Below are 144,179 nucleotides of genomic sequence, written 5' to 3' on the forward strand. Positions count from 1 at the left end.
ATTGAGATTCCCCAAGACAAGCCACGTGGGCCAAAGACCCTCAAGAAAAAGATTGGAACTTACCCGAACCCAGTTGAGGAGATTGAATAAGTGCAACACTTAAGGGGTTTGGTGGAAGAAACACAAAGAGAACTGGAGCCAAACCCGAGAAAAATCAAAATTCCAGACACAGTGTTTCCTACACAAGTTCAGCCTCACAGGAACCATAAACCGTTAGCTATACCTAGTATCATTCAGGAAGAAAGTGAGGATAGGACATCAGGAAGTGGGCAAACACCCTTTTTGCTTGAAAGAATGTTTAGTGAGGGAATGCCTGACCCCATCGAAGAGGAAGTGATTCCATCTTTCACAGTCCCTAGTCAAGGGGCGATGTCTCGAAAATCACCGTTGAATGTGTCTAAGCTAATGGATTTCATGTCCTCTGAAATCAGAACCACGATCATATCCAAATTATACAGAGATCCTGAGCTGGCATTTCTCAGGGCTACCACAATTTGCAAATATGGATAGACCTGACATGCTTCAAGATGAAGGGGAACATTGGGATCTACAACCCAACCTAGATGAAGACTCGGTCGTTGAAATACCTATGAATAAGTTGGAACAGTACTTTGAAGGTGACGAATCTAATGCCACCCTCCCCATTACTACCAAGGGATTAACTCTAAAAGCCACAAACATAGTGGTTAAGATGGCAAACGGAACTATTGCTAAACCTATTGGAATGTTAAGGGACCTTAAGATCAAGGTTCTGGCAAATGGTGCATGATTGGTCGAAAAACCATGTCTACCTACAATTCTAGGACTCTGTCATTCGAGTTGATCTTGAGAATGGTCGTGCACATCCTTTAGGAAGCAAGGTTATCATCGATAATCGATCGGATCCCACTATTCACTCCATCCCATTAAGGTATTGCTATATATGCAAAAAAGAGACTGATGATGGGAAAGATTCTCCTTATATGGATATCCTACCGGGTATGATGACTGAGTCGGATAACGTGGATTGGGTACACCTAGCGACAACCATAGACACATGGGGAAATAGAGGCACAAGTTGGGTAACACCTGAGGGGCAAGATATGCCACCGTTAGTGCCAATAAACATGATAGGTGTTATGCATTTGACTCCTGATGGCGAGAAAGCGGCAAACTCCACTGACGCTAAAAGTGGCGAAGACTCTGACCAATGCAACTCTGAGTACGAATATCAAGAAGAAACTTACTCTGAGCCTGATGGGGGGGATGAATCAAATATTCACCCAAATGTGGAAGCAAGGTGCTCAAGGCCTAGGACAGTGACCTCCTACAGTTCATCCGAAAGTGAGGGGGACATAAGTGAAGATCGACCAAGTGAGTTTGAATCTGACAAAAACAAAAATCAAAAACTTGGTAAGAAGAAAACGAGACATAAGCGACAACGCTATCGAGCTAATGTACGAACTACAATAAACAAGGAGAGATCCACTGCAGAATGGCTTAGTTATGTAGGAGCTATTGATGCTCCTACATTATTGGGGATAATGCCTCCAAAGTGTCATGTGGTGTATTCCGCAACCTCATGACGTCGCCCAATTAGAAATCGAAGAGAAGCCGAAACTAAGTCGTACTGCAAGAAGGCGGCAAAACCAAGAGTTAGCTCAGCAACAAAAGGAAGTTAGCAGATAATTGGGGACAATACCTCCAAAGTGTCATGTGGTGTATTCCGCAACCTCATGACATCGCCCAATTAGAAATCGAAGAGAAGTCAAAACTAAGTCGTACTACAAGAAGGTGGCAAAACCAAGAGTTAGCTCAGCAACCAAAAGGAGGCGAAATTGAAAGAAAAAAGCCTGGCACAACAAGAACCAATAGACTTACACCCCGCACCCGAGCATTTCAAATCATTCACCATAGGGTAACATAAAGTGGTCTACACAAAAGCCCAACGAACGCCTACCAATGGGAGTAGCGGTGTCTACGATGGCCCTGCGCGGACTTAGCAGATCCGGGTGAGGAGTCTAAACCAATTTTTATTGCTCAAGACCTCACCAAGACGGAAGAAGGTGCACTTAAGAAGCTTCTTAAAGAATTCAAGGACATATTTGCTTGGACATATCATGATATGAAGGGTTTTCCACCCTCGGTGGTGCAACACACGATTCCAATGATTAGCACTGCTAAACCAGTCCAGCAACGTCCCTACCCAATGAATCCTAAGTACACGAAGATTGTACAAGAGGAAATTGAAAAGCTTATAAAATGTGGGTTCATATACCCTATTGAGCACTTAGAATGGGTTTCTCCGATAGTCATCGTACCAAAGAAGAATGGGAAACTCAGAGTGTACGTTGATCTCAAAAAGGTTAATGCAGCCACCAGAAGGGATCATTACCCCTTGCCGTATTCTGAACATGTGCTTGAAAGAGTGGCAGGCAAGGAGGTATATAGCTTTTTAGATGGGTACTCGGGTTACAATCAGATCACGATTGCAGCCGACGACCAAGCTAAAACAGCATTTATCACGGAGTTTGGGGTGTTTGCCTTTCGTGTCATGGCTTTTGGCTTGACCAATGCACCTGCAACATTCCAATGATTGATAAACACAGCTTTTAAGGAATATCTAAGGGACTTTTGTGAAGCTTTCTTAGACGATCTTTGTGTTCATTCCTCTTGGGAGGACGAGCACTTGATGTGTTTACAAAAAATATTTGAAAGGTGTTGATTATATCGTATCTCATTAAATCCTTTCAAATTCTAATTCTGGGTTAAACACGGAGTTATCTTAGGGCATATAGTGTCCAAAAATGGGATTTCCACTGACGAGAGTAAAATCAAGGTCATTATGAAATTGCCCCCCACCCATCAACTATAAGGGAGTCCAACGCTTTATGGGCCATGTTGGTTATTATCGAAGGTTTATTCTATTCTTCGCCGAGATAGCTCAACCATTGTATAAGCTTCTCATCGAGTTTGTTTGGACCGAAGAATGTGACTGTGCCTATGAGTTATTAAAGAAGGCCTTGGCGAGTGCTCCAATCTTGAGAATGCCTAACTGGGACTTAATCTTCCATGTGCATATTGATGCATCAAACTTTGCTATTGGGTGTGTGTTAACTCAACCTGGAGAATACAAATTAGACTATTTCATTAGCTTTGCCAGTCGCCGCCAGTGCTGAGATGAACTACACCACTACGGAGCGAGAAGGGTTGGCAATGATATATGCAGTAAAGAAATTTTGTTATTACCTCCTTGCCACCAATTTTGTTTTCTATGTGGATCATCAAGCATTGTTGTATCTGGTAAACAAACCATGCTCCACAAGAAGAATCACACGATGGCTATTGATTCTTCTTGAGTTTGATTTCACTGTTGTTATGAGACCTAGCAAAAAACATGTTATGGCTGATCAATTGTCTCGCATACCTAATGGTGAGGCTCCTACGGGAGTTGATGATGACTTACCTGACACTTCCCTGTTCATGGTGGAGACAATGCCTGAATAATGGAGTGAGAAGATTGTTAACTTTTTGGTTAATGGCTTTCCACACCCAAGGAGCTTCGTAAAAATCTAGCTTGAAAGCTAATCAAAGAATGCGAACCCTATTGCCTGATAGCCGAGACTCTTTATAAAAGAGGAAAGGATGACATTCTTCGGCGTTGTGCCCGAGAGGATGAGTATCTATACATTTTGCAAGAGGCACATATGGGCGTAGCCGGTGGTCACTTCTCAGGAGACTTAACTGCGCGAAAGATCTTACAATCGGGGTATTGGAGGCACACTATGTTCCAAGATGCATCACTCTTTGTGAAGGGTTGCAATGAATGCCAACGATACAAGAAACCCCAGCGGAAGGATCAGATGCCTCTACATCCGATCAAAGTAAACCAACCATTCGAAAAGTGGGGTTTAGACTTTGTAGGTCCAATTAGCCCAGCGGCCCAAAACACACAATCTCACTATATTATTGTGGCCACTGACTATATGACCAAATGGGCTGAAGCGAAGGTGACACGTAAGGTAGATGCAAGGACAACAGCCAAGTTCCTCTTTGAAAATATAATCACACGCTTTGGTTATCCTTTTGAACTTGTGAGCGACAATGGTACACATTTTATAAATGAAGTGATTAAGGAGCTCACAACAAATTTCATGATATCCCATCATAAATCTACTCCTTACTATTTGCAAGCGAATGGCCAAGCTGAGAGTACCAACAAGACCTTAATCACTGTTTTGACAAAGACAGTTGAAGCTCATCGCACGGATTGGGATCTAAAGCTTACAACAGCTTTATGGGCTTATCGTACTGCGTATAAAGTGGCTATTAATTGCACACCATTCAAAATGGTATATAGCCCAAGAAGCGGTCATGCCGTGGGAATTTGTCATTCCTAGCTTCATGTTGCTACTCAAGAGGGTTGGGATGGTAATCCCTTAGTAGAGCATCTATATATCCTTGAGCGGCTAAACGAAGAAAGACAATTGGCTGTATACAATGCCCTTGTGGAGAAGGATAGAAGGAAAAAATGGTTTGATCGCCACCTGAAGGACAAGGACATCAAGGTTGGGGATAAAGTCCTGATGTACGGAGTGCGTAACAAAAAGAAGAAGCTTAAATATGCTCGTAAGGGACCGTATAGAGTATGTGAAATTACCCCGCAAGGTACCATCCGAGTGGAGACTCTCGACGGAGTTGAAACCATTGGATTCCTTAATGGGAGTAAATTCAAAGGTACTATGACCCCCTGAGCCAAGAGGAGTTACATGCAATCCATCAAAAGAAGGCAGCTAAAGAATAAGCTGAGCTTAAGAAGATACAAGCAAGAATTGAAGCCAAAGAGCATCAACAGCATGCTAGGCACCACGAGAAGCCAACTTGGGGATTACACAAGCATTTTTCGAGGAGGCAGACGAGGATTCACTAGAATCTGACCTGTCTCTAAGATACCCAATTGAGTTACAGAGTCCTTACACGGGGAGGTGCTGTATAATGCATTATTGGATATAGGGGCTCAACACAATTTGCTATCATATGGCGTGTGGTGTCAACTTGGAAAACCACCTTTATCCAAGAGTGCTATCCAAGTTCAAGGAATCAAGAAGAAGAAAACCCCTGTCTCAGGAATTCTGCACACTCCGGTTGCCTATGACAAGGGGACCGTAATTCAAAGTTTTTTGGTTATGCCTGCAGGTACCATGGAAGGGGCTGTAAACTTAGGGCGTAAATGGATGATGGCCACCAAGTGCAATATCGATTGGGCAACCAGACGAGTCACAACGCAAGAACCAACACTAGGTCTTTGACCGCTCAAAATCCCGCACCTAAGTCATCCACTCAAATGTTAGATAATGAAAAATCACAAAGTCCAGTGGCAAAACCATCTTTGATTGTTTGCCACCCCTCTAACGCTTCAATGCTAAGAGTGGAAACATGCAGGTCTAAAGCTCCGCTTACTATGCCAAAAAATACATACAAATGGGTCCCAAAAGCTTCGTTAACAGCTACTTTCCCTGCTCAATCTCGTTCAGACAAGAAGCCTCGTAGGAAGAAAACAGCTACCCACCCGAGAAAGGGCAATGTAACATCACGATGGATTCCTAAAAAATTATTAGTAGCGCAAGGATACTATGAGGGGAATGACCAAATTTGGGTCCCTAAACATAAGCTGAATCCCTCTACATCACCTATAAAACCTTGCAAACCAATTGTTGCCACCCCAACGATAATTCAAGACCGTGGTAAGGGAAAGGTAACAGAGTGCTCCGCACTACTTCTTCCAGAGTTAGTTTGGATTCCCAAACGATATTGATCATTACCACCTAGCTCAGGAAGGGGGGAGCCACATGAAGCTTCTAGCTCCTCATGCCAGGCACACGCTGGTATAGAAGTTTCTACATGCTCTACACCTACTCTTGTCAACACCCAACAAAAGACCGATGAGTCTACATCTCCTAGGCTTGTAATAGTATCGTCGAAAACCATTTCCTCCATTCGTCAATGGGAGCGTACACTAACATCTCTGCAATTGGATGTGGCCACAAGGGTCATAAAAAGCTATCTGCCCACATCATAACTATGACCCGCTGGACAAACTGGTTCCAAGAGGCTGCAACATCATTGCAAAAAATATGATCTACCCAAGGAAAGGGAGAGCATGTACTCACGCTCGACATTCTAATGCTTCCTCCTTAACCTTCTCCCCTGACCATGTAATTGCCAAATTCAAGGGGATATATATATATAGCTTCATACACAGAAAAGAAAAGAAAAGAAAAGCAAAAAATAGTAAAAAGAGCACATTAAGAGCAGAAATATCCGTATATACAATCAAGAACTAGATTGACTTGTCATATAAACCTACTGATGCTATATCTATGTTTGCAGATATGGCAGATGCACGATCATCATACACTTCATCCACTCCCACCTTTGGTGAGAGGTACCTTTCTCAGATATTTCACATGTAAACCTACTGATGCTTATCTATGTTTGCAGATATGGCAGATGCACGATCATCATACACTTCATCCACTCCCACCTTTGGTGAGAGGTATCATCTGTACCTTTCTCAGATATTTCACATGTGCTATCCTGTAATTAAAACTGAATGGGATCATATAGATGTACTAGCCAGAGAGGAAAATGTTGAGGAATTAGAATGGCTAATTCGCCTATTGACCATGACTGACCCCTACTCCATATAGAGGATATATCTCCGATAGCCCAATGCTTTCCTTTTCCACAAGATGACTATCCTCGCATGGTTACATTCTTGATGAGTTTATGTGGATGGGAAAATGAAAAGGAAATATCTGACAATGATGAATGGACGGATGAAACTCATGGGACTACTGAGGTTGACTTTATTTATTTGGATGATGCGGATAGAGGCTTAGCCTTAGGGCTAGAGCCAGGACTCTACAACATCCTCTTACCGTATCCTCAGTAGTAGTGTGGTGACTGGTAGGTAGGTTAGTGTTTTCAAGTTTTTTCTAGTTTGGATTCCTTAAACGAGTCTTTAATTTTTCACACTGATGTGCCTCTCAAGGTATAGTGCTTGTTAGTTGGTTGTACAGGTGGAAAAGTTTGAGGTGGGTTCGCTTTCAAGTCCTGAGATAGCCGTAATGCTCATACATAAATATCTCATCAAATTGCAGGCATTTTTCTCATCGAATCAAGGAGATCTCTAAAATACATGTGTAATTCTTCCATACCCACTCTCTTTCGTTTTTACTGTTCAATTAATTTCATGAACTATAATGCATGACCACATGGAAATTGTCAATGTACTACTTAGTTTTTGAAGTTGCTTGACGTGTTAGTGTAAATCATTAATGAGCTTAACTTTATTGGATATATTCCTAGGCAGCATGACGTCTTTAGTTAACCTTGGAATACGATTGTCTTAGGTCAAGGGTTAAACCATCTTAATGTTTGACACCTGGCCATGTGTGTGTTGACCTCTAGGACATAGCTTTTACCCCTTTGTCGAAAGGATGCAAGATAAATTATAGTTCAAGAGCGAAGATCAAAAGAAATAATTTTTTAAATAAAAAAAAGCCTACAATAAATGGCAATACAAGTCTATGATGTGCTTTAATGTTGGCCTATCGCCTTATTGATACTTGGTAGGTGAGGAGTATTCTACTCCAAACCGATGCCTTGGTTGGTAGGGGGTAGCCTTGCCTAAGGTGAACTAATAGATTCCTGGATAATGCCTTGTGTTAAACATGGTACGAGGATTGATGTTAGTTTTACCTTCGTCGGAAGGTCGCCGTTGTGTGTAAAAATTGTCACGTGCATTAAAAAATAAAGGCAAAAGGCTCCTGTAACTCTGATGTTTCTTGTGTCCCTAGGCTCGTGGTATTAACTTGTTCTTAGAGTAGACACAGTGTGGTCATTTGTTTATTTATTAAGCTTGGTTATTTTTCTTGACTTAGGTCAGTTATAAACCTTGATTAACCTTTGACACCTTGCTAACTCTTAATTTACTTTCAATAATTTTAAACTCCTGTTAATAGCTACACTAGCTCATTCATGTGACCCCTTAAACTAAGTTCTCATAGCAACATCCATTGTGGTCTAACATGCTTGAATTTATTACACTTTATATCTTTTGAATTCCATCATACTTTCATTCTACTTCCCTGTTTTGCAGACGGTCTACCACAACAAACCCTATCAAGCTTACCATACCATAGCTTCCGAGGACGGAATCTACATCAGGAAGGGGGGCATGTTAACCTATACGGACATTGAGACGTACTATGTTTTACGTCATGTAATTAATATTAAGTATTCTGAGTCATGGGCCGGGCTTGTCGACACCATATGCAAAAGGATAAAGGGATTGGGTGATCGATGAGAGGCGCACCTTGAATATCAGTAGGATAAGGGTTAGGATCGGTCGGCCATGTCTGAGCGCCCATGTGTGAACAGCCAAGTCACCTATAAGAGTCAAATGTAACCCTAAAATCCTCATTCTCATGTGTTGAATACAAGAGTGCTCTTGCCTTATCTTCTTGGTTTCCTTCTCCTGCGTGTGCGAGAGAGAGAGAGAGAGAGAGAGAGAGAGAGTGAGAGCGATCGAGCACTGTGTAGCGGCACGACAGAGAGGCGGTAGAGCGGCGACGGTGGCTCCTTCTTCACTGCGATGCGGAAATCCTTCACACGGTGGCGGTTTAAGCGGTGAGTGACACACCTTTGCATTCTGTTTGAGCTTGCTCTCTTGGTTGTATGCTTGCAGCCATTCATGGCTTGCATACGGTGTTTGGCAAGTCCCCAGATACGACGTGTGCGGCAAAAGCACACAGTGCCACTCAAGTAGCGAAAGATGCATTTAACTGCCTTCTAATGCTGAGACCCTCGGCTATACATAAACCTGCTCACCTGTGAGACTACAAACTGAATGTTCGGCCTCGTAATGCATACATAAATGAGGCAACCAACAGCTGTATGATAGAGTGTGACATCAAAGTAATCTCCAGCATCATGAAGACTCAACTTCAAACCTGTCTCCATTGGAGTAGCAATAGGCTTGCAGTCTTCAAGGCCAAATCTCCGCAACAATGTCTCAATATACTTTGTCTGACACAAAGCAATACCTCCATCACGCTGCTTAAATTGTATCCCCAAATAATGATGCAAATGTCCCAAATCTGGCATCTCAAAAGAGGCATTCAAATCGGCCTTAAAATCAGCAATATGACTCTCATTTGGTCTTGTGAGTAGCATGTCATCGATATAGAGAGCAATGATTAGATGTACATCATCCACACGTTTAGCATACAAAGTACTTTCTGTTGGACTATTCTGAAAACCATATGCAGTCAAATATGCATGTATCTTTTCATACCAAGCTCGTGGAGCTTGCTTTAAACCATGTAAAGCCTTTTTCAACTTGCACACTTTGTTTTCCTGCCCTCTTTGAACAAAACCACGAGGCTGCGATACATACACCTCCTCATGCAAATCTCCATTCAAGAACGCAGTCCTTATGTCCAACTGATGTACATTCCAACCATTATCAGCTGCCAATGCACAAATGCTACGAATGGTAGTCATACGACAAGTGGGAGCAAAGGTCTCATCAAAATCAATGCCCTTTTCTTGAGCATAACCTTTTACAACAAGTCTAGCTTTATAGTGATCAACACTACCATCTGGCTTTCGTTTCAACTTAAAAACCCACTTACATTCAATGGCCTTTTTACCAATAGGCAAATCACACAAAGACCATGTACCATTCTTCATTATAGCATCATATTCACTTTGCATTGCAGCCAACCAATTTTCTGATTTTTGTGCCTCATCAAATGAAAGAGGTTCTTCCTCTTCACACATACTAGACACAGCCAAAGCATAACAATCTGATGCATAAGAGGCATGCTGAAAACTTGAACGAGTACGACTAGATATAGGTGTATCAATTTTACTATCACGCAAGGTTTGCACCAGCCATTTAGGCATACCTCTAGCCTACTCATTTTCAGCCCTATCCTCATGAATTACATCCTGTAAATCTGCATCTGAAATAGGCTGATCTATGATATCGTTTGAAATCTACATAGGCTGAGTATTTGCCTCATTAGGACTTACATTTGAATTCCCACCTGTAAATAGAGGCAACAACATATCAAATACATCCCGTGAGCTCACACCTGTCTCTTTGGTACATGATAACAAAGGCTGCACAGCATCTTCCACAAAAACAACATCTCGACTAATCAAGATACGCTTTGACTACGGATGATACAATCTGTAACCCTTGCTCTCAGCACTGTAACCAACAAAAATGCTTTTGACAGCCTTATCATCCAATTTTCTGCATTGTTGCATAGGCACTAAAGCATAGGCCAAGCAACCAAAGACACGCAAGTCACCAATAGAATGCTTCCTGCCATGCCAAGCTTCGTATGGAGTAATAGACTGCAAGGCCTTAGTGGGACACCTGTTGAGTACATATGCAGCACACATGACAGCCTCAAGCCAAAATGCATGTGGCAAAGCTTGGCTCTTGACCATACATCGTGCCATCTCCATAAGTGACCTATTTTTTCTCTCAGCAATACCATTTTGCTGAGGGGTATACAGCACTGTACATTGGTGTTTTATCCCACGACTAGCCAGAAATGCATCAAACTCTTTAGACATGTACTCCCCCCCCCTCGATTAGAACAGAGGGTGCCCACAGTACAATTGGATATATTTTCAACCATAAGCATAAACTATTTGAAGCACAAAAACACTTCAGACTTTGCCTTCAGTGGATATACCCATGCATGCCTTGAGTAATCATCAATGAAAGTCACGAAGTACAAGTGTTTACCAAATGACGGAGTTTGCATAGGCCCACATGCATCACTATGTACAAGTTGCAATTTGCGAGTGGCCCGCACAGAACCATCCTTTGGAAACGCAGAACGCTGCATTTTGCCCAAAATACAGCTTTCACAAACATGTTTCAATGGTGCCTCAAGAGGGGGCAATGAAGCAACCATATCAAATTTCTGCAAACGCAGCAAACTAGCAAAGTTCAGATAACCAAAACGAGCATGCCATAGTTTTGCATCTGAAACTGTCTTTTCATCAGAAACTGCATTTGCTGAATCTTCCACACACTTGTCATAAGAATTGAGCCTATACAGCCTACGAAACAAGGTGCCAGATACAATAATCATATCACCAGAAGTCAAATCATGAATAGTACATCTGTCATCCACAAATTTGACTACAAGTCCAAGTCTAGCAAGTGCAGAGACAGACAATAGATTCTTCTTTATTCCTGGCAGTTACAAAGCATCTGAAAGTGTGAAAGCGCTGCCATTTGTAGCAGTAAGCATAATTTTACCAATGCCCTTCACTAGGTAAGAAGCATTATTGGCACATGTGATAGTATTCCCATTAGGGACAGCCTCAAGAGACAAGTGAACATATGACGATACGAGGTAATGTGCTTTGTAGCACTACTATCAAAATACCAAACATTAGAGTCAACAGAAACTGCCAAACATGCATCATGTACAGATGGGTCATACTGGCAATACACGCTAAACGCCCATTCTGTATCCTGCACAACATTTGTAAAATCTGCATTTGTAGAAGCATCCACTATTGTGGCTACATTTGACTCTTTCTTCTTTGCCTCTTTAGCCTTTAGCTTAGGGCAATTCTTAATGACATGATCAGTTGTCTTACAATAGTTGCACCTCATTTTTTTCTTGCCTTTATCAAGAGCCTTCTCAGACCTATTGTTGCTACCTGTGGAAGGAGAAGAAGTTGTAGATTTAGTAATAGGAGAAGAAACAGTGGAAGGGGCTGCCTTACCACTTCTTCTATGCTGGGCAGCAACGAATGCCTGATCAACTGCATGCTGCCTAGCCCTGTTTTGCCTGGACTGTGCTTCTTGCAAGAGCTTGTTGACTAAAGTATCATACTTAACATCAGGCCTGTCCTCAGTAACAAGTCTCCACGTGGAAGCAAAAGTCTGATATGACTCAGGTAAAGCATTAAGAACAGTTTGCACAAGAGAATGATCAGGAATAATCTCACTTGCAAAAATCAAATGTTCCTTGAGATCTTTAATCTCAGCAAGAAAAACATTCATGTCATCATCTTTCTACATAATCTTCGATTCTAGCTCTTTACGTAGGTAAGAGATTTTGCCTTGTTACAGCCTGCATGCAAACCAGCTAGAATATCCCAAGCTTGTTTTTTGCTGTTTTAGCTGAACGAATATGTGGGGTGATGTTACATCTTGAATACTTCTACATGCATTGTGAAATTGCTCCTACAGGCGGAAGAGACCTTGGAGGAGATGGACCTTCCTACATATCTTACTCAAAATTCTCCAAGAATTAAGGTTGGATTTGAGCTTTACAATAAAATTAACACAATCCAAGCACAACTTTATCCACAATAAGAACACAATCTCATGATCACCTCAAGTTATGGGATTTGTTTGGTCAACCAACACTAAAAGCTCATCCAGAGAGAATTTCATTCACAGAGGATATGAACATGCCATGTTTGGGTTACTTTGAATATACAATGTATATTGAACTAACCCCCTTACATGTAATTTTTTTGTGATTATGTGTTGGAAGCAAATGTGATCTTGGGGCATACGTGGACTATTGCTACCCAAGCGCCGTTGTGCTTTTCTAGCAACAAGGTTATCTTCTCGATCAACGACACAAAGCAAACAATACCATAGCAACAAGGTTATCTTCTCGATCAACGACACAAAGCAAACAATACCATATTGCAAGGAAAAGGATCCAACACTAAGGGATTTCTATGATGCTGAACGCAAAAAGCTACAAGCCTGTTCCTTAGAAGCCCCTCTAAATAACAACCAGCTTTGATTTACCACCATCGACTCCTCTGACTCCATCTTCACCAACAAGAGAAAGAGCTTCTATTTCCAATGTCAAAACCTCTCCATCGACAGCAGCAGCAACCACTCTTTGAAGAAGTCCCCCATGCACAACCATCTATTTCTAAAAAGGACCTCAAAGGAAAATCCTCGACCTCGGCCCCTTGACAACTCCTCATCGACCAACCTCACCACATTAGAAGGTTGCATGTTCAAAAGCCGCATCATCCAACAACCACCATTCCACAAGAGACTCAAGCCTCATCAGTCAACAATGCCATGAGTCTCAAACCCACAACCTCAGTGTCAACTAATGTGAAGGAGGGCCCCAGACCTTTTGATTTAGCCAAACCATTACAGGCCAAGATCAAGGTATCTTAATGGTATCAAAATGTGGGTGGAAAAGCAGCTACTTGTAGCTGAAGGCTACTATGAAGGTGCCAATTCAATTTGGGTGCCTCAACAATCAAAGCCTCTTCCTCAACGTAAAACTTAAAGGCCAAAGAAGACTAAAAGTACTCTACAATGTCATCCGCAGAAGCCTATGTGAGTTCCTCAAAGAACTCTAGTCACTCGACAAGTGCGGGTACCAAAAAGATTACTGCAAACTCAAGGGTTCTACCAAGGTAATACCAAAGCTTGGATTCCTAAGTACATCAAGAAGTCACCTAAGCCTGCACAAATAAAGAAACCTCAGCACCGAAAGCATCAACCACCACTGATTCATAATGTTCATCAAAGATGGGTGCCTGTGCACGTGCTTCGAAAATAAGGATATTATGATGGAAATCCCATCATACGGTTGCTAAGATCGAACCAAGTAAAGAAAGCCTCTCCATCAACTTCAATTCCAAGAAATTCACCTAAAGTTCGACAAGAATGGAGGCCCAAGCAAGCCACTCGACCCCTCTCATGCATACAACACATACACAAGAGCTTATGTGTTCAATTAACACCAGTGGTGGCAACCAACTAGAAGTTGTACCTACCTCCTCGACAACACTTGAGATAAAAATTCAAGATTTAATCCCCACGTCTACAACGAAGACTTATGAGCACATCAAGGGACAATCTCACAATGCTCTTTTTACCTCTCTGGATAAATTAATGTAGCTTACTATTCTTTTAGCTAAGTTAATGTAGCAGCTACTCCATGAGTACATATCCATACTTATGCACTGTGGGGGGAGGACATTGGCACCAAAGCCTCATCATCGATAACTTTCTAGGTACATCTCATGGGGGGGCCATGGTGGGCGAAAGCTTGGTCAATGGTTCAAGTAATCGTCTATAATTTTCCTTCAAATCGCAAACCTCTGCAAATGAAAATTTTAAGTCTTGGGGTGGTTGCAAGATCAGGGTGCCCAGTTTTGTCCACTCAGGCACCCTGTAAACAGTAAAAAAACAGGCATTTGTTTACCTTTAGTGGCTAATCTCTCCTAGTAAATAAAGGAATTTCATTTCAAGTTCTTTTGTTGGAACATCATATTCAAAGTTGGAAATATAGTTGCATAATTTTATTAAGCATTAGATGGTCAAAAGTTCTCATTTTCTTAGGTACAAGGTCAATGTATACACCCTGTCCCAAATTTGAACTGATTCCATAAAATGCTAATATCTTTTACATATAAACTCATATGAGATTTCCACTTTGTACCTTAGATCTTCACATAATATGGAGCTTAACTTGATTTTTCAAGAAAATTTTAAGATATTTGTCTATTTTCTTTAAATATTTTAAGGTCTCTAAAGTGTTATAATATATATCTGTTTTTGTACCCACAATAGCTACCACTTAAAATCCTCAATCTTGTAGATCAAAAGAGTGGGTAGATACTAAGACATTAGTAGAATGTGGTGGTTAGTAAAAATTGCAAATCCAATGGTTGGATTTTTAATGATCTCTTTTTTAAAATTCTTCCAGACTATCGGAAGGCCTGCAAATATTAATAATCTAATTAGTAAAATTACATTTTTGATGTGAATCATCTAAAACCTTTAGGGACTAGTGTACTTGTAATGGTGCATCTATGGAAAAATAAATTGGATCACTCTAAGTATGGAAAGATCATTTGTTTATTATTTCATCATATTTTTGATTAATTTTGATTAATTAGACTAATTTATATTAAATTAAGTTATATTAGGTTAATTTAAGGGCAAGTGTATTTTTTATTATTTGCTTGATCTAATTTTAAGTACCTTGCCCCCCAAAATTTGCTCTCCAAGCTATGTCCCAGTTCTGCATAAACTGGACAAAACTGGATACCCTGATCTTGCAACAACCCCTTGACAACACATTAATCTCTAATCCTTATTTAGTGAAAATATCTATACTTTCCTTACAAGTCGACGTTATTCTTTCATGCCTTGCCAACAAGTAGCTACTTCAACAAGCAGTAGCTCAATAAGATTCTAGTTACTTCATGTATATCTACTTCATGCCTTGCCAACAAGTAGCTACTTCAACAAGCAATAGCTCAATAAGATTCTAGTTACTTCATGTATATCTACTTCATCGAACACTTAAATATACATAAAAGCATAAAAAGCACGTGGGAAGAAGCATGCACGAACATTTCCTACTCAACAACATGAATCCTGCCATAAAAGGGACATCATCGAAGGCCAAATTCTTCAAATGATAAATGTCGCTTCATGAATTGAATGAGAAACTGAGAATCACAATCTCATTCTCATGATTTTTTCTACATTCCTCCAAAACCTTCTTTCTTTTCTTCCCTATTATTAACATCTCTTAGATTCCCCACTAACACTAATAACATGTAACTCTGCTTGTGATTGCCAAAAACAAAGTGAGTAAAAAATATAACCCACATAAAAAATGCTCACAAAAATAAAAAAATGCAATCACTCGCCCGTTAAGAATTCCCACTAATCTCTAACCTTTTCATTTAATAACTAGACTTTCTCATTCCTTCCAAAGGAACAAGGACCATTGAACGTCACTCAACATCAAATCGACGAAGCTTGTCAATTCTCCCCACACAAAGGTTTTCAATGCGATCTCACGAGGACACGATTGGCATCATGAAGGGGGAAACATTAACCCATTTCTATGGTTAACAAGAGCTAATGCCATTATCTTACATCCAAGAGTCAAGATAGACACACCAAAATGCCATACATTCAAGATATGAAGCAACAGTGTCCAAATCTACAACTTGGACGGGCACCCATAATGGTCCGAATACTTATGGAAATTTTCACTTTCAAGAGCGTGTGGTAGTAATTAGGATGAAGTCCCCATTATTTCCTTCATGGATATATTATGAGAGGAGTCATTTTAATAGCATTGCCTGGCCGACTATTATGGGCCACCACACCTCCAAGAGGGAACTTTACACATTCACCTAATGGATGAGCAATAGATCACAACCATTGTGAGGTACTTACCAATGCTTCAATCTTGAGTCCCTTGAGGCCTCCAAGCTCGCTTGTTAAGCTCCAAACTCCAAGATTCACCTCCACACTGTCACCGTGGAGTCACTCACACCATCACATAGACCAATCACACTCTCTCATACAAGCATAAGTACACAAGCATGAAAGAGGCACAATGCTAGAATGCTCTCACTCCTCACTCTCTCTCAAGTCACAAGGGGAGAGCTCTCAATAGCACAAAGGGGATTGTGTCCTTTTCATTATGAGAAATTGCCTTATATACAATTGGCCCTTATTCACACTCGGGTGCCCAAAACTTATGTACTAGGCCTTGGGTGGCCAATATCTCATAATGTACAACCTTTATAGTGCCTTTTCATGACACTTATTAATGTCCTCAAATGAGGATCATGTTGTTAATCCAAATGGGACCCATTGCTGCTGACGACAGTCATGAGGTCTCTGTAAGTGCTTGGAGTTCTACCACTTGGTAGGTGTTGGCAATGGGCGACTTTTGAATTGGGTTTTCCCTCGAGTCCTTTCATTACTCATTGTGTCCTTACTCTCTGGTTGATCCTTAAGTTGATTTTTGAGCACCCATTTATGTGTACCCTTATATTTTGGATATTGTGTAGGCAAACTCAGCATAATGGGTGCATGTTCTATTTTTCGAGATGTCGCCTCTGTAGTGCTTTGTTTTCCTTTATTTATCGAGTTCCATAATGGTATGGCCATGACCTTATCATTGATGCTGTTCTTTATTCCCATTGGATATTGCACTTGTTGGCACACAAATCCAGGATCATCTCTTCCTCCATTGTACCTGCAGGCATCACAAACACCTTCCTGACCAAGGAATTATTATTGATGGAAATATTAGCATTTGAATACCCCTCGACCTTTATGGTTGTTAGGTGCACACTATGAACTTGTGCATCCGTGGGTTCAATTGAGCATCTCTTGGGTCAATGGTCCAAAATATTTTTTTAGTTTGCTCCCATTGACATAACCCTCCATTTGGATGCCGTCAATTGTTTCAGACCTGAGGTGTGATTTTCGATACTCGGAATGGTCCCAAGCCTCGATATTTAAGTTTCTCACACCATACATGAGGACAAGGTTCCCCATTTTTAGTTATTTTTACTTAAGGTTTTTATCAAACCAGGGTTTCCTGCGTAACTTTTCGACCATGAGCCCATGTGATGCTATCAAAACAACCGGGTCTCATCCAGTTTTTTCAAGTCAATCAGCCTTTCAGCTAATGCATTCTCAGTTAGACATTCCTGTACAGCAATCCTTAAGTGGGGACTAGGTATTCCATGGACATAACCACTTTAGCACCATAAGGTAGACGAAAAGGAGTATATCCCGTTGCTACCTTATATGATGTGCGGTAGGTCCAGAGAGCTGCTGTCAGCTTATGCTCCCAATCTGTTCGATTTGCTTCTAATGTTTTTGTCAAGATGGTACACAAAATCTTGTTGGTACTTTATGCTTGACCATTGGCTTGTGGGTAGTAAGGTGATGATTTTCGATGGATCACTAAGAATCCTGCAAGTAAATGATTAATCACCTCATTGATAAAATGTGAACCGCGATCACTCACTAATTCTAATGGGTAGTCGAACCTTGATATGATTTGCTCATATATAAATTTTGCAGTTGTTCGTGCATTAGCTTTCTTCGAAGCTCTGGCTTCCGCCCACTTCGTGAAATAGTCTGTGGCCACGATTATGTACCGGGCTTGGGATGGATGTGTCGCTGGACTAATCGGCCCCACAAAATCTATCCCCCATTTCTCAAATGGTTGCCTTACGATGATGGGGGTTAGCAGCATCTTGTCCTTCTATTGTGGAATAATGAAACGTTGACATTCCTCATATCTTTTGAGACGAACTCTATGGCGTCCTCGAATAACGTAGGCCACCAGAGTCCAACTTGAAGCACTTTTCAAGCTATAATTTCTTCAACAAAATACCCGCCAGCTATCCCTGAATGAGATTCTTCCAATATGGTTACGAATTCATCCTCTCTTACGCACTGTCTGAGCACATCGTCCTTGCCTAGCCTATATAGTTCTCCCATAATCAATTGATATGGTGCCGCAAGCTTGATAAGCCACTGCATCTTATCTTTGTTCAAGGGTATGTCCTGCAAAAAACCATAAGCTAGATACTCTGAGATATCTTTGCTCCACTGAAGTAGCATGTCCAACTTGAATAAACAAGCATCAGGAAGGTCATCATCGACACCAGTTGTTGCTGGTTTCCCATTTGGGTCAACAATAGTAGCCAACGGGTGATTCTTCTCGTGGTGTAAGGTTTATTCACTAGATATAGTAAGACTTGATGGTCTACAAAAAATATAAATTTGTTGGCCAAGAGATAATGTTGATATTTCTTGACGACATAGACCATGGCCAATCCTTCTGTTTCTGTAGTGGTGTAGTTCACCTCTGCATCATTCAACTGGCGAGGACGACGACTAGCAAAGCAAACTGGATAGTCCAATTTGAACTCACCAGGTTGAGCTAGCACATAACCAATAGCAAAATTTGATGCATCGATGTGTACGTGAAATGTGTATGTGAAATATGAGATCCCAATTGGGGGGTCGCAAAATAGGTGCACTTGCCAAGGCTTGCTTTAGACGATCATAAGCTTCTTGACACTCCTCAATCCACTCAAAAGACAATGAGAAGTTTGTACAAAGGTCTGGCTATCTTAGCATTAAAAATGATGAAGCTTTGATAATACCCCACATGACCCATAACCTTTGCACTCCTTTGTAGTTGGTAGGTAGTGGAAGCTCCAAGATCAGTTTGACATTTGTTATCATCAGTGGATATACCATTCTTTGAGACTGTGTATCCCAATATCACACCATGCTTGAACCAGGACTAGCACTTCAAAGGGTTTAGTGATATATGATATAATCGGCAACGTTCAAACACTTTTCTCAAGCAGGCCAGATGATCTTCCTCCCATCGAGAATGCGCACATAGATCATCAATGAATACCTGCAACCACTTTTGTAAGTAGTCTTTAAAAGCTTTGCACATCAACTGTTGAAAGGTTGCAAGGGCATTTGTGAGACTGAACAGCATAACCTTGTAAGTAAATGTCCCCCACATTGTATTGAAGGCCGTCTTATGTTGGTCTTCTTGTGCTATGGACATCTGATTATACCCAAAAAACCCATCCAAGAAGCTGTGCGCTTCCCTCCCACAACCACTCTTTCCAAAACATGTTCGATATAGGGTAATGGGTAATGGTCCTTCTCCGAGTGGCTGTATTTACTTTTTTAAGATCGACACATACTCTCAGTTTCCCATTCTTTTTAGGCACTATCACAATTGGTGACAACCAATCCGTATGTTCAATCTCATAGATAAAGTCTGCAGAGCAATGAGCTTATCAATTTTCTCCTAAATAATTGCTGCATACCTAGGATTCATCTGATATGGTTTCTACCTGGCTGGTCTCAAAACCTTCCATGATTGGAATCGTATGTTATACCACCTCCGCGCGGCGGCGGTACCCCTTTCATTTCCTTGTAATTCCAGGCGAATTAATCCTTATATTCCTTGAGGAGAACAATGAGCTCTTCTTCCTTGAGGAGAACAATGAGCTCTTCTTCCTCTACAAGAGTCAAATCTCTAGCAATGTATACGGGTCATGCTTCTTCCCCTGGTCCCACAATATCAACCTCCTTGACTTCTGTGTCGGGCCATCCTATGATGCCGAAAGCCCCTCCTCTTTTACCCTAGTAGCTGTCCGGCGGACCACTCTCCGATCATCCACCGTATAGTTCTTAAAATAGCTGGGTACTGAAAGCAAGTCTGGTTTGTCCTCATTGTCACTTTTGGCTTTTGCCATGATCTTCTTGGCCTCATGCTTCGCCTCTGCTAAGGCCTTGTTTCATTTTCGACGACCTTCTTTTGTAAGCTTGGGTGCATCGGTTTCTTGAAGGGTAATTTTCTCTCTGTGCCTCCCTTCCAATGATATTTTACTCAACTCCTCGCCCCAGTCCTTTGAGAATTCATCATGTACTTTCGTAGCCTCAAGGTATCTTAACCATTGGGCATCCGTAGGTCTGCTTTATAGCATGGCATTTCGTCAGGCTAGATATAGTTTTTGTCTCCCGCCAGCATCTGAGGCGTTGAGCACTGGTATACAGCTTCATGCCACAGTACTTTCTATACTTGATGTCTCCCCTTCTGATTCCTCATCCACCAGTGTCTGCCAACTAACCATGCAGATAGAAGTTGTGGGGATGGTTTCAGATTCCAAATACTGGGTTCCCCTGGGTTGTATTACATCAATGGTAGCCAACATGCATTCAATTTTCACTGAAGTCTGGAGGACGTAGTGACGCATACATTCTCATTTCCTCCTCCTCCTTGGCTTCCCCCTCTGTAGGTTGGCATATCTATATGAATGTGCTTCGCTCCATTGTGACGACCGAATCATTACCAAACAATTTCCCTTCCATGGGGTGTGCTTTCCATGCTCTTAGATCAATCTTCAAGATTTGTGAATCCCTGCATACATACACATGATCCAAGGCCCAATCATGCACCAATTTGGATTCCCTCATGAAAGGTCATCCCAATATTATGTCATATGTATCATGTTGGCATAGGAAGTCCATGACCACAAATGTATGATGATAGCAAAACGTAAAAAGTCTGAATTTAACATTCTCCAAGAGCCCAATGGGTCTCGAAGATGTTCCATCAGTCATTTTAACGATTAAATCTGCTTTTTTTAGATCAGGTTTCTCCCAGTTTTCCCAACAACGTTTGGTAATGATGCTAACCCCCTGCCCCACCATCTAGGATAGCCAATTCCTAGTATCCATTATGAATCGAGATGGTAGTGTTCGTGTCATCACTTTCATAGTAGCATCCCAGTTGGTTAACTGGTATCTTAACGACTCGAGTTTCCTTTGTATGCTTCAAGGTTATTTCTGCCAAGGGTGGCAGTCTCATCCATATTATCGGCTGGCCGCCCCCCTCAACCCATTCTTTTACATCTATCCACAAAGTTGGGGAATTGCGTAACAGTTGTCCCAATGGCATCTGGACAGGCGTGGATAGTACAGCCGCGAGGCTTCCTATATCCCTGGGTTCTTTGGAGATAGAGGGTTCTTCCCATGTAGGCGTCTCTTATTCTTCCATGATGAGGAAGGATACAATTGATACCGTCTTGGATTGTAACCCGTGTGTCCCCCTTTCCTAATTTCTTCACTCTTCTCCTGCGACTCTGGAAGTAGTCACATCTGCCTAGTTTCTTCCCTTTTCTCCTAATTGAGCCTGAGCTCACGTTAGGACATTGAGTGGTGTGATCTTCCCAGATTGTACCCTAATGGTTTGGATGGTGGCCTGATTAACAGTAGAAGCAGAGCTACTTGCTTGGTAGGGGCAATCCTTGATCAAGTGATCAATTCCACATTTAGTGCAGGTGAGAACTAGCATGTCATTGGGCGTGGCTGCCACTTGTTGTGGTTGGTGTGTATGATTCATATTCTTGTTTGGGCATTTGGCTACTCGATGTGGCTCACTGTAGCCATGGCATTGTAAAGGTCCTCTTCTCAGATTTGAATTTATTTCCTTACCCTTCCACTATACCGTGGTTTGAAACACAGGTGCTGGCATGTTATTTTGTAAGACATAGTATTCTGGCGTAACCTCAGCCATGTCCTCGTAGTATTCCCCGCTGCTAAGTTCTATTTCTCGCACCATGTCAACATCTTCTGATGGCTCTTCAATCACTACTTGATTGATCTTTGTATGTGGTGTTGGCGATAGAATTGGTGGTGTGGCAAGGGCGAAGCGTCTTGTACTTGGAACATCCCCCTAGGTAAGTAGGAAGAGTTGGGTTGTCCAGCAGGCAGTGATCTACGTAGGTGGTGCCGGCAAAGCCAATGGGGCTGTATTTGCTGGTAGTAGCTGTGCCACATTTTGAAACCTTGGATATCCACACATTGAAGTGTCATGATTTCCCAATTTTACACAATAAGCACAATAAAGTAATGGCCTTGCCCTTAACTGTGGACATTCAGTGGTGGTATGATTTAATCTGCACATAGAGCACCACACCAATTCCCTGCAGGGGTAAAGGTGGCTATGCCCATGCCCAGATGTCTCTCTTCCCTCCTTGACCTTTAATTTTTCTAATATGGCATTGCTGAGCTCATCCATAGTCATGTTTCCGACTTGCTTACTTCGAGCTCCAATTTCTTGGTGACTCAAGACACGCAAAGTCATGGTGGTTGCTGCAAATGTTTTAACATCTTTACATGATCAATTTAGACCCCAATTAACACATTTTCTAAATTTTTAGCCTCTTGAATAAAATTAATCACCCTTAATGACAAAAACAAGTCCATTAAGCGAATTTAGTCAAATTCAAGGATTTTTTTAATGGTTTTAAGAAATTTTTTGAAAGATTAAGCTACTCCTAATGCTTGCTAACACTCTAATCCAAACAATTTCAACAAAACACACATAATTAAACTAGAATTAATGATCTTATATCTATGTTTAAGCTAAAGAGAGCTAACATTCACTAAAAATTACATTCTATTGCATTATTTGAAGCAATGGATGCAAACTAAGCCTAATATAAACTATGAGCAAGCCCTAAGAACATGAAAAACCACCAAAACAACAACAAATTAATCTAAAAATTAAGTAAAAAGCATTCTTTTCAAAAATAAAAAAGAGAGCTATTCTACACCAAATCTCACACAAATCACCACATCAAATCCACATCTGTTTTATGGGAAACCATTAATCAAGATAATGGGCAAAGGGTTATGCATAGATTAGAGGCAAAACGATGGAAAAAGCCAAGGGATGGCTCCCCGACAGTGGTGCGAAAATGTTATGGCTCACCCTAACCCTCCTTGAAACACACCCAAAAAGAGATTACCTGGTGAACCGCAACTGTCGTGAGGATCTTTCCAATGGCTGAGCTCGTAACCCTTGAGGTCTCTAAGCTCTACAACTCCTTGGAAATCAATTCCATCGCATCTCTGCGAGCGTTGTCACACTGCCGCATTGCACTACGGGTACTCGTCCCTCCTCTCACCTCACTTCACTCACACACACGCACTAGCATGCATTAGGGAGAGAGATTAGCAAGAGCAAGACTCAATTGCATAATGGGAGAGTATGTTGTATTTTGAGAGAAATTCACTTATATACATGGCCATGAGTGTTCATACTCACTTAAACTGTGGCCAACCGGGCACTTTAGGCTCATAAGAGGCCTAATGCTATTACAATTACTCTCATAATATACCCATGAAGTACATCACTTAGGACTTCATCCTATCTTGCTACCACATGCTCTTGAAGCGGGAATCACCATAAATACTCCGTCACATCATTACGGGCGCCCGTCCAAGTTGTAGCTTTGGACACTATTGCTTCGTATCTTGAATGTACGACCCTTTGGTGTATTTACCGTGACTCCTTGATGTAAGATAATGGTGGTAGCTCTTGTTAATCCTAGAATTGGATTAACAATGTCTTCATACTCCACTGTGATTGAATTAGAGGAATACATCTTACAAAACAATCAGTATTTGATTATAATTGAAATCAAGACCAGTAGGATACATCTTACAAAATAATCAGTATTTGATTATAATTGAAATCAGTATTTGATTGATACATCTTACAAAACAATCAGTATTTGATTATAATTGAAATCAAGACCAGTAGGATCTTCGTATATGGAAAAATGATATCCAAAATCAAGATGTGAGAGAGAGGGAGAGAGATGAGGTAGCTACTCACCATGGAGTATAGATGTGGATAGAAAGAAATTGAGAGCATAGCCAACATTAGAGTGTAATTGCACCTATGTCTATGGATAGAGAGAGAAAGAGAGAAGCCAAATATTATATACAGTGGTACCTGCACTTGTGTGATAGACTGACAGGGAGAGCTATGTGTGGAGATATATGTATATATATTGAGAGAGAGAGAGAGAGAGAGAGAGAGAGAGAGAGAGAGAGAGAGAGAGAGCATTTAGCCAATAGTAGACAGTACCATCCAAGGACCTATGTGATAGCCTGAGAGGGAGAGCTATGTGTGGAGAAATATATATATATATATTGAGAGAGAGAGAGAGAGAGAGAGAGAGAGAGAGAGAGAGAGAGAGAGCCAATAGTTGATAGTACCATCCAAGGACCTGTGTGAGAGCTACAGAGGGAGACCAATCTTTACAACACCTGCACATGTAGACCTATGTGAGAGCTCGAGAGGGAGACCTGTGTGTGTGTGTGTGTGTGTGTGTGTGTGTGTGTGAGAGAGAGAGAGAGAGAGAGAGAGAGAGAGAGAGAGAGAGACCTCTTTGTGTGTGTATGTGTATGTGTGTTTGTGTGATAGAGAGAAAGAGAGAGAGAGCAATCCAAAATAGAATCATGATTCTATTTTATCAATTCACGACATCATGAGGCACGAGGGCATTATGAGGTGACGTGAGGATAACTCCTCGAAGTCAACACTTTAATTTTAAAATTTGGTGGCCACTTTAAATTTTTGCCTTTACTATTATGAATTCAGTAAAATTTAGTACTTAAGGCACCCTTAGTACTCTACCATTCTTTGGTCAAAAGAAGTACTATTTTGAACACCCTTTCATGCTTCCACCCATATAATGTACTATATAGAGCTATATATACTATAAAGCACTTTATACCATATAACATTATATATATAATTACAATATAGAACTATATAACAGCCATGTATCAGTATATTATTTTAGTATAGCAACAAGGTATTATATATTCTATTGTTATATATCACTATATAAAAGAATTGTGTTCTATGTGGTACTGTAATATGCAATATAGAACTGATTGCTTCTCTCATTTCATCTAAGATTTATATGAGATTCCAATCAATGTTACAAGAGGTTGTTTTGAAAAGTTGATACCATTATTTATGCGTAAGTTGAAGGATAGGAACACATGCTATTGCATTTCCCAATGTTTAAATGTTATACTTAAAGGAAGCCATGAACTGGCTTTGTATAGAGGAATTTGGATTACATGGACCACGCTACAAATGTGTTTGTGAGATTTTCTATTCTTGTATAGTACGGGGTAGTTGTACATCATCTCAACATGCATTCGATGGGGTCACACAACTGTGGGAATCTTGTCTATGTCAATACTGCCAAATCAATTGGCAAGAAGAAACAGCCCCACCAGGGAAGTCAACGTGGCAAAAAAGCCATAGTCCTCTTATGTCCCCAAGAGGAAATCATCCACACAACCTCACCCTTGACTGTTCTCCAAACTCAAGTCCCATCCTCATCACCAGCAGTCTTACTTGTTACCACATCTCATGCCTCACCAAAGCTAGTCGCATGGGCACTGTCGATACCATCTAGCATTAATCATCAAGCCTCGTCATCATGGACAATCACTCTCAACTCTACATCCTCAACCACCCGCCCTGCAAGCACCCCGATCTCTTACCATTATCATGAAAATCAATTGTGGGTACCCGAGAATCTTCTTGTAGTCCAAGGCTTCGACGATGGCTACACAGAACTCTAGATCCCAAAACGGCTATCTCAGAAACACAAGCGTAAGCAACAAACCAAGTTAAAAAAAAACCAACCCTAAGAAAAAGCTTCAACGTTGGCTAGTCCTCGAGCGCCTGCTAAGAGCACAAGGCTAATAGGAAGACAACACTCGCCTTTGGCTATCCCAGAACGCCGCCTATGCTAATCCACCACAACAACTCCCTAAGGAGCTGCGGCGATAAAAGGCCTAACGGCGGTCGAAGGTTAAGCATAGCGAAGCCAACAACGATGGGTGCCTACCAATGTGCTCACATCTCAAGGCTTCCATGAAGGCAACACACACATGTGGCTCCCAAAGCCATAATCAAAAGCTTATCCTCCGCATCGACAACCTACACGTAGCTCAAAGCCTTATCGCCAAAAGAAGCCTTATCAACCACCACATGCCCTCATCACTTGGCAACAATGGGTGCCCAAATATCTCTTAGAAGCCCAAGGCTTCAATGAGGGCAACTCCATCATTTGGATCCCACGGAATAATCCTCAATAGTTGGCCCCAACCACACCAAACCTGACCAATTAACGCAGATGGTTTGGGGACCAACGAGCAAGAAAGTCCCCTTCATCAACTAAATCCTATGGACTTGCCCACGCACCAATCCCAAGAACTCGAAAGCTTAATTCGCCGAGTCCTTTTAACCAAAAGAGCCTCGTCCATGTCGCTCCACCCCAACCCTTAACTTCATCAACAATCCAAGGGGTAGTGCCACAAATGTCAGAGCTTATACAGCCACTCAAAGATAACCTCAAGGGTAAGCTCTCAAATCTAGCCACTCAAAGATAACCTCAAGGGTAAGCTCCCAAATCTAGCCAAATGGGCTAATCCGTACATAATCCTCTTTTGGGGTGTTGACCAATAAACACATGTAAGTCCTCACCCACATGAGGACCAAAAAGAAAAAGAAAAAAGAGAGTCTCTTAGGTGATTAGTCTAGGTGATGGGGACCATGGGCACACCTTTTGCCCTCGCCCATGCACAAAACCTGTGATTCTCACTGGGCTATGTCATTTGCGCACACACCGCACAAAGCTTGATCATCGACAACCATCTAGGTACATCTCTGGATGGGGGGGCCATGGAGGATGCAAGCCTGGTCAATGGTAGGACCCATCACATGGAATTCTTAATCACCCCTTCTTTACCCGAATAATTGTGCTTCATACCTCATCAATCCTACCCACCGTGTCTTTTTATGCTCAACACCTATGGATCCTCACCATCAACTACCACTCATCATCAAAATAGAATCCTAATCCTATGAGCCACAATGACAATAGAAGAAGACAAATCACTAAGAAAAAGAGAGAAAACCGACCCCCAATAAATCAACACCCCCACGAGATCCAAGATACCCATCAAGGTGTCTTGAAGAAGATACTACAACTACATGTACATCTCCATTGACATACAACATCTCAAAGCGCAAGTAGTTTCCATGTGAGTTACCTCCTTGTTCCTCTAGAATCACATCTCACTACTTGCTTACTAACATTGTTGTTTTACTAACCCCTCATTCACACCACCACCTACCACTTGGATACTGGTCATTAAGTATCCGTGCTAGTCTACTCATTCATGTGCTTTGACTCCTCTCATGAGGATGTCCAGCCACAAAGGCAACAAAAAAGAAAAAACGCCACAAACAAAATAAAGAGTACTACTAGGCACATACAAGAAAACCAATTCATAAGAGCCTATACGACTAGATGGATACTTGATTTGCCAGTACTCCACTAACTTCTTTCCATCTTACTAGCCTCTATCATTTTTGGAGAGACAAGAGAACCAACCAAGTGCCAGTGTGCCTTGACAACCTCTTATCGATCACGAGGACGAGATTGAGTTTAGGAAGGGGAGTATGTTAGCCACATGCGGTTAACACATTCCTATGACAACTATGTCCGCACACTTATGTAATGGGTGCCCACACTATATTGTAAATCCCATCATTTGATGAGGGAAACGCCCTAAAGATGCTCCCAAGTCTTAATCTTCAAAGGACAAACAAGAGGATCTCGGCCAAACCATAGAGAAAGGCCTTGTAACTATGTTTTGGGCACCTTGGGTCACTTACTTCCAGGCGCAGCCTAGTGGAAAAAGGCTTGGAACTATAAAAGCCAATTTCTCTTGTTTGTAAATAATTCTCCCATTTGTGTAATAGAAGTTGAGTGTTCTCTCTCTCTCTCTCTATCTCTCTTTCTTTTACAACTCTAATCTAGCATGTGTGGTGTGCTTAGGGTTAGGGTTTAGGAGTGATTAGTGCTAATCACTTATTCTTTCTTGCTTTCTTCTTGCTTCTTCTCTCCCTTAGGCCATCACCACGATCATCTTCCATAGAGATCCCACACGATCTTCGCGAGAGAGGTTGCACCACTCGTTTGATTAGCAAACACACCACTGTGACAACGAGTGCGGGAGGATAGCGGCGGCGATACGTGGCCAAACGGTGGAGCTCTTGAGCATAGCTTGAGTTCAGTGGATTGGTAACTTTCCATGACACATTAGGGTGAGCTTCACATTAGGTAAAGAAAATGATTTTTGATGCATGGGGAACTAAGTGTCTAAGAGAAGTTTGTATTATAAACAACAAGATATCCATCACTACCAATTACTTGAGGATAAGCTTGTTGCTATACACTTTAGTCATCTAGTTAGACCTATCAAATTCCCACTAAAATTAGTAGACATAAAAGCATTAGTGTTCTACCTTTCTCATGATGTACATGAAGCAATTTTTCTTGTATTGTCATATGATGTGACAAACATTTAATAGTTACTATATTAAATTTTCTCACAGTCTTGGAGTCAAAGTAATTAAATCATCAACATAAAATGACGAGACACTGACTTAATCTCCATGCTCGAGAAACTTGATAAACTTCATTCATAAAAAGATAGGAAGCTTGTACACAATTAGTTAAAAATATGTCTATATTGAGTTCACAAATGTATATAATTTACATTAGTATTTTTTTAGGTCACTTGTCTTGTTGGTAGGGTTTGTGGTAGCAGTATACAAAACATGATAGTAAAAAACATCGATTGAAATGTCATCCTTGCTATTTAGGAGCATATTTTGTCTAGTGAATGCGTGTTGGATCATCTGTAATGCTCCACATGTACAACCACTCGTGTCAAGTACCATGGTTTCTACTCCTCCTTGTTTGGATCAACAACTCTACTGATATACATGGGAGTTCTCTTAGTCATTGGTGGAGATAGATCCTGCTCCTCATCGTCTAGATCAAATGACTCTGGCGATATACAGTTCTCCCAATCATTGGGGATAGATTTATAATAGTCAATGTCGATCAATACGATGTTTTGTTTGTTGGGACTGTGGATAATGATTCCACATAGAATCAAGCTTCTTCTAGAAAATTGGTTCGTCTAAGTTCTTGTGACTTTGGATGTCCCTGAATTCATATAGGCTCTATAAACAATGCTGCAAGAATTGACCTACAACACTATAAGTGTTGTTAAATATTAGTTCAACTATTTATAAATACGATAGTACTAAAAACAGGGAGATCACTATACCTAAAATGAATTTATTATCTTTCCATTGTTTAGGAAATGCTTCTGGGATTGCTTGATCCATGTTATACATTGGTCCACATCATTAGGTGGAAACTCTCGGAGCACCAAATCAAAAATTTCTCAGCATCATCTGGTCTTACCACAAGTACTAGCGGTTTATTCTTGTGAATCACTTGAAAGTCTCCACATGTCTATGCTCTTATGGGGAATCTTGCATACCTATACAACCATTACCTTTCAGACACTTAGATATGCCATGCTTTTATAGCTGGGAGACTGTCCTACGTAGTTGTATGTATATTGCACTGATATATAACATTGTTATATAGTAGGGCCAAAGCTATGTCATATGTTACATAGCATTGCTACATACCTTTTACACACTTAGATCTAGCAGGTAGACATTCTACCATAGCTGTCTACTAGAAGTGCTATATAGCAGGGCTAGAGGTATATGTTATATATTACATAGCACAAATATTACCTTTGACACTTAGATATGCTATGCTTTGCAGGCTGAGAGATAATCCTACATAGCTATCTAGCAGTGCTATATAGTAGCAGTGCTATACATCAATGCTATATATCAATTCTATATAGAAGGCCAAGAGATATTTGTTATATATTACATAGCACTACTGCATACCTTGAATTGTATCTGTTTAGTAGTAGTAGCCCATTCATGTCCAGTAAAACAGAAGGCTTTTGTTCAGAAAGAGAAAAATCATTGATTCAAGAGTCACAAAGAACACTTTGTCTTAGTAGCACAAAATCCTCTTGCGTTGGTCTTCACCGTGTTGACCCTCTACATGGTCTTCAGAAAGAGGAAAATCGTTAATTCAAGAGTCATGAAGAACACTTCATCTCAGTAGCACAGAATCGTCTTGCGTTGGTCTTCACCCTGTTTACCCTCCACACGGTCTTCACCATGTTTATCTTCCACATGCTCATCAAAACCATCCTCGTTTTTATCTGAATCATCATCCAACAACCCATCGCCTTGAGTATAATGTCACTATTCTCATAAGCTACATACTTGAACATTATCCGCTTGGGTAACCCTCTACCAATGTTCCTATTTCATCAATTCTAGATCATGTGGAAGGTTGTTTATTAGCATCCACCTGGTTAGATACGCTAGGTTATTCAACATCCACATGACCAAAATCTACATGGTTAATTATTCGAGGCTGTTCAACTTCATCCACATGTTTAATAGGAGGCTTTAGGTCAGCATCATCCACATGAGTAGGCTCTACAATATATTCAAGTTGCTCAACAATCCCAAGATGAACCACAACATCCACATAAGTAGGCTCTGCAATATCCTCAAGTTGATCAACAATCCTAGGCTAAACCACAATATCCACATGAGCACGCACTACAAAATCCTCAAGTTGCTCAAACATCCCAGGATGAACCACAACATCCACATGAGCAGGCTCTACAATATCCTCAAGTTCCACACCAAACAAGTCTTCCTTAAGTTGCTGATCACCAACCTTCAAGTCTTCTTGGACAATTTCTAGAGGAAGCTCTTGAGCACTGTCATTTGTTTCAACCAAATACCCAACATTCACATGGTCAGATATCTCATGTTGTTTGACATCATCCACATGATCAGGCTCATCGGCATGCACATGCTCATTCCCATCAATTTCAAGGTCACGCCCAATGGTCAGATATCCCATGTTGTTCAACATTATATATATGCTCAATAGCATGTTCCTCTACATCATCCACATGATCAGGCTCATCAACATGCACATGCTCATTTCTATCAATTTCAAGGTCATTCCTAACAATACATGGTTATGCATCCCATGATGTTCAATATCATATACATGCTTAGCAACATGTTCCTCCACATCATCCATATAATCAGGCTCATCAACATGGATATGTTTATTCCCATCAATTTCAGGGTCATGCCCTGCCCAACATCCCCATGCACATGGTAACCCATGATCCAAAACATGTTCTTCGCTCCTTTGAATTTCATGTCTGTGTAATTGCTCACCTACACGACCTGTTTTGGCATGATACGATAGAAGAAAAACAAAATACATGCGAGAAATTAAAACATTCCACAAAAGTATAGTTTTGGAGATCTAGCAGTTTGCACATTTTGGGTAACTCAATTGAACACACAATAGATTGGAAAAAAATTTGGCACAATTTGGGAAATCAATAGTTGTTACTATTCAAAAGACAATTAAAAGTTGGTAGGTAATTGCACCCAAAAATGGTGAATCCCAAGAACCATGTTTATGAAGAAAGACAACTTCCATTGTTTGGTGCCTAATCTCAAACCGGACCAAGCCTTAATAGCAAAATGTTACATTGATTTTTTCTTGGTGCCTAATCTCAAACCGGACCATTGCCTCAAGAAAAAATGAGCACCCATAACCACTACACTTGAATCCATTTCCAACCATCACAACCCCCCCATGCTCATGTCCAAGTGGAGGAGGACATGATTAAACCATGAGGGGCATCTTGCAGGCTAAAGCCATCTTCATATTTAGGTAAAAGTTATAATGCTAGGATGCATCTTCTCTGCATCATTCAACGTGTCTTGCAACAAATGAGATATGCCAGTATAATACTAAAGTAAGTGCTATATATCATAGGGCAACTATGATATAGCAATATATATTGCTATAAAGTACTATACATCAATCACTATTGCTATATAGGAGACATTACTACTATATAGTTCTATGGAAATGCTTACATGTACAATTGCTATATAGTAGATATTGTTGCTATGCAGTCGTATGAAAATGCTATATACCATTGTAACAATTACGATATAGTAGCTCTGCTACATACCTTTTAGACACTTAGATATGCCATGCTTTAGATCTAGAAGAGTCCTACATAGTTGTTTAGTAATGCTATATATCACTGCTATATAACAATGATATATAGCACTGCTATATAGTTGTGATATTTAGCATAACTGTATAACAATGCTATATAGCACTGCTAGAGCTATCTGTTATATGCTACATAGTATTGCTACATGTATACCTTTTAAACACTTAGATATGCCATGCTTTACAACTGGGAGAGTTCTACATAGCTATTTAGCAATGCTATATATGAATGGGATATATAATTAAATATTTAGCACAACTATATAGTAGTGCTTTATAGCATGGCTAGAGCTATATATTATACGTTACATAGCATTGCTACATGTATACCTTTTAAACACTTATATATGCTATGCTTTATAGCCCGGAGTCCTACATAGGTGTCTAGCCATGCTTGTAAAGAATATAGCTCTATGGAAATGCTATATATCACTGTAACAATAGATGCTATTTGTATGAAGCACCATAGGAAATGTTATATAGCAGACACCATTGGTGTGTAGAGAAGAATAACGTATGTTATAAAGAATATGCTAGTTATAAATCTACATAGCATAGGAGCAAGTGTGAGATAGAGAGACAATTTCTATATGGAAAACTATAGTGGTCACTATGTATATGTAGTAGTCATTGAAATTATAAAGCGCTATAGCATAGCAATCACTGTTGGTATAGGGACTTGTAGTAAGAGTATACATAAAGCACTATAGCATATATCGAAGCTCTCTGATGAGAAGCACCAACGCCACGCCTCGCGCTCCTCCTCTGCTATACTATGGGTTGCTTCGATCTACCTTGGATTAGCTTGATGCAAGTGATGCACTGATCAGGCGAAAGGATCCCCCGATCTGTCAAGAAGCCACTGCGAATCGAAACCCTAAGAATGCCCACTACTGCAGAAAGAAAACATCATGGCTACGGGCGATTTTCCAAGCACGAGAGAGAGAGAGAGAGAGAGAGAGAGAGAGAGAGACGATTGGTATATTCGGCTTCCTCCTTGAATCCCCGTCTAAGGCAAGCTTACCCTCTTGTTGCACACAGGAACATGCACCGAGAAACCATGCATGCAATCCAAGTATCCAAGTCACTAAAAAAGGCAAAATTTGATTCATTTTGAAAAATATCTTAAAACCTTTGAGACATACACATTATTAATTAATTAATCCATTGTGAACCGAAACCCTAAGAATGCTCACTGTAGAAAGAAAACACCATGGCTACGGGCGATTTTCCAAGCACGAGAGAGAGAGAGAGAGAGAGAGAGAGAGACGATTGGTATATTCGGCTTCCTCCTTGAATCCCTTCCACGAGCTTACCCTCTTGCACACAGGAACATGCATCGAGAAACCATGCATGCAATCCAAGTATCCAAGTCAATAAAAAAGGCAGATTTGATTCATTTTGAAAAATATCTTAAAACCTTTGAGACAGACACATTCATTAATTAATTAATATTGAAAAAAGATTTCGGTTGCATATTCACTCTTTTTCAGTATTAATTAATTAATCAATACTGAAAAAAGATTTCGGTTGCATATTCACTCTTTTATTGATGGTGTATTAATTAATTCTTGCTATGTGGGATTCGGATTCGCCCTCGCCTATGCCCCTCCTCCCTCTCGCCCATTTCTTGGATCCGCCTCCCACCTACACCCCTCCCGGCCTTCCCCACCACTAGGTCTATGAACTCGTCGGTTGCTTTTGCCAACGGTTGGATGACTTCTCTAAATATGTGACTTGCTCCGACGCAGCGGTTTGTGCAACTCCGAGAGCCCCAACTCCGACGCTGGCCTTGAACTTTCCACACCTTATAACTAGCACTCCCAGATCACGCTTTGCAGAATCCCAACACCTAGTAAATGTCGATAGCTATAAATTGCTTGGAAAGGGCATATTCACACTTTTATCTTGGTCCCTTATTCCAAAGGGTCGTGCCCTCTTGCCCCACCTCCCTTTACTATCGAAGCTCTCTGATGAGAGAAGCACCACTGCCATGCCTCACGCTCCTCCTCTGCTCTACGAGTTGCTTCGGTCTACTTTGGATTGGCTTGATGCAAGTGACGCACTGATTAGGCAAAAGGATCCCCCGATCTGTTAAGAAGCACTGCGAACCGAAACCCTAAGTGCCCACTGCAGAAAGAAAACACCATGGCTACGAGCGATTTTCCAAGCATGAGAGAGAGAGAGAGAGAGAGAGAGAGAGAGAGAGAGAGAGAGAGAGAGAGAGAGAGAGAGAGAGACGATTGGTATATTCGGCTTCCTCCTTGAATCCCCTTCCTAGGCGAGCTTACCCTCTTGCACACAAGAGCATGCACCGAGAAACCATGCATGCAATCCAAGTCACTAAAAAAAGGCAGATTTGTTTCTTTGAAAAATATCTTAAAAACCTTTGAGACAAACACATTAATTAATTAATTAATCCATTGCGAACCGAAACCCTAAGAATGCCCACTACAAAAAGAAAACACCATGGCTACGGGCGATTTTCCAAGCACGAGAGAGAGAGAGAGAGAGAGAGAGAGAGAGAGAGAGAGAGAGAGAAGAGAGAGAGAGAGAGAGAGAGAGAGAGAGAGAGAGAGAGAGAGAGAGAGAGAGAGAGAGAGAGACGATTTGTATATTCGGCTTCCTCCTTGAATCCCCTTCTAAGGCGAGCTTACCCTCTTGCACACAGGAACATGCACCGAGAAACCATGCATGCAATCCAAGTATCCAAGTCACTAAAAAAGGCAGATTTGATTCATTTTGAAAAATATCTTAAAACCTTTGAGACAGACACATTCATTAATTAATTAATACCGAAAAAGATTTTGGTTGCATATTCACACTTTTATCTTGGGGTCCATTAATTAATGCCACGTCTTGGGGTCCATTAATTAATGCCACTGACGTGGCATTAATTAATGGACTCTAAAGTCCCTTACTCTAAAGGGTCATGCCCTCTTGCCCCACCTACCTTCACTATCGAAGCTATCTAATGAGAAGCACCACCGCCACGCCTCGCACTCCTCCTTTGCTCTACGGGTTGCTTCGGCCTACTTTGGATTGGCTTAATGCAAGTGGCGCACTGATCAGGCGAAAGGATCCCCCGATCTGTTGAGAAGCCACTGCGAACCGAAACCCTAAGAATGCTGAGAGAGAGAGAGAGAAGAGAGAGAGAGAGAGAGAGAGAGAGAGAGAGAGAGAGAGAGAGAGAGAGAGAGAGAGGAGAGAGAGAGAGAGAGAGAGAGAGACGATTGGTATATTCAGTTTCCTCCTTGAATCCCCTTCTAAGGCGAGCTTACCCCTCTTGCACATAGGAGCATGCACTGAGAAACCATGCATGCAATCCAAGTATCCAAGTCACTAAAAAAGGCAGATTTGATTCATTTTGAAAAATATCTTAAAAGCTTTGAGACAGACACATTCATTAATTAATTAATACTGAAAAAAGATTTTGGTTGCATATTCACACTTTTATCTTGGGGTCCATTAATTAATGCCACTGACATGGCATTAATTAATGGACTCTAAAGGGTCGTGCCCTGTTGCCCCACCTCCCTTCACTATCGAAGCTCTCTAATGAGAAGCACCACCGCCACCCCTCGCGCTCCTCCTTTGCTATGGGTTGCTTCAGTCTACTTTGGATTGGCTTGATGCAAGTGACGCACTGTGATGAGGCGACGATCTGTCAAGAAGCCACTGCGAACCGAAACCCTAAGAATGCCCACTGCAGAAAGAAAACACCATGGCTACGGGTGATTTTCCAAGCACGAGAGAGAGAGAGAGAGAGAGAGAGAGAGAGAGAGAGAAGAGAGAGAGAGAGAGAGAGAGAGAGAGAGAGAGAGAGAGAGAGAGAGAGAATTGGTATATTCGGCTTCCTCCTTGAATCCCCTTCCAAGGCGAGCTTACCCTCTTGCACATAGGAACATGCACCGAGAAACCATGCATGAAATCCAAGTATCCGAGTCACTAAAAAAGGCAGTTTTGATTCATTTTGAAAAATATCTTAAAACCTTTGAGACAGACACATTCATTACTTAATTAATCCCTTGTGAACTGAAACCCTAAGAATGCCCACCGCAGAAAGAAAACACCATGGCTACGAGCAATTTTCCAAGCACGAGAGAGAGAGAGAGAGAGAGAGAGAGAGAGAGAGAGAGAGAGAGATTCGGCTTCCTCCTTGAATCCTCTTCCAAGGCGAGCTTACCCTCTTGCACACACGAACATGCACCGAGAAACCATGCATGCAATCCAAGTATCCAAGTCACTAAAAAAGGCAGATTTGATTCATTTTGAAAAATATCTTAAAACCTTTGAGAAAGACACATTCATTAATTAATTAATACCAAAATAAGATTTTGGTTGCATATTCGCTTGTTGGTTCAGGCCACGCTACAAAGGATACATTTCAGTGTGTTGGGCGCCATCGTGGGCAGGCCCAACAAACGCAACGGCTCAAGCTGGCAACCTACATCAATGCCCTCTTCCCAGGGGCACTCGCCAGGCTCTCGCAGAACTCAACCGTATCCTAGAACCCTACATAATTCTACCCACCACACCAGATCCACGAACTCGTCAAAAGTAAAGGCAACCCGCATTGGGAGCTCATGACGCTGTGTAATGCCATCACGCAAAGAGAGAGAGGGCGGTATGCACGCATGGCCTCTAGAGGAGACAAGATGTCGCTAAAGAAAATGCTTTGCACCAAACAGAAAAAGGAACATTTGTCTAGCATGCATGTAGCGAAATTTTTGCCACATGTCATTCGCCCGCCTAATGTCTTCAACATTAGAAAAATCTCAAACCCCCATTGCAACAAATTAATTAAATGGGGGCCAAAAAAGATTTTGGGTGCATATTGAGATTGTCGTACTCTCATCTATTTTGCCAGGTGTGTACAAGGACCCCAAGTGTGTATATAAGGGCTCCGACTGTGTATACAAGCGCCCTGATATCGATATAACGGCCCTCATACGATCCCATATCCATAGAGCCACTCAGGTGGCGGACATGGCGGTGTTAAACCTGTCCATTTTAGTGTTCGACAGCAGTCTATCTTACTCGTTTTCTTCCCCTTCACCCGCATCATACCGCTCTTGGCACATTCCTCGCCCTCATCCCTCTGCTTCTAAGTCCCGTGTAGGCTTCTGCAGGGCTTTCTCTCTCCCTCGTTCGTCATCTTCTTCTTGTTCCTCAAGATTTCGAAGGCATGCCAAGTTCCAGCGTTTCGAGCAGGGCGAAGAGGAAGCAGAGGCGCAGGCAGCCGCCTTCCGTGCTGAGAGCAATGGAACAGTCTTTGTTGTGGAGGACCTTAACCCTGCCCCAGGAAGCTCTGATCTCTCATCAGATGACAAAGCTGATGATAGGTATGCTCATGATCATCGCAATTACTTATTTTTCAAGTTGATACGCCTCACAAGGACCAGTGATATGCATCCATACCTACAATCATATGCCTTTGAAGCCACAAATTCTTCCAAATATTATTGATTCTTTCCTCTCAATTGGTAAATTGTCAAATATATTTTGCATTACCTGCGTATAGCTTTCCGTGCCTGCTCGTACTTGTCTGTACGTGTCCGTACTTGTATTTGCTACTGTTGCTGTTGACCCTTGTTGCAGCTTGCACCTCCCTTACTTCACAAAGACAAGCCCAGATTTCTACCTAATTTCAGTTTTCTAAAGACTCATTTTAATCTCCAAAAAATGCCTTTGAATCACTAGAGCGTCACAAAAATACTGCAATGAATTTGTGAAATTGGAACCACTTGTCTAACACTTCCTAATTTTCCCAAATTCACAAATACTAATTCGCACAAATTTTACAAAGCAAGCTGGAGAAATTAGTAATGCTAGACTATTGGACCCAACTTGGTTCGGTCATTAACAATTTGTTATCAATGGTATTATGGTTCAATGATGATCTCAATTTCTAAATTGTTGTTTTGCATCAACTCGATGTAGATCATCAACTTTTTCATAAAACTTGATGTTTTGCATCAACTCGATGCAAAAGATCAAGTTTTGTGGAAAAGTTGATGTTTTGCATCAACTCGATGCAAAACATCAACTTTTAGTCTAAAAGTTGATGTTTTGCATCGAGTTGATGCAAAACATCAACTTTTCCACACAACTTGATGTTTTGCATCAAAGTTGATGCAAAACATCAACTCTACCACAAAACTTAATGTTTTGCATCAAGTTTCGGATTGCTCCGAAGAAGAAAGTTGAAGGATCGGAGGCTGATATTCACAAACGGCCTGTTTTAGCGATTTCGTTCATGATGGCATGCTCAGATGACCTATTCCATAAATTTGGAGTAGCAACACGACTATGTTTTGATGCGATATGCAGACATCACAAAGCAATTTGCTGCATCAGCAAATCACTTTGTGACATCTGCATTTGCATGCATTTTTGAGACTTATCTATGTGTTTACTATCTCAAAAATGACACTTTATCAGATGTGGGTACTCTATCCCCTGCCAAACTTTTAAGAAACGTTTCGAAAAGGTTCAAAACCTACAAAACGTTTTTGAAACCATGATTTTGAAACTCATGGTAACTAGGACTTGTAGCTAGTATTGCATGTCTAACTAAAGCTCTATCTCTAGAAAAATTGATATAATCCTTGCCAAAACCCAATGGAGACTTGTTTTCTACTCTTGACGTTTCAAGCTTGAACATGCTGGTTTGTTCCTGTGTGCAACATATGCACAATTTGATGTCTTGTGTGCATGTGCTCAATGAGGTCACCTTTTATTGCACTTAGGAGAATTTGGGCCTTGTGCATGGTGCCCCCTCCCGTGGTTCTGCAAGGCATCATTTTGAAGATAAGGGGTATCCCTTAGAAAATTACTCAAGGCAGACTTGAACCATGGCCGCAGGTTTAACCATTTGATCAAGAGCATATTAGCTTCTACGGTGTCTCTTGTACCTAGAGTCTTTTGGAGACCATAATCCATTGCTGACCTAACTAGTGGCTTATGACCATTCTCACAAGAACATGCTTACATAGTCTTCTCATTTACTTGGCTAATCATATTAATTCTTGTTGCAGTGTGCTGCCAGATGATCTAGAAGGAGCTGTCCTCCATTCCAGCGAATCAACAGCTTATTATGTTTCTGCAGGAGGCACAAGAGCCATAGTATGTGTTTTCTTTCTCTTTAAGACAAAATTGTACATGTAGGTGCTTTGACTAATAACTAATATTTTTTGACTTGATCTTTCCTTAACGCTTGGGAGTTATGTTCATTGTCCTCCATTGTCCTTACAATTTGTAATACTCTCAAAACTTAGGTGGTGGATCTAAAGGAAGAATGCTATTGATTCTTTGTAGGAGGCCACAAGGGTCTATGTCTCAATATTAGTTCATCGAAGTACATGCCTCGTATGACATGCAAGTGCCATTGACCTCCCCCCCCCTCGCCCCCGGCGCCAAACTCCCCCCTCCCTCCCGCAGAAACCAGCACCACCAAAAAAAGAAAAAAGAAAAACTACCTACTATAGAGTAGGGAGCAAAAATGTAAAAGGCAAGTGAAATAACAACATTCTACATAGTTAGCCAGAAAAACATACAAGGCAAATGTTATGAATTCAATGAGTGGAAGATAGGGGGTGTAAACATTTGCTTAGGCACAAAGTGTGGCGAGGGGTCTAGAGTATGTGTATGTCAGGGGTATCTCCCAGATGCAGCAATATATCCTTTGATCATGAGCTTTAGTAGTAAGTCCTTTAGGATCAAGGATAAGCCACGGAGTAGTAGTTTGTTGAATGTAGATTAGGATGTTTGGTGACTATCATTTCATGCGTATTTTGACAGGTGTTTGGGGGGCAATCACTCAGGGGTAAAATTCGACCCAAAACTTTTAGGATAGCTTCTTATGCACTCATCAAAGATGCCAAGGCCACCAAAGAAAAGATGATGCATTAGCGTAGATGATAACCAAATCTGAGACCACAAGAGCAAGTAGAGTGCAGAAAATAGACAGCACAAGAGAAGGAGAGAGATATGCGTGTAACTCTGCTCTATATACACAAGATCCCAAAGTGATACAAGATGATATGACAAGGGGCTGTGGGGGTCCATTATATATGGACCCCAGGCAGCAGTCGGCCTGCTCCAGAGGCAGCCGACAGGTACAACATCTCCACGACCTGCCACATAGACCAATCGGCCAGCAAACATGAGTCGGCCAGCTCTGTACTGCAGTCGGATACAGTCGGCTAGAAGATGTATGCGCCTGCCAGCTCAGGACTGCCCCCCCAAGCCACAGAAAAATGGGAAAAATGGGGAAAAATATGGGGAGTGAGGAAAAATGAGAAAACACCTACAAAGGGCGGGCACACCCACAACAAAGGCCCTGGTGTCTGGTAAAGACAGGAGATGACTTCTAATAGATCTCTGACCTGAGAACCTGTCAATGAGGAGAGTGCAGAGAGCTTGTAGATACCATTCTCCACACCGCCTTCCCAAACAACCTGGCCAGTCTCACGGTCCTGTAGAGCAACTGAATGCTCCTCAAATTCCACCCGAAAGCCGGTCTTGCATACTTCATGCACTGACAGAAAATGAAAACCAAGAGCAGGGACGTAAAGAACACGGGAGGAATACTTACCCCCCTTGCCGTCAGGAATAATCTCCATCCGGCCCTCACTGTGTATCGGAATGGTGGCAGCCACTCTCTGCTACAGTTTATCATCATTTTCTTCTACAGCTTACCTTAGGACAGCAGCCCACTCTCTGCTCACCATCTCACACCACTCGCAAAGGCAGCCCTCTCTGCACCTCTCCATCCCTCAGGTATTGCATCACCAGAGCTTGCACCCCTCTCTGCTCCTCACCACCCCTAACGTATTGCAGCACCCTTGTCACCAGAGCTTGCACCACCACCACTCGGGACAGCAGCCCTCTATGCTCTTCATCACCATTCAGGCATCGCAACACCCTTGTCACCAGAGTTTGCATCATCATCACTTCACCTTCCGTACCATCTCGGAGTGCCTCTACATCCACTAACGAGAGCCTTCGACACCGACCACCTCACAAAGTGCCTTTGCCTCACATCGACACGAGCCTTTGTCACCAACTGTGCTTCAGCTCCGACATCGTCTTTACTTCTGCACCGGTTTTCTACTCAGAGTCTCCTCACATTAGAGGGCCTCTTGTACATATTTTCACTCACCATCATATATACACTCACTCACCCATTTCATGCTGTGTTCTTTTGCTCTAATCTCTCGTACATCTGGTCCTTTCATCCTTTTGCCCTCACATGGTATCAGAGCTATCATGAGCAAAGGGATTGAAGACCTTGAGAGCACAGCATGGATCGTCTACCAGAACTCTTGGAGGACCAATTTTTCTCACCAGAAGTTGATTCTCCTACCTGTGATCTGGACCACACAAGGAATGGGACTTCTTCCTCAGAGGAGAGCCCCGTTCAAGATCTTACTTTGGGAGACGATCAACCCATGTACATCTACTCATCTTCACCACCTTTGCTATCACGATCTCCCTCTCTGACTTTATCAGACTTTGCTTCCAGAGGGGGATACATTTATTCTACCAGTGTGTCAGTGTGGGACCCTAGCATCCTTTATTTTTTCTCATCTTCTCTCATGGTCCCCTTTTTGGCCTGGCATTTTTTTTCTGGGAAAAAGATCCTTCAATTAGTTAAAGAAAAACAGTCACAAAGGGCTAAGTACAACCACGACGGGCTAAATACAACCTCACCTCATATAAGGGCGGGAGACAAATGATCAAAGGGGAAGAGATGCTTCTTGTCATGTGCACACACATGTACATGCTTATCACAGAGGCTAACCCTAAGGAGGTAACAAGATAAAGAAGAAAAGATCAAAACAGAACCGAATTTTTGGAGCATATACTGTGGAGCATCTTGTGGAAGGGGACAGGGAATATTCATGTCGGCTACAGCATTTATGGGTGTTCTACCTTTTCCAGAAGGCAGCCCATGGCTGCAAGGGATTATGTACCTTTTTGTATCATATGAAATACTGAATTTCCAGCTATCTCTCTCTCTCTACCAATGTTGCCAGGCGTTTCTGAAACGGCAGGTATGAAACGGGTTTCATACATTTTGAAACGTTTCATAAAAGGTAAGAAACGGGTACAAAAAGGTTTCATACAAAATAGAAAAAGCATGTATATTTTTAACTTGAAATATACAAAAAAAAAACTGTTGACATAACTTATAAGAGACCACATTGAATTCATTTCAATAAAAACAAAATACATGTAAGATATGATGATATCACAAATCACGTGGGTGATGACTAAATAGAAATCAAAAGGATCACCACGTGGGTGATGAGTCATGACTCAAAATCCAAGATCAAAATAAATAACATGTCCAAAGTACAAACTAAATAACATGTCCAAATAAAATGATGCTAGTAGCTGCTAGCTACTATCTGCATCCTCATGCTCATCCTCATCTGCATCTTCTGCCTCTGCAACCTCACTCTCAGGGTCACTACTGGTAGCCGAGTCCTCAAATGCCTCATCCTCTTAAGGTGCAGGTGCACCACTAGTACTAGCCTCTCGAGAAGATCATGTAGTGCGAGCCGGAGCCATGATCTCCTCATAGAGCATAGAATAGATGTCTCTCTCCTCCTGAGGAATGTCGGGAATCTCCTTGCACTTCATGATATCAATCTTATCTAGATTCACTTAGCGAGGCTCAATGGGATGACCCTTTTGCTCTAGCAATCGGAGATTGCAATGACAAAAGACAAGCCTCTCCAATTGTGTTGTGGAGAGTCTATTTCTCTTTTTCGTGTGAAAAAGAGCCCATGTACTCCAGTTCCTCTCACAAGGCCCTGAATTGCAATCCTTGGAGAGAACTCTCAATGCAATCCGTCTCTCAATGTTATCAGGCCCAATTTCATTGATTGCCTGGCGCATGTGGGACATAATGAACTCCCCTGTAACCACTGTCCCTGGCACCGATGCATCTATGGCACGAATGAACATTGTGCCTTTGCAGGAGGACACAAGAATGTTGTACACATTTCTCTTCCGCACATCTATCCATCCATCACAAAGCAAAGTACAACCATACTTTGCCCCCAAGTGGCCTTGAGAGGCTCCATCTCCATCTCCACAGCCAGTTGCTCCTCGCGAAGCTCAGTAGTGCGCAATGTTTCGTAGGAGGGGCCATCCCACTCACACCCAATGCGGGAGATAGCTCTCATTGCCTTCTTCCATCGAGGAGTCCTGATAATGTGGAAGGATAATCCACATTGAATAAACAACTTCATCAACTCCCTCGTTGCCTCTTTCATGGCAGCCTTCTGCAGCCCTGCCTGCACATGTCCTTTCTTGAACACTGGAAGACTAGTTCTTTTGGCTCGAGGTGCCGAGCTAGAACCACCTGCAACACCACGTGCAACCTCACCACTGGTATCTTCCTCTCTGATACTGCGAGTCCTCTTGGAGACACTTTGACGTGCTTCAGGCTCTCCCAGATTGGGGATATCCTCAAGGGGGATACCTAGCTGCATGGCCTTCCAAGCCTTTAGGCTATCATAGATTTCTTGTGGCACATGCTTACATGGCCTGATGCCAAAACCCTTCGTTTGTGACAAATGTGCCTTCAGCCCGGTGACACTGCCATGGTGCTTATCAGCACAAAAGTTGCATTTCCACTTTTCGGAGCCCGAGCCACCATATCTAGACTCGAAGGTGACATTGTTCCAAAGAGAATCACTTGTTCGAGGCATCCTACAAAGCGGGGATAAATGCAGATTATTGGCCCTGCAAGTGTGACACATAACATAAAGTAATCTCATTATATGATTCATGATTTTAACTATCATCTTGGCCAACAATAGAGCAAGGGGAAGAGAAGGTAGATAGCCTTAGGCCTCAATAGAGCAAGGGTGGAAGATATGCCATAAATATTGATGGAAGAGAAAAAAGCGTGCTGCTTTGTGAGTTGCGCAGAGAAAACCAACATAAAGCAAAACATGAAATTACCCCTTTAGAAGACCTCCACAAGGCCCAAGGACACCAAGGAGCAGGCGGGCTGAGTCGTTGACACGGGCGATGGCAAGCTGACACACAAAACGGTGAAAACATACAGGCGACCGCCACTTGGAAACGTGAACAGAAAAGGTACACCATACGAAACGATTCGATGCGACGGGTTGTAGGTTTTAAAAATATGCATGATGAATAAAAAACGTGTTTCGTACGTTTCAAACATGTACGAAACGCGTTTCTATGCAACACTGCTCTCTACTCTCCCATCTGTCTACGTTTTTGCATTAGCATGTTCTAGATGGTGTTTAGGGCTGAAAGAAGCATCTCAGAGCTTCCGCAGGGGTGCTCTGATCTCTTTAGTCTGCCATGGCATCCAATAGAAAAAGTGAGTATCCTCATTTGCTCCATGGACCGCAATGAGGATATTGTGTTTGGTGAACACGCCTAGGGGTCGGGTCTGGAATAGAAGTCAGCCACTCCTGAGGAAAAGCTGAGTCCATGCTACGCCTGTCTCTACCCGGATCCTTCTCAAGCCTCTCTCCTGCTCCGCCTGAGGTAACTACCTATGTGCAATCCAATCTCCAAGAGACCTGGTTGGTCCCATGCTCAGGGTGCCCTAGGATATATGCGGTCGGACCCCTAGCATGTGGCCACTAGGTAAACGGATTAGGGGGTTCCAGATCAAAGGCTGCCAAAGCTACTCCTCCAAGGCCACTAGAACAATATGTCTGAGGGCTGGCTTGAGATGATCCCTAGCACGAAGTAGGTAAACGGACCCCTAGCATGTGGCCACTAGGTAAACGGATCAGGGGGTTCCAGATCAAAGGCTGCCAAAGCTACTCCTCCGAGGCCACTAGAACAATATGTCTGAGGGCTGGCTTGAGATGATCCCCAGCACGAAGTAGACACAGGCTACGAATCTGTCCTCAAAGGCAGGACTAAAACCAACAGGCTCGCTTCTCTGTGAAGATCCATCTAGTACTATGCGGCCACGGGCCTCCAAGGCTCAGAGTGGGGGCTGAAATCCAGGCCAAGAGGAAATCCTTCCAAGGCTCACCACCGGATAGGAGTCCTCTGAAAATCAACTTGCCCAACAGGGCATGGCTCTGTATAGTTGGATCAATGAGGCCAAGCCCCCCTCTGTTACATGGCTGAATGATCACTCTCCATGCCACCTTGGCCCTGGCTAGCCTCCCATCACTTTCGGATCAAACGTTGTACCTAGCCAATACATGCCCGAGAAAAGGCCCAGCACAAGGTGATGTACCACATGGTGGCAAGCAATACCTGGTTCGCTACCACCACTCTGCCTGCTAGGGATAGCCTCGCCGAGCTCCAGTATAGAAGCTTCTTCCGAATACTCAGAAGAAGCGGAGCGAGCTGCTGCTCGGGAGAGATATCAATGCCAACCTGGCAATCGAGGTATCGGACTGGAGTGCCCCTCGGGATCCATTGGAAAGCCTCAACTGGTCACCAAGTCGGGGTGGGTGCTGAGCCCACCCAAAAACCACACGACTTGTGCCAGTTGATCTGCGCTCCTGATGCACAATAGAAAATCTCTAACGCCTCTCTGAATCTTTGGAGATTCTCGACATCTCCAACAAGGTAGGCTGCTGTGTCGTTTGCAAACTCTGAGTCCAGCAGCTCCTCCTGCGTGCGGAGGGGAAGGCACTATCATGTGCACAGAGTGTATCTACCATGTGCAGCACGCACACAAGACTAGCTTCGAGGCTTGGGGTAGCTTGGAGCTAGGCAGGTTGATTGGCGAGCTGGGCTAGGGATGGACTGACGGGCAGGCACCCAAGTGGGGACGCCTTGATGGGCAGGCATCCAAGTGTGGACGCCCGGTGACCGGCCAAGAGCCTATAAAAGAGTGGCTAAGGTCAGTCAGTTGGTCAGATTCTCGTGAGTCTTTGCGAGAGCTCTGTGGCCAGGAGCCTGGATCTAGTGCAGATGTGCACCTGCTTCATGCAGCCAAGGCTGGCAGCAGTCTCGAGGCCCGCGAGGGTAGCTCTGTGGCGGTATGGGACGTCATGAAGTAGAGATTGGTTGGTGCGTCTTGCTAGTTAGCTTAGCTCGTGGCTCGATGGGGACAGCCAAGTCTTGTGGGTTTTGCCCACGACTGACATGGTTGGGTGGTGAGTCAGGCTTGCATCCCCTTCACATTTTATGCCTTTGTTTTGCAAGTTTCGAGTCTCGTTTCAGGATTGCTCTACGAGGAGACCCTTGGGATTTGACAAACGCAATGCAATCCGTGAAGTCCGGTCTCCTGGGCGGAGAGAAAACTACTCATGGCCTCGTTGACAAACAGAAAGAGGTACAGTGCTAGAGGACACCCCTGTTGAACCGAGCGGGAAAGGGGGAATCTGTCGCCTTGAGCTCCCTGAATGAGAACCTGGCTGTGAGATGCTGAATAAAGTCCTGAGACTCCACGAATCCACTCCATGGGGAATCCCATCTGGCTCATAGTGCCCTCCAGAAAGCTCCAATCCACCCTCATAAGCTTTCTCAAAGTCTAGGAGTAGCACAATGAGGTCCTGCCTGCATCTTGGCCGAAGTTGTAGACTCCCAAAAGGTAAAGATGTTGTCCAGAATGCTTCAATCCTGAACAAAACCAATCTGAGTGTCGTGGTCAAGTCTTGGAGAGAAGGTTGAAGTCGCCTGCTGATGTCCTTGGCCAAAATCTTATAGGCCGTCCCTAGAAGCGTGATGGGTCTCCACTGCCAAATCTCCAATCTATCACCACCCTCCTTGGGAATCAAATGAATCAAGTCCTCTGTGAGCCTCTCTAGCATGGCACCTGTGAGCATAATCTCATTGAAGGTAGCGCGAAGGCCACCTTCCATGAGGTCCCAACGGCAAAGAAAGAAAGAAATAGGAAGCCCATCCGCCCTCAAGTATTTGTCCCTGGGTAATGCCTTCACCGCCTTCGCTAGATCCTCTGAAGTGAAAGGGGTCAATAAGAAAGACCAAAGGGAGGGGGGAACCACCTCTCTCATGTGCCTCCAGACTCTCTCTCACCCATCCATCACCTGGGGGGATAACGGGGCACCAATGAGAAGAGATCGGAAGAAATCTGTGGCGATGGCTCTCACATGCGAGGGATCAGAAACAATAGCTCCATCCTGGTCACGCAGCTTGTGAATACCGTCTTTCATCCTGTGTGGGTCAGCTATCTCAAAGAATTCTCTAGTAACTCTGTCACCGGCCCGAGTCCAGAATGAAGCCCTGGCATGGTATCTATACTCCACCCTCCTCTCCTCAATGGACCGAATCTCCGTGTGGGCGGCAACGATCTGACTCTCAATCCACGGGCTATCTAGGAAACTCTTGAAGATGCTGTAAAGAGGCTAGGCCCCTCCTCAGACTCCTCTTCTACTCTCGAAATCCCTCCAATCTACTCTGGGCTGCGTCCTGTAAGAAAATATTTATCTCCCCAAGGCCATCATCCAAAGTGCACACTGCAGAGCCTGAGTAAAAGTCCAATCTTGCCCATATCTGCTCAATCCGGCTGCAGATCTCAGGGTCCTGAATGAGGCTGTCTGGAATCCTGGAGCTCGCATGCCTATCATGCCTCCATGGGTCCTCTAGGGACAGAATAACTGGGGCATGATCTGAAAATGTAGTGCCTGCCAGAATACCAACCATGCCTCCACCCACTCGGCGACATAAAACCTGTCCAGTCGAGAGAGGTTAGGGCCAGTGCTCTACCTATCCGATTGAGAGAAGCTAAGACTCCCACAGCTACGCCCAAACTCTGGAAGATCCAAGGGTCCTGTCCCCTAAGAATCAGTATCATCTCCCCCCATGCCGCGTCCTCCGCTCTTGAGACTGTGGCCGTGCCACCTCCAAGTTTGTCCTCTGCTGCCTCTATCATGTTGAAGTCACCGCCCATGCACCAAAAATTAGCCTGGGGCAGGGCCTGTCGAACAGTGCTCCAAAAGATAGCTCTACTTGTGGCAGCATTCGGGGCATAAATGTTGAGGAAGCCAATGCTATCCTCCCCAATTAGAATGGTAACCCACTGAGCACGCCTTGGAACTAGGACCCCCGATCCTGTCACACAGATGGTAGAAGCTGCTCAATGACAGAGAGAGAGATACTCCTCCCTACGTCCCTAAAGGGCCGAAGGATGGAGACTAAAAAGTATGACTCTTGCCTGGTAGAATCTTCCCGTAGCGACAAGTACGCCCCTTAGTAAGATGGTGCTCCTGGAGGAAAAGAATGTCGATAGGTCCCCCCACCATAGCTCGTTGCAGCTTTCCTCTACGGACGCCTCGTCCTTGAAAGCATTGAGGCCCCCTAAGCCCTAAATGTTCCATGAGCCAATCCTCATATCAATCTCTATGTGAGGCGGAACTATCGGAACTGCCCTCCACTCGAAGAGTCTTGGGCGCGGGCTTAGACGGGGAATAGTCACAATCTGTTTTGGTATGAAGTCGCACCAAGTGGGCGTGGATCCTACCCTCCATGTACTGCCACTTTGCCCGAGTGCGAGAGTATGCATACTGCATGCTCCATCGATCCCAATGGAGATATCTGTAAGAAGGGAGAAGAGGTACTGCGATAGAGGTATGCATGAACACAAAAAGCAACACCTCCAAGCTGGAGGTCACCATCTCCCCTCCCTGGTCTCTGTGGGCTAATCCACCAAGCTCCATCCTGGCTAGAGACCATAGATGAGTAAGAACGTCGGTGATGCGGAGATCCTACACATGATGTGATAGCTCAACTGCTTGATCCTGAATGGTAGTGGCCACCGACTCTGGATCCCACTCTGTCCTGGGACCAAAAAAGGCCGAGACTTGCCGAGTAAAACACCCTGAAGACCTGAAACAAATCTGCAGGGAATGGGAGAAAAAGAGGGTACGGAAAAAGACAGAGAGGAAGGGGAGGGGTAGGCTCAAGGGGGCAGAAACCCCGGCAAAGAGGGGGAAGGCGAAGAGGGGAGGCACCAATAGGCGAAAGAACTGCCGCGCGGGGGGGGGGGGGGGGGGGTGTTGTGTTCTGGCAGGTGGGAGCAAGGGCTGGGGGGAGGGGCGCAGAAGGGGGGGCGAGCAGATGGCGAAAGAGGGGAGCAGTCAGAGGGTGCAGAAGGGGCTGCTGTCCCGCTGGGGGATGAGGGTGGAGGGCGGCGAAAACTGGGGGGGGGGGGGGGGGGGGGGGGGCGGGGGGGATGATGCAAAGAGGGGGGGCTGAGGGCGCAGGCGAGCAGGGATGGGGGGGAGCGAGAGCTTTCGCACACGACTTCATTTCTACTTTTTTGAAAATGGCATTTTATCCAGCCCTAAAAAGGGGATTTTACTAGATTTATTAGATTTGATTCATCTTTTTGGTGTCTTGCTGCTGGCCGAATGCCCTTTCACTGGACCGACCAGCAGCCCCCCTTACTATATATAGCATAGCCTCTTCATTCAGCATCTTGTACCACTTCATAGACCATATCTGCTACCACACCTGTTGGTGGTTGCTGCTGCCGGGGCCTGCACTACATCTGCTGCATCATCATCGCACATCTGCTCCAGCACATCAGCGTCTTACATCAGTTCATGGAACAGCAGCCCTCTCTGCTATATATAGCTCACCAGCATTTTATCTCAGCTCACGGGACAGCAGCCTTCTCTGCTACATACAGCACCTCAACGTTTTTATCTTCAGCTCATGGGACAGCAGCCCTCTCTGCTACATACAGCACCTCAGCATTTTTTCATGGGACAGCAGCCCTCTCTGCTACACAGTACAGCACCTCAGCATTTTATCTTGGGACAGCAGCCCACTCGCTGCTACAATACTTCATCGTTTTTCCTCTACAGTTTACCTTGGGGCAGCAACCCACTCTCTGCTACAGTTTATCATCGTTTTTCTTCTATAGTTTACCTTGGGACAGCAGCCCACTCTCTGCTCACCATCTCACACCACTTGGGACAGCAGCCCTCTCTGCTCCTCCCCATCCCTCAGGTATTGCAGCACCCTCATCATCACCAGAGCTTGCACCACTTCCACCACTCGGGACGGCACCCCTCTTTGCTCCTCACCACACCTCCGGTATTGCAGCACCCTTGTCACCAGAGCTTGCACCACCACCACTCGGGACGGCAGCCCTCTCTGCTCTTCATCACCATTCAGGTACCGCAGCACCCTTATCACCAGAGTTTGCATCATCATCGACATCATCATCACTTCACCTTCCGCTACCCACCACCACCTCGGGGTGCCTCTGGATCCACTGACGAGAGCCTTTGACACCGACCACCTCACGGAGTGCCTTTGCCTCACATCGACGCAAGCCTTCATCAACGACCATGCTTCAGCTCCGACATTGTCTTTGCTTCTGCAGTGGTTTTCTACTCAGAGTCTCCTCACATCAGAGGGCCTCTTGTACATATTTTCACTCACCATCATATATACACTCCCTCACCCATTTCATGCTATGTTGTTTTTCTTTGAGCTCTCGTACATCTGGTCCTTTCGTCCTTCTGCCCTCACATCTTGGCCCATATTTTCAATCGGGCTCTTTCAGAAGGCCTCCTACCCACGTGGGCATATCATCACATGCATCCATAAAGCCGGAGATGCCATGGATCCCAACAATTATAGGACTATTATGATTGGCCACACATTGGCCAAACTTTATGGGTTAGTAGTAAGTACTTGAGATGGAGCTTAGCACACTGACAACAGGTAAGTTTCCGCAAGTCATTCTCCACTTTGGATCACATCTTCACACTATGAGCCATCATAGAAGAGGCCAAAGCACGACACCGACTGGTTTACTGTTGCTTTGTGGATTTTCGCAAAGCATTTGATACGGTGTCTCAAGCGAGACTACTGTAGAGACTTCAGGATTTGGGGGTACCATCAGACATGATCTGGGGGATCATGGCATTATATGAGTCGGTCATAGTGCGGGTGAGATGCCCAAGAGGATTATCAAAGGAGATCTCCAGTACCATCGGAGTGAAGCAAGGATGCCCACTGTCTCTGTCACCAGCTTGGACATTTCCCAGTCTGAAAGGGGTCTGGTGGACTCCACGATGTTTAAATATTGGAAAGTACAAGCTTTGGGAATGGGGGATTATCCTAGAATACAAAGGACCACACTCCTAAAATTTAGGAGAGTTGCTATTTTTGGCCCGACTCCGATGGAAATTCTGTTCGCGTCATTACATCTGGAATTGAGCAGATACCAAGAGTTGGCAAAGTGCCTATGACAGAATGTCTACCAGTTGGGATATTTTTAGAGGTAAAGATTATGGAAGGACCCATCTCTTAGATTGGGACATGTGGCAAGAAAGTGGACCAAAGTGAGACAAGTGGCCTGACACTTGTTAGAAAAAGGATCAAAGTGAGACAAGTGGCCTCACACTTGTCACTTCAGCTATTGTGTGGCTCTCCACTTGTCATCGTAACCTTCTCTTGCCATTTTAGCTCATGGGAGGCCCAAATCTATAAATTGGAGCCCTCTCTCTTCATTAATAAAGGCTCTCTTGCTGCACACTAGCCTCTACCACCGTTGAAGGCTTCCCTAATGATGGCTACTCTCTTTATCTCTCACTTGAAGGCTGCCCATGAAGAATACCGGCTGTTGGGGACTGTTTTGGAGGCTTCCATCGCGAAGAAATACTGAAGGCAAGGGTATTTAATCATTTATTATGATTTCTAGCCATTGTACTTGTTGTACCAGCATTTGTACTTGCTGTACCAACCCTTGTACTGGCTGTACCAGCTTCTGTACTTGCTATACCACCCATTGTATCGGCTGTACACCAGCTTCTGTATCTGCAGTACCAGCCACCGTACTGGCTGTACCAGTCCTTGTATTGGCTGTACCAGCTTCTGTACTTGCTGTACCACCCATTGTACCGGCTGTACCAGCTTCTGTACTTGTTGTACCTGCTGTACCAACCACCGTACCTGCTATTCCAGCCACTATACCGGCTGTACCAGCCATTGTACCTGCTGTACCGGCTGAATGGAGAGTTGTACTTGCTGTACCCTCTCTATTGCATGAAGACCCGTGGTTTTTGGGGAAGAATCAGTACCCACACGGAGGTATATGGATTATATTGTTGGCTCGGCATTTCTACAGCCTATGTTCCGGCTTGGTTGCCTCGTGTTGGGCTGTGTTATGGCATTTGTATATGGATAATCCGGCATCTCCCGTGGGGAGAGTAAGGCCCTCAAAGCTTGTACATGATATTATTCTCCTTAGTAATAAAATACTCCAAGGGGGGGGTCGGCCCATTCCGGCCTCTATGCGGTGTCACACGTGCAAGCTCCATTTTCAACATTTGTGGATGTTTTGTCCAGCTTTATGTTTTATGCAAAGTGATGATGGATATGTGTTAAGGCTGTGGCCATGTTTAAATGTTTTAATATGCATTGATGGTATCAACAAGTGTGTCAAAGACCCTAGTCCCTCGGGCACCTGCCGCGAGTTACATTGGTATCAGAGCACAGGCTTTCTTGGAAGCGGAGGCTTCCTTCGATCAATAAGGAAGAGAAAAGATCTCAAGTGGGGACCACACTTACCATCATTGCTGTTAAGCATGGCCAGCCGCTTCATAGCTTATGAAGCAAGAGCATGAGCAGTAGACAGCTTGTTGATCTAAGGAATTATTAATTCACAGAATTTTATCGTGGAAGTGTGAAGTTGGCTTTATGTGCACACGTTTAGCACTCTTTCCATATGGATATTGTGCATTATATTATCAAGCTTACAGGCAAGCTATATGGAGATATATCTTATGATATCTTAAGGATATGGTGACGAGATATTTCTTCTAGCTTCATGACCAACCTGGCAAAGAAAAGCTAAGTATACTTTGAGTTTGCAAAGTTAGTGCTTTTGCTATGAAGTGTTTTTGATGTTCACTAACCCTTGTATAGCTATGCAAGGAGAAAGGTGTTGTTGTTTGCCTTGAGATGGTTTCAGGGAAACATTGTTTATGGCTCCCTTTAATGGGATGAATTCTCTTCATGGCTCCCTTTCTTGGACGAGATTTATATAGATATTGGGCTTCACAAGCAATTTCTATGGACGAATCTGTCCGAGTTTATAGAGAAGAAATCTTTGGATATCTCATGGATATGATGCTTTTATGGATAAAGTCCACCTCCACTCCAAGGTGTGTGGATAGCACGGAGTATGTGGTAAGAGTTATGGTATACAAGGATTATGGTATATAGGTCTATGGATTCCTGGACTTCTTTTCTAGGGATTTGGATCCATCCTCGGGTTTATGGATTATGTTTATGGCTCCCTTTTACTGGGATGGATTATTCTTTTTGGCTCCCTTTCTTTGGGATGCATTGGACTTATGAAACTCATGATTCACATACCCTGTGTAGTGTTCTCTTGTCCAACGTGCTCTCTTGAAGATTGTTTCTATCATGTGAGGGTGGAACAATAGAGAGAAGATGGAAGGGAACATGGGCACTTCAAAGGGTAGTGACAAGCACAACATACCCTGTGTAGTGTTCTCTTGTCCTACGTGCTCTCTTGAAGATTGTTTCTACCATGTGAGGGTGGAACAATAGAGAGCAGATGGAAGGAAACATGGGCACTTCAAAGGGTAGTGACAAGCACAACATACCCTGTGTAGTGTTCTCTTGTCCTACGTGCTCTCTTGAAGATTGTTTCTACCATGTGTGGGTGGAACAATAGAGAGCAGATGGAAGGGAACATGGGCACTTGAGAGGGTAGTGTGAGTTGGTGGCCGAAATGCCTATAAACTATGTGTAGCAGAAATGCTTATGGAACACCAAGTTATCTATGCCTGCGAGTGATTGTTTTATCTTGTTACTTGAGCCCACCTCTCATCCAAGGTGTGTGGTCAGAGTACCAACACGGAGTGCAAGTGGTAAAGTGGACATGACGGGACTTATGTCCATGCCAAGGGTCATGTGGACCGATGTCTTGTTGGGCAGGAGACTTATTTTGTCTCGCCCATTTACTTGGGACATGGATTATGATATCTGGACTTATGGGACTGTTTTGTCTCGCCCATTTACTTGGGACATGGATTATGATATCTGGACTTATGGGACTGATTTGTCTCGCCCATTTACTTGGGACATGATTATGATATCCGGACTTATGGGACTGTTTTTTGTCTCGCCCATTTATCTTGGGATATGATTTTGATATTGATATTATGGAGACTTATTTAGTCTCGCCCATTTCTTTGGGACATGGATTCTTCAGTTATATTGGATTTTTGAGACTGTCTCGTCTCGCCCAATCGATGGGACATGATTATATCTTGAATATATGGCTTGAAGCTTAAAGTTGCGGACAACTTTTAAGAAGTTGGGGAGGATGTCACCAGCTTGGACATTTCCCAGTCTGAAAGGGGTCTGGTGGACTCCACGATGTTTAAATATTGGAAAGTACAAGCTTTGGGAATGGGGGATTATCCTAGAATACAAAGGACCACACTCCTAAAATTTAGGAGAGTTGCTATTTTTGGCCCGACTCCGATGGAAATTCTGTTCACGTCATTACATCTGGAATTGAGCAGATACCAAGAGTTGGCAAAGTGCCTATGACAGAATGTCTACCAGTTGGGATATTTTTAGAGGTAAAGATTATGGAAGGACCCATCTCTTAGATTGGGACATGTGGCAAGAAAGTGGACCAAAGTGAGACAAGTGGCCTGACACTTGTTAGAAAAAGGATCAAAGTGAGACAAGTGGCCTCACACTTGTCACTTCAGCTATTGTGTGGCTCTCCACTTGTCATCGTAACCTTCTCTTGCCATTTTAGCTCATGGGAGGCCCAAATCTATAAATTGGAGCCCTCTCTCTTCATTAATAAAGGCTCTCTTGCTGCACACTAGCCTCTACCACCGTTGAAGGCTTCCCTAATGATGGCTACTCTCTTTATCTCTCACTTGAAGGCTGCCCATGAAGCATACCGGCTGTTGGGGACTGTTTTGGAGGCTTCCATCGCGAAGAAATACTGAAGGCAAGGGTATTTAATCATTTATTATGATTTCTAGCCATTGTACTGGCATTTGTACTTGTTGTACCAGCATTTGTACTTGTTGTACCGGCATTTGTACTTGCTGTACCAGCCCTTGTACTGGCTGTACCAGCTTCTGTACTTGCTATACCACCCATTGTATCGGCTGTACCAGCTTTTGTACCTGCAGTACCAGCCACCGTACTGCCTGTACCAGTCCTTGTATTGGCTGTACCAGCTTCTGTACTTGCTGTACCACCCATTGTACCGGTTGTACCAACTTCTGTACTTGTTGTACCTGCTGTACCAGCCACCGTACCGGCTGTTCCAGCCATTGTACCTGCTGTACCGGCTGAATGGAGAGTTGTACTTGCTGTACCCTCTCTATTGCATGAAGACCCGTGGTTTTTGGGGAAGAATCAGTACCCACACGGAGGTATATGGATTATATTGTTGGCTCGGCATTTCTACAGCCTATGTTCCGGCTTGGTTGCCTCGTGTTGGGCTGTGTTATGGCATTTGTATATGGATAATCCGGCATCTCCCGTGGGGAGAGTAAGGCCCTCAAAGCTTGTACATGATATTATTCTCCTTGGGTAATAAAATACTCCAAGGGGGGGGTCGGCCCATTCCGGCCTCTATGCGGTGTCACACGTGCAAGCTCCATTTTCAACATTTGTGGATGTTTTGTCCAGCTTTATGTTTTATGCAAAGTGATGATGGATATGTGTTAAGGCTGTGGCCATGTTTAAATGTTTTAATATGCATTGATGGTATCAACAAGTGTGTCAAAGACCCTAGTCCCTCGGGCACCTGCCGCGAGTTACAGTCTCCCACTCTCTTTGGCCCCTACATCGACGAGATTTCGGCCTTCATTGATAGAGGAGGGGGAGGAGGCGTATCACTAGCAGGCATCCTTGTTTCCATACTATTTTATGCTGATGACATTGTGCTGATTGCAGATTATCCAAAGGCATCTTGACACATTACAGGACTTTTGTGCACAACGGGATCTCACAGTAAACCTTGGGAAAAGCAAGGTTATGGTCTTTAACACATCCCCTTTGTTCACATCTCGACTGAGTTTCACCTACATGGGCAGCCAATGGAGATTGCACACCCATATGTCCTGAGGCTTGCCCTACAATCCTTCCAACAGCTAGTAGCATGTCACGTGCACCCATGCACTATGGTACATGATGACAAACTGGCTCATCAACAGTGCAAGAAACATGTACAAAAGTAGTACCTCATTAGGATATTTTGTCGTATGCCGTGACCCCTTTGTGACATGTCAGGCACGACCTACGTAGGTCAGTCTCCTAGCCTTAGAGGTCTGTCAGGTTAGTGTCAGGTTAGTCCTCTTAACCCACTTTGGAGATTCAGCAAGTCCTCATGTAGATGTCAACCATAGGGATTAGTTGCATCAGTTGCATTCATGTAGATAGTAGGGGCCAGCCCTAAGGCCAACCCCAAGGAGAGGGCAGCCTTGCAAGGGGTATTTAATACCCTCAGCCACCATGTAAGACCAGTCGGCAGCCCTTGTGGGCCTGGGCAGCAATCGGCCAGGCCTGGGCAGCAGTCGGCCAACAGCCAGAACTAGCCCATGCTTTCCAGCATTAAATGCTGATTAAAACAAGTCGTGGCAGAAAATAAACAGGCCAACAGCCTTACGACCAGCCGACCTGCATCCTAAGGCCATATAAAAGGCAAGCCATCATCAGTCCATAAAATCATTACTAATTAGAAACAAATCAGTGTTCTCAAGCAAAACAGTCAAGCATGTGTGCTTAGGCCTCAGCCTTTGCGTACTTGCAGCCAATCTTGTGCTTTCAGCCCAAGGCAAATGAAGCTTAGCCTCTTCAACACATCAACCCTCAATCTCGGGCCGGTGTTTCCTCTTCGAAGATAGCTTTACATTCGCCTACAGCTTATGCACAGTTCTGCCCAACGTTTGGTCGCTTTGTCCTTGCATTTGGTAGTCAGTTAGTTTGTCTGCTTAGTCTTGTGGAGACAGTTCAGCTTGTAATCAGTTCTCCAGAAGAAATAAAGCCAAATACTCCTGCTTGCAGGGGGGGCCTTCAGTGGGTAATTTGGGACCCAATCTGGTGTCGTCTCGATTACATCTTTCAAATTCATGTATGTTGTTTAAAGCATTGCTAAAGACTTACTAAACTCAGGTTTAAAGAAGGCCTCGTTGTTTCACACAGTCCTAGCTTGGCGTATGCTACAAGTATTGCCGAGTATGCACCTGGTTCAAGAGGCAGGGACTTGGGATGGATCACCTCCCCCCACTCCAGTATGACTCGGACTCCCCATTCATCAAGCTCTCTCAGGATGACAGGAACCGGGTGATCAGGTATGATTTATTGGGACTATACATACAGAATACCTGGATCACAACACATGAGCCACTCTCACAAACGGCAATACTACATGGATACTTTCATGATACTTACAGAGGATGGTTTCATACTGAGGGCCAGATATATTGACATATACATGTCACATGCCATGCAAATTGTAGTGGGCGAGTTGCAGGTGTCATCACACTGCCTGAGGATAGAGACAGCCATGCAGATACGTCGTGAGGAGAGGATATGCACTACGTGCCAACAGGAGGTCGAGTCAGAGGAGCAGTTCATATGCACGTGCACAGTGCACCATATATTATGAGATTCGAGGGAGGTTCCACTCTCTCTTAAGAGAGGGGTTTGGACCCTTATCCACGATTATGGATTACCCAGATTAGCGGTGCCTAGGCCTCTTCCTACTAGAGTTCCATCGCCACAGAGACTCACTGATTAGGGAGTCCAGACCCCGTGGGAGACATCTACCCAGGTCCCTCCAACCCATGGGTAACCATCACTTGGTTCTTCCGACCACGACAAGACACCACACCAGCCATGGGTGACATATCCACAGCCTTATTGAGCCACATATTCTTGAGTGCCTGACCCCGCGCCAGAACCCACTCTGGTGTGACTCTAGACCAGGCCACGTCACTACAATGAGCCTGACCCCCCAACTCTGGTGTGACTCTAGACCAGGCCACGGCACTACAACGAGCCCGACATCCAAGACTTTTTGGACCTCACCAGTAACACACACATCAGCCCCAGCTTGAGGAGATCTTGGAGAGGCACAAAGCCACCTTCCCTGCGTGGCGGATCTGCAGAGCCTTCTATAGGCTAACCCCATGCTCGATATCCTAGATGGCCCCCTCCTCCTACCGGGGGGTTAGCTCCATAGGTTGTATGATGATGATGGTCCCACTTTGTATCATATGGCTTGCAATTGACATTCCCAACTCATAGTTCTAGTCTTTGTTTTCTTTTGTATCATGAAGAGATTACATGGACTCTATTGTATTACTTTTGGCCTGAGGCCCTCATAGACCCACTGGGTCTTTTGAAGACATTTAAACTCTCTCTCTCTCTCTCATGCACGTTCTACAGGACTGCAGATGGATTGCACATGGCCACTTGGAATCGTAATGGACCTTATGGTCAGACTCTAAAGGCTTTGCCGAGAAATACAGAGGGCTCTAGCATGTTTTTGTGTAGAAGATCACATCATGACCACTCTCTGGGACAGCAGCCCACTCTCTGCTCTTCACCACCCCTTAGGTACGCAGAACCCCTGTCACCAGAGCCTGCACCCTTAAAGTATGCAGCACCCTTGTCACCAGAGTCTACACCCTTCGGGTCTCGCAGCACCCTTGTCACCAAAGCTTGCACCACTACACCACTCCGGACGGCGGCCCTCTTTGCTCTTCATCTACCACCTCAAGTACCACAGCACCCTTGTCACCAGAACCTGCATCACCTCATCTTCTGCTGCCACTACCACCTCGGAGTGCCTCTGCATCCACTGATGTGAGCCTTCGACACCGACCACCTCTCAGAGTGCTTTGCCTCACATCGACGTGAGCCTTCGTCACCGACCATGCTTCAGCTCCGACATCATCTGCTTCTGCACTGGTCTTTTTCTACTCAAAGTCACCTCACATCAAAGGGCTCTTGTACATATGTTCATTCACCATTATATATAGACTCACTCACCTATTTCATGTTGTGTTGTTTTGCTATGATCTCTCGTACATCTAGTCCTTTCGTCCTTTTGCCCTCACAGTTTGCCCATCAAGGAGACACCCTCTGGCTGACTTCAATGCCCAGACAGCCAGTACACAAGTCTACATGTATGACTTACATATAGATCCAGTGATCCTTGGGGATGCAGAGAAGTTCACATGATACAAGAAACATTATTGGCTATGGTTGATAGCTTCTGAAGATGAAGGCTATGCATGAGCTATTACTCCAGCAAGATGTCCCGTTGGCCCGCTTCTAACAGCTTGACTTACTTTCCACATGGAGGAAGCTCAAGCACTGTGGACTATTTGATGGGCTCTCCTGCTTTCATACGCAATATTCGGGACTTGACCATGCCCCCACCACTCCACGGAGCCTGATCACTCATATCTGGCATTTAGCATATCTTGTCACCTATCACCGCAAGCTAGGCCTATAAATAGAATGTGATACACCTACACAAATTAAGCAAGCTAGGCACTGGACAACAGCACACGGACACTAAAGAGCAGCAGCCGGGTACCAGGCAGTAAAGAAGGCTCTCATGGGATGGAACTTCAGTAGGTAATGCAGCTGCCAGACAACAGCAGCTGGCGCAGTGAACGAGTAGTAGACAGGTACTGGTTTGTCGAGCACAGATCGGCCAAGTCTAGACAGACTGCATGGTTCGAATTGATAAGGCAGCCAGCCAACCAGCCGATAAGGGTGCTGATGGCACTATATATATATATATAATATGTGTGTGTGTATATGTGTGTCTATGTATGTATGTATGTATGTATGTACACACACACACACCAACTGGGTGGTGAACAAGAGCCTCTCTTTCCTCCCTCATCTTGGTGGTTATGGTGGCTTCCTATGGGCTTCCTCCCCTCCTTACTTCAATGATCAATCAATCATCCACCTCCTTACCAGTCAAGCAAATCAACAAGAGCTCACAGGCATGCACTAGAAGGTGGGTGGCAGTGGTCAGCCAGCGTATGGGGGAAGCATCTCGGTTTCACCAACTTAGGCTTGTGAGCTCTTGTTGATTTGCTTGACTGTTGATTACCTTGACTGCTAAGGAGGTGGCAGATTGATTTTTCATTGAAGTAAAGAGGGGAGGAACCTATTTATAGTGCCATCAGCACCCTTATAGGCTGATTGTTATAGCAGTGAAAAATCTTTTGTTGGTAATTTGAAGCATTTGCCCGCCCAATTTTATAGAGATTAGTGGTAGGTTACTAGAACTGCTTGTGTATCATGTGTTCACTCTTCTGCTGTCATTTTCTCTGTTTCTCTATGCTAAAACACTCGCAGCTAGCCCGTAGCCCTACATAGAACTTCTCCTAATTAAATACATGGTAATCTTATATGAGTCTTTTGGAGCAACCAAGGGAGAGAAGACAACCTTTCATCATCTGTGTGGATGTCTGTGTTTTGGGGGGGGTGTTGTTAGAAGTCATCTCCTGTCTTTACCATACACCAGGGCCTCTGTTTGTGGGTGTGCCCGCCCTTTGTAGGTGTTTTCTCATTTTTTCTCACTCCCCGTATTTTTCCCCATTTTTTCCATTTTTTTGTGGCTTGGGGGGGCAGTCCTGAGCTGGCAGGCGCATACATCTTCTGGCTGACTGTACCCGACTGCAGTACACAGAGCTGGCCAACTCATGTTTGCTGGCCGACTGGTCTATGTGGAAGGTCGTGGAGATGTTGCACCTGTCGGCTGCCTCTGGAGCAGGCCGACTGCTGCCTGGGGTCCATATGTAATGGACCCCCCTTGTCATATCATCTTTTATCACTTTGGGATCTTGTGTATATAGAGCAGAGTTACACGCATATCTCTCTCTTTCTCTTGTGCTGTCTATTTTCTGCACTCTACTTGCTCTTGTGGTCTCAGATTTGGTTATCATCTCCGCTGCGTATTTTGACATGGTATCAGAGCCCTAGGCTCTTGATAGATCTTGGGAGTTTTGTGAGCAAGAGGGGGACTGTTGCGTTGCTGATTGGTGGATTGTTCGGGACTGTTTGGGAAGAGAAGAAGCAAGAGGACGGCGGGCTGAATTGCTGGACAGCCACTTGCAGGTGTAAGTTTTTTTTCCCACCCACCGACCCTTTCCAGTTACATCCCCGCATTGGCAGATTTGTTAGAGATGGCTGAGAAGCATGTGAAGATCCCAACACTCCCCACGTTCCCGATGGACCGTCAGTTGGACGGGAACAATTACGGCATATGGAAGGTTATGATGGAGTCTGTGCTGGAGTCATATGACCTTGCTAATTTCATCGTCGTCGGGGTTCCACGGCCGGAAGCAGAGGAAGGGGAGTTATAGTCAACCAGAAAGGACCGCGAGGCACAGGCATAGTTGTGGGATCATGTCAACGCCAGGGTCCGTTCATTTATCTTTCTCAACTGCACACCGCAAGTAATCAATCATGTAAAGCATATGACGCTAGCCAGAGGCATATGGCAGCACTTGGCTTCTCTTTATAACAGGGTATCGCCCATGAAGAGGATTTCCTTGGAAGTACAGATGCGGGTTATGAACCCTGCAAAGTCGTCGACGATGCGGGGTGGGGTGGGTGTTTCTCTCGGATTTTCTTCCAGCCCTCGATACATATCACACCTTGAGAGCTTGTAACTATGGCATGGGTTGATGTTCTGTGCACGTGTGTTGATGTTAATGCAGAAGCTTGAAGGAATTTTTAGCTTAGCTATGTGCAAGACAACCTGCTTTTGATGCAAGAGAGAGAGAGAGAGAGAGAGAGAGAGAGAGAGAGAGAGAAAGATATATTAACGCGTAAAAAAGATCCAGAGGGTCTACGAAACCAAAAAGATAGTACAATGTATTCGTGATATACTGAACCATGGAAAAGGAAAACAATGGAAACTAGCTACATAAGATAGTATCCATGTGATGTTACATCCCTGGCATGGGCATGGCTTGATGTTCTATGGGCCAAGAGAGTGCTACTCTTAAGTAGTTGGCTATTGAGAGAGCTAGACAATTATCCCGTATTGTATCGGTGAAGATGAGTTGATGCTGCATGTAGGATAGGTTGGTGTTGGCGAGATCTACATGATAACATGGCAAAAGTAAAGTGTTCCTGTGAAAAATATCATAACTTTAACAATGTAGTACTTAAACATGCAATTGTGGAACTTTGTTTAAGATTGGTCAAATTTTCCTAGTTAGTACAAGGATCAAAATTATAGTTAGTGTAAATTCTATCAAACCAAAACTTATTTAAGAATACACCAATGGATATGGTCTTAGTCTCAACACACTATCACTTATGTGAACCCCTCTCAAGCTATAGTCTAGTCTTAGAAGTTAAATTGCTAAGTGATTTATTATCAAGCCTTTAAAAAAAGGAAAAAAAGAAATGCAAAATAAATAAGTAGTAATAAGGCGGCACTCCGCAGAGACCAAAGCAATGGCCTAGAGACCTCCATCAAGAGTATGTAAGGACCGCTAAGTAGTTCCTAATTACGACGATGTCTGGAGCCTTTTATTAGCACTTTTTGGACGCAAGGTCCCACCCCATGAAGGTCAAGGCTACGGTCCCAAGGCACCTATACTACGAGCCAAAAGACCTACCAAGTTCTAACATGGCAGTGGTTCTCCTCTTTTTCTTTTTCTTTTTCTTCTTCTTCTTCTTCTTCTTCTTTGTTTTTTTAAATTCTAGATTTGATTTTTAATAAAACTATTCTCACCTTTGCAACTCACCTAGAAGGCTACACTCTAACTAGAGAAGACACAATAAAGGAAGGTGGCGTACTCGGCATACTCCTTTGACATATCTTAAGGACAGTCTAGGTAAAGATTGAACTAGGAGCATTTCCAAGAATGGAATTTAGCGTTAATGGTCATACAGTCGTCCTCAGGTAGGAGTTTCCCAGCATGATTCTCTTCGTGTCAAGATCAACACGCACCCGTTATATGTCGGAAGACACAAACACGTGCACACATACTCGTTCTTGGGATTAACCGGTATCCCCGACCCTTGGCACACATACACAAATATGCTCACAAGCATAAGTCAGATAAACAAATGAATGCACAAACAGTTCCTTGGTTTTGACACCAATTTCTTGGTTTTTACACCAGTTCCTACTATACATGTCAGTGTCTGACTATGGTAGACTAACAATATTCATATCCATGCACTCAATTTTGATTTCCTTCACTGATAAACAGTACCTTCATGAGATCGCTAGTCCTGTAACTCTTGTACAAAACATTTAGTGTTGTTCAATCTCAAAGTTGCTCCTTTTGGATACAACTTGGACAACAATCCTTGAGTTCTAGAATTCTCAATACCCTGTAGTCGAATATAAACCTTGAGCATTCTCCTTTGTTCTTGGTTACGTGGATGTCAAAATACAAAGGCCGGTGACATCCCCTCGGCTTCTAATCATTTGCCATCAACTGAAACCCTATGGATACTCCACAAAGAAGTTCTCATCCACCCACTTGGCATCCATAGCTGAATAAATCTTGAACTTGACAAGGTGTTTTCTAGTAACCTTGCAATGCGATCCTCTTCTTTCCTTATGAAAGACAATTTGCTCTGGTTGAAGAACTCCCTCTAGCTCTTCAACTTCTACTAGATCCTTGTTCATTGGTTCCAAACGTTCGGGACCCTTATAAGCTCTTAGGAGACTCACATGAAAAGCATTGTGAATCCTCCAATGATCGGGTAAATGCTAGTCTGAAAGCCACATTGTTGATCTTTTCCAATATTTGGAAAGGTCCATAGTACATGTTGGACAACTTAGGAGAAACGCCTTCTCAAACTTCAACCATAACCAAACACCTTCCTTGTACTCCACCGCTCTTCTATACTTATCCGCAACTTTTTTCTGCTTAGCCCTTGACCTCTCTATGGCTGTCCGCATGTAACATGCGGAAGCTCTGGGAGTCTTCTTTCAGCCCTAAACACTCTTGGAAAACCGATGCAAAACGCAGATATAGAGAGAGAGTAGAGAGAGAGAGATGTGCTGGAAATTCAGTATATTCATATGGTACAAAAAGGTACCCTAATCTATAGCCATAGGCTGACTTACATAAAAGGTAATAAACACCAAAATCTTCTACTATTGGGACCCACTCCCTAGTGGAGTGAATGGTCATAACAATGAGCACTTGGTGCCTTTTATAGGTCCTTTGGAGCATTGGAATGCTGTCCGACTGGCTTATTTCATCATGAATGCAGCGCCGACTGATCATAATCCATGTGATGATGCGCTTTTCAGTCGCCTTGTCTTCTGGTACAGCCGACGTCATCTTTCATGCAGCCGACAGTCTCTTCATGCAGCCGACAGCATCCTCTTCATGTCCTCCATGCCTTGCTCCAAGTCCATACAAGTCCACTTCTGTATCTTGTGCTCCAAACCCTGTCTCTATCTGGTTCATACTATTTATGTGGCTGTCTCTTCTGGATTTAGCCCAAAAAATGTCCATGGCATTTATCATGCACATGACATCCCCCTCTGCTAAACTTGATGACAGGCTTCCAACCTGTTCTTGGATGACTGTCATCATCCCATACTTTTTCCCGAAGTTCCTCTGTCATCCATCCATCCCTGGCAACCCTTTTCTCTGAAAGCCCAGCCTGTTCTCCAAACCACTCTGTCTCAGACGAAGATCCCTGCATCATGTTCCATCTAGTCCACAATCCGTTCCTGCCGTGACTTTGAACACCGTCTTGGTCTTCATTCCTGAGAAATGAGTTTGGCACTCTCACATCACCCTTGGAGGATAAACCTCCCTTGGGACCGTTGCCCGAGAACCTATTTGGCTCACAGGACTGCCATCCCCTCTGGCACTGTGGAACACCACCAACAAACCTCATGGGAGTTCTTTCCGATCTGTGTTCCTTGCCTTGGGCTTTGAATCCGTGTACTTTCCTGTACCTTGGACCTGTACACCATTGTGCAAAAGCAGTATCCAAATCTCTGACATACTCATCTGCTACAAAGATCTCATTCTTAGTCCTTAGAAGTGGTGGTAGTACAACTTTGCTATAAACAACCTCAAAACGGTGCCTTTCTTTTCAAACTATGCATTGTATTGTTGTAGGCAAACTCTACTAGTGGAAGATACTTCTCGCACTCCGTTTTGTGTTGTGCCACATAGCACTTTAGTAGATCCAATACGGTTGAATTTGCTATCTCACTCTGGCCATCTGTTTGTGGATGATACAAGGAAGAAAAATCCAATTTCATCTCCATATTATTAAACAATGCCCTCCAAAACAAACTGGTGGTCTTGGGATCTCGATCACCAACGATAGACTTGGGCATTCCATGATGTTTGAACACCTATGTTAGAAAAATCCTTGCCATGTGGCTTGCCTTGATGGTCTTCCGTATTAGAGTGAAATGAGCTTGCTTATTGAATCTGTCCACAATGGTCCAAATAACATCATTCCCAAACTTTAATTTGGCAAGTCAAAAATGAAGTTCATCGCTATACTTTCCCATGGCCTCTCGGGCACGGGTAGAGGCGTAAGTAGTCCTAGAGTCTTTTGACAATTCAAACGCTTGGATACATACTTGTAAATATCCTTTCTCATGCTAGGCTAATAGAAGTATCATTCCAATGCTTGAGTAGTAGAAGAAATACCTCTATCCCCTGCATAAGGTGGTGTTGGAGACAACACATGTTCTCCCGGCATTTATCATTGTATGGGTTCCAAAGTCAAAGGGAAAACTTGTAGCCATAGCGTGTGAACACTCCTTATGAGTGTAGTAGCATATTTGTGTGTGTTTGGGTGTGAACAATCTTTTAGGATTGGATTTGATATTGTGCAAGTGTGTAGGAAGTTTCCTTAGGAGATTTACTTTCTGTTTGTTATGATCCTTAGTGCTAGGCTTCATTATGGCTGAGTCTGCCCTGTATCTTAGGAGCTTTGACAGAAACTCAGTACACAGACCTTTGTATGAATGTATGCTTTTATGTGTGTGTGTTTGTGTGTGTGTGCGTAGGGGGGGTGTGGGTGGGAGCATATATTGATACTAAGTTCTACACCCACTATTGGGCATTGATGACGTTAGTGGGGATGTTGTAGTATCCAGTCTATACTATGCATGATGGAGTTGATGGTTTATTGTCTTGTGGATGACTACCATGAGGTTATAAATTGCACATTCTTATAAGGTGAATTTGGGCATTTTCCTGGATTCATCTAGGTATATATATAGATTTGATTGAGTCAAAAGATAAGGCTACTTGCCTATAAAAAGCATGTACTTGGTGGAGGTTCAACACATCAATCAAAGCTTTCATTGTACATGCAATCTTGAGCATTATCCTCTCTCTCTCTCTCTCTCTCTCTCTCTCTCTCTCTCTCTCTCTCAGACACTTAGATAGATCTGGGAGAGATCGGACCAGAGACAGCTAGGCAAACTACTACTAGCACTACAGAGACACAGGGAGATCTTACTTCAGACACCCGCACATCATAGCGGAGGAAGACAGTCCCAGTTGACTGACTTCTTCTAGAGATTGGCACCAGTAGCCCAGCCACACACATTGGGAGTGACATCTCAGCGAGCGGAGGAGATTCGAGCTAGGTGACGACCCAGACTAGCCGGCTACCAGACACCACGGCTACACCACAGAGAGATCGCGGCCATCCGGTCTCGACACCAGCAAGAGCAGCTGGCACATTTTCGCTCTGATCCAGGACGCATGTTCCAGACATTTACGGCATCCTCAGATCGGATGTATGACATATTGTACCCAGACTATGGGACTGGATGGAGTTAAGAGTAGATAACATATCATACTTGTATCACCCCTTCAGCATATAGAGATGCATTAGTAGCCCTAGTACTCCATCCACACCCTCTCGTTTGTACACCACCATTGAGTCCCCTATGGTCGTGTTGTCATACTTGTACATTTTATTCTCACTCCACATTTTCCTCTTGATGACTGGAGGAACATCATTGTACTACTTGTTTGTCTCATAGGCCAATTTTGGCCTTTTGCAGACGTTAATATATCTTTCTTTCTTTCTTTCTCTCTCTCTTAGCTATGGATATCTTTGAACCTCCATAGCTGGCTGTAATGCTAACCTAAATACCAGAAGTTGGTACATGTGTCTCTTCAATCACTTTTTGCCTCAAATCCTTGGTTACACGTAACCGTGTATCCATCATCAACTATTCCTCTTTCAAGGAATATTGATTAAGAGTAAAACCGGTCTATGGACACATAAAGCGGTAATTCATTCACAAATAACCTGGACTTACTCAGACACACAATCACAGAATTCTCGCTCCCTCGCTCAACAACACATTGGCCCCGAAGTCCGGCGCCCCTTGCGGTATTTCTTTATTGTTAAAAAGTTGGAAAATACAAAGCACGAGTGCAACAGAGCACTCTACTTGCACCAGCTGAGTTTTACAAATTCTGGGAGAAATTTGCCAGCATAACTGCACTAAAACTGTTCCATAACATCTCAGAATGAGTCCCAATGGACAGGCTCACTTCCATAGGCATCAGACTACCCAATGGAGTCCAAAACATCACAATTCAGCTTTCTGTAATTTTCTGCACAGACCTGTTTTCAGCTCTGTTTTCAGCCCAAATTAACCCTTGTACTGTCGTGGAAGACTTTAGCAAAGTCCTACTGCATTCTGGCATCCACCGGGCAAGATAACAGCCCAAAAACAGCACCTAAACAGTGCTGAAACAGCGTTGTATTGAAGATTTTATTACCCTCTTCCGTCCCTGCTTTGGTGTAGGAACTAACTACACCGGTTCCTGTTCAAGGAGGCAACTAGCCTCTGCATATAAGCATGAAATTCACACAACTGTACCTGATTTTATCTGATGAGAGCATTACCATAGTCTGCAAGAGAGAGAGAGAGAGAGAGACTGTGGGGAGCAAGCTCAACCCTCAATACATGAGTTGCAGGGCAGGGGAGTGCACCACAATAGCTCTTAACCTGCAACCATCCACCATAATGGCTGCAAATGAGCCTCATTCAGCCCAAAATCCCACGCTTCCCCCTTCCCAGTGTGGAAAATGCACATAAATTTGACACTTGGCACATTTTTAAGCCTTTTCCACATGCAATCTTCCAAGCTAAAAATCTCCTGACTGGTTCACACTCTCACAACAGTCCTTTGCCAGTTTTTGGTCCCCTTGACATTCTGCACAAACTGACGCGAACACTTTTCAATTCCGACACTGCCCAAAATAGCAGTTCCCTAGATTTTAGGGATGATGTCATCTACATTCCTTCTGGTCTCCTGACCATCTTTGACCACTACGGTCACTTCAGAATTTGCTTAGAATTCAAGATACATTCACATTTCGGAGGCGGCCACTTACTAGTGTAAACCGGCCTATGCCCTCATTCAGTGGCCATGTCCTGGACACTGTCATTCATCTTTCAGTGCAGTTCTCAGGCTTAGCCAACCACTGGTCCAAAGTCCCACTGGCTGACCCATTCTGGCATTGCAATGGTCCAAGCCCTTCCAAGAGATCCCGGGGGAAAACAACAGCAACCAAATAGAAAGAAAAGAAAAATATATATTTATAAAGAAATGTAAATAAGGAAAACAATTGCAAAAAGTTTCACCTCTTGGTGACATACCCCCCTCTTGAAAGAAGCAAGCGACCTCGATTGCAAGTCCACATGCAAACGGATGACACAGGACGATCACAAGATTCCCCAGGTGATTAGTGTCATCGCATGTATCTCCTGCCAACGGATGACACGGGGCGATGATAGGAATTCCCCACTACCATTTGTGCCATCGCAGGTTCAAGCCTTTCAAATACATGTTTCCGGATGCAACACAGGGCGATAGCATATATCTTGTACTATTAGTATCACAACATGTAAATCATTCATTTGAAGCGTAACAGATACAACTTCAAAGCACTGAAAGTTCATTCATTGATTAAGTCATTGACAACAAATGTCAAAACTGTACATTGCCAAACATATAATACAATTGTACAGGTCATTCAGAATTCAGCTTCAAAAAGCATATTAAATCACTGCAGGTTCTAACAGGAAGGCTTCTTTGTAAAGTTGCATCAACTGAGGTGAATCAGCCAGTTCAACCTCATCCATCCATTTAGCATCCATTGGTGAATAATTTCTGAATTTCACCAAGTATCTTCTTGCAACTTGTCCTTTCACTTTTCTGTCTTTATGGGCCAGAATCTGCTCAGGAACCAGAATTTCATCCAATTCCTCCACTTCAGGCTGTTCCTCTGGCACCATATCTTCTGGCACATTGCCAATAAAAGGCCTCAAGAGGCTGAAATGCATTATGTATCTTCCAGGTTTCTGGCAATTTCAGCCTGTATGCCACATCACTTATCTTCTCTGAGACTTGGAAAGGGCCATAATAACGCATGCTCAATTTAGGAAACAGACGTTCGTTGCCCTTCCTCTTTTTCAATCGTGCTTTTTTAAAGTGCAATAAGGCCCAATCATTCTCTTTGAATAAGAGCTCTCGAGACGATGCATGTAAGCAACACTTTTCTGCTTAGCTTGTGATTTCTCTAGGGCATACTTGACCTTCTTATAAGCTTCTTGCCATCCCTCAACATATCGATCTGCTTCGAATATCTTATCCTTTGTCTGCAAAATGGGAGGCACTTTCTTAGCACCTTCGACAATTTCAAAAGGTGCCTTACCCGTAGAAGAATGCACTGTATTGTTATAAGCATACTCTACCAATGGCAAATACTGCTCCCAAGCTGCCTTATGCTCTGACACATAACATTTCAGCAGATCCAATACGGTTGAGTTAGCCTCTTCAGACTGCCCATCTGTTTGAGGATGAAACGAAGAGGAAAATTTTAAGGTCGTGCCAATATTTTCAAACAATGCTTTCCAAAACAAGCTTGTCATCCTTGGGTCTCTATCACTGACTATAGACTATGGCATACCATGGTACTTAAAGATATTGTGCATGAAAATCTTGACCATGTGCTCGGACTTTATCTTCTTTCTAACAGGAATGAAGTGTGCCTGCTTACTGAATCTACATATTATAGTCCAGATTCCATCATTGCCTGTAGCTGTTCTTGGAAGATAAAAAATGAAGTCCATGGCAATACTTTCCCATGGCCTATCTGGAATTGGCAGTGGTTGTAATAACCCAGGTGCCTTCTGTCTATCGAATTTGACCTTCTGGCATACTAGGCAAGATCTGACATAAGCATCAAGATCACGTCTCAAAGCTGGCCAGTAAAAGAAAGTCTCAACCGCTTTAACTGTAGCATCAATGCCTCGATGTCCAGCATATGGTGGAGCATGACTTTCTAACATCACTTTCGGCCTTAGCTGCTTAGTCACACATAGCTTTCCATGCATCATGAGAAAGCTGTCTTTTAAAACATAATGATCATGGTGTTGATTATCCATCAGCTGCTCATAGATTCTGGAAAAATCTTCATGAAAAATCTTCATCATTGGCATACTATTCTTCCAAATGCTAATTTCTCTGTATCAGTCCATTGCCATTTGATGGCTTTCTTTTCTAGCGCATGTAACGGTGAAGCGATCTTTGCAAAATGCTTTACAAATCTACGATAGTAAGAGCATAGGCCAAGAAAACTGCGAACATCATGCACAGTCTTTAAATCTGGCCATGAAACGATTGCTTCAATCTTTGCAGGATCCATCCTGACACCATCTTTTGACACTATATGCCTGAGGAAGTGAATTTCTTCCAAGAAGAACTCACTTTTCTTGCCATTGATCAGTAATTTGTTCCGCTTTAGTTCATAAAAGACTGCTGTCAAATGGTCTTATGCTCCTCTTCACTCTTTGAAAAGACTATCATGTCATCAAAGAATGTGCCAACAAAGCTTCTATAAGGACGGAAAATCCTATCCATCATTCTGTTAAAAGTGGCAGGAACATTAGTCAAACCGAACGGCATCACTAGAAATTCATAGAGACCAAATGTAGTACGAAACGCAGTCTTATGCACATCCTCAGGTCTAATTCTAATCTGATGGTATCCACTCTTCAAATCTATCTTGCTGAACATTTCTGCTCCTTGCAAACGGTCAAGAATGTCATCAATGCGCGGAATCGGAAACCTATTCTTGATCGTGTTCTTGTTCAAGGCCCTGTAATCAATGCACATTCGCCATGAACCGTCTTTCTTCTGTACCAATAACACAGGTGAACAAAACGGAGAACTACTAGGTTGAATTAGTCCTTTCTCTAGCAACTCATTAACCTGTGTCATAATTTCTTTCTGCTGGGCTGCACTAACCCTGTACGGTGGCCTATTGGGCGGACTAGACCCCGGAATTAGATCTATAACATGATCCTCTGGCCTTTCAGGGGGTAACTCTCCTGGTAAAGACTCTGAAAAATAGTCACTGAATTTATCCAGGAAAGTTTTTCTATCTTCATCTAGTGTTGACAAATGAGTTTCATCTTCATTAACTTGCTTTGTAAAAACCAAGTACGCAGAAAGATGATTTTTCATTACTGAGGTTATAGCAGAAGCAGAAATAACTGGAACAGACTCTCCTTTCAGCTTCACATCCAGAACATGAGTCTTGTCCCTATGTACAATAGTTATTTTCCTATTGAAGGCATCCAACACTGCATGCTTCTTGTGACACCATGGAATTCCCAACAGGACATCACATCCTTCCAAAGGCATTATATGAAACTCCTCTGTATCCACATAACTCTGTATATGCATGCGGAGTTTGCCAAGTATGGGAGTGACAGGAACTGAATGCCCAGGGCATGCCAAATCAGCCTGTCCAACTGGTCCCATCTCTTCAGCACGAATTCCTAACTTGGCTGCCAATGCAGGTGAAATAAAGTTTGCTCGAGCACCAGGGTCAAAGAAAATCAACACTGTAGCATCTCTAATTTTACCCCATGCTCTGCACAATTCTGACGCATCTTCACATGGCTGGTCACCAACCGTATCTGGGACCAATCCTGCACTCGGCATTGTCTTCTTCTTGGGTGGCCCTTCTTTATCCTCCGCTTCTTTTGCTAGCAATTGTGGACACTTTGAAGCAATATGCCCTTTCTGTTCACAGTTAAAACATTTTCCAGCCTGCATCAATGCCTTCTTCTCTTCAAATGACTTGCCATACAGTGGCCTCTTTTGTCCTTTGCCTTGACTAGCATTTTTCCGAGGCTGCGACTGCCAAGTCTTCTTCTCAAATGATTTCTTCCCATAATATAGTCTGGCTGGGAACTCCCTCTTCACAACTGGTTCCTGTTTGCCCTGAGGTTCCTTGTTCACTGTGCTCTTAAAGCCACGTGAACCTCCTTGTAGCAATGCATTAGCCATGTTTGCATTCTCAATGAGCTGAGTCATATTAGAAACATTGGTCTTAATGCAATAATCCCTGATTTCTTTGGGCAAACCACAGCAATACTTCTCTATTTGCTCTGACAATGGCACTGTCCTGTAGGAAGTTACTGGCAAGAGTGCATCCCAAAACTTCTTATTATACTCTTCCAAATTTACACAGTTGGCTGCATCAAGTTTGTGCCATGCTGTCATAACATCCACTTCAAAAGTATTTGTAAGCCAGGCAAAAGAGAACTGCTACTTAAACTGAACCCATGTGGCAGGTGCTTGTCCTTGCATCACAGTGAGGTCCACCACTGCAATGCATTACCTTTCAAGAAAGTAGCAGCCTTCCGCACCTTAGAAGACTCTGTAAAGTTACCCCCAGTGTATGCTGCATCAAACTGTTGAATAAAAGTCAGCGCTTTCAATTTGTCCTGCATCCCACTGAAAGTCTCAAACTTTACTGCTTGACCTCCTTGTTTGTAATCCTTTTGCACCTTTTCTGCATCAGTCCTTACTGCTCTTAGTCCACTAGGTTGAGAAAATTCAGCCACACTGACAGGTGCTACGGGCCCCAAAGCTAGACTAAAATAAGTTTGAAATCCGGGCTGCACACCTATATTGGCATAAAGAGGGTTCAGAGCTTCCATAGGCATCATTCCTGGTGATCCTCTTGACATCAGTCCTGGGAAAACTGTGGGCGGCCTAGCCATGGCCTGGAAAACAGACCCACCACCAAAATAGCCAGGTTGGGAAGCAACGAATGGAGGAATGGTCGGCATGACCCTTTGCACATTACTGCCCTGGCCATTAAATGCCTGTACCTGTGCTTGGGTAACATGTTGCATTGGATCAGCTAGTATCACAGGTGCTTGCTCAACATGCTCTACCCTCATTTGCAACTGTTCTTGTGCCCTCTCTACTGCATGCTGGGATGCTTCAACTTGGGAATCCCCTGTACGTTGTCGTGACGTGGGCGGTGTCGCTGGGAACACACTGGGTGTCTGGCTGTGAGAGTTACATCCAAAATCCCGCAAGGAAACAAAACAGTTAGCTCTTCAAGGGACATCACCTCATGGTATTCACATGAAAGATACACATGGCCATCATGGAGCATCAGAGGCTCAACATCCAACAAAACTATAAAATCAAGGCCAACATAGACACCTCATATACATGACCAAACCAACCATCTTATGGTTCCAAAACCCAAGAAAAACCATATGGCACTTGTATGACTATATATACAAAGAGGAAAAAGGTTATTGATCCAGATCCTCACAATTGAGCCATCCTTTAGTCCAACCAGCTAACCTTCACCACCACAAGGTCCTCCACATAACTTGACATGCCGAATTGCAGAGATTAAATGCCAATCCTTGTCCTTTTTTCCATTAAAGCTAAAAAGCTGCAAGCTTGATTCCTGACATAATGTAATATGATCTGAGATTAAAACAAGGAGATTACAATCAAGGTCTCCTTTGATTTCTGCACAAACATGATGGCTTTCTTTGGTGTCATTGTGTTCATGTAGCTCATAAATGACAATTCTACTCAGTAATTGAACTGCCACCCTCTTCTTGTTTTTCTGCAGCGCCTGTGGCTGCAGCTCGCCACTCAAACAGACACGGGGCTCTCTCCCTCTTTCGCAGTGACTGCCCAGGCGACTCTCCCCTCTGACCAAAGCGGCCTCCCTGTGTCTATCTGCCCTGTGCAGAGAGTCTTTCCCGTATATCTGCAGCTTCAGCCCGTCCGGTTCCCTTCACACCAGCGGCCCTCAGTCATCCACAGCGCACCGAATACACCCCACCATTAATGTTTCTTTTGGGTCTCTCTTGCAGCTGCGCCAGCGAGTCCCCAGCAGCTCCACATGGCCCTCTGCTCTTCCCTCCTATCCAGTTGCAGCTCCCCTCCTTTCTCCCTGCAGCCCCTCTGATAGGCACCGCCTCCAGTCCCTGGTTGCCTGCAGCGTCCCTCCCACTTTCCAGAGTCTACCCAAGCCAGCTTCTTTCCTCCCTCCGTGTTCTTTATCAGGCGGCGTCCTTCCTCTTCGCCAGCTGTCGCCTGTACTCTCCAAAACCCCTAGCCAGGCTCTTCCAGCTGTCACAAGGACCTGCTTCTCTTTGTTGCAGTCAGTTTGCCCCCCCCCCCCCCCCCCCCCGTTATCGCCTGCAGCTGCCGCTTCCTATTCCCCTCTCGCTTCTCCACCCCCTCTTCTAGATGGCGAGTTGGCAGCCCATTAGGCCTTCACGCCACCTTTCCAGAAGAAGGCCATGTAAATTCTTACTTTATTTTATTTATTTGGAAGAAAAAAAAGCACCATGTTATTTCCTTTTCACACCAATCTCATGGCACATGGCCCCCTTTATCTTTTATTGCCCTTGCTTCCACAACCTTCAAACACAACCTTCAGTGCCCACATCATTTGGACACGCACACAATTCAAGATGACTGAGCAGCTGACATCTTCTCCAGCATCTGACCTCTCACCCGACAGGCTGCAACAAGCTCAAGCCAATACCGTCAACCCTTAACACCTGGCGACGCCCTTAAAAGCAAAACCCTCCACACGCCATACATCCCATATGTACACAGGCACTTAATCCCATGCATCTGGATTTGCATTTAATAGCCTCACATACATGGTTTCACACCATAGACGTGCGGTGGCACGACATCCACCCCCTCTAAACCTGCACATCCTCTGGTATGTGCCGCACAGGTCCTGAAATTCAGTGTCCACGCATTATTTACACACCAACATTGGTATATGTACAAGCATCAGCAATCACATCTGAATGGTTCTGCTTTCCCACCTGGATCAAATACCAATCGCTTTTGGCATATGTGGCATATCCTTTGCTCATATGAAGCCCTATCCTCACTTAGATTCCCCGCATATGCATAATTACCCTCATCATTCAAAGTGGGATGCTCTTCAAAATGATTTGCTTCAAAATTTTCCTCAGGCCATGTTTGAAGCCTTTGCACCACATATTGTATGGCCACACCAAGTAACAACTGCATTAACAGCATGGAACACACACTTGATAACATCCCATCCAAATCTTGCTTGCCTGGATCCAGCTCACCCATTGACAAACATTCATTCTTCTCATCCAATGACGGAAAAGCATCAACACATACAAAATCCAACAAGGCATCATCGAGAATAGCCTCCAGATCTGGATCAATCTCATCACAATCATTTGGCTTACATAACACCTGCACATCCTCACTTGCAACCAACAGTTGACTAGCATCAAGCATAGAAGAGCTCAAAGCTAATGGGGATCTATTATATACCATGAAATCATCCAATGCATCATCTAAGATTGCATCCAATCCAGGATCAATCGCATTGAAGCCATTATCATCTTGCAATCCCACATGTTGATTATCATGAACATTCATACCCCCATAGCTATATCCATTTGGTTGCTCATATGCAGCCTCTTGAGGCTCTGTGACCACACTTTGCATATCTTGCATGTTATCTCCCAGTATTTCTTGATACATGTCTGCAGATGGGTTTAGAATTATGGGTCCCTCACCCAAGTACCCTTGAATCTGTATATCATTGAACCCTGCATGATCCAAAAAGACAAATTCAATTTCCCTCTCCAAATCATCATCATAAACAGGCTTCCAAGCTCGAGATTGTTGCTCACAAATGTGGTTGCAAGATAACCCTGACACTGATGACATAGCATCACCCTGTTTATTGTTGGAACACCCTGTTAGCATTCCAGAATAACCCAAATCCAAAGAACCTTGGCAACCAGCTTCAGAAGCAACATCACTGTTGGAATCACCCATATCACTCACCCCCTCTAAATCAATCACACATACTTGTGGCCCATCTGCATATTCATGTACATCATCCTGCTTATAAGCATCATAACCAGATAAGAATGCAGTAATGATAGCATCTTCTTCTTGCCTTAGATCTTCAAACTCTGCAATCATGCTTTCAGCAAGAAGCATTGGTTCCTGCTGTTCTTCACACATATGATACGACACCTGAGGAATACCCTTCGAAACACCTGTCCTGAAGCTCTCTGAATCAAGTGTCTCCTCAAGCATAGGCATACATACATCATGTGGTATGATCATAGGACCCTGTATGTCTGCACCCTCAGAAAACAGATTATACTTGCACAGTTCACCCATTGCATCTTTATGAGGCTGTAGCAAAGCATCCCTTTTTGCACTGTGAAGGTCTTGTTGCTCACTAATGGCTTTTTGCAGTCCCATTTTAGCATAAACAGCCTCCACAATCTCTGTATCAGCCTTGAATAGCAATTGATTGTCCTCCATAAGACATGCATCAACAACCGCTTCTAAATTTGCTCGGATTGTTGCTGGAACACTATCACAGCTCACATTATACCTGGAACTCGCATAAATAAGTGCATCTGCAAAATCACTCCATCGTTTGGAGTGATACCCTGCTAGTTCCAGCACTTCATCTTTTAAATCAGGACTCACAAGGTATGCAAAAGATGCAATCATCATGTTTTCTGGAACCCCTTGATTCTTCATCTCTGTCTCATAACACCTCAGATAGCTTTCTGGATCATAACCATCAAATATATTGACCCTGTCATATACCAATTGCATCACAATTTCCACGGCTTCCTGAATTTGCTTTTCTTCTTCAATCTTCCTGAACCGCTCTTCAAGCTCTTTCATTTCTGCATATAAATGCTCCATTTTGCTAGCCATCTCCACGTACTCTCACCCCAGCGGTTTCACGTCGGGTTCACCAAAGCTGTCGTGACGTGGGCGGTGTCGCTGGGAAAGCGCGAGGCTTCTGGCTGTGAGAGTAAGTGGTTGAACTTCAAGGGGCATCACCAGCAAAAGTTTATCCAAGATCTGAATCCCTTATTAGCTGTACATCAAGAATTTCTTCAGATCCATCATCTTCTACCACCCAATCACTATCTGGCCATTCAACTTCATCAAAGTGTATTATAATAGACCAGTAGCCTTCCCTTTTAACTGAAAAAAAACAACTTTATATTCCATATTTTCATTCCATATTATTTCTTCTATTTCAAAACAGAGCTCCAGGCAGCATAAAAACATCATACACACAAGGGCACCACCCGAGCACTTGCCTCTTTACACAGATGTTCAAAAAAAAAGCACTTTGTATTGTTACCAGACCGACTCTCTTTCCTTTTTTTGGTTCACACAGCTCTCCCTTCCTTCTCTAGACTTGATGATCAATTTCTCAGACATCAATCATCTTTAGATGAACGCAAGCACCCCCTCTTGACCTCAACAGAGTAGCCCTTGTTTTTAGAAATACCTTCTGGCCTCTGCAGAGTAGCAAACCAACGTCTAGCATCGCTGGCTCCCTCTTGACATATACGTTATCTTGTCCTGCTCTTTACGTTGGAGTGACCTGCTTGCACACTTTTATGAGTTTGCAGACCTCTCGATTCAGCACCTGCACAGCAGCTCCTAAACCTCATGTGCTCTTAGACGCTCTCATGTTCCTTCTGGTAGCCTGTGCCACAGTCCTTCCAGAGTATCCCTGCATTGATGGGCATCTCCACTGCTGCTCATCTCCACTGCTGCTCAGCAGCACACTGACTAGTAGTGCATGCTCAAACCTTCCCGCTTTTACGTCATTTCCCCAGTTTCGCTTAAAATCACCACTTCCTTTCCTTCGAATTCCTCTCCTATGCTACACCACCTCCACCAAGTCTCTGTTGCTTGCTTGGCAGACTCTCACGTAGCCCTTCCTTCCTTCGCTAGACGAGGCTAGCAGCTCCCTTGATGTGCACGTTTTTTCTCCTAATTTTTTTACGTCAGAATGACCTACCTGCACACCTTGATGAGCTCCCAGACCCCTCGATTCCTTCCAGTAGATGTGTCTTCTTGCCCGCTGTACTCTCGCTGCTACCTTCCACACACGAACCCCCCCTCTCTGTTCTACCCGGCGGCTCGCTTCTCTCTGCGCCAGCTCGTCACCCTCTAGAACCCACGCTGGCCGGCCTCCAGAAGTATGCGCTGGCCCCTTCAACGTTCCACGCCAACGTTACCAGCTGGCAACGTTTTCCTTTTATTTTATTTATTATTTTCCTAATGCCTAAGGATGGCCACCCACCATACCTTCTATTTCACACCCAATGCCCACAATACTACCTTGGCCATTTCATCTTTATTTGCCCATGCTTTCCTCATACCTTCAAACAGCTTCGAATGCCCACTTTTTCCTTTGGGACGCCCACACACTTCAAGGCCATCAGGTAGCTGAAACCACCTGCATCTGACTTCACTCCGGACAAGCCTGCAATAGGCTCAAATCCAAACCGATCCACACTGCACACCTGGCAACGCTCTCCTTAAAAGCAAAACCCTCCACACGCCATACATCCCATATGTACACAGGCACTTAATCCCATGCATCTGGATTTGCATTTAATGGCCTCACATGCATGGTTTCACACCATAGACGTGCCACGGCACGACATCCACCCCCTCTAAACCTGCACATCCTCTGGTATGTGCCACACAGGTCCTGGAACTCACTGCCCAGGCATTATTTACACACCAACATTGGTATATGTACAAGCATCAGCAATCACATCTGAATGGTTCTGCTTTCCCACCTGGATCAAATACCAATCGCTTTTGGCATATGTGCCATATCCTTTGCTCATATGAAACCCTATCCTCACTTAGATTTCCTGCATATGCATGATTACCCTCATCATTCAAAGTGGGATGCTCTTCAAAATGATTTGCTTCAAAATTTTCCTCAGGCCATGTTTGAAGCCTTTGCACCACATATTGTATGGCCACACCAAATAACAACTGCATTAACAGCATGGAACACACACTTGATAACATCCCATCCAAATCTACCTTGCCTGGATCCAGCTCTGATAAACATTCATTCTTCTCATCCAAAGACGGGAAAGCATCAACACATACAAAATCCAACAAGGCATCATCGAGAATAGCCTCCAGCTCTGAATCAATCTCATCACAATCATTTGGCTCACATAACACGTGCATATCCTCACTTGCAACCAACAGTGGACTAGCATCAAGCATAGAAGAGTCCAAAGCTGATGGGGATCTATCATATACCATGAAATCATCCAATGCATCATCTAAGATAGCATCCAATCCAAGATCAATCGCATTGAAGCCATTATCATCTTGCAATCCCACATGTTGATTATCATGAACATTCATACCCCCATAGCTATATCCATTTGGTTGCTCATATGCAGCCTCATGAGGCTCTGTGACCACACTTTGCATATCCTTCATGTTATCTTGATACCTGTCTGCAGATGGGCTTAGAATTATGGGTCCCTCACCCAAATACCCTTGAATCTGTATGTCATTGAACCCTGCATGATCCAAAAAGACAGATTCAATTTCCCTCTCCAAATCATCATCATAAACAGGCTTCCAAGCTCGAGATTGTTGCTCACAAATGTGGTTGCAAGATAACCCTGACACTGATGACATAGCATCACCCTGTTTATTGTTGGAACACCCTGTTAGCATTCCTGAATAACCCAAATCCAAAGAACCTTGGCAACCAGCTTCAGAAGCAACATCACTGTTGGAATCACCCATATCACTCACCCCCTCTAAATCAATCACACATACTTGTGGCCCGTCTGCATATTCATGTACATCATCCTGCTTATAAGCATCATAACCAGATAAGAATGCAGTAATGATAGCATCTTCTTCTTGTCTTAGACCTTCAAACTCTGCAATCATGCTTTCAACAAGAAGCATTGGTTCCTGCTGTTCTTCACACATATGATACGACACCTGAGGAATACCCTTCGAAACACCTGTCCTGAAGCTCTCTGAATCAAGTGTCTCCTCAAGCATAGGCATACATACATCATGTGGTATGATCATAGGACCCTGTATGTCTGCACCCTCAAACAAGGAAGACAGATTATACTTGCACAGTTCACCCATTGCATCTTTATGAGGCTGTAGCAAAGCATCCCTTTTGGCACTGTGAAGGCCTTGTTGCTCACTAATGGCTTTTTGCAGTCCCAATTTAGCATAAACAGCCTCCACAATCTCTGTATCAGCCTTGAATAGCAGCTGCTTGTCCTCCATAAGACATGCATCGACAACTGCTTCTAAACTGGCTCGGATTGTTGCTGGAACACTATCACAGCTCACATTATACCTGGAACTCGCATAAATAAGTGCATCTGCAAAATCATTCCATCGTTTGGAGTGATACTCTGCTAGTTCCAGCACTTCATCTTTTAAATCAGGACTTACAAGGTATGCAAAAGATGCAATCATCATGTTTTCAGGAACCCCTTGATTCTTCATCTCTGTCTCATAACACCTTAGATAGCTTTCTGGATCGTAACCATCAAATATATTGACCCTGTCATATACCAATTGCATCACAATTTCCACGGCTTCCTGAATTCGCTTTTCTTCTTCAATCTTCCTGAACCGCTCTTCAAGCTCTTTCATTTCTGCATATAAATGCTCCATTTTGCTAGCCATCTCTACGTACTCTCACCCCAACGGTTTCACGTCGGGTTCACCAAAGCTGTCGTGACGTGGGCGGTGTCACTGGGAACACACTGGGTGTCTGGCTGTGAGAGTTACATCCAAAATCCCGCAAGGAAACAAAACAGTTAGCTCTTCAAGGGACATCACCTCATGGTATTCACATGAAAGATACACATGGCCATCATGGAGCATCAGAGGCTCAACATCCAACAAAACTATAAAATCAAGGCCAACATAGACACCTCATATACATGACCAAACCAACCATCTTATGGTTCCAAAACCCAAGAAAAACCATATGGCACTTGTATGACTATATATACAAAGAGGAAAAAGGTTATTGATCCAGATCCTCACAATTGAGCCATCCTTTAGTCCAACCAGCTAACCTTCACCACCACAAGGTCCTCCACATAACTTGACATGCCGAATTGCAGAGATTAAATGCCAATCCTTGTCCTTTTTTCCATTAAAGCTAAAAAGCTGCAAGCTTGATTCCTGACATAATGTAATATGATCCGAGATTAAAACAAGGAGATTACAATCAAGGTCTCCTTTGATTTCTGCACAAACATGATGGCTTTCTTTGGTGTCATTGTGTTCATGTAGCTCATAAATGACAATTCTACTCAGTAATTGAACTGCCACCCTCTTCTTGTTTTTCTGCAGCGCCTGTGGCTGCAGCTCGCCACTCAAACAGACACGGGGCTCTCTCCCTCTTTCGCAGTGACTGCCCAGGCGACTCTCCCCTCTGACCAAAGCGGCCTCCCTGTGTCTATTTGCCCTGTGCAGAGAGTCTTTCCCGTATATCTGCAGCTTCAGCCCGTCCGGTTCCCTTCACACCAGCGGCCCTCAGTCATCCACAGCGCACCGAATACACCCCACCATTAATGTTTCTTTTGGGTCTCTCTTGCAGCTGCGCCAGCGAGTCCCCAGCAGCTCCACATGGCCCTCTGCTCTTCCCTCCTATCCAGTTGCAGCTCCCCTCCTTTCTCCCTGCAGCCCCTCTGATAGGCACCGCCTCCAGTCCCTGGTTGCCTGCAGCGTCCCTCCCACTTTCCAGAGTCTACCCAAGCCAGCTTCTTTCCTCCCTCCGTGTTCTTTATCAGGCGGCGTCCTTCCTCTTCGCCAGCTGTCGCCTGTACTCTCCAAAACCCCTAGCCAGGCTCTTCCAGCTGTCACAAGGACCTGCTTCTCTTTGTTGCAGTCAGTTTGGCGCCCCCCCCCCCCAGTTATCGCCTGCAGGCTGCCGCTTCCTATTCCCCTCTCGCTTCTCCACCCCCTCTTCTAGATGGCGAGTTGGCAGCCCATTAGGCCTTCACGCCACCTTTCCAGAAGAAGGCCATGTAAATTCTTACTTTATTTTATTTATTTGGAAGAAAAAAAAGCACCATGTTATTTCCTTTTCACACCAATCTCATGGCACATGGCCCCCTTTATCTTTTATTGCCCTTGCTTCCACAACCTTCAAACACAACCTTCAGTGCCCACATCATTTGGACACGCACACAATTCAAGATGACTGAGCAGCTGACATCTTCTCCAGCATCTGACCTCTCACCCGACAGGCTGCAACAAGCTCAAGCCAATACCGTCAACCCTTAACACCTGGCGACGCCCTTAAAAGCAAAACCCTCCACACGCCATACATCCCATATGTACACAGGCACTTAATCCCATGCATCTGGATTTGCATTTAATAGCCTCACATACATGGTTTCACACCATAGACGTGCGGTGGCACGACAACGTGACTGCAAAAATTTCTTCATTCTGGGATTCTTAACTAGCTGCTGAAAAGTTCCAAGCATGCTAAGAAGCTGTGCCTGAAACAAATCCTCCTGTTCCTGTTCTTCCTCTAACAAGGCTGGCTGTACTACTGGCTCCGTCCGAGCAGAGGCTGACACCTGGACACCTGTCACCTCTATACGTTGTCCGTGAGTAGAAGAGGAACTCTCTTCGGCAGGGAGCTTGCCTTTCCCTTTGTCTGTCATACTGTCAACTGAAAGTTTAAGGGAACCTGTATCCAAAGAAAGAGACCGTACTCTTTCTCACCTGTAACCAGTTGTACCTCACTATGTGTGTCTAGGTAGGGGAGTAGGAAGATAGAGGCTAGTTCTAGGTCAGTCTTGCACAATGAGTTAGCTAGTTGAAATAGATCTGGAAAGAAAGTGTACACACACTGGTGTCAGGAATGTTCATGAGAGAGTCATAAGAGTACAATGGAGTATGCATGGAGAATGAAGGTAGCTCAAACAGAGCAATGTGGCACCGCCACAGGCAGGCCGAAGTTACAGAACATGAAGGACAACTTCATCGTCCAAGAAGACCCTTAGAAGGAATTCCCTAGAAATTATCCCACATAGATGTAGAGATAAGTATGCATCGGAATCCTTCACACAGGATTAATCTTGTGTCCCATAGCAAGAATGATAGATTCAGGAACCACTAAGAAATCAAGAAGGAGATCACCAGGAGCCACAAATTAGGAGGCAGGAAACTCAAGAAGAAGAAGAATCTACAGTTGTGGGAAGGATGTCTCTAAAGTACCCTAAGTTCAAGGGCAAGAGCAAGGAGGATCCACATGCCCACATCTTCGCCTTTGAAACCACATTCCTGGCCACCAGAGCTCCATTGCTGCAAAAGACAGAGTATTTTGTGACAACTTTGAGTGGCAAGGCCACCAGCAAGAAAAAAGGAGGAAGGAGGAAGAAACTTTCGAATCGGATTCCGGAGAAGACACCTCATAATCAAAGTCCAACCAGGAGTCGGACGCCGAAGAGTGAAAGCCCCAGAAAAAGAAAGGTAGGATCCGGACTCAGACCGGACATCTAGTGCACAAGGTGGAACAATGAAGGTCACATGAAGGAGGAGTGCCAGTTAAAGAATAGATAGCAGATATGCAATATCTGTGGAAGAAACAATCACACCATAGAGATGTGTTTCTACAATACTCGGAACTAGAATCTGAGATTGATGGAAAGGCAATAGCAACAAGCCCTAGCCGCCAATGAGGTCGCCATAGGATCTCAAATCAACAGAAAATATAGAAGAGGAGGTGGAAGATTTGTGCCAAGGGGAGCTTGCTAATGGTCTAGGACATAAACAAAATAATTGCCCCATATTTCAACGCCATCAGCAGGAACTACAACAGGCAATGCCACAAAGGGAGGCGAACCCAACAGGAGCTAATGCAGCTCTTAACATGGTAAAAGTGGACCATGGGGCAAGTAAAGAACAAGAAAAGCCACCGGAGATGATGGCTGTGAAAAGATTACAAGGGGCTTGTCAAGACGTTGACAGGCAAGAACTCCGAGCCGGAACAGAAACATAAGCCACAATAGTGGGTGGGGCAGCAGAGAGTCTGTGAGCAAATCACCAAGTTGATGCAGAGTGCACAAGGGATGGTGCGGACAATGCAAGAAAGCCGATCCTTGGAGAGTATTTTGACAAGAATTCGAACAGGACAAACTTGGTCAAGAAAAAAGAAGAAATTGGAGCTGGAAAGAAGCCAGTGTGCAATGGTAGAGCAACCGAAGAAAGGACGTTGAACTGCCAACTAGAGCCAATTACAGCCCAGAGCAGCGAAGTGCATGAGAAAGAAAATGGAACAAAATCTGAAAGTAATCCAGATAGGAAAACTGACAAGGGAACGTCAGGAAAAGGAAAGGGAAGCAAACGATGAGAAAGGAAGAATGTACAGAGGCCAAGGTATGCCCACTGACAAGGAGAAAAGCAGCAATTCAGTGAAGGAATACGACTCATGGGAGGATCTCAGTAAGATAAAACTAAACATCACATTGGACCAAATGCTGAATCTAGTTTACAGGCAAAAGCTGCTTCAGGCCATAGTACCAAATGAGAAACTGGTGCAAATGCCTTTGCAGGAACCAGAAAATCCGACAGCAGAATGCATGAATGTGGAAACAGTCCAGGATTGTGACACACCCGTTCCGGAAGTGACCATCAAGATCAGAGGGAAGACAGTGGCGAGGGTCATCCTATATGGAGAATCAAGAGTGAACATGATATCAAATAGTCTGGCCAAAAAGCTAGATATCACAAATATGTAGCCAGCTTCGTTCTAGATTCGCATGGCTGACCAAAGAAGAGTCCAACCAGTTGGAATAGAAGTGGCAGGATGCATTTTCACTGTCGTGTTCATTGTCCTCGAAATGACTGAGATAGCGGGTGCATATCCCATGTTGTTGGGAAGATCGTGGCTCAGAAGTGAAAGGATCAAGCACAACTGGGATACGGACAAGATCACAATCCAGAGGGGGAAAAAGAAGGTCTGTATCTCGATTCGCAAGAAAAGACAAGCTGAATCCGGCCAGCCGACCGCTGGATGTAGAAGACGATGAAGAAGAGTAGATCATGAAGGAAAATCCAGATCTGTTGTCACTATTTGAGGTGGATATATAAAGGATTGTACAAAGATACGATCCAAAAATCCTAGTGGCTCATCCTAAAGTGCTACTAAATGAAGAAAGTGCAAAAGAAGATGAGGAAGACACTTAGGACAGTGTGGTAGAACTGCAGGCCGAGCAGGAAAAGGCTACGATGGCTCTCAAGCAGGAGGAAGCCCAGCTCAGGAAGTGAAACATCAGATTCTAGGGGGATGAGCTCGAAGAAGTGAACCTGAGAGACGGCCAAGAGCCCAAAATAGTTAGAGTCAATGCCGGCCTAAATCAAGAATTCAAAGGAAGACTCTTGTAACTGTTGAAATCCTACAAAGAGGTGTTCGCCTGGAACTACTCTGACATGAAGGGGATTGATCCTAGCTTCTACCAACACAAGATCAACTTAAAAGAGGATGCAATTCCTATCAGATAGAGCGGATATAGAATGAACCCCAACTACGCTAAACAGGTGAAGGAGGAGATTGATAAGCTGCTGAGAGTAGGGTTCATCTATCTAGTGGACAGGGCGGAATGGCTTTCACCAATAGTCATCATCCCAGAGAAGAATGGGAAGCTGAGGATCTACATTGACTACTGCAAGTTGAAAGCTTCTACCATATCGGATCCGTTCCCGCTACCATTCATAGATTCCCTACTAGATGTGATAGCTGGGTATGAGACATATTTCTTCCTAGATGGGTTCATTGGATATAACCAGGTACGAATGGCCCCAGAGGATAAAGAAAAAACAGCCTTCGTAACAGAATGGGAGGCTTTTGCCTCCAATGTAATGACTTTTGGGCTAAAAAATGCTGCAGCCACATTCCAAAGGATGGTTCAAGAAAAAATTCTACGAATATTTAACCACGTTTATGAGGGTCTTCGTGGATGACTTCAATGTGTTCGGAAGTTCAAGCACTATGTGTTGGGAAAGGTGTTTGAATTTCGTGCAGATCACAAAGCACTCTTGTATCTAGTGAACAGACTAGACATGGTAGGAAAATTAGCTAGGTGGATGCTTTTGTTACAAGAGTTCGAGTTCACTATAAGGCACACCCCCGGAAATAAGCACGCAGTAGCGGATTTCCTGTCAAGACTGGAATCAAGAGAACATCCAGAGGGAGTGGAAGATGACTTCCTAGATGCATAGCTCTTCCTCACAGATGGAGAAAAACCCAGTTGGTATGATGAGATGCTGCAGTTCCTATCAGACTTGTCCTTTCTGGAGTACATATCGAGAGATTAGAGGAAAAAGCTGACTCTCTGGAGCAAGCCGTTCATGGTGGTCGCAGGATAGCTCTACAAGATGGGCATTGATCATATACTGAGAAGATGCGTCCCCGATCATGAACAACAGGCTGTGCTGTGGCAGAAGCGCACCAAGGAATAAGCGGAGGGCACTTTTCTGGAGAAGTCACGGGACGGAAAGTGTTCCAGGCAGAATTGTGGTGGCCCGTTGCATTAAAAGACGCACACAAGTTCGCAAAGGAGTGCGATATGTGTCAAAGGCTGGGGCAACCGAATGATGCAGACATAATGCCTCACAACCTAATATTGCCCCTAGAGCCGTTCCAGAAGTGGGCTCTGGACTTTGTCGGCCCATTCAAGCTAGTAGCTCACCGAATAGAAAACAAATACATTATGGTGGCTACGGATTTCTGCACAAAATGAGTAGAGGCCAAGGTCCTAAGAGACTGTAAGGCATTGTAAGTAGCAAAGTTTCTTTATGAAACTATCATGACAAGATTCGGATATCCAATAGAGATAGTCAACGACGACCAAGGGACCCACTTCCTTAATGAATTGATCAAGAAGCTGATAGAGCAACATATGATAATAAATAAGAAGTCAACAGTCTACTACCCGCAGGCAAATGGGCAAGCAAAATCCACCAATAAAATCCTGAAGGGAATCTAGGTCAAGATAGTGAATGAGAATAGGACCAACTAGGACACAAAGCTGCACTCAGCATTGTGGGCATTCCGAACAGCTTATAAGAATGCAACTTATGCCTTTCAACATGGTATATGGACTGGAAGTAATAGTGCCCATGGAGTTCCTCATACAGAGCCTAAGGATATTAGTAGCAGAAAGGCTCTCTTCGAAAGAATCAGAGGTGCACAGAATTGAGCAACTCCTTAAGCTGGATAGAAGGAGACTGCATAGTGCATGGACAGCCGAAATTGTATAGAAGAGAAAGCTACACGTGGACAGGAACACAAAATTCAAGATCTTCAAAGAAGGAGTTCTTATCAAGAATGGGACCACACCCAAGAAAATTGAAAATGGGATGGACGGACCTATTCAGAATTGTCACAAAAATGGGGACAGGAACCTTTGAGCTAGCAAGTCTAGATGGAGAAAGCCTAAGGAAACTAGTGAACACGTATAGGCTGAAGCCTTATTATGGAAGAATGCCAGAACAAGAAGGAAAAGTGTGTTCAAATCCAAATCCGGAGAATGTCCAACAAGCAGAATCCGAGTCCAACAAGGAGCCGGAAAATGCCCAACAAGAAGAGTCCGAGTCCAATCAAGATCGCGAATCAGAACAAGATTCTAGAGAAAATAAAAATAGAAAAGAACAAAATCCAAAATTAGGAATTACATATGCAAACATGATTGCAGTGTGCACAGAGATCGAGGAGCCAACTGGCAGCAGTGTGGAAGGCCAAAGGAACCTGGGCAGATAGTCTTCAAAAAAGGTGTCATCACCCCAGAGCAAACAGATGCCTTCACAACAGGCATGGCTATGGAAACAATGAAGAGGGCAAGGGCAAGGCATCGAGAGGCGCGGCCCATTGATGTGCAGTTTAGAAGGACTGGAGAGGACGCGTATAGGGCATGCTTGGGTAAGCAGCAGGAAGAGGGCTTACGAGCCAAGGTATGCCTCCCATCAAGTTCATCTCAGGGGGCATAGCAACAGAGGAGGTACCAGACGAAGGTGGTTGGAACAGGCCATAAGGAGTCTAGACGGGAGGATCCAGACATACGATTTTTTTGAAAACAACTGTGGGCTTCGCTCTACTGGCATAACGTCCACCGTGATCACTAGGTGTTGGCGGCCAATCAGCCCGTTTGGCCACCGTCCAGATTGCCACTTGGACTGACCGTTGTGCAACAAACCGAGCCTTCTTGTTTTGTAACAAACTTGTAACAGCTTCTTGATAAATGGGTAGTACCCGTAGTTGTAAAGGAAAAGGAGAATTGGTCGGATAAGGGGAGAGAGGGGTTAAAGTAGACTTGGTCTACCCAGCAGAGATTGTTGGGGAAGGAGCGCATTACTGTCTGGATAGTTTAAGAATCATGTCGGGTTTACTTGGACCAAAAGGAGAGGAACAGTACTAGATAGGAAGACGAGAGGTGAGTGAGCAGTTCATGAGCCTCTAGAGCTCTTGCTGAGGCATTGTACTCTATTGTTATTACTCAAGAATGACACATGGGTTGGTCCTCGTCTTATTGGTCTTGGTCTTACTTTTGTTCATTCTATATATCTCTGTCTATTCTTTATTCAATCTTGTGTTAAGCGTACTCATGTCTGGATGCGGATCACGGTGCAAATTCAGGACAGACTGAGGAACTAACCTGCTTTGCAGTCCTAATCAATCTCCCCACGTTTAGGCAGACAGGTAGCTCAACGTCCTAGTGTTGGCTTATTGCATTGGGCACAACTGCATTAGTCGTTGCTCCTCTGGAGCCGACTAGGTGGTCCGGAACCACGTAAGTGCCAGATGTAGACCAGACTCCAACAAGGATATGCAGCCTCTGCACTTTGGAGGTCAAGATGGAGGAGCATTACATCTATAGGTGCCAAGTGTATTATGAGATTAAGGGGATATTTTACTGCCTCTTTCTAGACCAGCAATGCCTGAGGCTCTTCCTCATGGAGTTCCGTAGGACTTTCTCCACAAGGGTTGAAACAGAGGAGCATTATCTTTGTAGGTGTGAAACCGGCCTCTGGTAGAAACCAAAGTGCGGTAGACTAGCAGTCACCTTTCCGAAAGTAGTCCAGTCAAATAACAAATGAACAGGAGCTAGAATGCTCCAGAACAAAAAAGGAAAATGACACCTGTTGGCCCCAAAGCTTGGCGCCCCTTTCGGTATTTCTTTATTCAAATTCAATGGAAAGTATAACTAAGTACAACAAAGCCAGTCAAGGAAAGTAAACCTGCATGTCCAATCTGGCAGCCCTCAAGACCTCTTAGCATAGAGGATTCACATACAGATCTGTGTCCCACAAAAGCAACACACTGTGTTTTCCTCTAATCAACCAAGACAATTCAACAGGGCAGCCTTGAGCACGCATCTGGCTGTTCCATGTTCATGGCTTCAAACTCAGCCTAAATACTAATCCACTATCCAATCTCTGTTTCCACCCAATCTCTGTTTCCACCCTTCAAACTGCTATACCCCTCCTCTCACAAAGGGCCAGAAGAAACAACCCTGTAGGTAGACATAAGCCAGTGGAAAGAAAGAAAGGAAGATATGTTCAGAGTTTACCAACTTTTATGCGCAGTTCTTCTCCGGAGGGATTGACCGTACCAGTCTGTACTAGCAACCGCCTGCATCAGCAACTCTGCATCACACGTGTGCACTTGTCCGTATGGGTTTGTACTTGCAGCACATGTGTGTACCTGTCTGTACTTTCCCCCCTTGCAGCCGCCTCAAAACAGTACTTGCAGCAATCCTCTTTATGCGCCGCCTGTACCTGATGATGCGCCGCCTGCAGCTGTACAGGACTGAACAGTCCCACCTGTACCTGTTGGGCAGGACTGCAGTACCCGCCTGTACCTGTCCGTACAGGTCTGCGCCTGCAGCCACCTGTAAGATGCACTGCCGCCTGTACGATGCGCTGCCTGCACAGTACTCAACCTGCAGCCACCGCCTGTACCCTGGTGATGAGCTGCCTGTACCAGCTCTACAGGACTGAACTGTCCCGCCTGTACCTGCTGGACAGTACCCGCCTGTACCTGTCCGTACAGGTCTGCACTAGCAGCTGTCCACGTCAGAAATTCTGCAGCAACCATACCTGTCGTAGCAGTGTGTACCTCCAGCTTGTACCAGTCGTTTTTGCAGCTGCTGTACTGTACGGCTTCTCTCCACGCAGCCAGCCAACTTAAACCGGTCTCTCTCCACGCAAGAAACCAGCAGTACTCTCTATGTAGCCAACCGACTCCTCTCCAAAAAGCAAGTGAGAGAGAGAAAAAGAGAAAGAGAGAGATGGAAAGGAGGAGTGTACTTCCAAAAGTGGAGTAGCCCTCCTTCCATAAATATCTTAGGCCCCTTTTTAATGTTCATTAAAGTTTCTAAGGGCCACTTATGCCTAGGGGCCACCCAAGGTTAAAACATTATAAATAATAAATCCCTTGGTGCCCCTTCACACTTGGGGATGTCCACACATATTACTATTTGTCCGGGCACCCAAGTATGAATCATGAAATATTTATCTTGCTCACCAACCACCATGCTGACACTCATGCTGTTCCACTTTCACAGGGTCATGACATACCCCCCTCTTGAAAAATGGCAAGCGTCCCCGATTGCAATCTGGTGATACAGCAAAATATCCAAAGTGAAATGTACAATATGGCAAGATCAGCGTCCCAATCTCTCTAAGCCATGCATATGTAGCAACATTCACTCCAAACCAATTGGTATAGTAGTAGTCCAAGTTGTATACCACTATGAACCATACACAACCACAACATCCAATGTGACGTACACATATATTATAGAAGTCCCATAAATAGATGTACTGTCAGCCATCAGTACCTTCGGGTGAGACAAAAGTTGCACCAAGCGACCTCTAGATGTCATCTGAGCCTGTCTGTATCAAGGGAGTGGAGGTGCTACCCCCCTCTTGAGCATCAGGCAATGCTCCAGACCCATGCTCTGCTGAACCTGAATGAGCCGTAACAAGAGTCGGCTCCAACTCAAAGGCATCGAGATAAAGCTGCAAAACCTAAGGTGAATCTGTTAAGTCACCTTCCTCCATCCACTTCGCATCCATCGGTGAATAGTTCTTAAACTTCACAAGATAGCGACGGGAAACTTTACCTCGTACCTTTCTTTCCTTATGTGCCAGTATCTGCTCTGGAATAAGAACCTCATCAAGTTCCTCAACTTCCGGCTGACCCTCATCTGATACATCCTCAGGCACATCTCCATGGAAAGGTCTAAGTAGACTCACATGAAATGCATTGTGAATCCTCCAGTGATCTGGTAGCTTCAAGCAATAGGCCACCTCACCAATCTTTTCCAATACCTGAAAAGGTCCATAATAACGCATGCTCAACTTAGGGAATAAGCGCTCTTTACCCTTCATTTTCTTGAGCCTAGCTTTTTCAAATCGCAAAAGAACCCAATCACCTAATGCAAACTCTAATGCACGTCTGTGACGGTCTGCTGCTTTCTTTTGCTTTTGCTGAGTTTTCTGGAGTGCCAACTTAACTCTCCGATAAGCTTCATCCATGTTCTCCACATACTGATCAGCCTCAAAGATCTTATCCTTTGTGTGCAAAATAGGTGGTACCTTCTTCCCTCCTTCCACAATCTCAAAAGGCACCTTGCCCGTCGAGGTATGGACGGTGTTGTTATAAGCAAACTCCACCAAAGGAAGATACTTTTCCCATTGTTGCTTGTGCTCTGACACATAACACTTAAGAAGATCTAACACTGTAGAATTAGCCTCTTCCGATTGACCATCTGTTTGTGGATGAAACGAAGATGAAAACTTGAGAGTTGTACCCATGTTGTCAAACAATCCTCTCCAGAATAAACTTGTCATCGGTGGATCACGGTCACTAATGATAGACGAAGGCAAGCCATGATACTTGAAGATGTTCGCCATGAACAACTTCACCATATGATCAACTTTGATCGTCTTACGCACGGGAATGAAATGAGCCTGCTTACTGAATCTGCATATGATAGTCCAAATGCCATCATTCCCCGTTTGTGTACGTGGAAGATCAAATATAAAATCCATGGCAATGCTCTCCCATGGTCTATTTGGAATAGGTAAAGGCTGAAGTAACCCTGGTGTCTTTTGACGGTCAAACTTCACCTTCTGAAATACGATGGATTGCCTAAAAAAAGCATCAACATCTCTTCTCAAGGTTGGCCAATAAAAGAAAGTCTCAACTGCTTTTACCGTGGCGTCAATACCTCTATGACCTGCATACGGTGGAGCATGACTTTCAATCATAACCTTGAGTCGTAATTGCCTGGTAACACACAATCTACCATGCATCAACAAAAAACCATCCCTGAGAGTATAATGATCATGCCGCTGACCCTCAGACATCTGATCATAGAGCCTTCCAAAATCCTCATCATGGGCATACTGCTCTTTCATCTCATCAAGCTCATGATGATGAGCAAGTGAAACTGCTGAGACCTGTGGCTTGCGTGACAAAGCATCTGCCACAACATTCTTTTTGCCTTCCACATGCACAATCAGGAAGTGGAAGATAGACAAAAAATTGGCCCATCGCATATGCTTCTCAAAAAGTTTAGTTTGCGTGAGGAAATAACGCAAGGTCTGATGATCTGTCTGCACACTGAAATCAGCCCCAAGCAAATAGTGTTTCCATGTAGAAAGAGCATGAATTACAGCCAACATCTCTTTCTCATAAACCTATAAATGCTTCTCGGCATTCTGTAATATATGACTCTCACATGTCCTTCCTGCATGAGAACTTCCCCCATGCTGTTTCCACATGCATCACACTGGACAACAAAAGCCTTTCGGAGATCTGGTAATGCCAATACGGGATCCGAAGTAAGCTTTTTAAAGGCTGTAATTTCTTGATCAACCCATCTAAACGGAGTTGCCTTCTTTGTTAAGGCATGAAGGGGCGAAGCAATCTCAGCAAAATACCGTATGTACCGCCTGTAATAGGAACACAATCCCAAAAAGCTGCGTACATCATGCACGGTCCTCAAATCTGGCCAATTAAGAATTGCTTCCACTTTCGAAGGATCCATACGAACTCCATGCTTAGACCCAAGAAGTGTATCTCTTCCAAGAAGAACTCACTCTTCTTGCCATTAATGACCAGCCTATGCTTCCGGAGTTCTTCAAACACAATGGCCAAATGCTTCCTATGCTCCTCCTCAGTGTGTGAATGCACAATCATATCATCAAAGAATGTGCCCACAAACGCTCTATGAGGCAGGAAAATCCTGTCCATCATCCTGTTAAATGTGGCAGGTGCATTTGTCAAACCAAAGGGCATAACTAAGAACTCATATAACCCAAAAGTGGTTCGAAATGCTGTCTTATGCACATCCTCGGGTCTAATGCGTATCTGATGATACCCGCTTTTCAAGTCTATCCGACTAAAGACTGTGGAGCCCTGTAACAAGCGGTCCAGTATGTCATCGATCCTCGGAATAGGAAATCGATTCTTGATGGTACTCTTGTTTAGCGCCCTGTAATCTATACATATGCGCCAATTACCATCTTTCTTTTACACTAAGAGCACAGGTGAGCAAAAGGGTGATGAGCTAGGCTGGATCAACCCTTTATTCAACAACTCCTGTACCTGACTCATAATTTCTTCTTGTTGGGCTGCACTAACACGGTACGGCGGTCTATTTGGTGGAGTACTCCCCGGAATTAGATCAATAGCATGATCTTCTGGCCTTTCCGGAGGAAGTTCTCCTGGCAATGACTCGGAAAAACAATCTTGGAACTCACGCAAGAAATCAGTCCTGTCTTTATCTAGCATAGACAAATTAGATTTAGACTCATCATCTTTTGCATCCTTTACAAAAATCAAGTACGCAGAAAGATGCTTTTTCATTTACTGATGAAATTGCCGAAGCTGATACAATAGGAACAGATTCCCCTTTAAGCTTTACATCCAAAATATGCTCTTTCCCTCTATGAGTCAAAGTAATCTTCCTGTTGTATGTATCCACCACCGCATGTACTCTATGGCACCATGGCATACCCAACAAAACATCACATCCATCAAGTGGCATGATGAAGAACTCCTCACTGTCCACATAACCCTGCACATGAAGCCTAAGCTTCCCAATAATAGGAGTAACGGGTTCTGCATACCCAGGACAAATAATATTAGCCTCATACAAAGGCCCCATCTCCTCTGTTGCACGGATCCCCAATCGGCCAGCCAAATCCGATGAAATAAAGTTGGCTCTAGCACCTGTGTCAAAGAAAATCAAGGCATTTTGATCTCTCACTTTGCTCCATGCCCTAAATAACTCAGTCTCTTCACCACCTAGCTGTTCCCCAACAAGATCAGGAACTAACCTTGCAGAAGGTTTTGGCTTCTTAGACTTGGGCTCCCCTTTAGTGTCAGAGTTCTTTTGGGACTTACGCTTGGGACAGTTAAAAGACATATGTCCCTCCTCTCTACAGTAAAAGCACTTCCGAGCATCCATCAAAGCCTGTCTCTCCTCAGGAGTTCTCTTTGGCATTGGTAACTTCTTATACCGCTTCTCTGTAGACCCTTCTGCATCACACGAAGCATGCCCTGACTTTTCAGATTTCTTGCTTGAGCCTTTACTTCCTTTAAATCCAGATGAGACCCCAGTGAGTAACGCATTTGCTGTCATAGCATTCTCTATCATCTGCGACATATTTGTTACTCGAGTCTTTATGCAATAGTCACGCACTTCCTTGGGCAGCCCACAACAATACTTCTCCACCTGCTCAGACAAAGGCACTGCACGATAAGAAGTAACTGGGAGTAAAGCTTCCCAAAACTTCTTATTATAATCCTCAAGATTTTCACATTTTGATGCATCCAACTTGTACCATGTTGTCATTACATCCACCTCAAAAGTAGATGTGAGCCATACGGAAGAGAACACCTGCTTAAACTGTACCCAAGTAGATGGTGCTATGCCCTGTAAAAGAAGAGTGGACCACCATTGCAATGCATTGCCCTTGAGAAAAGTCGCAGCTTTTCTCACCTTAGAGGATTCCGTGTAATTACCACCAAAAAAAGCAACGTCAAACTGCTGTAAAAAGGTAAGTGCCTTTACCTTATCTTTGGCCCCACTGAGCGTGTCAAATTTCACTGCAGCTCCCCCTTCCTTATAATCCTTCGCCTTACCCATAGGCGTTAGATTATCGTAAGGAAGTGGCTTCACAAGATTGCTACCCCCGCATTCATGCCCATCATAGGATCAACATTACCAGTTCCCACTCCCACACCTGGCATTCCATACATTCTAGCCATGTTTCCAAACATACCACTATGCATACTGGGCTGCATGCCCCCATACATGTTTCCTTGCATTCCGGGCTGCATGCCCCCATACATGTTTCCTTGCATTCCGGACTGCATACCACCATATATATTCCCTTGCATACCAAGCTGAAAACTAGCTCCAAAATTCCCTGGAATACCCATGCCTCCCTGAGGATAACCCCCAGTCATGGATTGGAACACAGAGCCACCACCAACATAGCCTGGATGCATAGACTGTTGTGGAATAGATGGCTGTCCGAAAAAGGAACTCTGTGAGTTGGCACCAAAAGTATGTTGCATGTTCGAAAACTGTCCAAAAGATGGATCCTGTGGGAAGGCACCACTATTGCCCTGAGGTGGGTTCTTAGAACGCATTTTCTTCTTCTTCTTTTCAAGCTCAGAACGGGATCTCATAAATTCAGCAAACTTCTCACTTTGAGTGAGCTACATAAACACATCCATTACACCTGCCAAACGATTTTTAAACTGAGCATCATCTTCCTCTTTACTAGGCATGTCTTCTGGCTGTGTTACATCCTCATATTGTGCATCTACTGCAGCCTGTTCTCCTGCAAGAATATCCTCAGATTCATTTCTCTCAAGAGAGGCCTCTTGCTCTTCCTCTTCATCATAAAAATATTCATCTTCTGTGTCTGACATGTTGCTGAATTTTTCAGCAATGACTTTCCTCGAGACAACCACGAGCTCACCCCCTTAAGAAAGTTGATGATGGGTCCCAACAACGGATCCTTGAAACCGGCCTCTGGTAGAAACCAAAGTATGGTAGACTAGCAGTCACCTTTCCAAAAGTAGTCTAGTCAAATAACAAATGAACAGGAGCTAGAATGCTCCAGAACAAAAAAGGAAAACGACACCTGTTGGCCCCAAAGCTTGGCGCCCCTTTCGGTATTTCTTTATTCAAATTCAATGGAAAGTATAACTCAGTAAGTACAACAAAGCCAGTCCAGGAAAGTAAATCTGCATGTCCAACCTGGCAGCCCTCAAGACCTCTTACCATAGAGGATTCACATACAGATCTGTGTCCCACAAAAGCAACACACTGTGTTTTCCTCTAATCAACCAAGACAATTCAACAGGGCAGCCTTGAGCACGCATCTGGCTGTTCCATGTTCATGGCTTCAAACTCAGCCTAAATACTAATCCACTGTCCAATCTCTGTTTCCACCCTTCAAACTGCTATACCCCTCCTCTCACAAAGGGCCAGAAGAAACAACCCTGTAGTAGCAGACATAAGCCAGTGGAAAGAAAGAAAGGAAGATATGTTCAGAGTTTACCAACTTTTATGCGCAGTTCTTCTTTGGAGGGATTGACCGTACTAGTCTGTACTAGCAGCCGCTTGCATCAGCAACTTGTCCGTACATGTCTGTACTTGCAGCACACATGTGTACCTGTTTGTACTTTCCTCCCTTGCAGCCGCCTCAAAACAGTACTTGCAGCAATTCTCCTTATGCGCCGCCTGTACCTGATGATGCGCCGCCTGCAGCTGTACAGGACAGAACAGTCCCACCTGTACCTGCTGGGCAGGACTGCAGTACCCGCCTGTATCTGTCCCTACAGGTCTGCGCCTGCAGCCACCTATAAGATGCACTGCCGCCTGTACGATGCGCTGCCTGCATAGTACTCAACCTACAGCCACCTGTACGATGCGCCTGCACCTGTCCGTACAGGTCAACACCTGCAGCCACCGCCTATACCCTGGTGATGCGCCGCCTGTACCAGTTGTACAGGACTGAACTGTCTCGCCTGTACCAACTGGACAGGACTGAACTGTCCCGCCTGTACCTGTCCGTACAAGTCTGCGCCAGCAGCAGTTGTCCACGTCAGAAATTCTACAGCAACCGTACCTGTCATACCAGTGTGTACCTGCAGCCTGTACCAGTCATTTTTGCAGCTGCTGTACTGTACGGCTTCTCTCCACGCAGCCAGCCAACTTAAACCAGTCTCTCTCCACCCAGGAAACTAGCAGTACTCTCTATGTAGCCAGCCGACTCCTCCTCTCCAAAAAGCAAGTGAGAGAGAGAAAAAGAGAGAGAGAGAGAGATGGAAAGGAGGCGTGTACTTCCAAAAGTGGAGTAGCCCTCCTTCCATAAATATCTTAGGCCCCCTTTTTAATGTTCATTAAAGTTTCTAAGGGCCACTTATGCCTAGGGGCCACCCAAGGTTAAAACATTATAAATAATAAATCCCTTGGTCCCCCTTCACACTTGGGGATGTCCATACATATTACTATTTGTCCGGGCACCCAAGTATGAATCATGAAATATTTATCTTGCTCACCAACCACCATGCTGACACTCATGCTGTTCCACTTTCACATGGTCATGACAAGGTGTCCAATATATTATGAGATCTAGGGGAGATGTCAATGCCTCTTCCAAGAGGGTTTTGGTCCACTCATTCCAAGATCAGAGGTGCCTGGGTATTTATTTGTTGGAGCTCAGCAGACATAGAGACTTTCTTCGGAGAGAGAGAGAGGAGCTCAGACCTAGGGCATTTCACAACCGACCATCACTAGCTTCTTCTAGGTAACAGAGATGACAGCACCGGTCAGTGACCACGTGAGGCACCCAGCCCCGCTGACCCATCAGGAAGCCCCGACACCACATTCGTGGAGCACCTCAACTCTCTGGAGTCACACTCAACCACGGTAGTCAGCTTTAGCACACTCGTGTGTCCACGGGATCCTGGTCACGACCGCCCTCTACATGGCAGCTCAAATCAGGGAGATCGTCTATAAGGACCACATACCTGAAAACCCTAAATATTATATACTAAACAGTGCAGCGAATCAGTGCTATGATGTTATTCTGTGGCATAAAATTTGCATTCCACTTCCTAGCTGTGAATCTAATTCTGATTCTGCTTGATTCACACTTCCTAGCTGTGAATCTAATTCGGATTAGTTGATGAGTCACTCCATAGGGATTCTGTAATTCCAATAGCCTAGATTCTGTAATTGTATCTCCTATTTGGATTCACGAGGACATGAACCCATATGCTGCCCATGTATTTGCCCAGATTTGCGGTTATGTGGACTACGAGGATCTCTATATTTCACCTTTAAAGCACTCAGATGTCATCTTGGGGATGCCGTGGTTCCATAGGAAGAGTGCTATTATCTAGATTCCTGAGAGGACTATTTCTCTTAAGCATAAGAATAAGGATATCACTATCGTAGCAAAGAAGAAGGGAGACACCATCCCTATTGTATCCCGTGTATCTATTTCCAAAGCAATAAATCTTTGCATATATGACCTTTGTAAAGGATAAGAGTGAAGACTCACTGAAAGATTTGAACTCTCTTGAGAGGGAGAGACTATAGTTTCTAGCGGGATACAAGGATTGCTTCACGGATGTTATTCCAAGAGAATTGCCTCCTGAGTGACCAGAGGATTATGTGATAGAGTTGATTCTAGGGAGTTCATCCCCGAATCGACCTCCTTACCGTGTGAGTGCAATACAACAAGAAGAGATTATGACACAAGTATAGGACTTTTCATTCCGCATGTGCGAGGATTACAGAGCCTTGAACAAGATTACAATCAAGAATCATGCCGAGGTTGGATGATATGTAGGATTGGCTGGAAGGCGTGGCATTCTTCAGTCCGATTGACTTGAAGAGTAGCTATCATCAGATTCGGATCCAGCCACAGGATATTCACAAAATTGCCTTCCATACCACTTTTGGATTGTATGGTATTTGGTGATGCCTTTTGGACCCACAAATGCTCCGGCTACCTTCAACCACATGATGGATCAGATCTTTAGACCACATCAGAAGTATGCAGCCACTTTCTTTGATGACAACATTGTGTTTTCCAAGGAACGCAGAAAGCATTTAGCTAAGGTATTTCCAGAGTTGCACGAGCATAAGTTATTCATCAATGGAAAGAAGAGTGAATTTTTCTTAGAAGAAAGACATTACCTTGGACATATAGTGTCTAAGGAAGGAATGTGGATGGATCCAACAAAGCTTGAGGCCATCAAGAATTGGCCAGAATTGAGATCCGTAAATGAGGTGCACAGTTTCTTGGGGTTATGCTCCTATTACAAGAGGTTCATTAGAAACTTTTCCACCATTGCAGCTTCATTGCATGATCTAACCAAGAAGAAAGTGGAATTCATATGGGGTGAGCATAAGAGACATGCCTTCACTTATTGAAGCAGAAGCTTACTACCAGACTGGTATTGGTCATTTCAGATCTGGTGAAACCTATAGTGGTGGAATGTGATGCAAATGGGGATTGTATAGGGGCAGTTTTGCAACAAGAAGGGCACGTGGTTGCCTTTGAGAGCAGAAGGTTGCAACATGTTGAGAAACACTTGCATGTTTATGAGTCTAGCCATGATTCATGCTCTTACTTCATGGAAGCATTATTTACTTGCGGCTGATTTTATGGTGAAGACAGATCATCAAAGCTTGGGATATTTTCTGGACTAAGCTTTCTGAGAAGCACATGAGGTGGCAAACTTTTTGTCCATGTTTCATTTCCATATTATCCATACACCTGGAAGAAGAATGTGATTGCAGATGCTCTACGTGGGAGACCACAGGTACATTTAGTGACCATTGTCTATCATAGAGAGTTGGATTCCATGAGAGATCACTATGTGCATGATGAAGACTTTGGTAGGATTATCCCCGAAAGCTAGAGGATGGTGAGACTCTTTGTCACCACGAGGTGAAACTTTTTGCAGTGTTTTCCTTATTTACATTTCTTTATAAATATATATTTTTCTTTTCTTTCTCTTTGGTTGCTGTTGTTTTCCCCCGGGATCTCTTGGAAGGGCTTGGGCCATTGCAATGCCAGAATGGGTCAGCCAGTGGGACTTTGGACCAGTGGTTGGCTAAGCCTGAGAACTGCACTGAAAGATGAATGACAGTGTCCAGGACATGGCCACTGAATGAGGTTTCCACTAGTAAGTGGCCGCCACCGAAATGTGAATGTATCTTGAATTCTAAGCAAATTCTGAAGTGACCGTAGTGGTCAAAGATGGTCAGGAGACCAGAAGGAATGTAGATGACATCATCCCTAAAATCTAGGGAACTGCTATTTTGGGCAGTGTCGGAATTGAAAAGTGTTCGCGTAAGTTTGTGCAGAATGTCAAGGGGACCAAAAACTGGCAAAGGACTGTTGTGAGAGTGTGAACCAGTCAGGAGATTTTTAGCTTGGAAGATTGCATGTGGAAAAGGCTTAAAATGTGCCAAGTGTCAAATTTATGTGCATTTTCCACACTGGGAAGGGGGAAGCGTGGGATTTTGGCTGAATGAGGCTCATTTGCAGCCATTATGGTGGATGGTTGCAGCTTAAGAGCTATTGTGGTGCACTCCCCTGCCCTGCAACTCATGTATTGAGGGTTGAGCTTGCTCCCCACAGTCTCTCTCTCTCTCTCTCTCTCTCTCTCTCTCTCTCTCTCTCTCTCTCTCTCTCTCTCTCTCTCTCTCTCTCTCTCTCTCTCTCTCTCTCTCTCTCTCTCTCTCTCTCTCTCTCTCTCTCTCTCTCTCTCTCTCTCGCCTGTCTGCCCGCTCTCTCATTTCGCCTCTGCTCTGCTCGCTCTCTCTCTCTCTCTCGCCTGTCTGCCCGCCCTTTTCCATTTCGCCTGTGTCCTCTGCTCTGCTCCGCCATTTCGCCTGTCTGCCCCGCCCTTTTCCATTTCGCCTGTCTGCCCGCCTCTCTCATTTCGCCTCTGCTCTGCTCGCCATTTCGCCTGTGTGCCCCGCCTCTCTCATTTCGCCTGTCTGCCCCGCCTCTCTCATTTCGCCTCTGCTCTGCTCGCCAGTTCGCCAGTTCGCCTTGCCGCACAGTTCTGCTGGCAATGGCTAGTCTATCTATGCGTTAGGCTGGTCGGCCCCGCCTTTCACCACCCACCCTTGCTCAGGCCCCCAAGGCAGCAGCATAACTCTCTCTCTCTCTCGCTTCTTCCATGGCTTCCCCCTTGCGCAACCCGATGAAGGCGACCTTTATGGTCACAAACAAGAGGATAACAAATGTGGAAAAGGAAATGAAGGAATGGAAGGCAGAGATGGAGGGATGGTGGAAGGAGAAAGCCAACTTCTCCAAATGGTATTCAATGAGGGTAAGCGGTGGAAAGAGGAGAAGGAGGACCTCTTAGCGGAAGTCAAAGACCTTCACGGGGAAGTCAACACGCTCAAAGGCGTAATTTCAGCTCTTCAGAGGGAGCTTGCAGAGGCCAAGGCAAATGGTGGACTTGAAGACGGTGAAATTCAGCCATCAATGATAGAAGAGCTCAAGGTTATCAAAGAACAAGTACGGGCAATTAAGGAAGAAGAGAAGCAGCATGAAGCAAAGACTTCCTCATGGGTGGAAGTCATCACCAAGACGCAAAAGAAGATGCGGGGAAGTGGATAGAGGTCGCCAAGAAGGGTAAAGGTAAGGAGATAACAACCCCTACACCTACAATCATTAACATGACTTTGGAAGAGGAACAACGAAGACGTACACGTGCTTGGCATGTGAGGATTACCGGCCTTAAAGACAAGGATAAAGTTGAAGAGGAGGTGAAAGAGCTTATGGTGTTGATGGGGATTGATAGTCCGTCACACGCAAAAGCTTGGAGAGTGGGCAAAAAAAGCGGAGGCAACGGGGAAACATCAAAGGAAAGAGCTCTCATACTTCGCTTCCCCTCTATTGAGGCGAAGAAGGAGTTCTTGAAGAGACGACCCACTTTAAAGAATACAGGCATTTTTCTTGGTGATGATCTTACTCTTTCACAGCTTGCACATATGAAGGAAGTTATGCCAGAGATTAGAGCGGCAAGAGAAAAGGGAAGATAGCATTTTATAGAGAAGGGAGGGTGGTCATCATGGAGCGACGCTCTACATGACGGTGCGAGACCTATGGGACCAAATTAAAGCTGGCAGCCTGGAACTGCAATGGATCCCTCAGACTTGATGTAGGTGCCTTTGAGGACAGCTTTAGAGATAGAGATATAGTCTTCTACTCGGAGACTCACCAGGCTCCTGGTCAGATGATGCCACAGGTGACAGGATACAGATGGGAGACAGCTTGCAGAGTAGGGACGAGATCGGTACACAGTAGTAGAGGATCAAGAGGGGTGGCAGTTCTTTTCAGGGAGGAGCTGCAACCGCTTCTACACATCGTTCGGAGAGATGATCAAGCCAGATATATGTGGGTGAGATTGAGGGCCGACACAGGCAGATTCCTGTATATTGCCATATGCTATTTTGCTCCTAGTACATCGACATATGCAGCACCTAGAGGGCAGTCTCCTTTCTCTGTGCTAGATGATGACATATGGGAGTTCTCTAGGGATGGAGACATCATCCTGTTAGGGGACTTTAATGCCCGGACGGGCAACCGCCACACAGCCTTTTATGATACCTCGGAGGAGATGCTGAGAGAGCTGGACACTCTGGATATGGGATTAGACAGACGCTCACAGGATGTGGAGTGCACAGAGTATGGGAGATATTTGGTAGATATGGGGACTGCACATGGGTTGGCCATACTTAATGGCTTGCAGAGGTTTCCGTCAGCAGCTGGATTTACTTGCTTTCCACATAGACATGGTGCTAGCACAGTGGATTATGTTATGGCTATGCCCAGCTTTGTTTCATGCATTGAGGACTTCATAGTTGGATCTCGGCCCATTGGGGTAGTAGTGGATCATGCATTGTTGACATTGACTATCTCTTTTCACTTTACCACAGCTCAGAGGACACGAGGGACAGATCACACTCGATATACTTTTACCTCAGAGACTGATGCTGTCTACACAGATGGGATTTATAAACGTCTGTACACAGAGGAGCCAGGGAGACCTTTGGAGGAGTTGACCCATATACTGACAGAGACTTTACATGATGCAGCGAGAGAGGCATATCCACATACTCAGCCTGGACAGAGACAGCGTTCTAGATGTATGCCCCAGAACAGCTGGTATGATGAGGAGTGCAGAGAGACTAGAGCCCGACTGCAGCGGGAGGTTGCTTTGGGAGTCACTACTCACCGACAGTCACGTATTGCCTTCCGACGTCTTGTGCGAAGGAAGAAGCGGGCCGGCCTTGCTCAGCTAGAGCAAGAATTATACCAGCTGTTCTTGAGCCAGGACTCGAGGGAGGCTTGGCGTCTGTTTCATGAGTCCTCCCCTGCTTTGGCCATCACTTCTACAGAGGTCTGGGATAGTTATGCACCATCTCTATATACAGTTCCTGGACAGACACCTTTTCCTGACCCGCCAGCACCATGCCCACAGACATGTACTTACTTTACCGCAGAGATGGTAAGGAAGGCCATTGATAGGATGAAGACTGGGAGAGCATATGATCATGATGGATTGGTCGCTGAGCACTTTATTCATGCGAGAGACATGCTGGCAGAGCTTCTAGCAGTGATGTTCAATCGTGCTATGTGCGAAGGCTTACCCGAGACTTGGAGTAGGTCCACCATCGTGCCTATCTTCAAGTCAGGGGACCCTATGGAGCCAGGGAATTATCGCACTATTATGATTGGTCACACACTAGCACGATTGTATGCATCCATTCTTGAGCAGCAGTTGAGTAGATGGGCAGAGAGAGTTGGCATTCGAGCAGAGGGACAGGCAGGGTTCAGGAGAGGTTTCTCTACTCTTGACCACATCTTGACTCTCCGGGCCATTATTGAGGAGGGCAGGTCGCATGGGCGACGGATTTATTGTAGCTTTGTGGACTTCCGCAAAGCATTTGATACAGTGCCCAGAGCCAGATTGATGAGGCGATTACAGGAGATGGGGGTACCCACAGAGCTCATATGGGGGATTATGGCTTTATATAGATCAGTTGCAGGACAGGTACGCACCCCAGAGGGGGTCTCTACTTTGGTTCACTCCACTATAGGAGTGAAGCAAGGTTGCCCGTTATCTCCTTCACTGTTTGGTATGTATGTGGATGAGGCTTCTGACTACATTGAGAGATTGGGGGACAGAGGAGCCCAGCTAGCAGGTACATGGATCCCACTATTGTTATATGCTGATGATATTGTGTTGATCTCTGATTCCCCTGAGGGTATGCAGCGTCATCTGGATGCTTTACATGAGTTTGCACATGATAGTGGATTGTCTGTCAACCTTGGCAAAACCAAGGTTATGGTGTTTAACACCACGCCACAGTGGGTTAGGCGATCAGCTTCCACATTTACATATGGGCAAGAGATTGTGGAGTATACAGATGCATATACATATCTTGGGGTAGTATTCAGTGGGCCAATGTTTTCGATGAGGAGAGCAGCAGAGACTAGATTGACTAGAGCACATGCAGCCCTGGGTGGTTTGGAGAGGATGTGTTCGCAGGTTCAGTTTCAGGAACCTCGAATGAAAGTTTGGCTTTTTGATACTCTAGTGACATCAGCTATGCTTTATGGAGTGCAGATATGGGGACCTTCAGTGGGCCATCATAGCGCAGGCGGGTGGAGAGGTATGGAGAGGCCTTTGGTATCTATGATTGCTAGGATTATAAGAGCCAAGGCCGTGGTACCTCATGAGATTATTCGAGCAGAGCTGGCGGCTGCCCCTCTGGTGATTGAGGCTCTTACGAGATCAGTCTCCTACATACATGGCTTGTGGGATCTCCCCCGAGACAGATATGCACGCCTCGCCCTGGAGTCCTCCCGACAGTTAGCTTTACAGGGAGACACGGCTTGTTGGTATGGACAAATGACATCTTGGTTCCAGGCACATGGTTTTAGCATGGACAGATTGCCTCCCTTCCAGTATTCTCTGGAGGCACCCTCTCTCACTCTCACACGGACAGAGATTACCAGACTCATCCGTCAGGATTTAGTTCAGCTAGACATTAGGAGGACATGGATACAGCCGACTGAGGAGCTGGGCACGAAGATGGCTTTCTACATAGAGCATTTTCTTCAGCTCACAGCAGATGGTTTTGTGATCAGACCCAGTTACATGGATGTACACTTGTCTCATGCAGTACGATGTGCTATTGGTCAGATTCGCACATCCTCACACCAGCTTGAGATTGAGATTGGCCGATATAGAGGTATACCAGCTGAGGCCAGGATATGCCGAGTATGCCATGGGGAGCCAGAGACAGAGCTGCATTATATATGCCATTGTACTGCATACTATGAGATACGTGGTCGTTTCCACTGTTTATTCAGAGAGGGTTTTGGACCACTTTCCAGAGTCATGGGGTACCAGGACCAGAGGTGTTTGGGATTGTTCTTGCTTGAGCTGCGGAGACATAGAGATAGCCTGCTTAGGCACACAGAGAGCCAGACTCAGAGGCACATTACAGATTTCTTTAGTCCAGCCATCACTGTGCCAGATGGACCACAGCAGCAGCAGGACATGGATACCGCCCACACCAAGGGTACACTGATTGATCGTGCGATTGAGCTTGGGTGGTTCAGACGCCCACGACCACGGAGGGGGGCATCCCAGCATAGACGGAGGTTGCAGCGGCAGATTCGGATTATTCTTGCGAGGCATGCGGGACACCTAGTCAGGGTGCTGACCACAGAGGATATTGAGGAGATCCGCCAGTGTCCGATGCGGCACATACTATGAGATGGAGGCACCTCCATAGTGTACCCCTCCGTCCCACATGATATTGTATCCCTTCACTATATTCCACTCACCTCCATAGCGTACCCCCCCCCCCCCCCCCCCGCTATATTCCAGTTCCAGTTTCATTTTCTAGGTACCAGTAGTATCATCTTTATTTTTCATTTTTCTGGGTTTTTTTATCCAGACATTGTATCAGATCCACCATGATGTAACTTTTGGTCTCATAGGTCATTATGGCCTTTTGAAGACGTTAATATAACATTTCATTTCATTTCATTTCTCTCTCTCTCTCTCTCTCTCTCTCTCTCTCTCTCTCTCTCTTGTACCGTACTTTTCCTCATAGTTGTTTCAGTTTCAGTTAGTTGTTTAGTTGTTTTTAGCTTTCCTTACACAGACATTGTATCAGATCCACCAATTGTTGTAACCTTTTTGGTCTCATAGGTCATTTTGGCCTTTTGAAGACGTTAATATATCATTTCATTTCATTTCATTTCTCTCTCTCTCTCTCTCTCTCTCTCTCTCTCTCTCTCTCTCTTGCAGACTATGGTAATGCTCTCATCAGATAAAATCAGGTACAGTTGCGTGAATTTCATGCTTATATGCAGAGGCTAGTTGCCTCCTTGAACAGGAACCGGTGTAGTTAGTTCCTACACCAAAGCAGGGATGGAAGAGGGTAATAACCTCTTCAATACAACGCTGTTTCAGCACTGTTTAGGTGCTGTTTTTGGACTGTTATGTTGCCCGGTTGATGCCAGAATGCAGTAGGACTTTGCTAAAGTCTTCTAGGAGAGTACAAGGGTTAATTTGGGCTGAAAACAGGTCTGTGCAGAAAATTACAGCAAGCTGAATTGTGATGTTTGGGACTCCATTGGGTAGTCTGATGCCTATGGAAGTGAGCCTGTCCGTTGGGACTCATTCTGAGATGTTATGGAACAGTTTTAGTGCAGTTATGCTGGCAAATTTCTCCCAGAATTTGTAAAACTCAGCTGGTGCAAGTAGAGTGCTCTGTTGCACTCGTGCTTTGTATTTTCCAACTTTTTAACAATAAAGAAATACCGCAAGGGGCGCCCGACTTCGGGGCCAATGTGTTGTTGAGCGAGGGAGCGAGGATTCTGTGATTGTGTGTCTGAGTAAGTCCAGGTTATTTGTGAATGAATTACCGCTTTATGTGTCCATAGACCGGTTTTATGGTTCCATTGCCGGGATAGGGTCCTCTTTTCTACAAGAGCCCGGACACGGATTGGATTGGGTGAACAGGGGCGTACCAGTTCCCCTGCAGGGTCGCCAAAAGTGTCGGAGTGCAGTCTAGATCCGGCACTTACGTGGTTCTGGATCACCTAGTCAGCTCTGGAGGAGCAGCACCTAATGCAGCTGTGTCCAATGGAATAAGCCAAAACGCTAGGATGTTAAGCTACTTGGTTGCCTAAACAAGGGGAGATTGATCATGATTGCAAAGCAGGCTAGTTCCTAAGTCTATCCTGAATCCGTACAGTGATCTGCATCCAGACAGGACTATGCATAACACAAGGGGAGATTGATCATGACTGCAAAACAGGCTAGTTCCTAAGTCTATCCTGAATCCGGACAATGATCTGCATCCAGACAGGACTATGCATAACACAAGATTGAATATTGAATAGATAGAGATATGTAGAATGAACAGAAGTAAGACAAAGACCAATAAGACAAGGACCGACCCATGTGTCATTCATGAACTACTCACTCAACTCTTTTGTCTTCCTATCTAGTACTGTTCCTCTCCTTTGGGCCCGAGTAAACCCGACATGATTCTTGGACTATCCAGACAGTAATGCGCTCCTTCCCCTACAATCTCAGGGCCCGAGTAAACCTGACATGATTCTTGGACTATCTAGACAGTACTGCGCTCCTTCCCCTACAATCTCAGCCGGGTAGACACCCCTCTCTCCCCTTATCCGACTAATTCCCCTTTTTCTTTACAACTACAGGTACTACCCGTTCGGCGTTCATCAAGAAGCTGTTACAAGTTTGTTACAAAACAAGAAGGCTCTCATCAAGAAGCTGTTACAAGTTTGTTACAAAACAAGAAGGCTCGGTTTGTTGCACAACGGTCAGTCCGGGTAGCGATCGGCCAAACAGGCTGATTGGCCACCAACAATCCTGTCCTCCCTAGCATTGCCATCTGCCCCTCCTTATCTCCACCCTACGGTGGTGAGAGGAGCCTCTGATCTATCCAATTGCAATCGGCATGGCATGGGACATGTGTCTACGCAGGTACCCAAGTCTTTGAATGAAGCCATCCGCTATGATCCACAAACAAAGATCTTGGTAGAGTTGCATCTTTGGGGTAGCTCCAAAGGTGTGAGCCATGTGGTGTGGGTGTGTGGATAGAGGAGGTCGTTGCAGTTCACCTCTAGATGGGTGAGATGAAGGGAAGGTGCATTGAGGCTGTACTGAAAGGGTGGGAAGCAATCCATATGAAGCCCGTGTGAGAGAAACCATGAAGAAACCCTAGCATACCAAATCCTGTCATGTCCTTGCTCTGCTAGTTGCTCCAATGCAATCCTCCAGATTCAGTGTGTGTATAGTGTCTCGACGTGGTGTATGAAGGTGACTGTCTGAAAAAGTGCATCTACTCCAAGGGCAGAGAGAGAGAGAGAGAGAGAAGAGAGACTTGCTACTTATAATGGTTTAAATCAAGACAGGTTGAACTGCAACTTCCAGAATTGGAAAATTTGAATGAGGAAGGAGCGCAACAAAGGCTATGGGATCTTGCAAAGTTTTATTTGGAATCGTTGCAAGGAGATCTCAAAACCCAGGTATTATTGAAATATTGTAACAACCTAACCACTTTTGAAGCTTTGGTTTTTCTTTTCCATGAAAAGGCTTTTATAAAGTAAATGCTCAATATCAGTTGAGATGCAAGAAAGGGTCTGAGAAGGTAGGATCTGAGTTCTGTCCATGGCCTGCATGCATCTGGCTCTCCAAAAAACCTTTGGAAATTGACTTTGAAAAAGTAGAAAGTTTCCTTTTTTTTTTTGAGGTGGAATATGTACCACAAAATAAGTGCAATATTTCTTTGTTTTTTTAATGATTCAGTAAGTGACCGACTTGACTTCCGCAGCTTCTGTGCAGCGACTGAAGGCCATCTTTCCAGATGCTGGTGCTGCTGCTTTGCTGAAACACTTATGGTCAGATGCAAGCTTTGGCTTTGGCAGGTATTCTAAGCGAACTCTTTGAAGATGGATGTATCCTCACATCTTTAGGGCCCTGCTAGACAAAAGCAATCTATATCATTTTTATGGTACTTTTGACAGACATGTCCGGGCAGGTGACTACTTGGAAGAGTATGCTTGGTCGTGGTCACACTTGACCTCTATGTTTTTGAGAAAGCTAATGCTGCTTTTAGTTCCCATGGTTGTAAGCCCTCATAAGGGTCACAATCATTGACCAACTCCTCAAGCTTGCCCAAGCTTCCATTGTGCTCGCGTCTGTGTGAACCAGTGGCAGTGCGGGAAGGCGAGAAGAGAGGGCATGGAGAAGCCAAGAGCAAAGGGCTGGCGGGGAGTTGGGAGGGGGGGGGGGGAGATGGAGAGGGGGGGGGTGTGAAAGAGAAGTTGGCAGGCGACGAGAAGAGGAGGTACAGGGAGGCGGGCTGTGCACAAACAGGCAGCGGCGGCGATGGCGTTGGGTGGAAGGGGCTGGCGATGTGAGCAGAACTCAGGCGGGCTAGGCAGGAGCTCCAGCTCTTACCACACACTTTTATTCCTGTGGCCAATCTAATTTTGCCCTTGGAGATGCAACTAACACTAATCCTACATAACTTGGAAACACACAGAAGACGAGATGTAACCCTAATCTATTGTGCATTGCTGAATGCTCATATATACAATGGTTCTTGGATCTAGACTTAGATCTGGCTCTTTGACTAGGTTACTGGATCTTCTACATCACATGTAGCCTCATCCTTCTCCTCAGCGAGATTCTTCTGAAAAGCTCCTCAGAAATTGTCGGGCTGATCTCATCCTCCGAACCGGATTTTGGAGAGATCCACTTGTTGGCTCTGCTGTTCGGGTTTGGGTTTTGGTTCCGGCATTTGCATCTTAGGCAATTGGAAAGAGCACCTGCTGGCTCTTTCAGGTTCAGGTTTGTGTTCAAGCTAGGGTTGTGGCACTTTTTTCTCGATCAATGGTACCTTTGCTGAACTCTCCCTATCTGTCATAGCGTTATCGAGGAGCTCATCTTGTATTGGAAGCTCTCCCTCACTAGGATCCACGTTCTAGGCCTTGGGCTGCTCCAAGGCAGCTCCATTCTAGCCTTTTGCCGAGGTTGCCATGATCATTTCCATCATGTCGGCCATAACCTTCTTGACAATCCTAGCTTTCCATGCATATGCTTCCTCCCATCATCATTGGTCCTCATGTTCCTGGGCTTCTTGTCCTTCTCGTATTTGTTTGTCCAGGGCTACAAACTTCTCCTCCATCGGATCTTCTGTTGGAGGTCCTCTCGTTTTCACCAATGTCTCTCCTCCGTGTCTTCAAGGCTCTCTGTCGGTGCGAGGTCTTGTCCACAGAGCTCATAAGGAGCCATTTCCTACTTAGGTTAGACCTAGGCTAAGACTTTCGCTAGTCCTAGACTACATGCAACGTATGCTACATGCAAAAATGGACTAAAAACGCAGAAAAATGCGAATCCTAATTTGATTTTTTGACTTTGCTAGTGAAGGAAGGGCTAAAAACATTGTTGCGAGGGCAGAATAGGGAAACCCTAATTTTGGCCTGCAAACCTCAAAATGCAAACCTTAATTTTAGAAACCCTAATTCAGCATGCAAAAAACATACCTAAGGGTTGCCTAAGTTGATCTATGCTCGGATACCACTGTTACATGTGTTGCGGAAGCGTGATCTTGATTAAGAGACCTTAACACTAACTTTGTTTAACTTGCGAACAATTTCTAGCTCTGGCTAGCATCTCTTGCATATCTGCCAAGAAATCCCTAGCCGCATCATTTTGAATACCCATAAGTCCCATAGCTACCGGAGATCTAGGCTGGTAACCGTACATCAGCATAAATGGATTGCAACCACTAGTGAATTCTTAGCACTATTGGAGGCAAACTCGACCATTGGGATGTCTCTCTCCCAATCAGATGGTCGCTTGGAGAGGTATCCACGAAGCATATCCTCCAGAACCTGATTCACCCTTTCCGTCTACCCATGGGACTAAGGATGATCAAAGGAACTATCAGACTTCAGTGACCTCAGCCACAAATAACATGTTTTTCCCAGTATTAAGATTAAGATGTGGATTCCTTGAGTCCACTGTAGGATGACAATGTTTCTGATACAAAATTGTTTTGGATTGCACAGTTTAAATGATAGGAGACCCATCAACAACGACGATGAAGTGGTTGTACTAGTTGTGCCAGACTATCAAATGCTAGCAGAAGTCCAGAAAATTGCGTTACAGCTTTCGCAAGACACTGAAAACGAGGTATATGCTTTTCTACTAGCCTTAAATCAAGGCATTAATGTGCAGAGATGGTTGTTGCTAATGTTTTCCTGCTGATAATCTCTCCAAGTTTGTGCTCTGGATCAGGCAAGGCCTCTGATCATGTGGAATCCACGGCTGTTCAGTGGTGATGTCGGAATTGGTTTGAATGTAAGGAGGACTAGAGATAATTTTCTTAGGTAAATATTTACATTGATTTTGTGCTGCGTTCCTTCTTCCTTCACTTTCTTTGTAAAAGCATTCTTATGAAAGTCATTATGGATCTTGATTTGTGTAGCACGTTTACAGTAGTGTACTCCATGAGGCCTCTCCCAGAAGGTGCAATTTTCAGGCGATATCCGGGGTATGTGCATTTCGATTCTATGATAGGGGAAGCTGGAGTGATGGTCTTTATGGACACCCCCGTAAGGGTAAAATCCCCTGCTCATAAATTTGTGGGCGGGGGAGATCACTTGCCCTTATGGATGGGATGGATCCCCTACCCAAAAGAGATGGGTGGGTAACAGGCAGGGGTGATGTTGATAAAGCCCCCAGAGTGTTGTAATAGGCATGTCCTGTTTTACCTGAAGCTGTTAGTGGCTTTTTATGGATGATTTGAACTGTACATCTGGTCTTCTTTTTTTGCCAACCAGTCTATGGCAGGTCTTTTTAGATGATAAAGAGAGGCCAGGTCGGTACAAACTGGCCAAAGAACAGCCAAGCCGACCTAATCCAGATGATCTTGATGTAAGCTAATTTGAGTGTGCATGTCAGGTGTAGCATGTTCATAGGTCGATGCCTTACATGTTTGCATGCTTTCGACTAAGACTTCTGGGCTTTTGTGTAGTTGCTGCTTCTAGATGTTCAAGCTGAAGAAGAAAGCGAGGGGCCCTCTCCATTTGTTAGAGCTATGGGAGTTTTTGCCTCATTCAATAGATTTATGCGTTCACTCTCAAAATAATGAGGGGGGTTTTCTTGTGTTTGGAGGAAGTTGTCAAAACCCTTGTTCCTCTCGATCCTTTGTAATTTATGATGAATTGTTGCTCAATAATCGTCATTTTTAACAAAGGTCTTAGCCTACATCTAATTGTAACTCTATAAGAATTTTCAGATTAATATGAGAACCCTCATGTGCATGAAAATAGTGACTACTTTTTGAAGCAATTGCTTGGTGGTGGGTGTAGGATCAATTGATGTAGGATTAGGGATGGCCTTTGGATAGTCTTCATTTTTAGCACCCCCTCTTATGTCCAAATTCAATTAGAGTTTACACCAAGCATCATTCTAAGTTTTTGAAACATGTCTCGAGGTAATGGCTTAATAAACTTATCTTCAATGTTGTCTTGTGTCTTGCTATGAGTAAGATCAATCACCCTCCGTGGAAACAATTAGGGGAAAATTTTAGCCCAATGGAGAATTTAAAGCTTCATTAAATAAGCAAACGGGTAATTTTAATAGAGTTATTTTTATTCGTTATTGTAGCCAATTTTACTTCCCATTTAAGGAATATGTTGTGTTTACGTGTCTGTAAAGTTATTTTTATTTGTTATTGTAGCCAATTTTGTTTGCCATTTAAGGAAAACATTGTGATTACCCGTCTACTCTTGCTTGCTCGGTGTTTCAACTGCCACCAATCCTCTGCCATTTTCACCTCCTTTTGTGTTCTTTGAGGTATATCCTCTTACCATTTTTACTCCCATTATTGTCTCCGAGTTGTGCAGCCATTTTCACCTTGAGAATGTAGAACTTCATTCCCAGCAAGTAGCCCTATTTTTTCAAGTTGTGGTTTAAACACTCCATGCTAAGGTATTTTGTACATATGTTTGGGTATTTCGAGGATCGGTATTGAAATTAAATGCCATCATTTTCCCTTTGAGAGCTGGCAAGAGGCAATTTTGTACATGGATTGGAGGTCACATTTTATGAACAACATTTTTTTTTGATAAGTAGAAGGCACATTTTATGAAGAACATTTGAAGAGCTTGTTATGTCTAGAATATTGTGAGGATCTGATTCCTAGGGAAAATATTCTAATGTTTGTAATGGGAATATGGAATATTGGTAGGGTTTGTGAATATTTTGGTAAACAGTTTAGTGTAGCAATTAAAAACCCGGGGTAGCTTTTTATTTGGAGAAAAGATATATTTGGTATAAATATCATTTCAAAGTAATTGACTTTTCAATATAAAGAATTTTGTGTATCGAAAGTAATCCAAGCACTGCACAATGGAACTAACAGAGTTGGCGCAAGGTAGAATAAAAGATATCAGAAAAAGGAAAGGATTTAAAGAAGCAGCTTGAAGAGATCACTAAACAACTAGAAGAACTCACACACACATGATGGAACACCCACTTTGAGGAGCAAGGGAGCGTTGGTGAACCCAATGTGGGAAAAAGGGACTTGTAAAAAATGTGGGGAAAAAGGGACATATGAAATAAGAATATCTCTAGTGCATTTTTTTTAAATGGAAGGATGTTTCTCAAAGCTAAAGGAAGAGAGTTCCCAAGTTAAGGAGCCATGGACAAACTTGGTTACAATATACTCTTGAGTTATCAAAATGTCGAGGTAAGGGACATGACAAGATTTCAAAAAGAGAGACACAAAATAACCAAGGAAGATGCATTGCAAAGACATAGGGGGTGAAAACGAAGACTACTAAGAGAAAGGATAAAAATACTAGGAAGATGATGGTAAGCAAGGAGTTGTCAGAAGAAAGGCATCGACGATACCACAAGGAACTTTTAATTGTTTCCTAGTTAGGGAATCTCTAAATATATAGGAAAACTTTAGAGATTTCCTAGGTATGTAAACGGGGATTTTCTATATAAAAGTAGAAATTTAATTTTCTTAGGTACTCGATTTTATATATCTAGAAAATATTGCTCTTTTATCTATGAAATCTCAAATTCTAGCTAGAAAATATTGGTCGTTATCTAGGGAATCTCAAAGTCTAGCTAGGAAATAAGAGTCATTATCTAGGTAATTAAAAACTTTTGGGGAATATAGAGCTGTGTAATTTTTACCATCAAATTCCTATATAGAAAATCGATTTATTGCGTTGGATACATATAGGTTTCATTAGGAATTTATTTAATCACCTTTATAATTTATATTCACGTAAATCAACATTATCATGTATCCAAAACTCTCTATTTGTCTCTAACACATAGGTTTCATTATGTAATTTATTTAATCACCTTTATAATTTATATTCATGCATCAAGTAAATCAAAACTCTCTCTCTCTCTCTCTCTCTCTCTCTCACACACACACACACACACACATGCATGCATGCATGCATGCAAGAACCTAGATTACATGGGGAATAATAAGCAATAAGCAAGAACCTAGATTTTATGGTGAGTTTCTTGGAGATGAGAGCAATAAGCATGAGCCTCAATTGCATGGTGTGGAGTGGAAAAAAGAACAAGGGAACAGGCCTCTATAGCTTCCCACTCCCCCAACCTTGGAAATCACTAGCACAAAATAGGGGCACCATAGTCAAAGTAAACACCCAGCAGACACATACACTTCCACCGTGTGCATGACGAGGTAATCGAAGGCTGGCACAAAGTGCGCTGTGAGAGTGTAAACCCGTGGACTACACCACCAAACACGTCAATCACGCCTTCTCCTGCAAATCAACACACACGGGATACCAACACACAACCATAGCCAGATACATCACCAGTATCATTCATCCTTGAATTCCTAGTCAACACTTCATACAAGCTTCTTCCGACACAGAAGCTTTTCCTCACACAATCTTACATACACGACACCTTCACATCAACACACCAGATGTATACTCACAAGGCTGTCCCCGCTCGCTACTACAAGCTGCACCCCAACAAGAAAAAAACTCTTGCATCACCAGACACCAGCCCGCAGAGAACTGGTGGCAAAACAAACAAAAAGAACCCATCTCTGTCATCGCCTGCTGCTAGCTGCACACCAACTGGCGGTTGTCATCAACAACAGCACGATCCCCCTACTGTGGCGACCTCGTACATGGGCTGCGATGGCCACGTTCACCCTTTCCTACTCCCCGACAGCAAAACAATAAGAACTTGCCTCCGTCATCGCCACTAGCCACCGTAGCACTTAGCGGAGCTGCAGTCAGTGTAGCGAGGACCTTCTCTCGACGTCTTTTCTCCTTCACTCTGCCTACTGCTGCCGGCGTCTTTTTCCTCCACGGCTTCACTGCTACGAACAGCTACATCTCCAAACTCTCCGCTACCAGCAACTGCCAGCATCAAAACCAAAGCAACACCTACCCCTCACTGCATCCAGAGGCGACAACCACCACAAAGTACATCGCTCTCTGACGTCGTCACCAGCCGACCTTCACTTCAACGCCTTCTCTCTCCGCTGCTTACAGTCGACGTCTTCTTCTCTGACATTGCTGTGCTCTCCCTTTCTCTTATTGCAGTCGTCGACACCACCACTCCTGCACAGCTATGGCAGCATACAAGGTGACACCCCCAACAATCACCTTTCTCTTCGTCGCCCACAATCGGCCTTCTCTTTTTCACGTCCCCAGTCGCTGCCACCTCTTCTCCTTTTTTGTTGACGTTATCTATCTCTCCTTTACTGCCATGGACGCCTCCACCTTTTTGGCTTCGCTGCAGTCGACACCAACCTCTCCCCTTCTCTACTGTCCCAGCTTGCAATCGACGCCTCCTCTTTAGCTTCGCTCCCCTTGTCTGCAGTTGACCCCCCTTGTTCTGGAAGAACCCGCCACCCAAGGCCCAATTCGGCATCTTCCCTTCTCGAATCCCCTTGCGCCACCTCTCTCCTGCCACGTACGCGTCCATCACCTTCCATATATGCTTCTTTTTAATCTTGGATATTCCTCACTCCTCATACACATATCATATTGTCCCCCCAACAATTAGTTGCCCCCATGCTTCTATGCACACCTTCGAATACAACTTACAAGTGTCCATTTTACTTTTTTGGGACACGCACACATACGCAGCAACCGAATGACTGATACCATCTCCAGCAGACCACGCTCTGAACAAGCCTGTACTAGCCTACTACCAAGCCATCCACTCTGTACATCTGCCAGGGCATTCAGGGCAAAGCTTTTTTGCATGCCATGCATCCCATATGTACACAAGCCCAAAACACCTTTCAAAATTTTGCCTAACATACTTTGCCAACCCCCTTATCTGCTAGAGCATTTATGCTCAGCAGCAAAAAGATAAAGTCCAATAGCTATCCACTAGGATCAAAAGGAAACTGTTGTAACTCACCATCCTATTTCCCAACATCTGTGAAAAACAATGGCTACATCACTACATACCAAACATCAACCATATGTGCCACAAAATCATTTCCGTCCATTATTTGATAAGCATTCACAGACTCTGACCACGCAGCATCACCCTCAAGCATTTGCTCTTCAAATAAACCATGAAAGAACACTTCACCCACAACAAACCTCCTTGTCTTCAAAACCTGTGGCATTGTAACATCTAGCATCCAATTCATCAATACCAGTGAAGGCCAAGTTCCAGCATTCTGACCTTTATGCACACAAAAATCCATATCCTTTCCAACAGCAGTGTCCACAAGCACTTCCAACTCTTGTAAAATAGGCATCTCTTCACAACCATACAACTCAACTGGTTCAGAATCCTTGTCATCCATGGACTTTGCCTTTAGCATTTCAGCAACACGCAAAGAAGCCTTAGTTACACTCTCAACCATATTTACATCCATGTCCATCTCTGGCTCCTGTTCATCAAGGCTAGCAATTGCCCACATATCATCCTCAAGCACAATACTCACATCACAACGCTCTTCATCAGCCCAATCTACATGCATATCTTCTTGAGTGTTGCCAACCCCCCTAGTATCATCGTCCAAAGACTCCCTAGCACATAATGCATCAAATGGAAAAACATCCACATCATTCATCACAGGTACCAGACCACCATCAAGCTGTCCAAGAAAATCCATAACTATAGGATCTTCCTCCATGCTCTCCACATCCGCATTGCAAACCATCTTCATTTCATCACAAGTCTCTACCCCATCCTCCTCCCTTATAGAATCTGGCAAAGAATCATCCTCAAAGCATTCTGTATCCAACTCCTCTTCCTTCTTATCATCAGCCAATCCCAAGGCATCATCCTCTTTGCTTCCATGTGCATGTATGTCATCCAGATCCGAATGAAAATGATCTTCAATAGAGCATTCCAAATCACTGTCATGTACAGCCATGACGTCCCAATCCAAAGAAGAATCCACTCGCAACTCCTCATCTGCAAAAGTCTCAAACCTTGACCCAGATTCCTCACCCTGCTTTTCAACATGCACATCCTTAGTTTCAATCGCAACATCAATAGGGAAAACCTTAGCTACATCCACATCATTCATCAAACACAGATCTTCACTTTGCTCCTTCACCTGCTTCTCATCCACCTTCACATGCTTTAAAAACTTTGGAAAAAAATCAAAAGGCACATAGAACATCCCCCTTTACACCTGTATAGGCCTTTGAGGCTCCTGTCTAATCAAACTTTGCATAGAACTCTTATCCACCTCAACCAAATTTACATGCATATCCCTTGTAGACACAACACCTTCATGTAGATAAATACCCATCTCCATCTGCTTCAAAATCTTGCCTTCCTTTTCCCTAGCAACCCTAACTGTATGATCAAATGACTTGGGATTCTTCAACTCAACCCTGATCTTCAAATGGGGTAACAAACCATCAATAAACAAGCTCTTCTTCAAAAACATAGGAGGAACTTCCTGCTTCAATGTTGTACACCACTTACCCCATAGACATGTAAATACCTTCACAATCCAGTGAATACCCATGGAGCTGCTTCAAGATGCTTAACTCCTGCCAAAGCACACTAGGCTGCTGAAAATGCTCCAAAAGGCCTTCTTTCAACCTGTCTAAGGTCAAACACCATGTAGCTCATATGCCGCATCCTGTGCTTCAAAACTTTAAGCCAGCTTCGGGCATCTTCCTTCAAGAAAATCTTTACTAGCCTCAAAACCTGCTCTTCATCTGTAACATGATTGCTAATGCATGCCAACTCCATTTGCTCCAAGAAGTCAAACACATCCTCACCCTTCCTGCCATGATATCTTGATAAGACCACATCATGAAGACCTGTAACAATCCCTGCCAAAAGAAGCGGTACGAGTCTCTCTCCTATGGGACATACACCCTTCTAGGCGAAAAAAATACTGAGCTCTCCTCAGTGGGGGCACCAAAAAGCTGTGGAGTGGAAAAAAGAACAAGGGAACAGGCCTCTATAGCTTCCCACTCCCCCAACCTTGGAAATCACTAGCACAAAACAGGGGCACCATAGTCAAAGTAAACACCCAGCAGACACATACACTTCCACCGTGTGCATGACGAGGTAATCGAAGGCTGCCACAAAGTGCGCTATGAGAGTGTAAACCCGTGGACTACACCACCAAACACGTCAATCACGCCTTCTCTTGCAAATCAACACACACAGGATACCAACACACAACCATAGCCAGATACATCACCAGTATCATTCATCCTTGAATTCCCAATCAACACTTCATACAAGCTTCTTCCAACACAGAAGCTTTTCCTCACATAGTCTTACATACACGACACCTTCACATCAACACACAAGATGTATACTCACAAGGCTGTCCCCGCTCGCTATTACGAGCTGCACCCCAACAAGTAAAAAACTCTCTTGCATCACCAGACACTAGTCGCGCCGGCAAAACAAACAAAAAGAACCCATCTCTGTCATCACCTGCTGCTGGCTGCACACCTCCAACTGGCGGTTGTCATCAACAACAGCATGATCCCCCTACTGTGGCGACCTCGTACATGGGCTACGATGGCCACGTTCACCCTTTCCTACTCCACGGCAGCAGCAAAACAACAAGAACTTGCCTCCGTCAAATCGCCACCAGCCACCGTAGCGCTTAGTGGAGTTGCAGTCAGTGTAGCAAGGACCTTTTCTCTCGACGTCTTTTCTCCTTCACTCTGCCTACTGCAGTCGGTGTCTTTTTCCTCCACGGCTTCTGCTGCGAACAGCTACATCTCCAAACTCTCCACTACCAGCAACTGCCAGCATCAAAACCAACCAAAGCAACACCTACCCCTCACTGCATCCAGAGGCAGCAACCACCACAAAGTACATCGCTCTCTGACGTCGTCGACCTTCACTTCACATTCAACGCCTTCTCTCTCCGCTGCTTACAGTCGACGTCTTCTTCTCTGACGTCGCTGTGCTCTCCCTTTCTCTTATTGCAGTCGACACCACCACCTCTTGCAGCTATGGTGGCAGCATACAAGGCGACACCCCCAACAATCACCTTTCTCTTCGTCGCCCACAGTCGGCCTTCTCTTTTTCACGTCCCCAGTCGCTGCCACCTCTTCTCCTTTTTTGTTGATGTTTTCTATCTCTCCTTTACTGCCATGGATGCCTCCACCTTTTTGGCTTCGCTGCAGTCGACACCAACCTCTCCCCTTCTCTACTGTCCCGGCCTGCAGCAGTCGATGCCCCCTCTTTAGCTTCACTCCCCTTGTCTGCAGTTGACCCCCCTTGTTCTGGAAGAACCCGCCACCCAAGGCCCAATTCGGCATCTTCCCTTCTCGAATCCCCTTGCGCCACCTCTCTCCTGCCACGTACGCGTCCATCACCTTTCCATATATGCTTCTTTTTAATCTTGGATATTCCTCACTCCTCATACACATATCATATTGCCCCCCCAACAATTAGTTGCCCCCATGCTTCCATGCACACCTTCGAATACAACTTACAAGTGCCCATTTTACTTTTTTGGGACACGCACACATACGGAGCAACCGAATGACTGATACCATCTCCAGCAGACCACGCTCCGGACAAGCCTGTACTAGCCTACTACCAAGCCATCCACTCTGTACATCTGTCAGGGCATTCAGGGCAAAGCTTTTTTGCATGCCATGCATCCCATATGTATACAAGCCCAAAACACCTGTCAAAATTTTACCTAACACATGGCAATGGTGAATTCTAAAGAAAACAAAGGCAACTTGAGAGTACATATTTGAATGTTTTCACATTTGCTTGCGACTAAGAATTTTCTTGTAGAAAGTCTATTGAAAAGGAGTACTAGTACAAAACAATAAATAAGAACCCAAGTTACATGAACATAATAATAAAGTGAACAAAGGCAACTTGTAAGGACACATTTTCAATCATGTTATTGGAACTCAAAAGATGCTCATAACAAAATCTAATGTACACTTTTGGAAAAAATATTTTATTGGAATTGCATCAATTATAAGTTGCAGCAAGCTTGATAAGCCGCCGCATTTTATCTTTGTTCAAAGGTATTTCCTACAGAAAACCATAAGCTAGATAATCTAAGATTTCCTCACTCCATTCAGGTACCATGTCCAACTTGAATAAACATGCATCAGGGAGATCATCATCAACACTAGTTGGAATTCTTGATATATGATCGACTAACACATGTTGTGTTCCTTTTCTTACCATGACTGAATTCCAACAATAATAGCAACCATCATGTGATTCTCCCCGTGGTGCGACTTATTCACAGGTATAATAAGGCTTGATGGTCCACGAAGAATACGAATTTGTTGGCCAAGAAGTAATGTCGATATTTCTTAACGACATAAAACATGGCCAATCCTTCCCTCTCTATGGTGGTGTAGTTCACCTCTGCATCATATAACTAACGACTAGCGAAGCAGATTGGATAGTCCAATTTAAACTCACCAGGCTAGGTTAGTACACAACCAATAGGAAAATTCGATGCATCAATATGCACGTGAAATATGAGATCCCAATTGGGGGGTCATAGAATTGGCGTGCTAGCCAATGCTTGCTTTAGTCGATCATATGCTTCCTGGCATTCCTCAGTCCATTCAAAGACAATGAGGAGATTATACAATGGTCTGGCTATTTCAGCATAGAAAATTATGAAGCGGCCCACATGGCCCATAAATCTTTGCACACCCTTGTAATTAGTGGGTCCTAATATCACACCATGCTTGACCCAAAACTGATACTTTAAAGGGTTCAGGGATATACGATATAATCGACATCACTCGAACACTTTCCTCAAGTAGGCTAGATGGTCTGCCCATCGAGAGTGTTTACACAGATCATCAATGAATACCTCCAACCACTTCTATAAGTAGTCCTTGAAGGCTATGCACATCAACCATTGAAATGTTGCTCGGGCATTGGTGAGGCCGAAGGGCATAACCTTGTATGCAAATGTCTCCCACATTATATTGAAAGTTGTCTTATGTTGGTCCTCTGGTGCTATGGACACTTGATTGTAACCGAAGAATCCATCCAAGAAGCTGTAAGCTTCTTCCCTAGCCACTCTTTCCAAAACATGTTCCATATAGGGCAGTGGATAATAGTCTTTCCTAGTGGCTGCGTTGACCTTTTTAAGATCAACACATACCCTAAGTTTTCCATTCTTTTTTGGCACTATTTTACGATTAGTGACAATCCGTATGTTCGATCTCATAGATGAATTCCGTAGAAATGAGCTTGTCTATTTCCTCCTTTACAATTGCCGCATACTTAGGATTCATCTGGTATGGTTTCTACCTAGTTGGTCTTGACCCTTTCATGATTGGAATCGTATGTTGTACCACCTCAGGTGGTACCCCCTTCATCTCTTTGTGATTCCAGGCAAAAAAATCCTTAAATTCCTTAAGGAGAGTGACAAGCTCATCTTCTTCAGCCAAAGTCAAGTCCTTAGCAATGTATACGGGTCATGCTTCCTCCCCCGGTCCCACAATATCCACTTCCTTGACTTCTGCCGGGCCATCGTATGATATGGACAGCCCATCCTCCTTAAGCCTTGTTGCCATGAGTCGAACCACTTTTTGTTCATCAACAGTATAGGTTTTGAAGTAGTCGGGTACTGAGAGCAAGTTTGGTTTGTCCACATTTTCACTTTTGGTTTTAGCCATGATCTTTCTAGCCTCATGTTCTACTTCTGCCAAGGCTTTATTGCGTTTTCGGTGCCCAGCTTTTGTAAGCTTGGGTGTTTCTAGCTCTTGAAGGGTGACTTTCTCCTTGTGTCTTCCCTCCAGCGTGCGGCGGCGATATCTTACTCAACTCCTCACCCCAATCCTTGGAGAACTCATTGTGTACCTTAGTGGCCTCAAGGTATCTCAGCCATTAGGCATCCGAGGGTTTTCTTCGTAATAGGGCATTTCATCGGGCTATATATTGTTTCTGTTTTCACCACCTTCTGGGGCGTTAAGCATTAGTACGCCCTTGTGCTATGGTCCCTTCTGTACTCGATGTACAATTAACCATATAGATAGAGGTCATGGTGGGGACAGTTCCAGATTCCACATACTGGGTCCCCCTAGGTTGCATCACATCTATGGTGGCCAACACATGCATCCAATTTTCACTGAAGTCCGGAGGAGGAAGTGACGCATATATTTCCATTTTCTCTTCTTCCTTGGGATCTCCCACCGAGGGCTGGCATATTTGTACAGAGGTGGCCCATTCCGTTGTGACCGAATCATTACCAAACAATTGCCCTTCCATGGGGTGTGCTTTCCATGTTCTCAGATCAATCTTTAAGATTTGTGAATCCCTACATACATACACGTGATCTAAGGCCCAATCATGCACCAATTTGGATTCCCTCATGAAGGGTCTCCCCAATATATTGTCATATGAATCAGGTTGGCACACGAAGTCCATGACCACAAATGTATGATGGTAGCGAAACATAAAGAGTTTGAATTTCACATTCTCCAAAAGTCCAATGGGCCTCGAAGATGCTCCGTCAGCCATTTTAACGATTAGATCTGCTTTTTTTAGATCAAGTTTCCCCCAGTTTATCAGTAACGTTTTGTGATGATGCTAACCCCCGCCCCACCATCCACAGGATAGCCAGTGCCTAGTACCCATTATAATGAATCAAAATTGTAGCATTTGTGTGGTCGCTTTCATAATAACGCTCCAGTTGATTAACTGGTATCTTAACGACTCAAGTTTTCCTTGTGTGTCTCAAGGTTCTTTCTGCCAGAGGTGGTAGAGCCTCATCTATAGTATCAGCTGGATTTAGTCCACCTTCTATCCATTCTTTTATGTCTGTCCCATAGGGTTGGTGAATTGTGTAACAATTGCCCTAATGGCATTTATACAAATGTGGAGACTTCCTATGTCTATAGGTTCTTTGGAGATAGAGGGTTCTCCCCATGTGTGTGACTCGCATTCCTCCATAGGGAAGGAATGGATGGACTCCCCCAACACATTTTCCTCAACAAACATTCTGGACAGTGTGTTTGCTTGGGATCCCTCTTCTGTTTCTTTTGGAATTGGGGTAGGTACGTCCAATTCCCTTTCCCTGGTTGGCTTGTTTCGTGGTTGGATAAATTGTATCCATGACTCAGTTAGCCCTTAGCTTGGCTTCATGAAGCCGTTGGCATTCTTTGATTAAGGCCCTAGCATCTTCAAGCTTTCTTATTTCCTCGTCGGAATTGGGGGTATTCACCGACTCCTTTAGGAGTTGTTAGTTTCTCCCTTTGCTCTTCTAGGTCCAGCCCCTTGTGATTGATCCTTTGATCCCCCTCTTCTCTCAATTGGGTGGATCCGGTGTCGATTGTATCTTCTTCGAATCCATCTTAGATTGTGACCCTTGTGTCACCCTTTCCCACTTTTTTCACTCTTCTCCGAGCGGCTAGTTCTGGAAACTGTCGCCTCTGCTCGGTTCTTTCCCTTGTCTCCTAATTGAGCTTGAGCTCTTGTTAGGACATTGAGTGGTGTGTGATATTTCTAGGTTGTACACACTAATGGTTCGGATGGTGGCCTGATTGGCAGTAGAAGTCGAACCAAGTCGCCTCTCCGTACGTCTTTGTGCAGAATCAGAATTTCCATGTCTTGTAGGAACGTAGGATGATTGATCATCTGCTCTATATCCTTTTTGGTGTACAGAGGATGGCCCACCACTCTTGCTAGGTTATCCTCTTCTTCTATGGTTGTAAAACCTTCCTCGACACTGGATTCCTCATTTATGGATTCCAAGTTTGGAATTTCTCCCTCACTTCTTCCCAATAACCAATTCTGGTTCCTTACCCCGTGATTGGAGTGGGTTTAAACTTCCCATTTCTCTCGCCCTTCAAGTACCAAGCTCTTGTTTCCTTAAGCTCAACTCTTGTAGAGCTCTCCTTCCACCTTGCTCCTTTTGAGATCTAACTCTACTTTCTCCGAGGTGGGGAAGAATATTTGACCCGTCCTGGCCGCACTTTCCATGTCCTGTCTCATTTAGGGGGGTGTCGGTGTTCGACAACCTAGAATTCGACATTTGGATAGGCACTTCTTGTCATGGACCGAGTCCAACGCTGGTTAACAGACCCATGCCCGCAGATTGTGCTTCTTCTTCTCATGAGACTGGTTTGGAGACCCAAAAATCCCCGGGCGATATCAATGATACCACTGGACCTGGTTGGGGAGGGTGGTTTCTCCTCTTCCCCAAACCCAGCGTACCTTAGCCCTTCTTCCATGGATTCTTCGCTACTAGTTTCAACGGTGGTCAGGTTCCTTAAGACACTCACGTGTGTCACTTTTTTGATAGGAAGATCCTGGGTGATACGATGCACTATCGTGAGGTGTAAGATTGTCCTTGATGAGTTTTCCAAATCTTAAGTGCATGTATGTATGATTTGATGAGCTATTTTGTCGACTCAATTTGATTTTGTTCTGATTTTATCGCTTTGTTTTTGAAGCCGTGAAACTGCAAAGAATAGTTCACGGCATGGAGTGTCAGAAAAAGCTTCATTGCGTGAACGTTTTTCTGCACTCACATGTTCAAAGATTTTTTCTTTTAGGGTCAGATCCCATCTTCTTTGCTATAGGCGTCCCTCCCTTACCGACCTTCATGGCCTTGGCTATTCATTGGATTGGACTAAACTGTGAGTTTACAAAAAAAGTTCACGTCGTGAACTTAAAAGGGTTCACGTCGTGAAGATTTTCTAAAAGGGTTCACGCCGTGAAGATTTTCTAATTGGTTCACGGCGTGAAGATTTTCTAAAAAAGTTCACGGCATGAACGTTTTTCTGAACTTTCGCGTGATCAAAAATTTTGTCAAACTTCGTGACGTCAGAGGTGTTAGGATAAGGCTACCCATTTTTTGCAAGGCAATCCCATGATTTGCGGCATTAATTACGACGCTAATGTTGGGAGTAATTCGTGGCGTAAATTTGCAGAAAACGTTCACGGCGTGAACGTGTTTCTGCAATTTCACGTGGAAACTTCTCGCGTAGAATGTTATGTTTTTGGATGCAAAATACTTATCCAACGGATCCCAAATTTATTGTGCCACGCCTAAGGAATGGAATGCAAGTTCTCAGCATAGTCAATGGCTCTTTATGTTTTTTATTTTTGTGAATTTTTGAAAAAGAAGAAAATAGAACACAAACTTGTTCGTTCACGTTGATGCTTCCAATAATGCAAATATCAAAATTAACAAGAAAAAACAGTGAAGCTCTATCCTAAGACCACTCCACCACACACATACACAACATCACAACCAATTTCTCACAATTTCTTACTACCACACAAATCTTATCCATTCATTTTCTACATAATGCACTACCAGAATGCAAGGGCAATCATACATCTTATGCAATGGGAGCTGAAATTCCAAGAGGATGGAAGAAACAAAGGTGTTTCCTCGGCAATAGCGGCACCAAAAATGTTATGGGCTACCACACCTCCTTGAGGGAACTCAATGCATTCACCTAAAGGATGAGCAATAGATCACAATTGTTGTAGAGCACTTACCAATGCTTCAAACTTGAGTCCCTTTGAGGCCTCCAAGCTCGCTTGTTAAGCTCCAACCTCCAAGCTCCACCTCCACGCTATCACCGTAGAGTCGCTCGCACCGTCGCATAAGGCAATCACTCTCTCTCACTCTTCCACACAAGCATAGAAGAGGAACAATGCTAGAATGCTCTCTCTCTCTCTCTCTCTCTCAATCCCTTTTTAAGACACAAGGAAGAGCTCTCTATAGCACAAAGGGGATTGTGTCTTTTCATTATGAGAAAATGCCTTATATACATTTGGCCCTTATTCACACTTGGGCACCCAAAACTTACTTAACTAGGCCTTGGGTGGCCAATATCTCATAATGTATAACTTTTATAATGCCATTTCATGACACTTATTAATGTCCTCAATTGGAGGATCATGTTTGTTAATCCAAAATGGGATTAAAATAGAATTTTATCTATCAGTTTAATTTAATATTTAAGATTAGTAGTTATCAATTTGATTTAATATTTAAAATTAATAGTTATTAGTATAATTTAATTATGTTAATAAAATTATCTTTCAATTTTAGATTATAGAAGTTTCATTTTATTAGACTATTTAACACATTCCCATCATAATATCATAATTTCTTTTTTTATTCGAGACCTATAAATTAAAGGCAAAACGATTATTGCATTATCAAGGATTGACAAGGGTAATTTCTAGGCAGCAGCAATTAAATATTTGCAACAAGGGCTATTGTCAATGGGAAGCTAAGTAAGTGCGAATCAAAATTAATTTTGGCGTTCCATTTTTTATTTTGCATTTGTAAGTTTATTAGGTTTAACTTAATATCAACAGAGTCTCCTCAATCTCAACCTTTGAGTAGTTCTTCTTAATATCAAAGGCCCTCGCCAAACGTGACATCCCCTACCACATGCAAGGGTCTTTCTGTTGTATTTTATGTGCATGAAAACGGTGACTTTATTGATTTCTTAGGGGCTAGCAACAAGATCATCAAGTTCAACTCCTAAATTTAATTTGTTCATGTTCTTAAAATCTCTCTTTCCTATGTATTGAGTGCATTAACTAACTCATTGTGCTATATCTAAGAGTGCACCCCACATAAAGTACCAAAAAAATGCCCCACAAAAGCTGTAGGGGAAAACGTGATGTCGTGTTGCCCCTGCACTCTAATAGGGCTTATATATCCAATGTGTCTGATTCGAGGTTTAGAGTTTAGATTATCATTTTTACATCGGCATCTTGATATTTCAAAAATACCTTCAAGCATATTATCAACTCAATAGTAGTGCATCTTGACGTTTGACACCTTGCATCTGTATAGAGTGTAGACTAATGTAAGGATAGAAAGCAATGCATGTATTGAATCACTACTCTTTTGTGTGGCTACAAATGCTCCTATTATCCCTTGTCTATGGTTTTGGGATGGTATGTTAATGGTTGTGTTGCACTAATGGGAAAATGTGTCTCAAGGTCTTTTGTTGTGTTTTACTGGATTGATAAAGGTGGTATAAATCCAAGTTTTTCCATGAGATAAGCCTTGAAAAAGATGGTAGTGTCTACTTTGAGAACAAGAGTTGGGAGAAAAAAGGACCCTCCTCTAAGCCAAGCTTCTATGAATGGAGGTGCCTTGGAGGAGACCGATGAGAGTCCAACTAATGAGGAGATATACACAATATATGTTGATGAGTTGATTGATGATGTGGGGTTAAGAGCTTTGGTACTAGTTCAAGTGAATATCACAGGAAGTGAGGATGTGGATAGTGGGGATCATGATGCTAGTAATCTTGATCTCCAATTGGCAAAGTAAGGTGATGTTATTCAAAATTCCAAGATTGTGGAGCCACTGTGCTTGAGTTCCTTTATGTAGATTGATCACCTATGCCCAAGTAAGATGATTGAGGAGTGATGTGTCCACCCTCAAGGCTACATTCTAGCATGGCATGAGGGGTATATTGTGGAAAAGGGTGCATTTTATTGCATTGGCTTTACATGTAAGGGAGAGGAGATTGTTTTTTATGAGGCTATGACAGCCTCATGGTCTCGTTCATGGAGGGAGGCTGAGTTTTAAATTTGAGACAAAATTAGCAAGCATGCCAGATCTTCAATTCTTATCGCATATAATGTTATATGTATGGGAAGGCAATTATAAGACAATGGAATGAATGTCCTTGATTAAAGAGACTAAAACAAAGTGGAGGCACATAAGGATGGGGTGCACAATTATAGACCCGAGAAAGACAAGCGAGATAGCTTTACCAGCATGCTTGCAAATAACGAATGTGTGAGTATTCTATAGTTATCAATCTGATCTTAAGAGACACACTCATAAATGCCAACAACATATGTAAGTGTGATCTCATCCCTCAATATTTATGGTTGGATAACGGGATCTTCAGGGCTTGGTCGGTAGTGGGAAACTGTACGCTTTTGTTTCTCATCACCATATTCTCAACATAGTATCAAAGCCAATTGGGATTCCTCCTTCGCACAGTGGGCTTGGTCCTCCTTCGGATCTTCATGGTGGTGGAGCTGGTGGTGGTGGTCATACCCCTGTATAAATAGAGGACATGCTTACTGTCCCACTGGGTGTAATCAAGGGCCTAAAATAAAGGTTGTGTGGGTAAAACCTAAGGGTACCAATCTTGACATCATCACCTAAGCAAGAAGCCTCTGAGCCTCGTATTATTAGCGCCTCTCTAAATCAAGGGGGGTTGTTGGACAGATTGGCCATGTGTGTGCCACATGGAGGAGCAAATCCCATATACAAATAGTGGGTGTTTAAACCTTAGTATAAAGGGTGTATAACCCTTAAGGCTACCTCATCCCCCAACTTTTATGATTGGATATCGAGATTCTGAGGAAGCGGGGCCCCCGATCAGTAGTGGCCAAAACCGTGCGCTTTAGCTGCTCGTCACTATATTCTCAACAAACCCAATGCTTTGTGTTGTTTTCATATACTTTTGCCATGGTTGATTTATTGGCACATGTCATTCAATTCTAGTTTGAAAGGTAAGTGAGTGGTGAGACATTTCTCCTTATACTAATGGTATCAAATCCAATGTATTTATCAAACAGTGAACTAAAGTTCAAAGGAAGGCTTACTGAGGACCCTTCGATAAAGAAGGAAGTAAAAGATAGGACCTTTGGGCAAACAAGGTGCTTGAAACCTTAATACAAAAGCTTGTGTATTTGAAAGGCTTGAAGAAACTTCACATATAATGACACCTATCACTCATCATAGCTATGGTGAATCTCTTCAAAATCTGACTACACATGGAGTTTAGCAATATCTTGGAGGTCCCAAATATACAGAAACATAGCTACCTTGTGTGCTTGTGTGCAGAGAGCAAGATTCATTCCCTTAAGCAAAAAGCATCAAGTTTCAAGAGCTTTTTCCCAAGGTGATTACATTTTTCTTAATCCAAAAAAAGTGATTGTGCTATTTTAATAGTTCTTGTACACATGAGACTTTGAAAAATAGTCTTTTTAGATTACATTGGGACCCAAAGCTTGTGTCCTTTCATAATTGGGGGTTGTTTCTGCACAAGATTTCTACGTAGTCCGAGTGCTAGATTTCCAACGAGACAGCTTGAAGGTTGATTTCTCACATTGTTGTGAAGCACCTTGAAAAAAATTCTAGCTTTTCTACCACATGGATCGAATTACTTGGAGTTATTAACACCTGTCTTACCTTACGAACGAAGAGTGAAACTAGACTTTTTGTGAGCAAATCAACTTAAGGTGGGGTGACAACTCTTTCTTCAGTTATTTAAGTGAAAGATAAGCTATTTGTTTGCTTTATTTCTCTTTTCGTAATATATATATATACATATCTATATATATATATATATATATATCATGTATTTTCTATTTTTTCTTAAAATTTCTCTATCATGGGGAAAATCCACAACTTTCATCTATTCAAGAGCAACTTTACACTTTATATAATCAAATGGCAACTTGACACTTTCTCTATCATGGGGGAAAATCCACAACTTCCATCTATTCAAGAGAAACTTAACACTTTATATAATCAAATAACTACTAAGAGGGAGTTGAGGACTGAGCTAGAAGATAGATTATCCCAAAGAAAGAGGAGTAAAGGCACATATTCATCAAATTCTTAAGACTCTAGAATCTGTAGAACTGTTGAGGCCACATTACATGCCCAGGATTCTAGGAAGATTAGTAAGATTAGCCATAAAGCTTTTACTTTTCAAAATTATGATGGCAAGAAAGATGCATGGGTTGTACTTTCTTGGCATAGCTAGAAAAGCTAGAAATGTTTAATCGAATTACTTGATCAAATCATTCGCTAGACGAGATAAAATCAAGTGCGCTACTAACCATCTAGTGGAGTTGTGGTGGAACATTACCAAGAATAATCATCACAAACCCTAAACTTGGAAATCTTTTAAGAAGTTGATCAAAAATAATGTTATTCCACCACAATACAAGGCTAAGGGGCTAGGCAGCAACAAGAACATCTTACACCAATTAGAGAAAGAGTCTATGTCTACCTATGTTGATAGAGGTTTTGGTAGACCCTTCTTCAATTGCAAGCCAAAGACAAGGTCCACAAGAAGGAATAAAAGAGGAAATTTATTGTAGGGCTTTGACCCACTATTAGAGCCAAAGTAAATAAGTTCCATACACATTCCCTTAGCTCTGCTATTTCTTTAGCCCATGAACTGTGAGAGGAAAAATGGATTTCCAAAATGGGCAAAGAATTTCAAACATCAAGTAAATATACTTGACAAACCCAACAATGATGACAACAATGCCAAGAAAGGTTGATACTTCTAGCAAGCCTAACAAAGGGGACCCCAAGCCTCAGGTCATTTAGTGTTACAAGTGTAACAAAGAGGGCCATATTACAATGGATTGTCCACAGTAGAAGAAGAGCAACGTGAGTAAGGAGGATAGTTCACTCAAGCAAGAGGGTAACGACGACGATGAAGATGTTACTATTGGGCATATGATGATTATCGCACACATGACTTAATTTTTGAAAGAAACTATTAGTGGTAAAGATGTTACTGTTATGCAGCATGATGAATTTAGCACACATGACTTTAATGGGAAGGCCTTTGCTTGAGATGCAAAAGGCAGGAGGAAACCATTATCATCCATCTCTTCATCACCTATAAAGGGAACGAGAATGGCCTCAAGTTATCACATAACTACATTAGGCCATCACATGACCTTGAGTCAAATTAGAAAGAAATTCTATTAGGAGAATCTAAAGGAATATCATCTGTCCTATGGAATATGATTAGAGCTAAGTATTTGTGAGCAGTGTGGACTAGAAATGGTAAAGTTTTCAATAAGGAGAAAGTTAATATTGTTATGAGCGAGTTTAAGAGAAGGCCTGCTTGTGTAGATGTGACAGGACATAGAGATTTCCTTCACATACCACAGAGCATAGAATCTGGGTTGTAACCTTAGTTGTTGTAAGACTTACGGTTATTTTTGTAAAAGACAAGCCCAATTTTGTAAGGAAGGCTATTTATGGCTCCTTGAGCTATTTTGGAAGAAAAATAAAAAATACCCATATGTGGGAAGTGGAGTCATGCACATTGGCCCCGGCGAAAGGGGGGGGGGGACATTACACCCAATGCTTTGTGTTGTGTTTTCATATGCTTTTGCCACGGTTGATTTATTGGCACATATTGCTCAATTTTAGTTTGAAAGGTAAGTGAGTGGTGAGAGACTTCTCCTTGCACCAAGATCCAATCAATACATTATGTGTATGTGTGTGTGTGTGTGTGTGTGTGTGTGTGTGTGTGTGTGTTCACTTGAGTTCTATTGATCTTTGGTTAGCCATTCTTACTTTGACTTACATTGGATAGAAGTTTTCTTAATCCTTACAATTTTAACCTCTTACTTTGACTTACATTATTGAACATAATTTTTCTTAATCCTTGTAATGTCAACCTCTTACTTTGACTTACATTGAACATAATTTTTCTTAATCCTTGTCATTTCAACCTCTTCCTTTTGTGGTTTCTAAAATAATGTTTACTCCTATTAATTTTTGTGCTTGCATGTGTGCATGCGTATGCGAAGCTTACTCGGCAAGGATCTAGCGATGCTTTTGGTTATTAAGTTGGTGTGGTGCCATGCTTGCTCGTTGTTGTGGTGCCATGCTTGCTCATGCTTGTGGTGCCATGCTTGCTCATGCCACCACCCTATATTTATAATGTGTGTATTTGTGTGTGTGTACATGTAATCACATCAAAGTAGTCCATGGCATCATATTTAAAGACTCATCCAAAATCACCTCACTCAAAAAATATTGACTCACTTGGGAAAGTGTTACTCGTGGATTGGTAATCCTCCAAAGATTATTGCTCTTTTTGCACACAACTAGGGAGTTTTGGCATGCAATTATCTTTACTCATTTATGTTGATAGTTTGGATTATTTAAATGTATCAAACTTTTTTATACAACTAATCAAAGTTCTCTAAAAAAGATTTCGCATCAAGTTTTGTTCATGATTGTACAAAATTGTTTAAACTTTAAAGTCATTGTGAAACTTTAAAAGTCGTTGTTTATGGGCATGCATCAATCAAAGTCTTCTACACAAACATTTTGAAAAGAAAACACCTTATCTTTTTTCTAGCATCATGCAAGCAATCACCTAAAAATATCTTAGTATTTGTTGGTGTGATACACAAGCATGCAAGTTCATTTATGCATTTACTAGGTCATATGAACTAAAACAGTTGAAAATATAAAGCCTTCTTTCATCATAAGATGACTTTGCCCTAGGATGTGTATCTTACTATAGTTTTAAAAATGTAGACAGTGGAGCTTTGCATGAGCCCTTTTCAACTTCTTGGTGGAAAGGGTGAGCTTTAAGGAGGGAATATGATGAGTGGGGCCTTACTGTCATTCCAAGACAATGACAAATACTCTAGAAAACAAAGGGTAGGAGGGATGTTGCACATTGTGTAACAGTTCCCTATCAAAAGATTGGGGGCTTGATGTTTATAGGTGTGTAGTATATAAAATTGAATGGCATCTTTTGATGGGCAAGGAGAGTTGGAGTATGGTATATGGTTGTAGCTTAGACTTGTATTTCAAAGGCGTGTGTATCTAGTTTTGGCAAGATCTGTATGACATAATGTTCAAAATAAACAAGTGGGTTGTTTGTGGGTTCAATCAAATAGTTAAGTCAATGGTCATATAAGAAGGGGCATGGCCACCATAGCGAGCAAGCTTTTCTTCTTCCAAGTGCTAGGCTATTACCTTATGTACTTTAACATTGGGTGATGGTTGTTATCTTTAATGGCAGTAGAGAGCCCTCAAACTTCCTTTTCTTTCTCTCACTTAGCTCTCGGCCCTCATGGTGATGGTGTTTCATCTCCATTTTCCCATAGTGACAATGTTGCTGCTGTTGTCCCCTTCTCTTGGGAATTAAAACCAGGGGTATCCAAGCAGCCAATATACTCAATTGAAAAGAAGACGAAGCAACCAACCCATAGCCATTCTACACTTGCTCCTTCTCCAAAACCAGCTTTGCTTATTCAGTGTTTTATGGAGGAAGACTCTAAAGTGTTATTCCCTTTGCCTACACCTCCTGCTCGCTTGCACAACACTACCCCTCCCCTTACTCCAACTTCATCTGGTGCAAAAATGCCCAATGGAGGCAAAGAAAGGAATCCCTCTTTGCTCAACCATAGTGAGCAGCAGAGAAACTATTCAAGAAGGCCAGCCAAGAGCATGGTGAGAGCCAAGGATGACCCTTTCCTCATGGCAATTGAAGCATGCACAAAATTGAAGAGCACGAGAGAATCGAAGGGCTTTATGCAGGATGCAAAGGCTAACAACAGCACCAACAACAACAATAAGGCTTCTCCAAAGTCTCTTCTTAGCAAGCTCTTTGAGAATGAAGAGCCTTTACCCAGAAAGCCTACTTACAACGGCCATCCTGCCTTCAAGCCCACTATTATTGCCGGCCATCAAAGAGGCCACAGCCATGGCAGCAGTAACAACATGTCCTTTGGTGGCTGCATGGGATGTAGGAATGCGGACAGCTACGACAGCATTGTTCGTCTTTAGATCAGTAGCTTTGGCTTTAGAATAGTAGAAGCACACTATATTATCTGATTGTGGACCTCATGCCATTAGCTTTGGCTTTATAGATCAGTAGCTTTGGCCCTAGAGTAGGAGAAGCACACTATATTATCTGATTGTGGACCTCATGCCATTATTATATTATTCTAATAAAACCTTATCACTGAACCATAGTGCTTAGTGTAGTGGTATCAGTTAATGTCTAGCTATTTAAGTCATGGTGCCAACCTTTGGTTTGTCCATTGATTTGTAAGAAATGAGAATAGTTTCAAGTATAATTACTCTCCATGTAATATCTTTTTTTTCCAAATTATCTTGTTTGAATCAATTCAAGGATATTTTTTTATAGCTTTTCTAAAATTGGGAAGAAAGGAATCTACATGAGAATTGTTGTCTTTGATAAATCATTATCCTGTTTTATGAAACTGGCTTTGTAAGACCACACCGTTACTGTCTTTTTGTTAGTCATGACCTTTTTTTTTCTGTTCTAATGAAGTTATGTTGGACTGCTTTTTATTGGTGGAGTCTCATTCACAAGGAACTGAAAATGGCCTAAAGCCAAGGACAATCCTGATTGTAAGTAAACATACATTGAAAAAACTTGAAGATCGATCCCTTTCAGAGGCACCACCAAAACATAAAACTTGAAAATCAATCCTTCTCAAAGTCGCCACCAAAAAATTAGGTTAAAAACAAGAGAACTAATTCTGGCTCAAGGAATTGGGCCTTCCCTCTAAGTTGCATATCATCCACCACCAAAAAGGACTCGTGCTATGATATATGCCTTCACACATGGCTGTCTTTATTCTCTCACACTAAACACATAATATCGGATCTTGACTATATGGGCAGGCTCAATAACCCTGCAAGGCTTAAGATATAGGCTTAATCAAAACGAAAACCCTTGGGCCAAGCAAACTTATTTTTCCAAGAAGATTTTAATTAACTGATCATATAAAACATGAAAGATCAAAACTGCACTTTTTAAGACACCATTATAAGGCTATTCTTTCTAGATGCAGAATATTTGATTAGGGGAAACATTTCAGCAAAAACTGAAGTTTGGCCATGTGACCAGCTAGCAAGGTAGTCATGGCAGCTGGTCAATGAAACAAAAAACGAGGCCGTCAACAAAGGTTACAGTCTGCATCAGAATGGCTGCACCATTTTCACACACCAACCAGCCTCGAATTCTATCTTGACATGGTGGAGTTGCCGTATGTCAACTAGTTCTGCTGACATTTACACAATTGTCTTCTGACTTCTACTGATATGTCCACAGACAACATTTCAACTCCTACTCAGGCTGCCCACGTCTTTGAAGAATGCAGACACAACATTTCAACTCCTATTCAGCCTACCCATAACAATGAAGAAACTACACTGGTCATACATCCTCATCTTGGAAAAAGCAGGTCACACTGCTCCCCATCTGCCATGGGAAAATGGACACCAAAGTTCACCCACATGAGGCTCTATTGTGCAAGAGTTTAGCAGACTTTATAACCGTGTGGTGGAACTTTTTGTGCTACTTGATTTTCAAGCTTAAGAGGTTTACATTTGCTTGACCTACTTCCATTGAATGATCGTTGCTTATTTAAGCCGAAAGTAAAGCAACCCTTGAAGATAGTGGTACAAGTTGCATTGTCAGAAGACTCAATAGCCCATTTGAAGTCACAATGAACAGACAACTATAATCAGCACACAAATAGTCCTGGTGGCATGGACAAGGACATTAGTGAGAAACCTTGGTCCTGTAGCCCGTGTTATCAATGGTCTCAAGCACCAAAAAATAGTCTCACAAAGGAATTGCTTGTAACATCATGCCATTTATTGAAACTGTGTATATTCGTTACCTAAAAAACACTGCAAAATAAATGATCACAAATCACCGTGTGGATATGACACCCACTTAATTGAAATCAAAAGGAAGTTGGCATAGTCAATGAAAACCAGTAAGTAAAACCCTGTTGTTTAAACCAATGGCAACTGATCTTTGCCTTAGCAAAGATAAAAAATTAATTGAGCTTTGTTGGCCCTGAGACAAACTTCAGCATCCTGTTATCCTCAACAAAATCACTGATGGAGAGACTGATTGCATCAACTGTTGGAAACCTCTTGGCTCCCCAGCATAAATCTCCAGTGCCGGTCAGCTGGAGCCAGGCATTAGTCCATCCACTGCAGACATTGAGACCATGGCCGGCCGCATTAAGTTAATTTTTGCATATCTCTGCCCTCGATCTATTGAGTACACTACATTCTACTTTCTGTATATCTCTACACCCATGTATCTCTTTCAGTGCTTGAAACCATGGTGACGAAGTTCTTCGTTCCATTTTTTATCAGGTTGCTCCCAACCACCTGAAATCAGTTACCTGCAAGCTCCTTGGCGAGGCTCGAAGAGGTGCAGCTAAGAGGGGGCAATGCTGCTCCTGCTGAACCCAAGCGGGCTGGAAGCATGCTACTACCACGGTTAAATAGTAAACAAAGGGTTTACTAATACATACACCAATTCCCAGCCGTGAAATTGCATTCCCAACAAAAAGATCCAATTAGCTGCAACTACAACCACTGCCCGTGAGAATCTCAAAGTTACTTTGAAAATGATATTGAAACTTTCCATAGCAACTAACCCACCAGCTTTTGAAACTTGTGTCCTCCAAACTCCTTCAGTTAGTGCTGCCACTGAATTTTTTGTTAATTACAGAGGCGGCTGGTTGTAGTTGTAGCTCTCTGAAACAGAGTTCTACATATCCTTATGTTGCCATTGAATATCCTTTACTCCTCATGTCCCATTTGCTGCCCCCTTTCATGTGACAGGGCTCTTGCAAAAGTGCTTCATAATTCAAATAAATACTCAGTCATTTAATGCTTTGAGAGGAATTACAAGTGCTGACAGGTTATCCAAGCTTCCTGCTCGGAAAGCAACTTCCACGAGAATCTGTGCCATAACCTGTGCAATGCTAGTAGCACCTCTCAAATATGGCGTTGAGAAAATGTCACGATTCCAGCTTTCTATCATTGTTGAGCTGTCCTCGCCGACGCATGCATCTATGGTTGCAACATGAGCAGCAGGCGCTGCCACAGAATGAAAATCATCTCCAAGCTTGTGCACACCGTGATTGGAATGAAACTGTGGAAGCTCCACGCCAGGAAGTGGTAATGCAATGACCGCATCATTATCTTCTTCAAGCCCGCCCATGACTGCTGTAATGTCTTGTCCTGACCCAATGGCATGAAGCACATTGCAAACTTCTTGCGGGCTCATCTTCTCAAATATGCCATCCGAAGCAAGGATAAGAAACTTGTCTCTCTCAGAGATTTGAAGCCAGCCTGAAAGCTCTGGTTCCGATATAACACCGAACCTTCTAAGATCAATATCGCCAATGGAGCGAGAAACAGCTAGCTGCCCATTCACTCGTGGTGATGAGCCATTGGTAACAAAGCCTCCAGAGGCTTCAATTCGACGCTTTTCATCCAGACGGTTGGGACGATGATCGGAAGTTAGCTCCTGAACACATAGGCCTTGGCGATGAGGTGCATCTCTGGGCATCCTAGACATGCGGTATCTAGCTCTCCTCGAAGATCTTAAGACGGCCCCATTGTGATCCAGGTCAGTGAGGTGCTCATTAGAGCTCTGTTTTTCCCCTTCACAAGAAGAACAAAAGAGAGCTTTTGAATCACCTACGTTAGCCACGAGGAGATGGTCACCTACCCAGAGGGCAACACAGGCTGTCGATCCTGACTTGATGCCACTGGCGGCCGCGTCCTTCCCAAAGGTGACGTCAATGTCAGAGATTGCTGCCCTGAGGGCGGCTTCAAGCCATGGTATACCTTCCACCACGGAGGACCTGTTGAAAGAGGAGGTGCCTGCCTTGGAACCTAGAAAGGCATGGTGAAGAAAGCGCTCCCTGATGGATCTGGCCGCAAAATCGCTTGCGGCATCGCCAAGGTGGCCATCAAAGACCCCATACAAACCTGCGCCTACCGTCAGGGTCGATTGGTCTATTGATGCAGAGAGAGCATGTATCTGAGGGGCACAGAGAAGGCGATCCTCCTGGTACGGCCGGCGTCCTCTCAAAGATGCTGCACCAGGCTGTAGACGGTGATGATGCTGATGAAGCAGATGATGATGTTGAACATCCTGCTGCTGGCGATGTTGATAAGAAGGTTGAAGATCTGTGTGAGGAGACAAAGGAACTAGGTCTCGTGTCTGTGACCAAACAGAAAGAGAGGTTATGGCGATAATGCACAAGGGGCAGAGGATTAAGGTTAGGGTTAGGGTTACGGTTAGCAGCGGTAGATGGCAGTTTGCCATCCCTCTACAAGTCGACGCTAAATGCAGAATGATCCGACGTTTTATGAGGTCTTTGGTTTTTGCCGACTCATGGTGGCTCCAAAGAGTCCAGAGTCCAAATACAAGCTTATTGAAAAAATATTTTACTAAACCTCACCTTATTAGCTTAATTATAATTTTTGGGAGTAGAGGACTAAGCTCATCTCAAATTTGGAAGTGGAGCCGCTTCCGTAGAGGCTAAAAATTGGGAGTAGAGGACTAAGCTCATCTCAAATTTGGAAGTGGAGCCGCTTCAGTAGAGGCTAAAAATTGGGATGCAACCCAAGATTACAAGACTATCGTGTTTATGTTGATGCCCTCGTTGTGGTCCTTGAAAGTTGAGAGGTACCAGCAGCAGCTGGCACTCTTCAAAAACATGTCCGTGCCAAGAGATTCATAATTATTTATGTTGCTAAACTTTGCAATGCAAAAGGAGCACCATTCATAGATATGGCAAACTAACCACCCACTTGTTAGAGTGGAGACAAAGGTAGCAACATGCACACACATGCAGCAAGTAGGCAGAGATGCCGAGAAGCACAACACTCAAAGTAAATTAATGAGAATAAGTGAAGTGACACGATAAGGTCACTTACACACTCACTTACAAGAGTGTGTACACACACTCAGGGAAAAAAGGCTAAAAGTCGTCTCAGCCATATATACTCCATAGTCACTATAAAGGCTACCATGTACTCAGCTTCACAACTCAAAGTGGCCATCGTCGAGACTACTTCTTACTGAGCCGTGATGTATAAGAATCACCAAGATGAAAGCAAACGCCACTAGTGGTGGACACTTGCGTGTCATAACATCTAGCCCAATAGGAGTCACTATTGAATATCACTCCCCTTAGCATAGAATAGCCCAAGGGACTGAGTGCCCCCCGTAAGTAACAGAATACTCACTTGGCAGCCTACCAAGTGAGTAGCCCTGAAAGTATCAGAATACTCGCACATTGGTAGTACAGCATGCTAGTGCTTACTTCTAAGACTCTGCACAACCTACTCAACTGGGAGACCTCGAAGTGAATGTATGGCCTCTTATTGCATGGATAGATGAGGCACCCAATAGCCTCTACTAATAAAATGATCCATCAAATGGTTCACTTGCATCCTGGAGATTAAGCCTAACACCTGTCTCTTTTGGTGTAGCACATGCTTACAGTCTTCAAGCTCAAACCGTATAAGCAGTTTCTATATGTACTTTGATTGCAACATCACAATACCATCATCATGCAACATAAATTACATGCCCAAATAATAATGCACTAAGCACAAATCTGTCATCTCAAATGACACATAATTCAACCTTGAAGGTTGAAAACTTCTCCTCAGTAGGGTGTGTGAGCAGCATGTTATCAACATTTAAAATGATGTGACACGAAAATAATTGTTACTCCTCTTCACATAGATGGTACTCTCAGTTGGACTGTTGCAAAAACCATTTGCACCCGTGTGCATATCTTCCCATTCCATGCTATATGGAGCCTGCTTAAGGCTATACAAAATTTTTCTTAACTTGCATAGTTTAGACTCATGTCCCCTCTGGAACAAAGCCACAAGGCTAAGATACATAAAGCTTCTCATGCAAATCACCTAGTCTTGATACCCAACTGATGGATGTGCCACAAGGCTAAGATACATAAAGCTTCTCATGCAAATCACCTAGTCTTGATACCCAACTGATGGATGTTCCATCCATGACATGCACTGCCAATGTAATAATACACAGGATTGTAATCATATGAGACGTGGGGACAAAGATTTCATCATAATGCCATTCTCTTGAGCATAACCCTTTATAATAAGACTTGCCTTATAGAGTGGTCACAATGATACCATCATATTTACCCTTAAGCTTATGAAGTCACTTCATACTAATGGATTTTTTTCAATAAGGCAAATCTACCAAATACCAAGTGCCATCATCATGTATAACCTGCATCCACCAATGATCATTTTCCTATGCTTCCTTAAAGGAAACGAGTTCATCTTCATTGCATATACTAGTAATGACAGCATGTAAATAAAAGAATAAGATACATGAACTCACACATGTCCTAATAGGTAAAGGAGTAGTTGATGAGTAGCTAATTTGCTACCCCACAATGTTTGCACACACCCATTTTGGCATACTCTTAGCCTGTATGCTGCCCTTTCCTCATCCACTACATCATCATTAGCCTGATCTATGGACTAAAATTCGAGTTAATTTTCACTCGATATAGATTGACTTGTAGCACCTTTCTCATTGCTCCACATATGGCTATTATTTTTTGCATAAAAACATGGGTTGAATTGTGTTTTCAACAAAGACAGCATCTCTACTCACCAAAATCCTCCTTGTGGCCAGATGGTAGAGTCTATACCCTTTGCTTTCTGAGCTATATCCTACAAAAATGCATTTTATTACGTTAACATTCAACTTATTGCATTGTTTCTCATACACAAGAGCATAAGCAAGTAACCAAAAAACGTGCAAATGAGCCACAGAGGGCTTCCTACCATTCTAAGCTTTGCAAGGGGGGTAATTGTCTACAAGGTCTTAGTATGGCATTTGTTTAGCACATAAGTGACATAACATAACTGCCTCTAACCAGAAAACATGAGGCAAATTGTGGCCTTTAATCATGCAATGAGCCATCTCCATGAGAGATCTATTCTTCCTCTCTGAGTCACATCATTTTGTTGAGGTGCGTAAGGCACCGTACATTGATGGATCATGCCTCTTTCAATCATATATTCATAAAACTCCTTTGACATATACTCTCCCTCTTTATGTGTACGAAGGGTCCTAACTTTATATATAGACACATTTTCATCCATAAAAACAAAGTGTCTAAAGCATCTAAAAACCTCATACTTTACCTTTAATGGATACACCCAAGTATGCTCGGAGTAGTCATTAATAAAAGTCACAAAGTATAGATATCCCCCGATCGATGGTATCCTCATAGAACCACATACATAACTATATATAAGCTGTAAATTTTGGATTTGCTGATCCATCTTTCAAGAATGATGCCCATTACATCTTGCCCAAATTCACCCCTCACCTTCATGTTTGACAGGGGCCTCAAGATGTGGCAACTTTGACACCATCTCTTAAGCATAAGAAGAAAGGCAAATACAACTATTGTTAGAAACCATGCCATTATATCAATGAATGTAGAAAAAGGCTAGAGAAGGTGAAGATTAAAGAGTTAAGCATGGCTATGTGATTGATGCATCAACACCAAGTGCTGAAAAGAGGAGTCAACGAACTATGCATAGGATGATTGGGCATTCATTATGCACTATATTTATGACCCTTATATCCATGATATATGTATGTCAATGATAGATTAGCATGTCTAGTATTTTGATAGTGGTGCTAGCAAGCATATTACTTCTTAGCATGGGTTATTTTCCTCCCTAGAGTGCTTCGAGGCATAGTCACACATGCAAACAACTCCTCATATCTAGTGAAAGGAGTTGGTAAGGTTGTGCTCACATCACTACTACAAATGGTGGGCTAATCTCTCTCTCAGAAGTCTTGTTCGTACCAAGGCATTAAAAAGAACAACTTATTCCTAGTCTTTGTCATTGTTGCTAGGGTAGGCCTAGTGTTCAGATTTGTTTGGCAGATTTGTTGATGGCAAGTGTATAGTTCATGAGCGGAGTGATGGAGACATCACTGTAGTATTTGTTACTCTAAGCCATGCGCTTACGGCTTGATGTATGTGAGATTGGCACGTAATGCTTTTCAATTTTACTGGCACATGTGCTATGAGTAATGTGGAGCCATGGCATAACTGCTTTGGTCACTTAAATTTTGGCAATTTATTGCACCATCCCCTTTCTTGGTATCCTTCCCAAAAGACTAAGCTATTCTGCCTTTGGCAGTCGCCCTGAGAGAAGGCTTTGCCTTTTTCTTTTTGATTTTTAGCGAATGCATGATCTCCCACATTTATACTAGATTGGTTTTCCTAGGATTACTCTTATTGCAAGAGTATTATAACCAACTCATCAAATGTAAGGGCATTAGGGTTATCCTTTATCATAAGCCGAAGTGTGTATACTAGATTGGTTTTGTCAAGATTACTCTTATTGCAAGATCACTATAACCAACTCATCAAATGTAAGGGCATTAGGGCTATTCTTTATCATAAGCCGAAGTGTGGATGCAAAACCCTTGTATGACTTCGGTAAAAGCTATGAGAATAGTAGACACCAATGAATTGCCCGAATAGGCCTCGTCAATACATGCAAGCTGCTTCCTTCAATCTTTAATCCTTGTGTGAGAAACTCATCCACAAATTCTCCCTGATTCATAGGATCGAACTCTCACTGCTTGCATAAGTAGACTACACATGCCTCATTACGCACTTGGTAATGATCACTCTTGAGTTATTGGGAATTATACTATCGGCCATAATTTTCCATTGCTAGGCTTAAAAAGCTTAAAGCTTTTATATCGTAAGCTTTAAAAGTTTTAATATTTAAAAGCTTTCTAAGTTCACACTGTAAAGCTCTATGTTTTAAAAAGCTTTAAAAGCTTAAAAACCTCTACATCCCAAATCTTTTCAATTTCCAAAAGGTTTATAACCTTATCTTTAGCCAAGTTTATATATTAAAATTTTTTTCTCTCTTCAAAGTCAATTAAGCCTTTTTTTTAAGCTTTACTAACAAAAAGCTCTTAAAAGCTTGTATTTCCAAGCTAGCTTTCACACTTTTAACGTTCAATCTCATCAATTACAAAGCTTTAAAACCTTGTAAACCTCTAAAAGTTTTAAAGGCTGCGCTTTAGCCAACACCCATAAACTTCAAAAGCTTTCATATCAAAACATATAAAAGAGACCTATGTTATTTACAAAAGTAAGGATTTTGAAAGGGTTAAAAGTTAGTCATAACCTCTTCATGTAAGGTCACAACCACCTTTGAAGAGAGCAGGCATTTACAATGCTTTGAGGGGACTAAAGATAGGCTAACTATGGTCAAGGCTCGTCTTTTGCATTATGAGTCTCTCTTTGCTAGTATAGATGATTATAGTGGTGTATTCCACATGGCTTGTCCTGTTCCAAGCCAAATTTCAACCAATCCATAGGTTGAGGTT

The 144,179-nt window shown here is 43.6% G+C and overlaps 2 protein-coding genes across 2 annotated transcripts; one reads left to right on the top strand and one right to left on the bottom strand.

Moving 5' to 3' along the window:
* Window positions 1-37,227: 37,227 nt before the first annotated feature.
* Window positions 37,228-113,003, top strand: LOC147634885 (DUF1995 domain protein, putative (DUF1995)). Its single transcript, XM_086804107.1, has 9 exons — window positions 37,228-37,649; window positions 39,345-39,432; window positions 109,077-109,190; window positions 109,507-109,589; window positions 111,741-111,864; window positions 111,970-112,061; window positions 112,160-112,225; window positions 112,515-112,608; window positions 112,709-113,003. The coding sequence occupies exons 1-9, from the start codon at window positions 37,294-37,296 to the stop codon at window positions 112,820-112,822; spliced, it is 1,131 nt and encodes a 376-aa protein (XP_086660233.1). The 5' UTR covers window positions 37,228-37,293; the 3' UTR covers window positions 112,823-113,003.
* A 23,552-nt stretch (window positions 113,004-136,555) lies between these two features.
* Window positions 136,556-139,138, bottom strand: LOC147634886 (putative protein phosphatase 2C 50). The gene has a single exon (XM_086804108.1). The coding sequence runs from the start codon at window positions 139,062-139,064 to the stop codon at window positions 137,604-137,606; it is 1,461 nt and encodes a 486-aa protein (XP_086660234.1). The 5' UTR covers window positions 139,065-139,138; the 3' UTR covers window positions 136,556-137,603.
* Between the last annotated feature and the right edge of the window lie 5,041 nt (window positions 139,139-144,179).

This window comes from Cibotium barometz, chromosome 10, assembly GCF_041138505.1.
Source record: "Cibotium barometz isolate CiBa-2024 chromosome 10, ASM4113850v1, whole genome shotgun sequence".
NCBI classification, from domain to species: domain Eukaryota; kingdom Viridiplantae; phylum Streptophyta; class Polypodiopsida; order Cyatheales; family Cibotiaceae; genus Cibotium; species Cibotium barometz.

Excerpts from the sequence above, each read along its gene's own strand:
- LOC147634886 (XM_086804108.1), bottom strand. The coding sequence starts at position 139,064 with ATGGCAAACTGCCATCTACCGCTGCTAACCGTAACCCTAACCCTAACC.
- LOC147634885 (XM_086804107.1), top strand. The coding sequence starts at position 37,294 with ATGGCGGTGTTAAACCTGTCCATTTTAGTGTTCGACAGCAGTCTATCT. Across the intron at positions 109,191-109,506 it reads AAGGAGATCTCAAAACCCAG|CGACTGAAGGCCATCTTTCC; the intron begins GTATTATTGAAA and ends GCTTCTGTGCAG. Across the intron at positions 112,609-112,708 it reads CTAATCCAGATGATCTTGAT|TTGCTGCTTCTAGATGTTCA; the intron begins GTAAGCTAATTT and ends GCTTTTGTGTAG.